Raw genomic sequence first — 144,179 nt, 5'->3', positions numbered from 1 at the left:
CATTATTACATTTTGGCTCTTCAATATATTTCTTTTCAGAAAGGATTTGTCTTACATTACTATTTTGATTGTTTTCTTAAATTTTTAGTTTCTTTGTTCCTTTTACTATTCTTTTAATTTGCCTCTTTGTGAAATCGACACTCTAAAATTGTGCTACAACTATTGTGTTATTCTTTGGGCATAATTATCCTTCCATGCTCCTCCAAAAACACTACTATATGATCACTATCAACAAGTTGTCCTACAGAGACCAAGCTTTACTACAGTTCTGGAACGTGTCTGACCTGCTGCAAAGTCCACATGCTCCTTATTAGGACTGCAATGCTCAAATCTCTCACTCCCAATACATCTAATGCCTCTCTCCATCAACTGTGCACGTCTTCCCAAAACTACCAGGAAGATAATTCTGCATTATCTCTTTATGTGAGGTGCTATAGAATGAAACCCCTGAATCCAACACCCACTCATCAAATTTCTTTAGCCATCGCATTCGCAACATCATCTGTAATCTGTTTCTGATTCTGACATTGTCTTTTGATGTTACCTGACTTGCCCACAATTATACCAAGTGATCTGCTGTCTAGATTTCGACTTACTCGAGCCCATGTTCCTCGACTTATCATGTCCCCTACCCCGATCGCCAACCCTCAAGGTAGAATCTGTACTAGAAAACTCTGTGTGTTTCCTACGTACCTCCTCAACAAGAATCTTATCACGAACATCATCGCAATTCAATTTCATCTTGCCAGTAGAATTACTAACCGTCATTCTCATGGCCTCCTAACTACTTGGCAACACTGCCAACAGAATAAACACTCTAATCTCATCATGAAACTCAATTTCTATAGACAAAAATTGATTTGTGATCCTATTAAATTCATTCAAATGTTGGGCCACAAACCTACCTTCTACATTCTCAGACTGAACAATTTCTTCATTAGATGCACCTTTTTATTTTCCAATGGCTTTCCACACATACCAAACAAAGTCACCATGAGATTTGTCATGGTTCTCTCCTTTATAACATTGTGCACCACTAATCTAGACAATTTGAAACGAATAACTCCCAAAACCTGTCAATCCAACAAATTTCAATCATCATCGTCCATGCTCTCTCACTTTTGTCCTAACAAAGGAATGTTGAGCCTTTTCCTATAGAGATAATCCTCGATTTACATCCTCGAACAACCAATATGTGCAATCAAACTTCTCGATTCCAACTTTCACGTCTTCTCTAGCCATCATGCAGCCCCAAACTCCAACCTTGGAGCTCCGATACCAATTGTTGTAAAAAACAGCATACCCACAAACAACGATAATGAGATAGACAATAAAATAAATTCAAAAATTTAGGAATAAGTACACACACACGACACATAGAATTTAACGTGGTTCGGCAATATGCTTACATCCACAAAACTGCAGGATATTTTATTCCAAAGGAGATAACAAACACACAGTTTTAAGAGTTTCACTCTACTCACAAAGCTCAACTCTCTCTCAGGCCTTTTTTCTCTCTCTTTTGTGCTAAACACGCCCACTCTCTCTATTCTCAATCTAATCAGTTTCTATTCCAAAACACAATATATATATATATATATATATAACAAACGATGTTAGAAACCCTAAGGTGGAAAATCAAGGTTATTCACATGAGCAGAGTATCGAGCTATCCTCGGGCAAAGAGCCTATTGAACATTGGCTCAAGCCAACCATCAGGCACACCTTGAACAAACATTAAAGTTGTGCTTTGCTCAAGCCCACCTCACATGCACCTCGAATAAATAATTTTTCTAAACTTTGCTCAAGCCAACTGTCGAGCACATCTCAAGTGAACTCTCTACCTAAGTTTCGCTTAAGCACCTTGTCGAGCGAGAGTTGACAGTGAACTCTCGACTTGATGTATTCTCATCCCAAGACCAGGCCCCATAACCCACTACATCAATCTGAGGACAATGAGGAGAATTTATGATTTAAGTAATTGGTATTATGAGCACCAATCTATCTTTTCTCCCTCAACCCTCATAGAAGTATTCATGCATTTTACTAGGATTGAGGAGGAGGATCCCAATTAGCACAAAGCCACATGCAATTATTGTAGTAAGGTTTTATTATGTCATTATTATTGTAGTAATATTGTTGTAAAATCTTTCTTGCTAGTGGGATTGGAAGGAATAACACCCAATTAAAAATGATCAGAGCTAAGAAGAAACATAGGAGTGATGCTACAACTAGCAATCCTAGTGTTGAACTTGCCAAATATAATGAGTAGAAGATAAAGTTGGTAGTAGTTAAGATGATAATTATAGATGAGCTACTATTTAGGTTTGTTGAAGGAAAGGTTTAAAAATTTTATGGCCACTGTTGAGCCTATTTCTAATCCCTTCTCACGTTATTATTATGCGAGACTGTTTGAAGTTATACATGTTAGAAAATGACAAGTTAATGGGCATGTTCATGACATCTAGTTATAAGATTTGCATCACCACTGATTTATAGATTTCAATTCAACATCTTAACCATATGTGCATACCTACTCATTTATTGATAATGATTGGAACTTTCATAAGAGAATAATAAGTTCTAAGAAATTTTCTGATCATAAAGGGACGACAATAAGAGCAGAGATCGAGTCATCCATACTCCAATGGGGTATAAAGATGATATTAACCATCACTATCGACAATGCATCTTTCAATAATACAACCATTGATTATTTGAGGAAAATTGTCATAGTTGGAAGTTGTATGATATTAGATAATGAGTTTGTGCACATAAGATGTTGTGCATGTACATATATTGAATCTTATTGTCAACGAAGGGTTGAAAAAAATTGATAAATCAGTTGTGAAAATTCAAAATGCAGTGAAGTATGCGAAGTTTTCCTCTACAAAACTCGAATAAGTTCAAGTTATGTTCAAACAAACAACATATTTTGGGTGGTGGGCTACTTTCTCTTGATGTTCCAACCTAGTAGAACTCCATATATCTAATGCTGAGTGCGACTTTCAAGTATCCGCGGTGTTTGACATGATGCAAAATGAAAATAATCAATTGGTACCACATCTCTTGGAGGTTGGAGAAAAGCAACCAACTTCTAAGAATTAGGAAACCATTGAGCTTTTTGTACAGTTTTTAAGATTTTCTATTATGTCACCTTACGATTTCAAGCTCAACTTATGCAACTTTAAATTTGTTCATTAAAGAAATTATTATACTATACAGCCATTTGAATAAATTTTATAAAAGTGTTGATATTAAGTTCGCAACCATGTCGAAGAAGATGATATTGAGATATGACAAATATTGGAGGATTTTGGGACAATGAACAAAATGTTGTTTATTGCAACTATGCTTGACCCGCGCTACAAGTTGGAAGTTTTCAAGTTTTGGTTGATTGATTTCTTTGGTTCTGACCAAGCGTTCGAACTTATTGCACAACTAAGGGGAATTGTTGAGTAGTTGTATAAGCAATATTCAAGTAGGGACCGATCAAGTATTGATGAAACCCAAAACGACGCACTTATGATAATGAGGATGATCTTTATAGTAAGAATCGCCAATATCAAGCATCGAAAGGTGTTGTAGAGTCCATATTAGAGTTGGATAAGTATTTCATGGGAAGCCTTGAAGGACTAACACCCGTCTTTGATATTCTAATGTAATGGAAAGTGAACCCAACCAGATTTCTTATCCTTGCCAATATGGCACAAGGTGTATTGGTTATTCCCATCTCTATCGTTGCTTATGAGTCAGCATTCAGCATTCGGGTCGTATATTAGATTCATTTCAAAGTCTCTTGGCCCCGAAAACAGTTGAAGCTCTTATTTGTGCACAAATTGGTTGAAATTTCCTTCCATTAAGTATAACTCCCAAGACTTAATGGCAACTGCAAAGCTATAGTATTGAAACTGGTTAGTTCACTTTCAAATAAAATATATTTTCATGTAGTCTTTTTTAATAATTATATTTTTAACATAGTTTCTTTTTTTTCTTGTAGAGATAACTTTGAATAATATTTTGAAGGCTGAGGGCAATTGAAGAATACTTGGTTTTCCCTTCTTACATTTATTGTGATTATGAAGTTTCTTATGGTGTTTCACAAGTTCATTAACTTCATTGGCCTGCTAACTTATTTAACTCGATGATTTTCTTAAGAGAATATGGACTTTTTCTCCACCTGGCTTGGCTAGCTAGAGATCAGTATTGTGACTTTTTGAGGAATTGTCACTTGAGAAAACACGTACTATGTTCCACTATATAAAACACCAACCCCATGTGAAAGCTATAGTTTATTATGTATTTATTTCATAATTATCATGAGCATTTCTTTTTTCTCTGAAGTCTACTTCTTCATATTAAAGAATCGTATAAAATGAACCCTTTTCTTTTATTTTCCTTTTGTTAACAGGCATGTAAGTGTTATTGGGCGATTGGTGTGACAAGTTTTCCAGAATCACTCAAGAGAGTAGACTTTCTGTTGGCATTGAATACGATTGAATTTGAGGCTATATGATCCGTTGACTTTTGGGAATGGATCACTTGTACGTTTGAATGATTTTTGGTGTTGGCTAGGAGTGCATGAGATCGACGAGTAGTAATGGCACGTGTGTATGGATTTCGGAGAGTGCTGGTCCTAGTCTCATCTATTTTTTTGGCTTGGTAGGAGTTGAAGAGGAATCTGTGTGATAATATTAAATTCAAGAGATTTTGGCTTTGAGTTGTTTGGTAAGTTGAACGAAATGTGTAATCGAAGCGGTTTACTCATTGGGATGATGGTTTGTAACAACTGCTGTGTTTATCTTCAGAATTAATTGCGACTTGAAGTCAATGGTAGTTTATAGTGAGTTAGATATTGCAAGAGTAGATGTTATTCAAAATATAGGTAATGAGCTTCAAGTGTGGGATATCGGATAGAAGTTATAGGCGCTCTCGTTGGTTGGCCGGGAAGGACTTGGGCCTTTTGGACATGTTCCTTATCTTTAGAAGAGACAGGTGTATTTTGGAATAATGTTATGTGTTTTCAATTTGGGGCCTGAAGGTTGATTAGGGCAACGATGGCCCACTGAGGAATGGGTGGAGAAGTGTAGTTTTGGAGGTATATTATTTTCTATATAAATGTGGTAAAGGTTTTCTTGTGATTAGGTGTGGATTGAGCTTGTACTTCTTGATGTTAATTTTTTTTTTTTTTAGGATATAGCCTTTATGTATTTTGGTGAGTTATCAAAATGCGCGCGAAAGCATGATTTTTTGAGATACCTAGATATTCAAGTTTTGTATTGATTTTGAGGAATTAGTAGTGATTCGGAGTTTTAATGGGAGATTAATCTTTTGGTCGTGCAAATTTTGTTTATTGATAGTTAACTTTGGAAATGGCTGTTAGGTTACCAAAGTTGGAATAGGATGGAAGTTTGGAAGGTAAAGCAGAGACGTCGTTGATATTAACAAGTTATGGTATGAAGATGATAACTATTGGAATTTGTTGGGAGTTGTTGATGATATGTATTTCTCAAATATGTTCGGAGTCGTATCTTGTATCCTTTTGGCGCTGATGGTTGATCTTGTAAATTTCGAGTACGAAATTTATTTTAAAGGGAGAGGATGTGATGACCCGTTTTTACATGTATTTTCACTGAATGAGTTGTTTTTAATTTAATTATATATTAGCTCTTTTATTTTAATTTATTGTATTTTAATTGGTTTTATTTTATTTGACGTGGTGTTTAATTTATTTTAGTCGTTTTATGTTTTTAATATCGTTTTCAGCGGATCAGTTTTTGGATTTCGGAGTGAGGACTAGACCTCATTTCTTTTCCTTCATCTTTTCTTTTCTTTTCTCTTTTTTCTTTTTCCCTTTTTTCCTTTTTCTTTCTTTCTTTTTCTTTCTTTTTCTTCTTCTTTTCTTTCTTCTTCCTCTCTCTCTCTCCCCGTGCGCTACACCTTCTTTCTCCCCTTCCCATCGCCGCCCATTGACCAGCCCAGCCCGCTGCCGTCCGGCCGCCGTGTAGTACACCACCCCCACCAAAATCTTCCCCTCCCACCAATGATCATCCCCACCAATTTTCAGGGCCATCTGTGCAGCCGTTAGCCGCCACGCACGGCTGGAAGTCACGGCACCAACTCTCCTTTCTCTCTCTGTCGCCGGTTGCTTTCTCATCCCAGAACCGCCGCTCACCGGCGACGTGGCCGACACCACCCACCCAGTTTTCTTTTCCTCCCACCGGTGAACATCTCCAACAAGTTTCACCTCCATCCGAGCCACCGTTAGCCGCCACGAGCTCCTCCAAGCCACATGGTTTTTGAGCTTTTCCGGCGCCGTCATTCCACTTCCGACCACCACCTCTTCACAGCTTCTTCCCCTACCTCTTGCCAACCTAACCCACCCAATTTCAGTCCCGATCCGTTGCCGGAGCAGCTCCCACGAGCTCAACTCCATTCAGCCCCTTTTTGGCCTTCCACCGCCGTTTCCACCGCCACCCATAGCCAAAACTCACTTCCTTTAGCTTCATAAACATCTCAAGGCCATTCCGTATCTTGGTTTGTCCCCATTCGAAAGTGGGTAACTTATTACCCACGGCCACAGTGTAAATTATACTGTTACATTGCTTTTCCTCTGCCGTTTGCAACGTCGTGAGCTTTTGAAAAATACCGTATAACGCTGTAAGTATTTTCTAAACTCTATTTTAGATTTAAATATATTTTTGCTTTAACAATAAATTGTGACTGGTTGGTTATTTCGGATTGAGTCCGAGGAGTCGGGGGTCGGCTGGATTTGAGGATGGAACTATTTATATTTGGTTGATGTTGATATTTGTTGGAGATTTTGTCCCTTGATGTTTGCATTGTATAGTGCATGCATGTTCATGTTTAAAAAGGGAAAACTGGGTTTTCGTGTAGTTGCATGCATGTACATGAGTTTGTAAAATGAAAACTGGGCTTGAAAGCGAGAAATGATTTATGGTATATGTGAAAGGTTAGATTGACTGGTTTAAGTCAGAGGCACGTGTAAGGATGGTGGTAAACAGGGACGGTGGTAGAATCCCGCCTATGACTCCCGCCTACGGTGCACGCGTAGGGATGGTGGTAAGTAGGGACGGTGGTAGGATCCAGCTAGTGATTCCCGCCTACAGTGCACGTGTAGGGATGGTGGTGAGCAGGGATGGTGGTAGAGTCACGCCTGCAATTCCCACCTATAGTGCTCTGATGGTTTGGTTTTAGACCATTATCGGGAATAATGGCGAGGTTATGTTTTTGGACTAAATAGGATTTTTGGCATGCGTGGAAATATGTGGTTTTTGTGGGATTTGTGCATTTGCATTCATCCATGCATATTGTTGAGTTTATATGTTTTTATCTTGTGGCATTTGGGTCTTACTTACCTGCAGCACCATTTTTGGTACCGTAGATTTTAATGCAAAGATCGAGGAGAAGGGGGAGGCTAAGCCCAAGGATACGGCTCCGCCGGAGTTTTGAGTTAAAGTTTAAGCTTGTTGTTGGTTTGAACAATATTTGTAGTCTGTAATATTTTATTATGTATGTTTTGAATAGCTTTGTATTAAATAAGAAAAATTCTGGTACTTAGTTTATGACTTTGCTATTCGCTGCGTGTTTCTTCGTGCACACTTGTTGCTTATACACACACTTGGCACTCGTCGTTAGGGTGGTGACCCGCGATGTCACCATTCGGATGTCTCGATTTCTCCATATCCGTGCGTGGGGATTTGAGTGCGTCACATCACTTATGTCCCACCCTAAAAGAAGACATTATAATCAACTTGAAATTTACAATTAAAAATTAGATATACAACATTAACAATAAAAATATAATAAATAACTATTCATAGTACTTTCAAACGAATAGCAATTTAATAAAGTGAGACATTGTGAACAACATAATTTTTAATAAATAATATCACATTATTTAATATTAATTACATTAATATTAATAGAAATATAATATTTAAAAAAAATGATAAATTACGGCATCAATTTAATTATAATATAGAAATTATTCTCATTAAAATTTAATGGAACCATAATATGGAATAAAAATAACAATTCACTAATATTACTAAATTTAATTATACCGTTCAAACTTCTAAAATAGTGCTCGAACAGTACACCTATACAGTTCGAACATATAAAACAACGTTCGAATGTCATTGGATTGGCTACTACAGTTTGAACATATAAAACAATGTTCGAATGTATAATTATTACCGTTCGAACTCCCAATATAGTGATCGAACGGTACCTATAATGTTCGAACATTTATATGAATGGTCGAACAGGTTGGATTGGTCTCGCCGTTTGAACGTCTAAAACAACGTTCAAATGGTAAGTTGATACTGTTCGAATGATGTTTATAGCGTTCGAACGGTATGCGAATCGATTTTGTATTCCAGACCAAGTCGACACAATCATTGAAATCCATGGAATCCTTTAATTCCATGAATTTTTCACCAAAATAAATCAAATAGAAACCTAAATAAACCTTTCTACAATGGATTAAAATAAATCTACGGTCAGTATTGATGGATAAATTGCTTTATCCTAATTCAAACAAATAATCCATCAAAAACCTAAATATAAATGGTAAAATGGTTAGAAAAAGAAGAATACCGGTACTTAGACGAATAGGCTTCGAATGGGTACTGTTCATAGCAGCGAAGACGGCGTTGAACGGCGGAGATGGACAGTTAAAGCCTTGAAATGAAGTTGATGCACATGTTTGGTGTCTGTGAAAATGATGTCCGCGACAACTTATATATACAAAAACGTTCAAACGGTAATTTAATACGTTCGAACAGTAAATTGAAATTTACCGACTTATGATATTATTAAATATATTATTTATTATCATAATAATTTATTATAATATTAAATATCATATATTATAATATATGTTATTATATATATAATACACTATATATTATATTTATTATGTTTAATATAGTATTATTATATTATATTATATATATAATATAGTATAAGTTATATGATGTAGTATAATATAGTATACTATATATACGATACTATATTATAGTATAACATATATGTGATATTAAAGTTCACATATATGTTATAGTAAATGTATTTTATGAATTGTTTAGTATATTAATATATTATATTTTAGTTATAGGCTAATTAGATGACACAAAATATTCTAGCACTATAGATGATACCATATGTGATAGTATATATATGTTATATATAGTTTAATATATTAACAAATTATATTTTAGTTTTAGTCTAATTAGAATACACTCTAAATGCTAGTATTATAGATGACACTATATATGATAGTATGTACATGTTATACTAGAAAGTATTATATTATCATATTATATTTTAGTTATAATCTAATTAGATGACACTATATATGCTAGTACTACAGATGACACTATACCATCATACCATATATATGTTATATATAGTCTAATATATATACTTGACTATAGTATTAGATATAGTATGATATTATATATTATATTATAGTGACATATAATGTAATTAATATATATGCTTGATTATATATTATAATCAAATATTACTATGTTACTAAACTATAGTATATTATATATTAGATATTAATGTTGTTATTTTATTTAAAGGTATAGTGCAAAAAAAAAATTTGATGACTCGCTTTTACGTGTATTTTTACTGAAATGTTGTTTTTAATTTAATTAATATATTGGTTTATTTATTTTAAATTATTGTGTTTTAAATTGGTTTTTAATTTATTTGATGTTGTGTTTAATTTATTTAGTCGTTTTACGGATTTTAATGTCGTTTTCAGCGGATCTGTTTTGGTTTCCAGAATGAAGACTGGACCTCATTTCTTTTTCCTCATCTTTTCTTTTTCTCTTTTCTTTTTCCTCTTTTCCTTCTTTTTCTTTTTCTTTTTCTTTCTTTTTCCCCTTTCTTTCCCGTGCGATTCCCCCTCCCCCGTGCGTCTCTCTCTCTCTCCTCTCCTTCACGCCGAACACACCAACCGCCCAGACCTACCGCCGCCGGCCACTGTGCATCACACCACCACCACCAATCTCTTCCCCTCCCTCCGGTGAACCACCCCACAAATTTCTACTACCAACGGAGCTGCCGTTTAGCCGGAAAACCACCATCAAGCCACACAGTTTTTGCTCCGATCTGCCATCATCGCTCCACCTCCGGCCACCACCTCTTCACCACTTAATCACCGACTCCTTACCGTCCTAACCCACCCATTTCCGGCCTCATTCCGTCGCCGGAACAGCTCCCACAAGCTAGTTTCCGATTTGGGTATTTCAGCCCTTCAACCACCATTTTCGCCGCCACCCAAGGCCAAACTCCACTTCCCTTAGTTTCATAAACATCCTTAGACCATTCCCTATCAATCCTGAGCTTTGGTTTGTCCCCGTTCAAAAGTGGGTATTTTACAACCCAGGGCTACAGTGAAATTTCACTATTACATTGCTTTTCTTCCGCCATTTGCAACGTTGCGAGCTTTCTAAAAATACCATATAACGCTGTAAGTATTTTTCAAACTCTACTTTTAGATTTAAATGTATTTTTCTCTTACAATAAATATTTATCTGCTGGTTGGTTGATTCCGGACTGAGTCCGAGGAGTTCGGGGGTCGGATGGATTGAGGGCAGAGTTACTTAATGTGTTGATTTGTGATTTGTTGGTTATTTGTGCCTTGAGGCGTGCGTTACATATTGCATACAGGTGCATTTTATTTTAAATTGAAAAAATCTTGTTTTATTGACGTAAATGGATTTTCGGGTGCATGTCTCACGAGCCCAAGCCGGGATGGGTTATTATCTCGATGGAGCTCCTCTAGTCACTCGGGAGCGTAATATACTGAGTGACGTCCCCTGAGTTGTTGCTGGGCGACGACGGGATTGGGGGCTAGGGGATGCTTAGCTACGAACGCGCCGGGCGCGAAACTGGGCATCGCTCTATGCACCGACTCCGTGGCCCTTGGCTGGCGAGGGCTAGAGGATGCTTGGCTACGAACGCCGGGGTGCGGAACTGGGCATCGCTCGTTTAGGTGTCACACGCGTGGTCGTTACCTGCGGTGTGGCACAGGAGCCAGGGTGTGCAGATGACCCCTAGGGGAGGTCATGGTGCATATGGATTAATTGGTTAATGGTTTGAGTTTGATATGGGCCAAATGTGACTTTTAGCGTAATATTTGGAAAGGTTGTGTTTTTGGGCCAAGTAGGATTTTTGGCGTGTGTGAAAAAATATGATTTTATGGGTTTTGAGCATTGGCATTCTTTCATGCATATTGTTGAGTTTAATATGTTTTTATCTAGTGGCGTTTGGATTTTACTTACCTGCGGCACCATTTTTATTTCCGTAGATTTTGGTGCAGAGATCGAGGAAGAGAAGGAGGAGGCTGAGCCCGAGGATGCGGCTCCGCCGGGGTGTTGAAGTTAAAGTTTAAGTTTTGTTGTTGGTTTAAAAATATATTTGTGCTTTGTAATATTTTATCATATATGTTTTAAACAGCTTTGTATTAAATTTAGAAAAATTCTGGTACTTAGTTTTGACCTTGCTTTTCGCTGCGTATTTCTCGTGCACATTCGTTGCTTTTACACACACTTGGCACACGTCGATAGAGTGGTGACCCGTGATGTCATCATCCGGACATCTCGATTTTCCCGTGTCCATGCTTGGGGATTTGGGGGTGTCACAAAAAATTTACTAAACATAGTCCAAACCATTCGAACTCTTAATAATAAGCATTTGAACGTTTTGGTACACAGGCATTAACGTTTGAATGTAATATTATACGTTCGAACGTGAAACTTCAGGAGGGAAATTTTTCCCGCTTCATTATTTCACGTTCTAAAGTTTAGTAAATAACCGTTCGAACGTAAATATTTTACATTTACACGACAGAACCTCACAATCTCGCTCTCCTCCCACCACTCTCAGTCTCACTCTTAGAGGCAAATCTTCCAACCAGCACCATTCTCCCTCAATCCAACCCCCAAATATTAATAGTTTACATCGATCTCTTATATTTTCGGATTAAGAGGTTATTTGTACTGCTTTTTGAAGAGTATTTTCGTTTTGGACATAACGGTCTCCTTGCATTTTCATCTCTCAAAACCAGGTATATATGCTATCTTATTCTCATTTTTATTTGAATATGAGTGTTTTCGTTTGTTGTACTGAGTTTGTGATATTGTGTATTTTCGTTTGCTGTACTGAGTTCGTGATTATCAAGATTTTCGGAGGTTGAAAATGACTGGAATCTGAAATAAACCCGTTTGAATGGTACACGATTAACGTTCAAACGGGTTTATTACGTTCGAACACAGTTTAACACCGTTTAAACATTTTGTCTAAACAGTGTTAAAATATTAATTAGAAATTAGAATAGTACTAAATCTTTAGATCTTTCAATTTCAATATTAATTAAAATACTACTAAATCTTTAAATTAATCAAATGAATTTTAATTAATATACAAATAATTAAGATTTAATAATACTTAATATTTAAATTAATAAAATAAATTTTAATTAAAATACAAATAGTTAAGATTTAATAATACTTATGAGTAATGCATTTCGCAAATATAAGGCGAGTTGTCATGAGCATTATAATAAGTTTGAGAATATGGAAGATGCATGCCAACATCCTTTTCAAGATGTCCAACCTTCTAAGTGGGAAAAACTTTGTGACATATTTGAGGATCCATCATATAAGGTATAATTAAATTAATTATTTTAGTTGTCCTATTTTTAATTTCGCTTTCTAATATTTTCAATTTCTATGTAGGAGCGAAGTTCTATAAACAAAACAAATAGATCGAAATTGAAAATTAATCATCATGCACGTTCAAGATCTTTCCATCACCTCTTTAAGAAATTGGTATTGCTATTTTTTTTTTTTTTGTATATAGTTAACTGAATATATGAATCCTAATAACTTTATATATTTACAAATATTTATTGTAACAAGATTCAGATACCAATTATGATCGAACAAAATTATATGCTGCATCACATACTAATCGTAATGGAGAGTGGAGTCATCCCGATGCCCGTGAAAATTATGTAAGTATTATAATTTATTTTAAATAAATATATTATAATATTTATGATGATATTAACTCTTTATCTTATGTGTAGGATAAAATAGTTGACATACGTGCTGAATCTGCGTCAGATCAAAATTCTTCAACAAATGATGTTGAGATTTTTACACAAGTTTTGGGTCAACGTTCAGGATATTTGAGGGGTTTGGGTCACTGTGTAAAACCTTCTCCCTCTTCCTCTTCTTTCGGGTTTGCCTCTACAGTCTCTATAGCGCAAGAGAATGCGAATCGAAAAATTGAAAAATTGGTTGCAAGGCAGCATGAGTTAGAAGCTCAATTAGCGAAACAATGAGACATGGAGACGCGACTCAAATAACATGAAGAACAACAATAAGAGTTCAGGAGAGATATGCAACTCCAAATGCAGCAGCTTATGCAACAGTACAAGCCTCCAAGCAACTGATGGTTTTTTACGTATAGATTATGAGATTATCTAATTATGTATGAACAATGCCAGTCTTATGGTTATTTATTAGTTCGCACTTATTATAAAACTTTTGTGAGTATTAAACAGTTTCTAATGTATGTTTTTCAAATATTATGAATGTCTATTTGGTTTTTTATTATTATGGGGTTTTAATAAAATAGTAATCATTCGAACGACTATGTAATGTTCGAACATTATTGATTAAGCCGTTCGAATGACATCAGACGATCAAATAACGTTCAAACGTAATTTATTATCGTAACGTTCGAACATAACTTTTATCCGTTCGATCTCTTTTACCGTTCGATCTTTTCCTTTAACGTTCGAACGAAAAGCTATTTTATATCATTCGAACGTTATCAAAATATGTGATCGTTAGAACATATTTTTACAATCATTCAAACAATTTAATTACATTTGAACATAAAATAGTAACCATTTGAACGATATTCTAGAACGAACTTAAACCGTGACAAAAAAATTAAATGTTTGAACGGTATCGAACGGTCAATTTCAAAATCGTCTCAAAAGATATAATTTAAGATGAAATTGTGATTTTCGTCCTAAAATATCTTCTCGGACAGTGTTGTAGGGACGACCTTGGGATGATTTTTTTTTTTTTTTGTCCCAAAAAATTTCCTAAGACGAAATCCCTACAATTTGAGATGAAAATTTTCGTCCCAAAAAAACTATTTTGTTGTAGTGTATCTAAATGGCAGAGGAGACTGTGGTGGCCACGTGGACGTGCGAAGAGGTGAGGTGAACAACCCACCCACCCCCAAACAATGGCTGGGTACTTATGTACATGAGTGACATAGAGTTCTTTTAGAAAATTGACATTGGTATCTGCATATGCTAATGCAAAGACATATTTGTGTAATATGACCCTTAATTTGACTGCATTAGATTATGCATCTCTATAATTTTACATACCTATAAACAATATTTCTACAACTTTGGAGATCCACTATTCACTCTACAAATATTATTTTACTAATTATTTCTCTCTCTTGACACCAACGGGATTCATTTTCATCCCGACACCTCTCTCTTCACCCCCACACAGTTCCTTTTCTCCCTCCCTTCCTCGACTCGAATAAAGCCCTAGCAAAAGAAAAAAACTCGTGTAGCTCTCTCTCAAGATATCTCTCAACGAACCCTGCGACGGCTCTAAACTCTTCTCGTCACAGTCAGGTATGATTTTCTCCCTCTATTCTCTATTTCTTCATTCTCTCTCTAGTCGAGTGAACATTCCCTATTTCTCCTCCCAAAATTCTTGATCATGGAATTTTTTTCCAGGGATTCAGTCTCCTACGAGGACAGTGCACTTCCTCCATCACCACTAACTTGGAAATCACCACCGTCGATATACCACCTTATGTTTTCTGTATCGACTACCTAGGGTAAATTAAACATTGATCTCCCTGTTTTGCCTAGAGATTTTTATTACATAGATTTCGATTTTCTAATTATTGTTTAGATGCTTTGTTTAATCTAGATTATGGGTTTAATTTTCTAAACTGATTTTAGGGATGAATTTAGGGTTTTGATTTTTCAATTTTTGCCAATGGGTCCTCTGATTTTTGTAAACATGTAAGAGCATAACAAAGTATTTTATTGCTTTATCCTCTGGTTTTTCTTAATCTAGATTACCTTTCAATTTTCTTTATTAGTTTTAGATTAGGGTTTCGATTATGTGGCTATTATGTATTTGTACTATGCTATTTAGATTAATAAGTATAATTATGGTTTAACTAGTCAAAAATAATCAAAGATTAGATAGCTATCTTGACCACTCTTGTTGTGTTTATGCAACTATGTAAATTTCTTTAACTTACTTATAGGGCTCTCTGGAAATCGTGTATGGATATAATTTCATACGAATGTCTTAAAAGGGAAATTTGGTACACTTGCAGTCATCTAATTAGCATGTGGTTCCTTCATAAATGTTTGGTGTATCATCACAATGTTTGGTGTATGGGAAATTTAGAAAATTTGGTACACTTGCAGTCATCTAATTGTCTTAGAGTTGCTAATAGGAAACTATTTTTAATCTTGAGGTTTTTCAGTTGCCGTTTTGAAGATGTTTGATTGTAATTTGCTAATCCTATATTATAAAATGTTTTTTCAATTGCCAATATGAGTATGAGTACATTCTTGATACTATTGAAGGATGAACACTTTGTCCTTCAATACAATGGTACTGTTTAATATGTTGTTTTTAACATTTTGTCCTTCAATATTTTGTTAAATGATGAACACTTTAATTTATGAGAATCCCTTCTTCAACACACTCTTAGAAAATAGTGAATGTGGCATTAACAACCCTCTATGGATACTGCAAATGTTGATGTCCCAACGACACGACCCCAATGGAAAAAAAGGGCACCTAAACAAAAATTGCAGTGGAGAGTATCATTTACTGTAGAGGAAAATACTATTTTCGTTTCAACTTGGCTTAACATTAGTATAGACTCCATATGGGGGGATTGACCAAACCTCCACACAATTGTGGAGTAGAATTTATGATTACTACTCCACCTATAAAAAAAACCTAGCTGTCAAGAATAGTTTGTACCCTCTTTGAATAATCAGTGGTTAACCATTCAAAAATGTGTCAATAAATTTTGTGGTTTCATGGCCTAAGTTGAAGGAATGCATCTAAGCGATGCGACTGAGCTAGACAATGTATATGGTTTTTTCAATTTTGTATTGTTCTAATTATTAAGTATTTGTAATGACAGAGCGTACTGATTGTTCCACTAATTTGTCAATTGATAAAGCAAAAATTTTGTACTGGGAGGCCCAAAAAACCAACTTCAACATGGATCCTTGTTGGAATCTTTTAAGGTACCAACCAAAATGGAAAGCACATATGGAACTCATAAGAAGAAAAGACAATGTCTCAAGTGCAGACATTACTCCAAACTAAATATGATTAGGAGAAGACATGAAAAATGTGCCCGTGGATTGTGAGAGACCTATGGGCAAGAAGGCTAGAAAAGAAAGAGAGAAACAAAGAAAAGGTAAGGAAAGGTAAGATAATAAATTTAATGAAGCCTTCAGGCAAATGAAAGATGATAGGAAGAGTTGTATGATAGAGAGAAGAGAATCAATAATGAAGTTTGACAATGATAAATCTAAGTTACTACTTGTTAAGAAGAGAAAACTTGAAATAGAAATTAAGGCTCAAGAAGAAAGATCTGAATTAGTAGCTCTTAAGAAGATAAAAACTTATATGAAAATTATGAAATTGGATATTGATTCCATGAATTCTGTCCAGCAAGAGTATTTCCATAATTTTCAAATGGAAATCATTAAGGAATAAATGAATAAGGTCATATTTAGTACATAGTTGTAGGTTTGGTTTTGGGTGATTTTGTAATTGTTTTGATTGTGTGGTGACATGTTTTGGGTATTGTTGTACTACTGGTTGCTATCAAATGAAAATCATTTTTGGTACCTCTTGATGGAACTGTATTTTGTTGGTGGGTGGTTTCGATTGGGTCAATTTTGTTATTGATGGTTGCTGGTAGAGCTGCTGGAAGACTTGTAGCTGTTGGTTGCTGATGGAGTTGTTGCTTGCTGCTTGCTGGTGGTGGAGCTGCTGCTTGTATTCTAGACTACTTGTATTCCATTTTGGTGGAGCTACTTCTTGTTTTGACTGCTTAATTAGTATTGGTTTTGGTGCTAAAAATTTGTATTCTAGACAACTTGGAGGAATTTGTATTAAGTGTATGAATTTGTATCAACATCAACCTTTTTAAACTTGTATTTTGTTGATTTTGATACATGGAATTTGTATTATGTTGATGACACAAACTATTTTTTAGCATATGTTAATATTTGTTTATGGAATTGGTGTATATATAAATTTGGCCATTTTGATAATGAAATTGGTAATATTTGGATACATGAAATTGGTGTTTTTGAGCACAGGTTAAATAATGAAATTTGTAGTAGGTGCTAATTGCAATATCCATAAAAAATAATAATAATAATCTTAGGCAAAAAATTAAAAATAATAATTTTATTATTATTTTGACTCAAATATACATAATCCAATGTGAGTTTTTCTTGAATGGCAAAGTCAATCTTCAAAATGGTGATTTTGCATATGCATATAGAGAAACCAATGCCAATGCTCTTATTCATTTTAGATTAGGACAATTATTATATTAGTTCTTGGTGTTTGGTCATTTTCCAAATAGTTTAAAAAAAGTTTGGCATCGAGAATTAAAGCAATAATACTTATGTCTTAAAAAACAGTGAAATTATCAATTTTCCAAAAGTTTAAGGGATAAAAAGAGATAAATTTTATTGTTTATATTATATTCTTTATACTTTGTAGCGCCAAACACCCAATATCTAATTCAGGTATAGGCATGTATTCTCGAGAGTAGTGCATGTTAGGTGAAATGTATATTGCAGCTAAATAAGTATTGGGATTAGTCATAGACGAATACTAAGGATACTAGAGATTTATACCATAAAAAAATTTAACCTTCTTTAATAATATCCATATGTTATTGTTATTTCTTCCAATATTATACATTATTATCAATTCCTTAATTACATCAAAACACAACGAACTGTATATGATTCGTCACCTAACTAAAGTCTACATCTTAACAAAACAAATATCTAACAATCGGAGATAGACCTCCGTGTCTACACCCCTGTTGGGGTTAGTCCTTTCTCCAGAAACTCTGCCTAGACTAAATCTGCATCAATATCTACGACTCTAGTAAGCGTAAATGAACATACAGGTGGAAAAAACACAGTGAGACTTTTGAGAATTCCTAGTTAGGGTTGTAATCGGTTTGGTTCGGTCAAATTTTGGACAAGTTTTTTAACCAAACCGATATACACTGGTTTTGAAAATTTAAGAATCAATATAAACGAAATTATCACCAAAATCAAAACTTCCAGTATTTTCATTACTCGTTTTACTAGTTTACCGTTTATATGTGTGACACTACCTAAGTTGAGAATATATGATCAAATGTGTAAAAGTTTATTTATCAAAAATAATATGTATTATAATTTATTATTCCAAAAACATATATATATCCTTGATATATATATATATATATATATATATCAAAAATAAGTTTATATAAATAATTTATTTATCAAAAAAAAGTTTGTATTAATAATTTAAAGTTAATGTTCATGTGTAAGATTAAAGTTTCATGTTATATTAATAAGCAATTTAGCACGTATTATATATAATATATTATTAAAAAATTAAAATATGTATACTGGTCCTATTCGGTTCAAACAAAGTTTTCAATATGAAAATAGGTACCAAACCCACATGTTTGGTCGATTCAATCAGTTTTTCAGTTTGTTTTACCCCTAATCACAGTAGGTTAAAACTCATGACAGTACTATTAACGAGAAATAGTGGAAATGAATATGCATGCACTATTTCATGTAAATTAATATGTGAACACATTTATTTATGCATGGAGAAGAATCACCCTCTGAGCATAAACACATGTATTCATAATCATGGCAAGCAATATGACGCCCCCAAATCCCCACCCACGGACACGGGGAAATCGAGACGTCCGGATGATGACATTATCCCAGATAATGGCCCAAACCACCATTTTCCCAGAAAATGGATCAAAAGCCTTGAAACCAAACCTCGCCATTTTCCCAGAAAATGGCCCACATCCTAAAACCATAAAATGGATCCAATTATGCATGCACCATGATCTCCCCTAAGGATTATCCGCACACCCTGGCTCTGTGCCACACCGCAGGTAACGACTACGCATGTGACACCTAAACGAGCGATGCCCAGACTCGTGCCCCGCGCGTACCTGGCCAGGCCATCCTCTAGTCCTCACCACTTTAGGGATCACAGAGTCGACACGACAGCGTTACCGTATCGTACGATCCGGTCGTCGCCCTGCGACAACCCAGGGGATGTCACTCAGTATTATCCACTCCCGAGTGACCAGAGGAGCTCCACCGAGATAATAACTCATCCCGGCTTGGGCTCGTGAGACACACGCACCCAAAACTCATTATGCCAATAAAACGGGATTTTCTCAATTAAAATAAAATGCACAAATATGCAATATGCAACGCACGCCTCATGGCACGAATAACCACCCAAATCACAAACAAACATAACCAAGCACTCTGTCCTCAAACCATCCGACCCCCGAACTCCTCAGACTCAGTCCGAAATCAACCAACCAGCAGATAAATATTTATTGTAAGAGCAAAATATATTTAAATCTAAAAGTAGAGTTTGGAAAATACTTACAGCGCTATATGGTATTTTTTGAAAGCTCGCGGCGTTGCAAACGGCGGAAGAAAAGCAACGTAACAGTGTAATTTACACTGTGGCCGTGGGTAATAAATTACTCATTTTTGAACGGGGACAAACCAAGGCTCGGGATTGATAGGGAATGGCCTTGAGATATTTATGAAGCTAAGGGAAACGAGTTTTGGCCGTGGGTGGTGGTGGAAATGGCAGAGGAAGCAAAAAAAGCCCAAATCGGAGTTGAGCTCGTGGGAGCTGCTTCGGCAATGGATCGGGGCCGAAATTAGGTGGGTTAGGTCGGCAAGAGGTAGAGGAAGAAGCTGTGAAGAGATGGTGACCGGAGGTGGTGCGACGGTGCCAGAATCGGTGAAAAACCGTGTGGCTTGGAGGACCTCGTGGTGGCTAACAGTGGCTCGAATGGAGGTGAAACTTGGTGGGGATGTTCACCAGTGAGAGGGAAAGAAAAATGGGTGGGTGGTGTAGGCCACGCCACCGGCGAGCGGCGGTTCTGGGCTACAAAAGCAACCGGCGACAGGGAGAAAAACAGAGCAGGTGCAGTGACTTCCAGGGGCTCGTGGCGGCTAACGGCTGGTCTGATGGCTCTGAAAATTGGTGGGGATGAACTCTGGTGGGAGGGGAAGAGAATGGTGGGGGTGGTGTACAACACAGCCGCCGGACAGCGGCGCAATGGGCGGCCGAAGTGGCAGCGACGGTAAGGGGAAAAATAAGGGGTAGCGCGCGGGAGATGGGAAACGAGGAAGAAAGAAGAAGAAAAAGAAAGAAAAGAAAGAAAAGAAGAAAAAGAAAAGGAAAAAGGGAAAAAGAAAAAGAGAAAAGAAAAGAAATGAGATCCAATCATCACTCCGGAAATCAAAAACAAATCTGCCGAAAACGATACTAAAAACCGTAAAACATCTAAAATAAATTAAGCACGATATCAAATAAATTAAAACCAATTTAAAATACATTAATTTAAAATAAATAAACCAATATATTAATTAAATTAAAAACAAACATTCAGTGAAAATACACGTAAAAACGGGTTATCACATCCTCCCCCCTTAAAAATAAATTTCATCCTCGAAATTTGCAAGATCAACCATCAGCGCCAAACAGATACAAGATACAACTCCGAACATATTTGAGAGATACATATCATCGACAACTCCCAACAAATCCAATGGTTATTAACTTCACATCATAAATCACTAATATCAACGACGTCTTTGCTTTACCTTCCAAACTTTCATCCCATTCCAACTTTGGTAACCTAATAGCTACTTCCAAAGTTAACCATCCATAAACCAAATTGCACGACCAAAAGATTAATCTCCCATTAAAATTTCGAATCACTACTAAATCTTCCAAGTCGATACAAAATTTGAACTTCTAAGTATCTCCAAAAATTATGCTTTCGCGCGCACTTTGATAACTCATCAAAATACTTAAAGGCTATATCCTCCAAAATTATTATCATGAAGTACAAGCTCAATCCACACCTAATCACAAGAAAACCTTTACCACATTTCCATAGAAAATCGTATGCCTCCAAAAACCACAAATCTCCACTCATTCCTCAATTGGCCATTGCTGCCCCAAACGAAAACCAACATTCTGCAAAAATACACACATTGATTGAGGACAAAAACCAATACTAATCAACCTCCAGGCCCCAAATTGAAAACACATAACATCATCCCAACATACACCTGTCTCTTCTAAAGATAAGGAACATCTCCAAAAGGCCCAAGTCCTTCCCGGCCAACCAACGAGAGCGCCTATAACTTCTATTCGGTATCCCACACTTCAAGCTCATTACCTATATTTTGAATAACATCTAATCTTGCAATAACTAACTCACTATAAACTACCATTGACTTCACCTAGACATAATCGAAACGTTCATGGTAACTCACCCACCTATTGTACTCTCAAAAACTCTAGTTTTAGTACAACTAATTCCTTCAATAACACTTCACAAATAAATCTCAAGACAGGCCATACTGTTTAAATCTTTAATCCATCAAAAACTATTAAACAACACTCATGGATCCTACTGCTTTATTACTGCATACATATGATTATGCTACCCACCGTTGATGCATAAGTTTCAACTTCCAAGATTTATTACTTCATACACCACACATGGTGACCTAACGATCTCTTTTCAAGTTAAATAACCATATCCCCAATTCTCCTAACTGGATACTTGATCTCCAAAGAAAAGTATAGCCTCACCAATTTAAATTCCTATGACTTCAAGTTGCAATTAATTCTCAAGATAAACACAACGGTCGTTTCAAACCACCATCTTAATGGGTAACCCGCTTCAACTGCACATTCCGTTCAACTTACCAAACAACTCAAAGCCAAAAATCTCTTGAATTTAATATTACCACACAGATTCCTCCTCAACTCCTACCAAGCCAAAAATAGATGAGACTAGGACCAGCACTCTCCGAAATCCATACATACGTACCCTTACTACTCATCGAGCCCATGCACTCTTAGCCAACACCACCAAAAATCATTCAAACGTACAAGTGATCCATTATCACATTTCCATCATCTGGACTTATATCCTCAACTCAGTAAGAATCATTCCTAAATCTACTCAACTTATATCCTTAAATCAGTAACCAGCCATTGCTTAAAGTTTGGTATCGAGAATGACCTTAGACCTGCTAAGAATCCATTCCCAAAAGTCTACGAATCATATAGCCTCAAATTCAATCGTATTCAATACCAACACAAAGTCTACTATTTCCAACACCCTGATAGACCTATATATTTCGAATCGATAGAATCATTTCCTAAGATTTGCTACTACAACCTCGAGTTAACAATAATTATTTTCTAAACTAGCTCGATATCTTCAATCCTCAAAGAAATACACGAACTAGATCATTACCTCCAATCCTCAAAGAAATCTGCTCTAGAAAAATTTTCATATCAATAACTCAACTCTAATCAACCCCATTTTAATGTTTACAAACTAATCACTCACTACAGTAGATCAAGCTACAGCACTAAGTCTGTAAAACTAAGAACTCAATTCCTACTATAAATCAGTCCTTCAATTCTACAATTCTAAAACTTAAATCAAACAAGACTCATCTTCTGGAACCTCTAAGATCAAAGAACTTACATCCCATAATAGAAAAAATCGACTTCTCAAATCTTTCAAATTCTAAAACATTAATAGATAATAAATCATTTTCTGAAATTCTCAAGATTGGTGGCTTTAATTCAAAACATTCACCTTAAAAGCTTGTAAAATCTAAAGCCCTAATTGCCACCAAAGTACTCATCCGAATCACGAAATCTAAAACTTGAAATTTAATTATTTCCCCCCAAAGCTTGTCGAACCTAACACCGTAATTACCATAAACTTATATTCCTAAAATCTATAAGGCCCTAAACTTTAAAACTTTGCTGAACCTCATAAAATCTATCATTGAAATTTGTTGAATTACAACCTACTACATTATAGACAATTTCATAAACTCCATGGAACCAAAGAACTCAATTATTCTACTTCCCTAAAAGATCACCCAGATCATGCCATGACTCTAGCATTCTGAGTCTCCATAACCTCGCCTCAACAGTACCAAGAGTCACTGCGTACATTCGAGCCCAAGTTAATTGCCTCTGGTTAGTTCTACCACTGCGACGAGCTCCACGGCTTTCTTGAACTCGAGTAGGGCACTCACGAGCAAGATGCTCCGTCTGGCCGCATTCAAAACATTGGTTACTACCCAGACGACACTTGCCTCCGTGAGCTCTATTACATCTTCCACAAACTGGCACTCGTCCTCCCATACGCACTCCCAAGGCTGCTTGTGGTCGAGTCATGGTCCGCTAAACAAACTTTTGAGGCGAACTCGATCTACTTCCTTCACCAGTAAAACTCTGCCTCTTTTGTCCTGGAGGGAAGCCCATACTCAAATTAACCTCTCGCTCTGCAAGAGTGACCACATCCACTAAATCCTGAAAAGTGGATATCCGGTGGTTGACCACCATTCGGCATATATCAGGACGTAGACCCTCTTGGAAACACTCGGCCTGCATCTCCTCCGAGGCAATGAGGTGGGGAGCAAATAGCTATAAATTTTCGGGCATACTGTTCCACGTTCATGCTCCCTTGGACTAAGCTTGAGAACTCTCTTGCTTTTTGCCGCCTCACGGAAGCGGGAAAGAAGTGATCATTAAATTCTTTCTTAATGGGCTGCCAGGTCACAGCGGCAAAAGACCCCAAACCTTAAATAAAATTCTCTTAAACATATCCTTAAAGTTCGTTGAACCTACACTCTCCGATACTATAGCCTCGTTCCATAAATTCTACAAAAACTTGACCTCAATCATCTTAAGCGACTTAAAGCTAATTCCTCTCCTTATTGCTACGTGAGTTCCCACCTTACAAAGATTGCCTAAACCATGACATTCTCTTCAGACCTCAACATCATACAAGCGAACCATATCGCTAAAAATTCAAGCCTACTACACTAAATGTTCATGCCTAATAATAGCATCCTCGATTATACCGTCTTCCTGCCACAACACAACCCTTGACCCCCTCTAAGAAAAACGATTAAAACCAACAACATAAAACCAAAACCAAAACCGAAACCACATAACAAGAAAACAAAAAGAAACCAACATGCAATAACATAACTAAATAAATAAACACAAGCAAATTAGCTCAAATAAATTTAAACATATAAAACATGTCAAAAAGCAACTTTACTTAAAATAAATTTCAAAACACAACCTTAAAAACATTCTGGTACTACCTACGGGACATGTGGTTTTACCCAGAGTTGAACCGCTCTGATACCACCTGTGACGCCCCCGAATCCCCACGCAAGAACACGGAGAAATCGAGACGTCCGGATGATGACATCACGGGTCACCACCCTATCGATGAGTGCCAAGTGTGTGTGTGTGTGTAAGCAACAAATGTGTACGAGAAACACACAGCGGATAGCAAAGTCATAAACTAAGTACCAGAATTTTTCTTGTTTAAATACAAAGCTGTTCAAAACATACATAATAAAATATTACAAACTACAAATATTACTCAAAGCAACAACAAGACATTAACTTCAACCCAGAACTCCGGCGGAGCTGCATCATCGGGCTCAGCCTCCTCCTCCTCCTCGAACTCTACACCAAAATCTACAGAACCAAAAATGGTGCCGCAGGTAAGTAAAATCCAAACACCACTAGATAAAAACATATAAAACTCAAACAATATGCATGAAATATGCAATGCACATGTCCCACAAAATCATAATTTTTTCCACACACGCCAAAAACCCATTTGGCCCAAAAACATAACCATTAAAACCATTCCTCGCCATTATCCCAGATAATGGCCCAAAACCGCTACCACCATTTTCCTAGAAAATGGATTAAAAGCCTCAACACATCCTCGCCATTATCCCAGATAATGGCCCAAACCACCATTTTTCTAAAAAATGGATCAAAAGCCTCGAAACCAAACCTCGTCATTTTCCTAGAAAATGGCCCATATCCGAAAACCATAAAAACGATCCAATTATGCATGCACCATGATCTCCCCTAAGGATTATCCGCACACCCTGGCTCTGTGCCACACCGCAGGTAACGACTACGCATGTGACACCTAAACGAGCGATGCCCAGACCCGCGCCCCGCGCGTACCTGGCCAGGCCATCCTCTAGTCCTCGTCACTTTAGGAATCACGGAGTCGACACGACAGCATTACCGTATCGTGCGATCCGGTCGTCGCCCTGCGACAACCCAGGGGATGTCACTCAGTATTATCCACTCCCGAGTGACCAGAGGAGCTCCACCAAGATAATAACTCATCCCGTCTTGAGCTCGTGAGACACACGCACCCGAAACTCATTTATGTCAATAAAACGGGATTTTCTCAATTAAAATAAAATGCACAAATATTCAATATGCAACGCACGCCTCATGGCACGAATAACCAACCAAATCACAAACAAATATAACCAAGCGCTCCGTCCTCAAACCATCCGACCCCCGAACTCCTTAGACTCAGTCCGGAATCAACCAACCAGCAGATAAATATTTATTATAAGAGTAAAATATATTTAAATCTAAAAGTAGAGTTTGTAAAATACTTACAGCGCTATATGGTATTTTTTGAAAGCTCGTGGCGTTGCAAACGGTGGAACAAAAGCAACGTAACAGTATAATATACACTGTGGCCGTGGGTAATAAATTACCCATTTTTGAACGGGGACAAACCAAGGCTCGGGATTGATAGAGAATGGACTTGAGATATTTATGAAGCTAAGGAAAATGAGTTTTGGCCGTGGGTGATGGTGGAAATGGCGGAGGAAGCGAAAAAAACCCAAATCGGAGTTGAGCTCGTGGGAGCTGCTCCGGCAACGGATAGGGGCCGAAATTAGGTGGGTTAGGTCGGCAAGAGGTAGAGGAAGAAGCTGTGAAGAGATGGTGGCCAGAGGTGGTGCGACGGCGCCAGAATCGATGAAAAATCGTGTGGCTTGGAGGAGCTCGTGGTGGCTAACAGTGGCTCGGATGGAGGTGAAACTTGGTGGGGATGTTCACTGGTAAGAGGGAAAGAAAAATGGGTGAGTGGTGTAGGCCACGCCACCGGCGAGCGGCGATTCTGGGCTGCAAAAGCAACCGGCGACAGGGAGAAAAATAGAGCAGGTGCAGTGACTTCCAAGGGCTCGTGGCGGCTAACGACTGGTCCGATGGCTCTAAAAATTGGTGGGGATGAACTCTGGTGGGAGGGAAAGAGAATGGTGGGGGTGGTGTACAACACAGCAGCCGGACGGCGGCGCAATGGGCGGCCGAAGTGGCAGCGACGGTAAGGGGAAAAAGAAGGGGTAGCGCGCGGGAGAGGGGAAATTGGGAAGAAAGAAGAAGAAAAAGAAAAGGAAAAAGGGAAAAAGAAAAAGAGAAAAGAAAAGAAATGAGATCCAATCCTCAATCCGGAAACCAAAAACAAATCCGCCGAAAACGATATTAAAAACCGTAAAACGACTAAAATAAATTAAACACGATATTAAATAAATTAAAACCAATTTAAAATACATTAATTTAAAATGAATAAATCAATATATTAATTAAATTAAAAACAACCATTCAGTGAAAATACACGTAAAAAGAGGTTATCACAAGCAATCATCTTTAGAATAAATCACAAGTATATAAGCTTGGCGAGGAATCACCATCCGAGCAAATCTCAAATAAATTCACAATATCTAAGCATATAAGTACCAATAGGGAATTACTCTACCGTTCAACACGGGGAATCACTCAACTTGATCAACACACACAAGGACACCATACATGATCAATCCAGGGATTCTCTTTATAAGGGCCCTGCCAACGCAAGGTGAGAGATCACAAATGGGGTTGAGTAAAAAAAAAAGATAAGTAACACTCCATTGGTTTGGTGAAGAAAATAGTTGCGGATGTTGTAGAGCACAGCTAGTCCAACATGTGAGCATGTAAGCAACTTGTAGAAGGCTTGGCAGATACATCCCAGCACAAGGTGGAGATGAGTATCTTGCCTTATGGTAGGCAAGCTATAAAAGTAGTTTGCCATTAAGGCAAGAACGAGGAGATTAAGAGGGTGGTGGCTTTGATGAGACAAGAGTACTCACCCAAAGCGAGCAAAGGTTATAGACAGACTAGAGCAGGTATGGGAACTTTTTGAAACCACACGAAAAATACTCAGAAGAGTAGCTCCATCATACATAGAAGCTTACACTCCACCTGAAGGATCACATCCAAAACAGTCTGCTTAGGTGTGGTAATATGTGACATGACTTGTGAACATAACACGAACACGATACGAAATTAGCTGATTTGGGTTTAATATTTATAGGTCCGGGTCAAAATGGGTTGACCCATGAAAAGAAGATTTATAAATAGGTCAAAAATGAATCAACCTGCTTAACACGAAATCAATCCATTTTGACCTATTTTGAGTTTATTTCAAAATTAAAATTTTATTATTGTTAAATTGTAATATTGGTATTTCTCAGAATGCTTATATTTTTATTGTTTTTATTGTTATGATTGTAATTTTAGACCTATGTTCATATTTTTTATTATATGGTTTGTAATATTAGTTTTTTATATATTAAAATTTTAAAAATATTGATATATATTTTTTAAGATATTCTGGTTATTAATAAATATAGCTTTTAACTTTTATATGAAATTAAGTTACATAGGTCAAATGAGTTATACTTTTCAGTTCAACCCATTTACATGAAATAAACGAGTTTAAATAAGTCTTTTCGTGTTAACATATTTCTAATTAATTTTATAAACGGGTTAACGGATTGGGTTAGAGTTGACCTATATAGTCGAATGTTCATGACTTGACATGACAAGAACACAACCTGAAAACACATGGAAGGCCCTGCTTCAAGGAAGAACTAAGGAGTTAGCAAATAGTAAAGGAGTGCGGACTATGCCCTGGTCGTCTATCTCTATCATCCTAAAGTACAACAGATGAGGTTGAATGACTCCTATCCAAGCATACCTAGAGTCAAAAGTATGTCAGAAGGATGTCTGGCAATCCCTTCCTAGAAAAGGGATTTGGACATGAGACAAAATCTCGCTTATGAGATCTTAAGCACCTAAGGTCTTGTGGAGTCGGATTCTTCAGAAGAGCAAGGAAGGAGCAGTGCAAAGCAGTAGCGAAATTGACACTGTGAGGTAGGTTAGATTCTAAGATACAATTGTGGAATGTGGGGTGATTGTTGTATGTAAGAGGCATTTTCATGTTCAGAAAGGGGAATTTTCAGTAACCTTACCCTTTCTGAACATGAATAAATCTATTTCGATCATTATGTTTATCTTATTTGCATTTTTTTATTTTTTGAGACTTTGTATGTGTTTGTTATTTTTTTCCTAACTTATGATCTCAGTGTGAATATCTATATCTCTGTGTAAGTAAGTATACCATGCTTCAATAATCATGGCACAAGACAGAGTTCCCCGGACCATTCCTGCTAGATGTCGCCATGAGCTTCAAACGGGTATAGGGATTTCCCTTGAATAATTGGGGTAAGATAGTATCATGTTGGCCTTATCTGATAGTCATAGTGTAGAATCCACTGGCGTATCACATGTTGATGTCTTCAAGTTGGTTGACTGGGTAGATGTTTGTCCAATGCAATTGTTATCTCTGTGTGAGAGTTGACCTATGTTGGGGTACTAGCGTGCTGACTTGCACCATGTTGATTATATAGAAGGGATTTCCCTGATTTCAACGGTAGAGCGGCCCATCACCTGTTGGCCCATCAAGCGATGAATATCTATGTGAAAAATACCTATGTGATTAGCATTTGTGTGATGGCAATTGTGATTAGTATTTGATCACCTAAATAATAACCTTGTTTTTTAGTACGTTGTATAAGAGGAAAACTCCTCAGAGGATAATTCCTTGCCATTCTTTTGTGTGTGTGTGTGTGTGTGTTTGTTTGTTTGTTTCACTAAGAGGGTGATTCATTATCTTGTTTACAGATCTATATATCTATGCCTAATTGGGTGATTCCTCGCCAAAACGTATCTACATATGTCCTTTCACTATTTACATGACTTGTTCATTGTATCCTTAGGAGCATTACCTCTCATTAATAGTTTTTGTCATGGTTACTTAACCTACCTTTGGTTTCATCCTTGAAATCATAGACTTTGATATAGAGGTAGAACTAGGAGTGATGCCCGAGAAAGAAGAGCCAATCTCACCCAAACCCTGAGAATGGGGGCTTGTCTCTGTCGTAGGAGTTATGCATCATTTTTGAGTTGCACTTAGTCCTTTAGAATGAGGTAACCAATTGTATTCGGTCTATCGCCCATTAGGCAATGAACATACTCTTTGGGATGTTTGTAACTCTAAGAGGAATGGTAGTAATTATTTCTAGGATTGTTTTTAGATTTATGGTAACGCAAGGTCCACTTTATTGAGTAAACCTCTATCTTTTTCACTATGATTTTATATTTGTATCCAATACGTGTACTTCCAACTAGATTAGGCATGTCTAATCCAACCAAACCTTACGTGTTAACACTTTGGCCAGCACCCTTGGCATCACGGAACCTCACCAGGACCTTTACACAATAAATGAGGCACCATAGCTTGGTATCAGAGCGTACTTATACACTCCCTTTAACTAAATGGGCCAAGCTCTTATAATATATAAATATATTAATATATATTAGTAATATATATTATAGTTAATAGTAATACATTAAAGAATATAATAATACATTGATACTAAGTATTAGCTATTATATTTAGTTATTATGAATTTATGATTAGTATAACTATATAATAGTATTAGTATTAGACTATTAGTAATTTAGTATAGCTATATTATATTAGTAATATTAGTTATGTTGAATCAATTAGTTAGTATAACTATATTCTACATTATTAGTATTAATGTAAATATAAGTATTAGTTATAGCTATATAGCCTATATTAGAATTGAGAGTCTTAGACTATATAATAGACTAATAGTACTAGTACAGCTGTATAAGTATATTGTATACTATATATTAGTATTAATTAGAATGATTAATATAACTATATAATAGTATTAATAGTAGACTACAAGTATAGCTATATATTAGTACTAGTTATACTGTTATAGTGATTTAGTATATTATAAATTCTATATTATAATTTATACTATAACTCTTATAATATGTTAATATATTAATATATACTAGTACTATATATTATAGTTATACATTAAATAATATAATAATGCATTCATACTAAATATATATAGTTATACTTGAAGTGATTTAATTATTAACTTATTATGATTAGTATAACTATATAGATTATAATAGTATTAGACTATTAATATAGCTATATGTTAGTAATATTAGTTATGGTGAATCAGTGATTTAGTATAACTGTATAAGTATTAATTATTAGTGATTAGTATAACTATATAAATTATAATATAGTGATAATTATAACTAATAATATAGTAATAGTCTATTAGGATATAGTAATATAGTAATAAATTATAATACCATTAGTCTATTTGTATATAGTAATAGTTTATTAACTTATATTGTGATGACCCGTTTTTAAGTGTATTTTCGCTGAAATACTTGTTTTTATTTTAATTAATATATTAGCTATTTATTTTAATTTATTTGCGTTTTTAAAGTTGGTTTTTAATTTAATTTATTTTATTTGAGGTTGTGTTTTATTTCTTTTAGTTGTTTTGCGATTTTAATCTTTTTGGCGGTTTGTTTCGTTTTCCCGGAGTGAGGATTGGACCTCATCTCTTTTCACATCTTTTTCCTTTTTCTCTTTTTTCCTTTTTCTTTTTCCCTTCTTTTCCTTTTTCCCTCTTTTTCTTTTTTTTTCTTTTTTTTTTTCTTTCTCTCCTTTTCTCTCCCGCGTTCGGACCCCCCCCCCGTGCTCTCTCTCTCTTCTCTCTCCTCACCCACGGCCGAACCCCTTCCCACCGTCGACCCAGTGCCGTCCGGCCACCGTGGGCGACACCTCCCCCACCATCCTCTTCGTCCACCTCCGGCGCACCTCCCCACCGGTTTCCTCCCCCATCCGGCCGGCCGTTTGGCCGGAAAAGCCCTCCAAAGGCCGCACGGTTTTCAGCTCGATCCGCCGCCGTCGCTCCACCTCCGGCCACCATTTCTTCACCACTTCATCACCGACCTCTTGCCGTCCTAACCCACCCATTTCCGGCCTCCATCGACCACCGGAGCAGCTCCCACGAGCTTGTTTTCCGATTTGCCCTTTTTGGCCATTTCCGGCCATTCCGCCGCCACCCACGGCCGTCCGTCACTTCCTATAGCTTCACAACCACCTCTAGACCATTCCCTATCAATCCCGTGTCCTAGTTTGTCCCCGTTCAAAAGTGGGTTTTTCGGACCCACGGCCACAGTGAATTTTCACTGTGACGTTGCTGTTTTTCCGCCGTTAGCAACGCCGCGAGCTTTCTAAAAATACCGTATAGCGCTGTAAGTATTTTCCAAACCCTATTTTCAGATTTTAATGTATATTGCTCATTCAATTGTTTTATTTAATTAAGCATTTATTTATTTTATCTGTTGTTGGTTGTTGATTCCGGACTGAGTCCGAGGAGTTTCGGGGGTCGGATGGATTGAGGATGGAGTGTTTGTTTGGTTGGTTGTGACTGGTTGATTTGATTGGACCGTGTGGCGTGCGTTGTATTTTATTTGCGTGCATGTGCGTTTTGCTTTATTTGTGTAATTCATGTTTATCAGCGTTTTGGTCTTTGGTTGCATGTGTCTCACGAGCCCAAGCCGGGATGGGTTATTATCACGGTGGAGCTCCTCTGGTCACTCGGGAGCGAATAATACTGAGTGACATCCCCTGGGTTGTCGCAGGGCGACGACCGGATCGCACGATAGGGTGACGATGTCGTGTCGACTCCGTGGTCCTTCTAGTGGCGGGGACTAGAGGATGGCCCAGATGGTTCGCGCTCGTGTCGTGAGTCTGGGCATCACTCGTTTAGGTGCCACATGCGCAGTCGTTACCTGCGGTGTGGTACAGAGCCATGTATACGGATGATCCCTAGGGGAGATCATGGTGTATGCGTAATCGGAACTCCTCTGGTCACTCGGGAGTGGTTAATACTGAGTGACGTCCCTTGTGTTGTCGAGAGCGATGACGGGAGCGGGGCTAGGGGATGCTTGGCTACGAACGCGCAGGGCGCGGAACCGGGCATCGCCCTACTCACCGACTCCGTGGCCTTTCGCTGGTGAGGGCTAGAGGATGGCCCAGATGGTTCGCGCGTGTGACGTGAGTCTGGGCATCACTTGTTTAGGTGTCACACGCGTAGCCGTTCTCTACGGTGTGGCACTGAGCCAGGGTGTGCGGATGATCCCTAGGGGAGATCATGGTGCATACAGTGTGGGTGTGGTATGGTTTTCGGTTATGATCCATTTTCTGGGAAAATGGTGGTTTGGGCCATTATCGGGGATAATGGCGAGGTTTGACTTCTTGGATGTTTTGTGGGCCATATGGGTTTTGGCGTGCGTGGAAAAAATGTGGTTTTGCGGGGCATGTGTTTAGGTTGTTCTTGCATGCATGTTGTTTGAGCTATATGTGTTTTTATCTGGTAGTGTTTGGGTTATACTTACCTGCGGAACCATTTTTGGTTCCGTAGCTTTTGGTGCAGAGTTCGAGGAAGAGGAGGAGGAGGCTGAGCCCGAGGATGCGGCTCCGCCGGGTTGCTGATGCTGTGCTTTTTATCTGTTTTTAAACATGTATTTGTGTTTTTATAATATTTTTATTTATGTACGTTTTAAACAGCTTGTATTACGTTAAGAAAAATTCTGGTACTTAGTTATGACTTTCTTTATCCGCTGCGTGTTTCTCTGTACACATTTGTTGCCTGACACACACTCGGCACCCGACGATGGGATGGTGACCCGGGTTGTCACCATCCGGACGTCTCAATTTCCCCGTGTTCGGGCGTGGGGATTTGGGGGGCGTCACAGGTGGTATCAGAGCAGTTTGGCTCTGGGTAAAACCACATGTCCCGTAGGTAGTACCAGAATGTTTTAAAGTTGTGTTTTAAAAATTATGTTAAGTATAGTTGTTTTATTTGTTTATTTGTTTGAGCTTGGTTGCTTGTTTTTATTTATTTAGTTATGTTTTAACATGCCGGTTTCTTTTGTTTCTTGTTGTGTTGTGTTGTTTTTGTTTATGTTGGTTTTGTGATGGTTTTATTTGTTTTCTTAAAGGAGGGTCAAGTGTGGTGTTGTGTCAGGAAAATGGGAAGACCAGGAAGACCAAGGAAAAATACTCAGGGACCGCAAGACAATACCTCCAGAGATGACTCCTTAGCCGAGGCAATAAGGCAGATGACGGAGTTTATGCAACAGAATATTAGGCCACAACAGGCAGGGCCTTGGCCACCACAAGGACCTTGGCCACAACAAGGGGGTCCTTGGCCACAACAAGGAGGGCCTTATCCACCACCAGGAGGGCCTTATCCACCACCAGGAGGGCCCTGTCCACCTCAAGGAGGGTATTGGCCCCAACCAGGAGGTCCTTGGCCATATCAGGGAGGACCTTGGATGTATCCAGGAGGGTCCAGTAGCATGGTGCAAGCCGGATGCACCTATGAGCGCTTCCTAGCGCATCGGACTCCACACTTTACTGGAAATGAGGATCCTCTTCAGGCTGGAAAATGGATCAAAGATCTGGAGAAAACCTTTGAGGTGTGTGGATGCACTGAAGATCAGCAAGTATTCTACGCCAGTTATCTTTTGCAGGGTATCGCTTCTGATTGGTGGGATACCAAGAGGGTGCTGTTGGAATCTGAATTGGGATCTTTCGCTGCGGTGACTTGGCAGCGTTTCAAGAAGGAGTTCAATGACCGCTTCTTTCCCGCATCGGTAAGGAAGCAAAAGGCAAGAGAGTTCTCCAATCTGGTCCAAGGGGGCGCAACAGTGGAACAATACGCCCGGAGGTTTATAGAACTTGAGCGATTTGCTCCTCATCTTGTTGCCACTGAGGAGATGCGAGCAGATCGTTTTCAGGAAGGGCTACGCCCTGATATACGCCGTTTGGTGGTCAGCCATCGGATATCCACTTTTCAGGAGTTAGTGGATGTGGCCACCCTTATAGAGCGGGAAAATAATCTGAGTATGGGCTCCCCTCCAGGGCAAAAGAGGCGGAGTTTTTCTGGTGAAGGAAGCAGCTCGGGTTCGCCCCAGAAGTTTGTTCAGCGGTCCGGGACTCGACCGCAAGCATCCTCAAGTGTTCGCATGGGAGGACGTGTACCTGTTTGTGGAGTTTGTAATAGAGCCCATGTGGGCGAGTGCACTTCTGGTGGGGTTCGATGTTATAGTTGTGGCCAGCAGGGTCACATTGCCCGAGAATGTACACGAATAGCCCAAGGGAGCCGTGGAGGTAGGCGCGGTGGAAGGACCAACCCGAGGCAAACAGTGCAAGCTCGGGTTTATGCTGTCACACCCGGAGAGGTGGATGATGAGGCACCAGCGACCCATGATGCTGGAGTAATCACAGGTATGGATTAAATTAATTTTAAGTTGGATTTAATTTTTGGTGCATTTGGCTCTTTCTTTGCTTTTTTGGATTTCATGGGTTGTGTGTTTGGTTCAGGAAGGGTCCGTTTGTATGAGTTTTATGCTTGTACTTTGTTTGATTCCGGTGCTTCACAATCGTTTGTATCTTCCACGTTTGCTCGGGTGTGTAACTTGATTACGGAACCGTTGCCGAAGGCCATGGTAGTGGCACTACCCGATGGTGAGATGGTGTGGTGTTCCAAGGTTGCTTTGGGATGCCCGTTAATTTTTGAGGGAAGGTCTTTGGATGCTGATCTGGTGGTGTTCAAGCTGTTGGGTTTTGACATCATCCTCGGGATGGATTGGCTATACCGATATTCGGCGACTATTAATTGCAGAAGTCGGACAGTTAGCTTTCAGCTTCCGGATGGAGATTGTCTGGAATTTGCGGGGAGTAGATTAAAAGAGAAGCCGATGATTATATCGGCGATACAGGCAAGAAGAGAGATTGCATGGGGAGCGGATGCATTCTTGGTTCAGATGGTGTCCACGCCGTCTGAGAAGAAGTCCTTGGCAGACATTCCAATTGTAGAAGAGTTCCCCGATGTATTTGTGGATGACTTGCCCGGACTACCCCCTGTTCGGGAGATGGAGTTTGTCATAGATTTGGAACCTGGAGCGGCTCCTGTGCATAAAGCTCCTTATCGCATGGCACCGGCTGAATTGAAAGAGTTGAAGACTCAGTTGCAAGAACTGGTAGAGAAGGGATTTATTCAGCCTAGTACGTCGCCGTGGGGTGCTCCAGTTTTATTTGTTAAAAAGAAAGATGGAACCCTTCGTATGTGCATCGACTATCGGGAGTTGAACAAGGTGACCATCAAAAATAAATATCCTCTCCCGCGGATAGATGATTTGTTTGACCAGCTTCAGGGAGCAGCCGTGTTCTCTAAAATTGATCTGAGGTCGGGATACTACCAGCTGAGAATCAGAGAGCAGGATGTGCCAAAAACTGCTTTCAGGTCGAGGTATGGACACTATGAATTTAAGGTGATGCCGTTTGGGTTAGCTAATGCCCCTGCCGCTTTCATGGATTTAATGAATCGGATGTTCCAACCTTATCTGGATTCTTTTGTGGTAGTATTTATTGATGATATACTGATTTATTCTCGAGATGTTGAAGAGCATGTGTATCATCTTAGCTTGGTGCTTGAGAAATTGAGAGAACACCGGCTTTATGCCAAGCTTAGCAAGTGTGAGTTCTGGTTGGAAGAAGTTAAATTTCTTGGGCATGTTATTTCCAGAGACGGAGTGGCTGTTGATCCCAGTAAGATAGAAGCCATTTTGTCATGGCCACGCCCGACTACAGTACGGGAGATCAGGAGTTTCTTGGGGCTCGCCGGTTATTATCGAAGATTTGTAGAAGGTTTTGCTCGCCTATCCGGACCTCTCACAGCCTTGACTCGGAAAAATACAGAATTTGTATGGTCAGACAAATGTGAGAGAAGCTTCCAGGAATTAAAGAATCGGTTGACGACGGCACCAGTGTTAGCACTCCCAGAACCGCATAAGCCTTTCGTAGTCTTCAGCGATGCGTCCAAGTTTGGGTTGGGTTGTGTCCTTATGCAGGAAGGACGGGTTGTAGCCTATGCATCTCGTCAGCTTAAGGACCATGAAAAGAATTACCCGACGCACGATCTAGAATTGGCTGCGATTGTTTTTGCACTCAAGATCTGGCGGCATTTCTTGTATGGGGAAGCTTGTGAGGTATTTACTGATCATAAGAGTTTGAAGCATTTGTTTTCCCAGAAAAATTTAAATATGAGGCAAAGGCGGTGGCTGGAGCTAATCAGTGACTATCAGTGTGAGATCAAGTACCATCCAGGAAAGGCTAATATAGTTGCTGATGCTTTGAGCCGGAAGTCACATTTGGAAGACGAAGCTGAGCCGTCGGAAGTGGATTCGTTACTCTGTGGGATGAGAAGGCTCCTACTAGAGAGTTCGCAGCAAGTGGAAATTTTATCATCAGTTCTTGATATTCGGGTAACCGATTTTGAAGAATTGAAAGCTCTCCAAAGAAAGGATCCGAAGCTGCTGAACATCAGGAAAAGAGTTCGAAAGTCTCGAGGGCCGTTGCACTATAGCATGGATAGTGATGGGATATTACGGTTCCGAGATCGCAGAGTAGTTCCAAAGGACTCAGATTTCAAAGAGCGGATCATGGCGGAAGCTCATGCGGCCCCTTATTCGGTTCATCCCGGCAGTACAAAGATGTATCGGGACTTGAAGAAAAATTACTGGTGGGATGGAATGAAGAGGGACATTGCCTTACATGTGGAGAAATGCCACACATGCCGACAGGTAAAGGCCGAACATCAGAGACCTGCAGGTATGCTCCAACCCCTCCCAATTCCTGAGTGGAAATGGGATGACATCACGATGGACTTTGTTGTGGGTTTGCCGAGAACGCCTAGTGGGAAGAATTCGGTTTGGGTGATTGTGGATCGGTTAACGAAGAGTGCTCATTTTCTGCCTGTTAATAACACCGACTCTTTGGGTAAGTTGACCCGTTTGTATGTTAAGGAGATAGTGCGGCTACACGGCATACCAAAGAGTATAGTGTCGGATCGGGACCCGAGGTTCACATCGCAGTTCTGGAAGAGTTTGCAGGCAGCTTTGGGTACTAAATTGAAGTTCAGTACTGCTTATCACCCGCAGACAGACGGCCAGTCAGAACGCACCATTCAAACTCTGGAAGACATGCTGCGAGCGTGTGTCATGGAATTCCAAGGGAGTTGGGAAAATCATTTGCCGCTCATTGAGTTTGCCTACAATAACAGCTTCCATGCGACCATTCAGATGGCTCCCTACGAAGCTCTTTATGGGAGAAAGTGCAGGTCGCCCTTGTGTTGGGATGAAGTTGGGGAGAGTAGAATTATTGGACCCGAAATAATTCAAGAGATGCAAAGCCAAATCCGGATCATCAGAGATAAAATGGCGGCAGCTCAGAGTCGCCAGAAAAGCTACGCTGATACCAGGAGGAGAGAATTGTCTTTTGAAGTAGGTGATTGGGTTTATCTTAAAGTCTCTCCCATGAGAGGTGTTAAGCGTTTTGGTAAGAAAAGGAAACTAGATCCGAGGTACGTCGGCCCTTTTCAGATTCTGGAGAGAGTAGGGTCCGTCGCCTACAGAGTTGCTTTGCCAGATTATATTGGGGATGTTCATGACGTCTTCCACGTATCATCCCTGAAGAAGAGCTTTGGACAGCAAGAGCCACGCTTCGTCGACCCAGCAAGTATTCAGTTGCAACCGGATCTCACTTATGAAGTTGTTCCGTCACAGATTATGGATTGGAAGGAGCAGCAGTTGAGGTCCAAGACGATACCGTTGGTTAAAGTGGCTTGGGGAGATCCGTTAGCACAAGACTTCTCATGGGAGCGAGTGGCGGACATGAGGGAGCTATATCCATATTTGTTTGAATGATGAAGGTATGTAATTTAATCTTGGTCTCAGTTGGTTCATGTGCGTTTGTGTGGTTTGGTTTAAGTTGGTGGTGATCTTGCAATTTCGAGGACGAAATTGTTTTTAAGGAGGGGAGGATGTGATGACCCGTTTTTAAGTGTATTTTCGCTGAAATACTTGTTTTTATTTTAATTAATATATTAGCTATTTATTTTAATTTATTTGCGTTTTTAAAGTTGGTTTTTAATTTAATTTATTTTATTTGAGGTTGTGTTTTATTTCTTTTAGTTGTTTTGCGATTTTAATCTTTTTGGCGGTTTGTTTCGTTTTCCCGGAGTGAGGATTGGACCTCATCTCTTTTCACATCTTTTTCCTTTTTCTCTTTTTTCCTTTTTCTTTTTCCCTTCTTTTCCTTTTTCCCTCTTTTTCTTTTTTTTTCTTTTTTTTTTTCTTTCTCTCCTTTTCTCTCCCGCGTTCGGACCCCCCCCCCCGTGCTCTCTCTCTCTTCTCTCTCCTCACCCACGGCCGAACCCCTTCCCACCGTCGACCCAGTGCCGTCCGGCCACCGTGGGCGACACCTCCCCCACCATCCTCTTCGTCCACCTCCGGCGCACCTCCCCACCGGTTTCCTCCCCCATCCGGCCGGCCGTTTGGCCGGAAAAGCCCTCCAAAGGCCGCACGGTTTTCAGCTCGATCCGCCGCCGTCGCTCCACCTCCGGCCACCATTTCTTCACCACTTCATCACCGACCTCTTGCCGTCCTAACCCACCCATTTCCGGCCTCCATCGACCACCGGAGCAGCTCCCACGAGCTTGTTTTCCGATTTGCCCTTTTTGGCCATTTCCGGCCATTCCGCCGCCACCCACGGCCGTCCGTCACTTCCTATAGCTTCACAACCACCTCTAGACCATTCCCTATCAATCCCGTGTCCTAGTTTGTCCCCGTTCAAAAGTGGGTTTTTCGGACCCACGGCCACAGTGAATTTTCACTGTGACGTTGCTGTTTTTCCGCCGTTAGCAACGCCGCGAGCTTTCTAAAAATACCGTATAGCGCTGTAAGTATTTTCCAAACCCTATTTTCAGATTTTAATGTATATTGCTCATTCAATTGTTTTATTTAATTAAGCATTTATTTATTTTATCTGTTGTTGGTTGTTGATTCCGGACTGAGTCCGAGGAGTTTCGGGGGTCGGATGGATTGAGGATGGAGTGTTTGTTTGGTTGGTTGTGACTGGTTGATTTGATTGGACCGTGTGGCGTGCGTTGTATTTTATTTGCGTGCATGTGCGTTTTGCTTTATTTGTGTAATTCATGTTTATCAGCGTTTTGGTCTTTGGTTGCATGTGTCTCACGAGCCCAAGCCGGGATGGGTTATTATCACGGTGGAGCTCCTCTGGTCACTCGGGAGCGAATAATACTGAGTGACATCCCCTGGGTTGTCGCAGGGCGACGACCGGATCGCACGATAGGGTGACGATGTCGTGTCGACTCCGTGGTCCTTCTAGTGGCGGGGACTAGAGGATGGCCCAGATGGTTCGCGCTCGTGTCGTGAGTCTGGGCATCACTCGTTTAGGTGCCACATGCGCAGTCGTTACCTGCGGTGTGGTACAGAGCCATGTATACGGATGATCCCTAGGGGAGATCATGGTGTATGCGTAATCGGAACTCCTCTGGTCACTCGGGAGTGGTTAATACTGAGTGACGTCCCTTGTGTTGTCGAGAGCGATGACGGGAGCGGGGCTAGGGGATGCTTGGCTACGAACGCGCAGGGCGCGGAACCGGGCATCGCCCTACTCACCGACTCCGTGGCCTTTCGCTGGTGAGGGCTAGAGGATGGCCCAGATGGTTCGCGCGTGTGACGTGAGTCTGGGCATCACTTGTTTAGGTGTCACACGCGTAGCCGTTCTCTACGGTGTGGCACTGAGCCAGGGTGTGCGGATGATCCCTAGGGGAGATCATGGTGCATACAGTGTGGGTGTGGTATGGTTTTCGGTTATGATCCATTTTCTGGGAAAATGGTGGTTTGGGCCATTATCGGGGATAATGGCGAGGTTTGACTTCTTGGATGTTTTGTGGGCCATATGGGTTTTGGCGTGCGTGGAAAAAATGTGGTTTTGCGGGGCATGTGTTTAGGTTGTTCTTGCATGCATGTTGTTTGAGCTATATGTGTTTTTATCTGGTAGTGTTTGGGTTATACTTACCTGCGGAACCATTTTTGGTTCCGTAGCTTTTGGTGCAGAGTTCGAGGAAGAGGAGGAGGAGGCTGAGCCCGAGGATGCGGCTCCGCCGGGTTGCTGATGCTGTGCTTTTTATCTGTTTTTAAACATGTATTTGTGTTTTTATAATATTTTTATTTATGTACGTTTTAAACAGCTTGTATTACGTTAAGAAAAATTCTGGTACTTAGTTATGACTTTCTTTATCCGCTGCGTGTTTCTCTGTACACATTTGTTGCCTGACACACACTCGGCACCCGACGATGGGATGGTGACCCGGGTTGTCACCATCCGGACGTCTCAATTTCCCCGTGTTCGGGCGTGGGGATTTGGGGGGCGTCACAGGTGGTATCAGAGCAGTTTGGCTCTGGGTAAAACCACATGTCCCGTAGGTAGTACCAGAATGTTTTAAAGTTGTGTTTTAAAAATTATGTTAAGTATAGTTGTTTTATTTGTTTATTTGTTTGAGCTTGGTTGCTTGTTTTTATTTATTTAGTTATGTTTTAACATGCCGGTTTCTTTTGTTTCTTGTTGTGTTGTGTTGTTTTTGTTTATGTTGGTTTTGTGATGGTTTTATTTGTTTTCTTAAAGGAGGGTCAAGTGTGGTGTTGTGTCAGGAAAATGGGAAGACCAGGAAGACCAAGGAAAAATACTCAGGGACCGCAAGACAATACCTCCAGAGATGACTCCTTAGCCGAGGCAATAAGGCAGATGACGGAGTTTATGCAACAGAATATTAGGCCACAACAGGCAGGGCCTTGGCCACCACAAGGACCTTGGCCACAACAAGGGGGTCCTTGGCCACAACAAGGAGGGCCTTATCCACCACCAGGAGGGCCTTATCCACCACCAGGAGGGCCCTGTCCACCTCAAGGAGGGTATTGGCCCCAACCAGGAGGTCCTTGGCCATATCAGGGAGGACCTTGGATGTATCCAGGAGGGTCCAGTAGCATGGTGCAAGCCGGATGCACCTATGAGCGCTTCCTAGCGCATCGGACTCCACACTTTACTGGAAATGAGGATCCTCTTCAGGCTGGAAAATGGATCAAAGATCTGGAGAAAACCTTTGAGGTGTGTGGATGCACTGAAGATCAGCAAGTATTCTACGCCAGTTATCTTTTGCATGGTATCGCTTCTGATTGGTGGGATACCAAGAGGGTGCTGTTGGAATCTGAATTGGGATCTTTCGCTGCGGTGACTTGGCAGCGTTTCAAGAAGGAGTTCAATGACCGCTTCTTTCCCGCATCGGTAAGGAAGCAAAAGGCAAGAGAGTTCTCCAATCTGGTCCAAGGGGGCGCAACAGTGGAACAATACGCCCGGAGGTTTATAGAACTTGAGCGATTTGCTCCTCATCTTGTTGCCACTGAGGAGATGCGAGCAGATCGTTTTCAGGAAGGGCTACGCCCTGATATACGCCGTTTGGTGGTCAGCCATCGGATATCCACTTTTCAGGAGTTAGTGGATGTGGCCACCCTTATAGAGCGGGAAAATAATCTGAGTATGGGCTCCCCTCCAGGGCAAAAGAGGCGGAGTTTTTCTGGTGAAGGAAGCAGCTCGGGTTCGCCCCAGAAGTTTGTTCAGCGGTCCGGGACTCGACCGCAAGCATCCTCAAGTGTTCGCATGGGAGGACGTGTACCTGTTTGTGGAGTTTGTAATAGAGCCCATGTGGGCGAGTGCACTTCTGGTGGGGTTCGATGTTATAGTTGTGGCCAGCAGGGTCACATTGCCCGAGAATGTACACGAATAGCCCAAGGGAGCCGTGGAGGTAGGCGCGGTGGAAGGACCAACCCGAGGCAAACAGTGCAAGCTCGGGTTTATGCTGTCACACCCGGAGAGGTGGATGATGAGGCACCAGCGACCCATGATGCTGGAGTAATCACAGGTATGGATTAAATTAATTTTAAGTTGGATTTAATTTTTGGTGCATTTGGCTCTTTCTTTGCTTTTTTGGATTTCATGGGTTGTGTGTTTGGTTCAGGAAGGGTCCGTTTGTATGAGTTTTATGCTTGTACTTTGTTTGATTCCGGTGCTTCACAATCGTTTGTATCTTCCACGTTTGCTCGGGTGTGTAACTTGATTACGGAACCGTTGCCGAAGGCCATGGTAGTGGCACTACCCGATGGTGAGATGGTGTGGTGTTCCAAGGTTGCTTTGGGATGCCCGTTAATTTTTGAGGGAAGGTCTTTGGATGCTGATCTGGTGGTGTTCAAGCTGTTGGGTTTTGACATCATCCTCGGGATGGATTGGCTATACCGATATTCGGCGACTATTAATTGCAGAAGTCGGACAGTTAGCTTTCAGCTTCCGGATGGAGATTGTCTGGAATTTGCGGGGAGTAGATTAAAAGAGAAGCCGATGATTATATCGGCGATACAGGCAAGAAGAGAGATTGCATGGGGAGCGGATGCATTCTTGGTTCAGATGGTGTCCACGCCGTCTGAGAAGAAGTCCTTGGCAGACATTCCAATTGTAGAAGAGTTCCCCGATGTATTTGTGGATGACTTGCCCGGACTACCCCCTGTTCGGGAGATGGAGTTTGTCATAGATTTGGAACCTGGAGCGGCTCCTGTGCATAAAGCTCCTTATCGCATGGCACCGGCTGAATTGAAAGAGTTGAAGACTCAGTTGCAAGAACTGGTAGAGAAGGGATTTATTCAGCCTAGTACGTCGCCGTGGGGTGCTCCAGTTTTATTTGTTAAAAAGAAAGATGGAACCCTTCGTATGTGCATCGACTATCGGGAGTTGAACAAGGTGACCATCAAAAATAAATATCCTCTCCCGCGGATAGATGATTTGTTTGACCAGCTTCAGGGAGCAGCCGTGTTCTCTAAAATTGATCTGAGGTCGGGATACTACCAGCTGAGAATCAGAGAGCAGGATGTGCCAAAAACTGCTTTCAGGTCGAGGTATGGACACTATGAATTTAAGGTGATGCCGTTTGGGTTAGCTAATGCCCCTGCCGCTTTCATGGATTTAATGAATCGGATGTTCCAACCTTATCTGGATTCTTTTGTGGTAGTATTTATTGATGATATACTGATTTATTCTCGAGATGTTGAAGAGCATGTGTATCATCTTAGCTTGGTGCTTGAGAAATTGAGAGAACACCGGCTTTATGCCAAGCTTAGCAAGTGTGAGTTCTGGTTGGAAGAAGTTAAATTTCTTGGGCATGTTATTTCCAGAGACGGAGTGGCTGTTGATCCCAGTAAGATAGAAGCCATTTTGTCATGGCCACGCCCGACTACAGTACGGGAGATCAGGAGTTTCTTGGGGCTCGCCGGTTATTATCGAAGATTTGTAGAAGGTTTTGCTCGCCTATCCGGACCTCTCACAGCCTTGACTCGGAAAAATACAGAATTTGTATGGTCAGACAAATGTGAGAGAAGCTTCCAGGAATTAAAGAATCGGTTGACGACGGCACCAGTGTTAGCACTCCCAGAACCGCATAAGCCTTTCGTAGTCTTCAGCGATGCGTCCAAGTTTGGGTTGGGTTGTGTCCTTATGCAGGAAGGACGGGTTGTAGCCTATGCATCTCGTCAGCTTAAGGACCATGAAAAGAATTACCCGACGCACGATCTAGAATTGGCTGCGATTGTTTTTGCACTCAAGATCTGGCGGCATTTCTTGTATGGGGAAGCTTGTGAGGTATTTACTGATCATAAGAGTTTGAAGCATTTGTTTTCCCAGAAAAATTTAAATATGAGGCAAAGGCGGTGGCTGGAGCTAATCAGTGACTATCAGTGTGAGATCAAGTACCATCCAGGAAAGGCTAATATAGTTGCTGATGCTTTGAGCCGGAAGTCACATTTGGAAGACGAAGCTGAGCCGTCGGAAGTGGATTCGTTACTCTGTGGGATGAGAAGGCTCCTACTAGAGAGTTCGCAGCAAGTGGAAATTTTATCATCAGTTCTTGATATTCGGGTAACCGATTTTGAAGAATTGAAAGCTCTCCAAAGAAAGGATCCGAAGCTGCTGAACATCAGGAAAAGAGTTCGAAAGTCTCGAGGGCCGTTGCACTATAGCATGGATAGTGATGGGATATTACGGTTCCGAGATCGCAGAGTAGTTCCAAAGGACTCAGATTTCAAAGAGCGGATCATGGCGGAAGCTCATGCGGCCCCTTATTCGGTTCATCCCGGCAGTACAAAGATGTATCGGGACTTGAAGAAAAATTACTGGTGGGATGGAATGAAGAGGGACATTGCCTTACATGTGGAGAAATGCCACACATGCCGACAGGTAAAGGCCGAACATCAGAGACCTGCAGGTATGCTCCAACCCCTCCCAATTCCTGAGTGGAAATGGGATGACATCACGATGGACTTTGTTGTGGGTTTGCCGAGAACGCCTAGTGGGAAGAATTCGGTTTGGGTGATTGTGGATCGGTTAACGAAGAGTGCTCATTTTCTGCCTGTTAATAACACCGACTCTTTGGGTAAGTTGACCCGTTTGTATGTTAAGGAGATAGTGCGGCTACACGGCATACCAAAGAGTATAGTGTCGGATCGGGACCCGAGGTTCACATCGCAGTTCTGGAAGAGTTTGCAGGCAGCTTTGGGTACTAAATTGAAGTTCAGTACTGCTTATCACCCGCAGACAGACGGCCAGTCAGAACGCACCATTCAAACTCTGGAAGACATGCTGCGAGCGTGTGTCATGGAATTCCAAGGGAGTTGGGAAAATCATTTGCCGCTCATTGAGTTTGCCTACAATAACAGCTTCCATGCGACCATTCAGATGGCTCCCTACGAAGCTCTTTATGGGAGAAAGTGCAGGTCGCCCTTGTGTTGGGATGAAGTTGGGGAGAGTAGAATTATTGGACCCGAAATAATTCAAGAGATGCAAAGCCAAATCCGGATCATCAGAGATAAAATGGCGGCAGCTCAGAGTCGCCAGAAAAGCTACGCTGATACCAGGAGGAGAGAATTGTCTTTTGAAGTAGGTGATTGGGTTTATCTTAAAGTCTCTCCCATGAGAGGTGTTAAGCGTTTTGGTAAGAAAAGGAAACTAGATCCGAGGTACGTCGGCCCTTTTCAGATTCTGGAGAGAGTAGGGTCCGTCGCCTACAGAGTTGCTTTGCCAGATTATATTGGGGATGTTCATGACGTCTTCCACGTATCATCCCTGAAGAAGAGCTTTGGACAGCAAGAGCCACGCTTCGTCGACCCAGCAAGTATTCAGTTGCAACCGGATCTCACTTATGAAGTTGTTCCGTCACAGATTATGGATTGGAAGGAGCAGCAGTTGAGGTCCAAGACGATACCGTTGGTTAAAGTGGCTTGGGGAGATCCGTTAGCACAAGACTTCTCATGGGAGCGAGTGGCGGACATGAGGGAGCTATATCCATATTTGTTTGAATGATGAAGGTATGTAATTTAATCTTGGTCTCAGTTGGTTCATGTGCGTTTGTGTGGTTTGGTTTAAGTTGGTGGTGATCTTGCAATTTCGAGGACGAAATTGTTTTTAAGGAGGGGAGGATGTGATGACCCGTTTTTAAGTGTATTTTCGCTGAAATACTTGTTTTTATTTTAATTAATATATTAGCTATTTATTTTAATTTATTTGCGTTTTTAAAGTTGGTTTTTAATTTAATTTATTTTATTTGAGGTTGTGTTTTATTTCTTTTAGTTGTTTTGCGATTTTAATCTTTTTGGCGGTTTGTTTCGTTTTCCCGGAGTGAGGATTGGACCTCATCTCTTTTCACATCTTTTTCCTTTTTCTCTTTTTTCCTTTTTCTTTTTCCCTTCTTTTCCTTTTTCCCTCTTTTTCTTTTTTTTTCTTTTTTTTTTCTTTCTCTCCTTTTCTCTCCCGCGTTCGGACCCCCCCCCCGTGCTCTCTCTCTCTTCTCTCTCCTCACCCACGGCCGAACCCCTTCCCACCGTCGACCCAGTGCCGTCCGGCCACCGTGGGCGACACCTCCCCCACCATCCTCTTCGTCCACCTCCGGCGCACCTCCCCACCGGTTTCCTCCCCCATCCGGCCGGCCGTTTGGCCGGAAAAGCCCTCCAAAGGCCGCACGGTTTTCAGCTCGATCCGCCGCCGTCGCTCCACCTCCGGCCACCATTTCTTCACCACTTCATCACCGACCTCTTGCCGTCCTAACCCACCCATTTCCGGCCTCCATCGACCACCGGAGCAGCTCCCACGAGCTTGTTTTCCGATTTGCCCTTTTTGGCCATTTCCGGCCATTCCGCCGCCACCCACGGCCGTCCGTCACTTCCTATAGCTTCACAACCACCTCTAGACCATTCCCTATCAATCCCGTGTCCTAGTTTGTCCCCGTTCAAAAGTGGGTTTTTCGGACCCACGGCCACAGTGAATTTTCACTGTGACGTTGCTGTTTTTCCGCCGTTAGCAACGCCGCGAGCTTTCTAAAAATACCGTATAGCGCTGTAAGTATTTTCCAAACCCTATTTTCAGATTTTAATGTATATTGCTCATTCAATTGTTTTATTTAATTAAGCATTTATTTATTTTATCTGTTGTTGGTTGTTGATTCCGGACTGAGTCCGAGGAGTTTCGGGGGTCGGATGGATTGAGGATGGAGTGTTTGTTTGGTTGGTTGTGACTGGTTGATTTGATTGGACCGTGTGGCGTGCGTTGTATTTTATTTGCGTGCATGTGCGTTTTGCTTTATTTGTGTAATTCATGTTTATCAGCGTTTTGGTTTTTGGTTGCATGTGTCTCACGAGCCCAAGCCGGGATGGGTTATTATCACGGTGGAGCTCCTCTGGTCACTCGGGAGCGAATAATACTGAGTGACATCCCCTGGGTTGTCGCAGGGCGACGACCGGATCGCACGATAGGGTGACGATGTCGTGTCGACTCCGTGGTCCTTCTAGTGGCGGGGACTAGAGGATGGCCCAGATGGTTCGCGCTCGTGTCGTGAGTCTGGGCATCACTCGTTTAGGTGCCACATGCGCAGTCGTTACCTGCGGTGTGGTACAGAGCCATGTATACGGATGATCCCTAGGGGAGATCATGGTGTATGCGTAATCGGAACTCCTCTGGTCACTCGGGAGTGGTTAATACTGAGTGACGTCCCTTGTGTTGTCGAGAGCGATGACGGGAGCGGGGCTAGGGGATGCTTGGCTACGAACGCGCAGGGCGCGGAACCGGGCATCGCCCTACTCACCGACTCCGTGGCCTTTCGCTGGTGAGGGCTAGAGGATGGCCCAGATGGTTCGCGCGTGTGACGTGAGTCTGGGCATCACTTGTTTAGGTGTCACACGCGTAGCCGTTCTCTACGGTGTGGCACTGAGCCAGGGTGTGCGGATGATCCCTATGGGAGATCATGGTGCATACAGTGTGGGTGTGGTATGGTTTTCGGTTATGATCCATTTTCTGGGAAAATGGTGGTTTGGGCCATTATCGGGGATAATGGCGAGGTTTGACTTCTTGGATGTTTTGTGGGCCATATGGGTTTTGGCGTGCGTGGAAAAAATGTGGTTTTGCGGGGCATGTGTTTAGGTTGTTCTTGCATGCATGTTGTTTGAGCTATATGTGTTTTTATCTGGTAGTGTTTGGGTTATACTTACCTGCGGAACCATTTTTGGTTCCGTAGCTTTTGGTGCAGAGTTCGAGGAAGAGGAGGAGGAGGCTGAGCCCGAGGATGCGGCTCCGCCGGGTTGCTGATGCTGTGCTTTTTATCTGTTTTTAAACATGTATTTGTGTTTTTATAATATTTTTATTTATGTACGTTTTAAACAGCTTGTATTACGTTAAGAAAAATTCTGGTACTTAGTTATGACTTTCTTTATCCGCTGCGTGTTTCTCTGTACACATTTGTTGCCTGACACACACTCGGCACCCGACGATGGGATGGTGACCCGGGTTGTCACCATCCGGACGTCTCAATTTCCCCGTGTTCGGGCGTGGGGATTTGGGGGGCGTCACATATATACTATGATATATATATTTACATATAGTATACTATGATATATATATATATTAGTATAAATATAATATTATTAGTCTAATAGTATTAGTACAACTGTATAAGTATCGTATAGTTATATATTAGTATTAATTATAGTGATTAGTATAACTATATAATAGTATTAAATATTAATAGTAGATTATTAGTATAGCTATATATTAGTATTACTTATAGTGATTTAGTATAACTATTGTTGAACCTAAAGTTTCAACCTTTGTATAATTATATATCTACACATGGATTTTGATGATAACAAATGAATTCAAAGAATAAAGGAGTTTCAAACTCAAGTTGTCTACACAAAGGAGTCAAGCACATCAAGGAAACAAGTATAAGCAAAAAGGGAATAAGTTCACATTAAAGTCAGAGTAATATTGTAAATCCCTTAAAAATTTGAAATTAGGATTAAGGCTCAAAATTAATATTTTATCATAAAAGATTAAAATACATTTTCTACATGTGCATGAATATTTTGAAAATTATGTGATACCCCATTCCTACATGTATTTTCACTGAATGAGCTTTTTAATTTAATTAATATATTGGTTCTTTTATTTTAAATTATTATATTTTAAATTGGTTTTATTTTATTTGATGTGATGTTTAATTTATTTTAGACGTTTTATGGTTTTAAAATCGTTTTTGTCGGATCGGTTTTTGGACTCCGGAGGTGAGGACTGAATCTCATTTTTTCCTTCATCTTTTCTTTTTCCCTTTTTTCTTTTTTTCTTTTCTTTTTCTCTCTTTTTCTTTCCTTTTCTTTCTTTTTCTTCTTCTTTTCCCGGTTTCCCCCTCCTGCTCGCACGAACTCCCTCTCTCTTCATTAGCGCCTTCCAACTTCGGCCGCCCAGTTCGCCGCCGTCCCGCTGCCGTGCAATGCACCGCTCCCACCGGTCGACTCCTCTCTGGCCGGTGATCACCCCCACCAATTTTCAGGCCAATCCGTGCAGCCGTTAGCCGCCACGCACAGCTGGAAGTCACGGCACCAGCTCTCCATTCTCTCTCTGTCACCGATTGCTTTCTCAGCCTAGAGCCGCCACTCGCCGGTGACGTGGCTGACACCACCCACCCAGTTTTCTTCCCCTCCCACCGGTGAACATCCCCACCAAGTTTCACCTCCATCCGAGCCACCGTTAGCCGTCACGAGCTCCTCCAAGCCACACAGTTTTTGAGCTTTTCCGGCGCCGTAGTTCCACCTTCGGCCACCATCTCTTTACCACTTCATCATCTACCTCTTGCCGCCCTAACCCACCCAATTTCAGCCCCAATCCATTGTGGGAGCAGCTCTCACGATCTCAACTCCGATTTGGCCTTTTTCTGCTTCCACCGCCGTTTACACCGCCACCCACGGCCAAAACTCACTTCCTTTAGCTTCATAAACATTTCTAGGTCATTCCCTATCAATTTCGTTTCTTGGTTTGTCCTCATATGCCTATAAATAGATCATTTGAGAGCTTCACATTTACAACATCCAGAGCATACAACATTCATTCAAAACTTTCATTCTCTCTTCTCTAAACATTAAGCCTTAATCCTTGTTCATTTTGAGAGATATAGTTTGCGCTGTATTGTTCTTATTTCACTCATTGAGGAGTGTTTTCTGATAATCTACTCACTATCAATTCTTGTATCAGAAAAAGGGTGTGTATAACCCTTGTGCGTGTAGAAAGTGTTCTACACAGGGAATAGTTGAATCACCATGTGTAAGGTGATTGCAAGTGTAGAGGGTGTTCTACACGGATCCTTTGTAGCGGTGTTGTTCAAAGAAGTAATAGATTTCTATCTCCACCTGAAGGAGGTTGAATAGTGAATTTGAGAATCGTCAAGAGGTAGCTTGAGGCGAGGACGTAGGCAGTGGGGCTGAACCTCATTAACATACTGAGTTGCTTCTCTCTTACCCTTGCTCTTTATATTTATTGTTATTTCATATGTTGTTTATATTTTATATTATATATTTGATTTATAATTGTTATTTTTTTAATACAACTCAATTCACCCCCTCTTGTATTAGTCATCTGGGCAACAATTGGTATCAGAGCTAGTTGACATGTACTGTTCATACAGGCAGATCACTCATGGGAACTCTCGCTTGTGACTGTGTCACCGAAGCAAGACTCTCCAACCATGAGTGACGATGCACCGGTAGAGACGGTGGCCGGCTAGTTTGATAGGTACAATTGTTAGGTAACATAGGTTCTGCCTATGATCAGTAACAATTGGTATCAGAGCTAAGAGCTCTATTATAAGATTAACTATCTTTTGAGTTAAGATCTTATGGCTAACATTGCAGATTCATTTGGTGAAAGTCAATCTAGCAGTCAGCCTCCACTCTTTTGTGGAGATAATTACTCATTCTGTAAAGTTAGAATGAGAATATTCCTTCAGACTCAAGGTCGAGAAATCTGGAAATGCATTGTAAATGGACCTTATATTCTAAAAAAAGTGGTTGATGGAGTAAAGGTCAAAAAGGAAGAAGAAGAGTTTGATTGTGAAGACAATAAACTTTATACTTTGAATTTAACTGCTATGAATTTATTATTTAATGCTCTCAATGGAAATGAATTTAATAGAATAATGACTTGTGCTACGGCAAAAGAAATTTGGGATAACTTGGAAGTTACTTATGAAGGAACTTCGTAAGTCAAGGAATCAAAAATTTATATTCTTACTTATGAATATGAAATGTTTAAGATGAATGATAATGAATCTATTTCTAGTATGCACACTTGTTTTACTAACATCATAAACAGCTTGACAGCTCTTGGCAAAATTTATTCCAAGGTAAAAATAGTAAGAAAAATTCTCAACTCTCTACCAAAACGCTGGGAATCAAAAGTGACAACGATTCTTAAAGCTAGAGACCTCAAGAAGCTCGAAGTGAATGAATTCATCGGGTCATTTATCACCCATGAGTACACATTGAAAAGAGAAGAAGAAGAAGGAAAGCCAAAGTAGAGCTTAGCACTTAAAGCTGTTCCTTATGAAAGTGAAAGTGATGACGATGAGGAAAATGAAGACAAATATGAAGAAGTTGCGATGATAACAAGAAGAATTCAGAGGTTCTTAAAGAAAAATAAAACTCCTCCAAGGAAATCTTTCAAAAAGTTTTTCAATAAAGATTCAGGTAAAAATGACACTTTAATTTGTTATAAATGTAATAAGCCTAGTTATATCAAGCCAAATTGTCCTCTGCTAAAGAAAAATCGAAACAATGGCAAAAAAACAATGAAAGCTATATGGGATGATGATTCAAGTAGTTCAGATAGTGAAGCAAGCAATGGAGAATCAGCAAATCTTTGTCTTATAGCTAAAGATGACATTGAGATAACAAATCTTGATATGAAGATCCTTCATATGAAGAACTGCAAAATATTTTAGAAGAGGTATATGAGGAATTTGAAAAATTAGGTATCAAGTATACTGCTTTGAAAAAGAAAAATTCTTCTTTAACAAACGAAATTGATATTTTAAGAAAAGAAAATATCATTTTGAAAGATGAAAATCTTGAGTTGAATAAGAAGAAAACTGATTTAGAAAATATTATTGAAAACTTTACGAATGGAAAAAGAAATTTTGAAAAACTTCTTGGTAGTCAAAGATATGTTTTTGACAAGGCAGGCTTGGGATATATGCCAAAACAAAAATACAAACCTTATAAAAATTTCTTTGATAATCCTTCTATATCAAAAACCAATATTCAAAATTCTTTTCATAAAAATAATTTTCTCAAAAAAGATATTATTATAATCATTCAAGTTCTTCATGTATGGCACATGCTATTTGCAATTTCTGTAAAAGAAATGGTCATAATTATCATACTTGTCATATTAGAAGAAATCATACAATGACTATTAGGGCTATATGGGTATCTAAAAATCTTGTTTCTTCTAATACTAATAAATAAAGGACCCAAAGAACTTGGGTACCAAGAAAAATCATTTTAATTGTTTTTATAGGTATGCATGAAGTCATCCACAAGCAAAACCAAATGATTTTTAGATAGTGGATGTTCAAGACACATGACGGGAGACAAGACTAAGTTCTTTGATCTTAGGTCTAAAGAAAAAGGACACGTGACATTTGGAGATAACTCAAAAGGGAAGATTGTGGGAATAGGTAAAATTGGTAATGAATCTTCTCTCATAATTAAAGATGTTCTACTTGTTGAAGGTCTAAAATATAATCTTTTGAGCATAAGTCAATTATATGATAAAGGATTTACAGTTACTTTCAAAATGGATAAATGCATTATTTTAAATGATCATGATTGTAATATTTGTTTTATTGCTTTTAGAAGCAACAATGTTTATACAATCGATTTTGAAGAAATTACCTCACAAGATGCAATTTGTTTTTCAACTCAAAATTAAACTAGTTGGTTATGGCATAGAAAACTAGGTCATGCCAATATGGAACTTATTTCCAAACTTTCAAAAAATGATCTTGTGAGAGGTTTACCAAAAACATATTTTCTTAAAGACAAAATTTGTGATGCATGCCAATTTGGTAAACAAATAAAAACTTCTTTTAAAACCAAGAAACATATTTCCACTATTAGACCATTGCAACTGATACACACGGATCTTTTTGGACCAAATAGAGTTGCAAGTCTAGGAGGAAAATATTATGCATTTGTTATTGTTGATGATTTCTCTAGATATACTTGGGTCATCTTTCTTACTCATAAAGATGAAGCACATAATGCCTTTACCAAGTTATGCAAGAAAATTCAAAATGAAAAGGGTTATACTATTTCAAGTATTCGAAATGATAGGAGAAAATAGTTTGTTAATAAAAATATTAAAACATTTTGTGATGAAAATGGTTTTGTACATAATTTTTCTGCTCCTTGAACTCCTCAACAAAATGGGGTAGTAGAGAGGAAAAATAGATCTCTTCAAGAGATGGCAAGAACAATACTCAATGAGAACAACTTGTCTAGTTATTTTTGGGCCGAAGCGGTAAGTACTGCATGTTATGTTATAAATAGAGTTATGCTAAGGTCTAAATTAGATAAAACCCCCTATGAGTTTTGGAATGAGAAAAAGTCCAACATTGGTTACTTTCATGTATTTAGATGCAAATGTTTTATTTTGAATGACAGGAATAATTTAGGCAAGTTTGATGCAAAATTTGATGAAGGTATTTTTCTCGGGTATTCTACTAATAGTAAAGCTTATAGAGTATTCAATAAGAAGACTTTGACTGTACAAGAATCTATGCATGTAGTATTTGATGAATCTAATTTTTCACTCTCCAAGAAATCTATTGATGAAGAAACAGGAGGTATAAATAATACGGAAAGTCTCAATCTCAATAAAGAGAACACAATAGAAGAAGTTCAACATGGAACCATCAGGAAAGATAATCAAAATTTAATACAAGATGCAACCAAACAGTGGAAATTTGTGAAAGATCATCCAATGGAACAAATTTTAGGAGAACCTTCACGAGGTGTAAGTACTCGATCATCTCTTAGAAATATTTGCAATCATACTGCTTTTCTATCTCAGATTGAACCCAAAAATATTGATGACGCACTTCTTGATGAATCTTGGATTCTAGCTATGCAAGAAAAGTTGAATCAATTTGAAAGAAATGATATTTGGACACTTGTTCCTAAACCCAAAAATCATACTATTATTGGAACAAAATGGGTTTTTAGAAATAAGAAAGATGAGTCCAGAATCATTGCTAAAAATAAGGCTTGACTTATAGCCCAAGGTTTTAATCAAGAAGAAAGAATCGATTATAATGAGACATATGCACCAGTCGCAAGATTAGAAACTATTCGAATACTACTTGCATATGCTTATTATAAAGATTTCAAATTTTTTCAAATGGATGTTAAAAGTGCTTTCTTAAATGGTTTTATAAATGAAGAGGTATATGTTAAGCAATCTCCAGGTTTTGAAAATCATATTTCCCCAAATCATGTTTTCAAACTCACAAAAGCACTATATGGACTTAAACAAGCTCCTAGAGCTTGGTACGAGAGACTCAGTGGTTTCTTGATTGGAAAGGTTTTTCAAGAGGAAAAATTGACACAACTCTTTTCATTAAATATAAAAATGATAATATTCTTTTGATTCAGATTTATATTGATGATATAATATTCGGTGCTACTAATGAAAATATGTGTCAAGTTTTTGCTAAGACTATGCAGGAAAAATTTGAGATGAGCATGATGGGAGAACTTACATTCTTTCTCGGATTGCAAATTAAGCAAGCAAAAAGTAGGACATTCATCAATCAATCAAAATATATTAAGGAATTACTGAAGAAATTTGAGATGGAAAGTGCTAAGGAAATTGGAACACCAATGAGCCCATCAACTAAACTTGATAAAGATGAATCCAGTAAGCCAGTTGACTCGAAAATATATCGAAGTATGATTAGTAGCTTATTATATTTAACAGCCAGTAGACCAGATATTATGTTTAGTGTGTGCTTATGTGCACGCTTTCAATCATCTTCAAAAGAATCACATTTAATTGCAATTAAGCGCATTCTTAGATATCTTAGTGGTACAATTAATCTAAGGTTATGGTATCCTAAGCACACATCTTTCGATCTAATCAGCTACAAAGATGCAGATTATGCTAGCTGTAAAATAGATCAAAAAAACACTAGTGAAGCATGTCATTTCTTAGATCATGCACTAGTTTCCTGGTTTAGTAAAAACCAAATTCTGTTACACTGTCTACTGCTGAAGCAGAATATGTTATTGTGGGTAGTTGTTGTGCTCAAGTTCTCTACATGAAGCAACAACTTGAAGATTTTAAACTCATGTATAATCACATTTCAATCAAATGTGATAATACAAGTGTTATAAATCTTTCAAATAACTCAATACAACATTCTAGAACTAAGCATATTGAAATAAGATATCATTTTCTTCGAGATCATGTGCAGAAAGGCGATATAGTACTAGAGTTCACAAACATACACGATCAGTTAGCAGATATTTTCACAAACTTTTACCAGAAGATAGATTATGTATGATCAAAAGAGAAATAAGTATGATGCATGCTATGAATATCTCTTAAAAGATAGACCAAAGTCAATAAAAATAGAAATGGATTTTTTTAATGCTTTTATATAAACTTGAGATTTTTAGCCTCATGTTTGAAATGCTCATTCTCTTCATACAATATCATATCATTCTTATCCATGGGAACCGGCAAGTGGAATGAAGAATCTAATAAAGATTTCAACTGTTTATTCTTCTGCCGAATGATTCCTCCCCTTGTGTGAGACTCTTGAACAATTCGTTGAAGTGCAACAATTTGTTCTTTGAACTTTTCAACTTCATGATTTCTAACTTGTAGCCACTGGAAAAAAGCAACAATAGAGGAAGAGTAGCGAGTCCCAAGACTCACCAAGTCATAGATAGCATCAGAATCTGACTTATTAGCTAAATTATTATTTTCTTGCTGCAACATGGCACCAATGGTAGCTGCAGAAAGGATAGGAGGTTGAGGTGCAGAATGTCTCATGGATGGATCTAGAGAAATGTTAGAAAAATGAGCCATTGAGAAAAGAATAGAAGGCTTAAAATGAGAATGTTGAAGGAATGCAGATGAGTTATAGAGATGAGAAGAAAACTTGATGCGGATTGGATGAACTTTAAGACTGATTTTATAAAGATAGCATAAAGAACCAGATGAGCTATCATCCAAGTCTAAGAGCAATGTGATTTTTTTTCCCGATCGGTGAAAATGACATTTTTTAGAAACTCGGAGCCTTCAATCTCGTTTCTCAACAACATCAGGCGATTTTTTCAAATCTCTAGCCACACTTGTCGGGTCACGAACAGATCCAATTTTTTTTCAACTATCTACAGTGTCTATTAACGCGCCGTTTTCTTCAGTCCATTTACTTGTTGCGGATCTTTTTTAATTATGCCAAAAGGGGGAGAAGTGTTAGATTAGAACATTAACATTGTTTGAATTGCTAAACTTGTTATATATACTTGGAATTATATTTATACTCTTGTTTGAATAACTAACGCACATTCTCAGGGGGAGCTTAAGTATTAAGACAGGTTTCAGGTTCTATCAAATATTTGTCATTATCAAAAATGGGGAGATTGTTAAACTCAAGATTTCAAGTTTTGTATAATTATATATCTACACATGGATTTTGATGATAACAAATGAATTCAAAGAATAAAGGAGTTTCAAACTCAAGTTGTCTACACAATGGAGTCAAGCACATCAAGAAAACAAGCATGAGCAAGAAAGGAATAAATTCACATTAAAGTCATAGAATAATGTTGTAAATCTCTTAAAAATTCGAAATTAGGATTAAGGCTCAAAATTAATATTTTATCATAAAAGATTAAAATACATTTTCCACATGTGCATAAATATTTTGAAAATTTTAAAAGATGATTGATTGTCATCTTTCACATGTGCATACCTTAATTAAATGGTTGAACTTTGAACATATTAAAGATGATTGATTGTCATCTTTCACATGTGCATGTTTTATTTGAATATTTTCAAAAGTGATTGATGTTTTTTTTAACTTATGCAAAAGGTAGATGATTTTATTTGAAATATTTAAAAAGTAAAGTGTGCTCCTTTTGTTATATGCAAAAAGTAAAAGATTAGGTTTGAATTTTTTGAAAAGTAAAGTGTGCTCCTTTTGTCATATGCCAAAAGTAAAATATTAGGTTTGAAATTTTTGAAAAATGAATGATGTTGTCTTTGACAATTGAAAAAGAAGAACCTTTTATTTGAATTTTTTTTTAAAAAGTGAATGATGTTGTTTTTGACATGTAAATCTTTTTTAATTTGAATATGAAGTCTCATATGTCTCTAAATAGATCATTTGAGAGCTTCACATTTACAACATCCAGAGCATACAACATTCATTCAAAACTTTCATTCTTTCTTCTCTAAGCATTGAGCCTTAATCCTTGTTCATTTTGAGAGATATAGTTTGGGCTGTATTGTTCTTATTTCACTCATTGAGGAGTGTTTTCTGATAACCTACCTACTATCAGCTCTTGTATCAGAAAAATTGTGTGTATAACCCTTGTGCGTGTAGAAAGTGTTCTACACGGGAAATAGTTGAATCACCACGTGTAAGGTGATTGCAAGTATAGAGGGTGTTCTACACGGATCCTTTGTAGCGGTGTTGTTCAAAGGTGTAATAGGTTTCTATCTCCACCTGAAAGAGGTTGAATAGTGAATTTGGAAATTTTCAAGGGATAACTTGAGGCGAGGACATAGGCAGTGGGGCCGAACCTCGTTAACATACTGAGTTTGCTTCTCTCTTACCCTTACTCTTTATATTTATTGTTATTTCATATTTTGCTTATATTTTATATTATATATTTGATTTATAATTGTTATTTTTTTAATACAACTCAATTCACCCTCCCTCTTATATTAGTCATCTGGGCAACAATTATGTTAGTATAACTGTATAAGTATAACAATATTACAATAGTCTATATCAAACTATTAGACTATTAGTAATTTAGTATTATTTTTTTATACCATATTAGACTATTAGTATTAGTATAAATATTAATATTAGTATATAATTATAAATATTAGTATTAGTTACTAATTATATAATTAATTTATATATAAATATATAAATAATTATATTTTTTTAATTATTATACATTTGGACCGGCCAAATCTCACCCATAGTTTAAGTGATGTTTAAGAATGAAACTATGATATTCTTAATTTACAGACAAGCAAACTATAAAGTAATGAGGTGATAGGAAGTTACACAATTAAGCATTAAAAATTTCTTAGGACTCGTTTGGACACTATATCTCATAATTCTGTAAATAGGAATGAAATATTTTGAATTGAAATATTTTATTTAATTTTTAAAAATGAGATAGAAAAAATTGAATAAAAATATTATAAAGTTAAAAAATTGTTTAAATATTATTTTTATTTTTAAATTTAAAAAAAATGTATTATTTTTTGTGTTTTGTTTGGAAGTTTAAAAAAATTATAATAGAATTTGTGTTTAGATAATGATTTAGTAATAATTAGATGAAAAAGTTAAAAATCTGAAATTGAAATATATTTTATATTTAAGTTATGTTTGAAATTCAGGAAGGAAATTATGAGAAGGTTATATCCAAACTTTAGAATCTAAAATGACAAAAATATATAAGTATGTCCTATATATAATATTAATTATATATTTAATATTACGCCATAGTTTATACCAATATCAATCATCTTGTAAAACTAACTTCATGGATGTGCTTTTCAAAAACTATAGTCCCCTAAGTAACGGATCAAGTTATGTTAAATGTTTTCTTATAATTGAAAGATTATTTTTTAAAATTCTTTCTCATATTTGAGAGTTTGCGGGAGATGGTACACGAAATTGGCTTAAGATATTTATTACGTATATAATATTATCTAAAAATAATAAATATTATAAAAATTAATTTCTATATATAATTTAATTTAGAAGAAAAAATTTAAAATTTAAATTTTATTATTTAAATAATATAAATTATATGTACTGTACACCGACTTAAAAAAGCTTTAAAAAAACGTGACACTAATTAAAAAAGACTATGCATTCAATGTTAAGCGGTTGACAATTGGGTGTGGAACAACTGGTGGCCTCTCCTACCCAAATGAAAGAAAAATTCTATTCATAAGTTTCATACACCACACATCTTTTTTTTTATTATTTTTTTAATTTTTTTCTCTTATCAAATGTATAATATATGGATGATTAATAGAAGAATTTTATTATTTTAAAAAGAATAAAACTAAATAAAATTTAAAAACAAATTTTAAAAAATAAATAAAATAAAAAATAATATAGTGTATGGTGTATGGACTTATGAATAGCAAAGCTACGAATGAAAACACAAAATTATACAGATGGAAGTCCTACTCCAACGTCCAGTCTTCGCCACCTAATCATTATTCTACTCATTCTCCCCCACAACACCACCAGCACACGCGCGCCCACACAACTAACAAAAAAAATCAATCCCACATGCACACGTACGTATCAGATCATCGCATATCTATATCTCAACTGTCTGGTAGACCTTCCAGTCAAAACCCACGTCTCTCCCTCTCTCCTCTCCTGCATCCGATATTGCACAAACACAGCGACTATTCTCTCTCTCTGTCTCTCTCTCTCTCTCTCGAACTTTTATATTTATTTACAAGGTGTGGTATTTTCTGGGCTATTAACATATCCTCCTCAAAGTCATCTAACTTTTTTTCTTCTCGATCTCTTTTCCTTACCTGCAGGTCTCGGCCATTTACCTTCTCTTCTTTCCTAAAGGTCCTATCTCACTCGTCTTTTTGTTTGGTTACAGTGGTTAGAGTTTTAGCTGACTGAACAGTACTTCTCCTAATTTAATTGTGTCTATTACTGTATACGAAACCCAAAAGTGGCCGGTTTTTTTCTAGCTGTCTCTTTTTCTTTTCCCCAAGATGTTCTCTTTTGTTTCCTTTCCTGGGGCTGATATTTGATAAAAAGGAGCTCAAGCTGTCTGCTGGGTTAGAACTCAGCTGCAACCATGGCTGCACCGCCGAGTAGCCAGCTTCAAACTATGTTGCAGGCGGCGGTGCAATCTGTTCAATGGACTTACAGCCTCTTTTGGCAACTCTGTCCACAGCAAGGGTAATTTTTACTGGAAAATTCTCGTAACATTCTTCTACTCGGATAATCGAATTACTGCTCAGGCTGCTCAATTTGCCTACCTGAGAGCGTTCTAACAATCATTTCCTATTGTTTACATTTATCCTGTTTACAGGATCTTAGTATGGGCGGACGGGTACTACAATGGAGCAATTAAGACTCGGAAGACGGTGCAACCCATGGAGGTTAGTTCCGAGGAGGCATCCCTTCAGAGAAGCCAGCAGCTTAGAGAGCTCTACGATTCTTTATCCGCCGGAGAGACAAACCAGCCGGCACGGCGGCCTTGTGCAGCCTTATCTCCGGAGGACTTGACCGAGTCGGAGTGGTTCTATTTAATGTGCGTCTCTTTCTCTTTTCCGCCTGGGGTGGGGTAAGTACTTTCTGCACTACTTCTGCTAGATTAGCTTTTTCTTTAATTTGCCTGCCTGCAGCCAAATGATTAGAAGGAGGTTGATTTTCCCCCCAAATCTTTTGCTTGTTAACCATTTAATTTACAACCACAGAGTTTAATTAATTTCTTGAAGTGAATTTTAGTGGGCATGATGATCGATCAATGCATACAAAAATAGAGAAAGAATCATGAGTGAATGATTTCTTTTTGCTTTTAAACACACAGTCACATAGGTAACAAAATTGTTATAGTTCTCTTGGACTTTCGCCCGTCTCTCACATCAGGTGTTAGTAAAGAATTACGAGAATTTCCATTCCTAGATAAGCATGCATGCAGGACTCTATCACAGACTAGTACTAAGCATCTCACTCATTTTTTCCTAAAAGGGAGCGAAGTAAGTATACTAAGTAATGAGTACAGACTCAGACTGTACTCTCTCTCTCTCGTGTGTGTACGAAATCGTGAGGGGCGGTTGTGTGAGTAAATGCTAAATGGCTAGAAAATAGGTCTGAGTACGTTTCACTGTTTCAGAAAGAGTAATTGAGGCAGTTGCATGGAATGGTAGATCGGACAAGTCCAGATTAATGTGAAAGGAAAAAAGAGACAAGTACTGTTGTCTGTTGTTTGTGGGATTACTTTATTTTCTTACAGATGAGTTGTTGATGTTGTTGAAACTTGAAATTGCCCTCAGATCAATAAGTACGTTGGGTGGTGGTCAGATCAGCCGTTAATTGTGCCATACATGTTTCTTAATTTCCTGATCTTCATGTACGTCTGTTATAAGTTCATGATCAAGCAAGGTCATTTGAGCCAAACATAGATTTATCTTTTAAACAATTTTAGTAATATAGGAAACTCCTTCAAAGACTTCGGGGGCCAGAAGCTGTCTCGAAAAGTCATGGGGAGTGTCAAATAATAAATGAGTTAGTGGTTGGACACCATCGCATGCCTCCCTGAAGAATTTAATACTTTGAAAAAACAAACCAACCATTTTATATCACAAAAGCACGTAGCTTTTGTAGTAAGCTGATCTCTCTCTCTCTCTCTCTCTCTCTGCACACCATTAGCCTGAAAGGGACGGATCGATCGAACATGGATCAGAAATTAAACATCATGTGTTTTTCGACCCTTCATTTAACCCTCATCCACTGATAAGAAAAAGCAAATCCGCATACACATATATCTTATTTTGACCAAGGCTGGTCAATAGTGTTGGCCAATTCAAATTCATATTGGATCGTTCACGTTCATGTCATGAATGAGTCAACTATAATTCGATCCAACTAACAGGGTTGGTTTGGATCCTCAAATCTAAATAATCTCGTATCATTTCATATTATATAATCATTATAATTTTCATAAATTTTCACTTAAAATATAATAAACAATTCAATTTTTTCAAATTTCTAAACAATAATAATATTAAAAAAATTATATTATAATAAGATTTTATTTAAATTTTAACAAAATATCTCATCTCATCTAAACTGTATAACCAAATGAGGCCTAAATGTATTACTCGAGTTTGTGTTGAGTTATTCAAGTTCATGTTGGCTAGCCTTTTTTATATAAAAATATATTTGCAACCGTGAATTGTGCAACCACAGCGTAATTGATTTAAAAAAATAAATAAAACATAAAACCTACATGAAAAAAAAAAATTAATTTTTTAATAGTGGACCCTACTTTTTTTTTAAAAATAATTACGCGGTATTTACACACTTCACGGTTATATGTAAAATTATTCAAGTGATAATCTATTAGGATTAGGAATAGGTGGCGAGTCAAACCAGACTCACCCACCCAAACTCCAAGCCCACTAGAAAGCAAGCAAGCAAACATGGTCTTCTAGTGAGTCGAGCAGCCAGATTAGGGTACGTTTAGATGTTGAGATGAATGAAATTGAATTGTGAATAGTATTTTGTGGTTCTCATTTAGATGAGTTTAACTTTTTTAAGTTAAGATGAGTTTAACTTAATTTTTAGGTTGAGATGTATGAAGTAGGTCGAGATGGGAGGGTACTCTAGGATTAATTTGAGGGAGTACTTACACTTTTTATTACTAGTGAATTTCAAAAAACTCACTTTCATAATAGATGCAATATTATTTTTAGCATCTTCACTGATAAAATAGTGAAAAAAATTCATTCATTGATCATTAAGATCACATTTTGAGGTTTGGATATAATTAGTAATAGACCAAACCAAATGTAGAATGTGCAAATCATGATATATCAAATAAATGAGTGATCTGCAGGTAGATGATCAATCACGAATTATAGAAATAGATTTGAAAATGATATGATTGTTACGATGAGTAATGAGGATATATATATATATATATATATATATATATATATATATATATATAATATATATATAGTTCTCCACATCCTCGATCGATCAACATGTGCAATATTCTAATTTGGTGATCGATCACATCAAAGTGGTTTTATGAATTACGATGCAATGCAACATTTCCTAGATCTCAAAATAGATACATACATACATACATACATACATACATACATACATATATATAAATTTTGAATTAGTTGGGATGGAATTGATTAATGTAGGTTACCAGGAAAGGCATATGCAAGGCGGCAGCATGTTTGGCTCACCGGTGCAAATGATGTTGACAGCAAAACTTTTTCTAGAGCCATTCTAGCCAAGGTCGATGATCGATCTATTAATTATTATTTTATCTTTCTAGTTTTCCTAATTTCTTTTTCTTCATCTTCGTGAATCATAATGCATTCGGTTGCCAAACTCGAGCTAGCTAGCTGATTAATTAATTAATTAATTAATTAATTATCTCTTTATTCTAAAGATTTCATATGGACTCGTCTCGAATATTGCATGAAGTACTACTTGGTCATGAATTAGTTTCTCATCTTCATAAACTACGAGCTAGCTAGCTCACTTTAAATTAATTAATAATGCTTGCAAATAATCCATTAATTAATGTTTAATTTATTTGAGTTGCATTCTTTTTACGACTTGTTGGGACATTTAAAATATCTATAAATAATAATAAAATGATTTGTGAATAGTAATAAAATAGTTTGAATTAAAATATTTTATTAGATTTTAAAAAAAAAAGTTTAAAATTTAAAATTGGAAAATATTAATTTTTCTTTAAGTAATATCTAAAAAAATAAAATACGTGAAAATATCTTATTATAAACCTTCAATTCCCAAACTAGCCGTAAGTACTCTGTAATTTACTAATAACTCAATTAACTTGTTGCTTTTGGCATTGCGTCGACATGCAGAGTGCTCGTGTTCAGACTGTAGTTTGCATTCCCATGATGGACGGCGTAGTGGAATTTGGGACCATCGATAAGGTATCTAAGTACTGAACAAATTACAACTGTACACGTACTATTATACGGAACTACGTAGTAGTAGTACTGAAGTACTTGCCTTTGAAAATTAAATATATACATGTGATTGAAGGTGCAAGAAGACCTTGGGTTTATCCAACGTGTGAAGAGCTTCTTCACCGACCACCCCCACCAACCTCTCCCCCCAAAGCCAGCTCTCTCCGAGCACTCCACTTCCAATCCCGCCACTTCTTCTGACCATCCCCACTTCCACTACTCTCCTCTTTCTGTCCCTCCCATCTACCCGTCCATCTCCGACCAACCTCCGGTCAACGCCAGCCTACAAGAATTATTAGTACATCCGGAAGATCAGGATTTGGAAGATCAAGAGGAGGAGGACGACGAAGACGACGAGATTGACGACGGTGAATCCGACTCAGAAGCCGAAACGGGACGTAACAACCGACCCATTATATCGGCCTCCAACGTCCTTCGAGGGATGGCAACCACCACCTCAGCCGCAACTGCCGAACCCAGCGAGCTCGTGCAGCTCGAGATGTCTGAGGACATCCGCCTCGGTTCCCCCGAAGATGGGTCCAATAATTTGGACTCGGATTTTCACATGCTTGCCGTGAGCCAATCGGTCAATCCTACGAACCACAACCAGCGCCACGCCGACTCGTATCGAGCCAATTCAAGTACTCGAAGAATATGGCCGTTGGGCAGTGGAATCCAACCCCTGCATTCAGGTACATAATAAATTAAGGTCGTACATATGTTGTTACATATTGGTTTCCAGCTAGGATGATGTTGACCCACGCGGAATCTCCACCGATAATATATAGGTAAAACTTCTTCCTTTTTTTTCAAACAGTTTTTTCAACTTTTTAAATATTTAAAAAAAAATTATAAAATTATTGAAAAATACTTTCTCAACTGCTAAGTAAAAAATAAATAAAATAAATATTTTTAGTGGGGACAAAAAGAATATCATTTCCCTTCCAGTTATGGCTCGACCATCTGCAAGCACGTACCGCACAATGGCCACAGGCTAGGTCTGACCACATATATTTATATATATATATATATATATATATATATGTGTGTGTGTGTGTGTGTGAGGGGCATGAGATGGTACTACATTCACGCCATACGTTCAAAAAATTGGTTTGTGTTTAAAAGCGTTGTTTTTACATAAAATAAAATAAATAATTTAATTTTAAAATAAAAATAATATTAAAATATATATTCTAATAACATTTTATTTAATTTTTAATTTTAATTTTGATCCCAACTCTTCTCACCTAAAAAAATAAAAATAAAATGTTTAATCTTTGATCTAACCAAAATTTTATGAATAATTATAGCCTTACTACTATTCTATTATTTTTTTTAATTTTTTATTATTTTCTTTTACTTAATGATTAAGAAAGTTACTATTAATAAAATTATATATTTTTTAAATTTTTTTTAATGATTAAATATATTAAAAAAATACTTAAAAGAATTTTATTAGTTCTAGGTCTCTCAAGTGTGAGTCCAAACCCACAACACGTACGTTGCTTTTGAGTTCACTTGTGGAGGAGAAAGTATTATAATGGCCAAAAAACCATTTTCTAGCTAATGGATGTATTCCAAACATTTTCTGTGCGTAAAACAATAAATTTATATGTATTCGAATTTCACACATCAATTAATTCTGTCATCTGAATTTCGAGTCTGAACTTATGCATTCATGCATTCCCAAATCATATACCCAATTAATATTCTTACAATCAAATTTCTGTTAAAAGAAACTAATTATTATTAGTAGTAGTTAACCTTGACAGAAATATACCTTTCAAAACCATGCATTCATTTTGCTAATTTTGTTCTCGCCTGTTCATGATTTATTAATTAATGTCAATAAATGCATGCATGCATGCAGGAGCCCCTGCAATATTGGACGACTTGGCACAAGAGGACACCCACTATTCCCAGACAGTCTCCACAGTCCTTCAAACGCAGCCCATCTTTTGGGCTGCCACCGAGTCTTCCTCCATCAGCTACATTCCCTGCTCCACCCATTCAGCATTTGCCAAGTGGACGAACCGCACCGACCACCATTTTCACACCCCACCGGAGGGAACCTCCCAATGGCTCCTCAAGTACATTCTCTTTAGCATTCCTGTCCTCCACAACAAATATCATGAAGAAAATTCTCCTAAACTTCGAGACGGCGCCGATGCCACCACTCGTTTCAAAAAGGGAACCCCTCAAGAAGAGCTCAGTGCCAACCACGTCCTCGCCGAGCGCCGCCGTCGAGAAAAGCTTAACGAGAGGTTCATTATACTCAGATCACTCGTGCCTTTCGTGACCAAAATGGACAAGGCCTCCATATTAGGTGACACCATCGAGTACCTAAAACAACTACGTGAGAAAATTCAAGATTTGGAGGCACGTAACCGGCAAATGGAAGTCGATCATCAACGATCGAGATTGGGAGACTTTCATAGGTCTAATAGCTTAGGGGACCTACAGAAATCTAGTTCTTTGAAGGAGCAACGGAGTGGAGGAGCAATGTTGATGGATCGAGCCGGGATGGAAACTGACCAGATTCGAGTTGGTCAATCCGGGCAAGATAAGAGGAAGTTGAGGATTGTGGAGGAGAGCAATGGTGGTGTAAAACCCAAGACGGTCGTGGAGTCGCCGCCGCCACTATCCCCAACATCAATGGAGACCAGCATAGAGGTGTCAATCATAGAGAGTGACGCGTTGTTGGAGATCCAATGCTCGTACAAGGAAGGGTTGTTACTTGACATCATGCAACTGCTCCGAGAGCTCCGGATTGAGACCACGACGGTTCAATCTTCATTAACCAATGGATTCTTTGTAGCTGAATTGAGAGCCAAGGTAATTATAATATCATGCTCACTACGTACTCATGTACTCTAAATATCATGTGACAAAGATTTCAACAATTTTCTAATCAAATACTATCTGCAATCCATACAAAAATGGACACAACACGTAGATCTCACAATTTTCTAATTCGTTGTGTTCTACGTGCTGAACAGGTGATCAAGGAGAATGTAAATGGGAGGAAAGCAAGAATTATGGAGGTGAAGAGGGCAATAAATCAAATCATCCCCCACACAGACTGATCTTAAGATCATCATAATTGCATATTAATAAAATATATCATGAGTTCATGTGGGGATTAATCCTTGACTTAGTCATCGATAAAAGTAGCTGTGTAAAGTTAATTATTAATTGTAGTATCTTAATTTCTATGATCGACGTACGTACGTTGAGATTTAAGAAGAAGAATAATTCCCCAAGAATATATCTAAAGCTAGATTAACCTGCTTTCAAAACGCTGTGGATCATACTAAAGTTTAACATGATTTGACTATCGCTAATCATCTTTGGAGCCAAAAGGAGAGATGCATGGCCAAATACTAACAATATTTGAAATTGTTAAGCTCTGTGACAACAAGATCCTTACGGATTAGAATTTCCTATAAATTCTTTTTTTTTTTTTTCACTTGAGACAGTTTCTGTAATTCAAATAGAAAAGGACTTCAATGTATATATTAACATAAAGTATTGCAAGATCTATTTGTTGTATCTATCTCTTGACTTTTTTGGGACGTTCTTTGGGACAAAAAAAGGTCCCGTCCCAAAGAACATCCTGACAATTCTCATCCCATCCTAATGCTGCCACCATGAAAAACTTAATGAGAGCTTCATTATGCTATATATATTTGTGGCCTTCATAAAAAAGTATTAATGCAACCCAGCAATTCCAAAAGGAGCTCACATATAATTTGTCATTCCTTTTAGATTCCAATGGTACGCTTATAACACTGATCATAACAAAGTCAGGCTGGTTGCCCTATGGAGTTTTCAGTTTTATAATCCGTCCACATGCATTTCATGAATAAGATCGACTGTTGAAAGGGGTTAATCTAAAGTATTTTGCTCTAATTTCACATACTATAATTTAAAAAATAAAAAATAAAAAGAGAGAAATTATAACTACAATTTCCTTCTTTGAAGTTGGCGAAGCCAAACTGTAAAAACGTAACAACACGAAATGGAACTTGAACATGAATGACCAATTTTCAACAAAATGGTTAAAATTGTGCAAGTAGCCAGCGCCACAAGTACCACAAAAGAAACAGCAATCACACTAACTAAAATATGCACCTGCACAAGAAATCTTCTCCTAAAAATTTCAAAAAATAAAAAAGAAAGGAAAGATAAATAAATAAATAAAGAAGCCAAGACAGAGATCATCCATGCGAATCCATGCAGAATATTCTAACATCTATACGAATTCCAGGACCAGGCAAAATTCAAGGCTTTAACAAGCACGGTATGTTCTGCTTTAACAGGAAGCTACTTCTCACAGAATCTTCCCACAACCTAGCCAACTAAATTCTGTCTAAGCACAAGGAAAGAATGAACCAGGAATAAACTAGTCATCAGACACAAAATTAGCTAACAGGCAGATAAATCCTCAATACAGCATCTCATTGAAGTTGCCATCGCTCATCTTCTCCACATCCTCTTGGGACAAAAGCGTTTTACTACTGCTGCCACCAGCCTTATCATATGGTTGAGCCATCTTCCTAAGGAACTGTACCCAGATATAAAATAACATTTATAGATTGCATCAGCATATTGTATATGATAAACATCGCAACCTACCTATATCATACTGAAATGACTCGTACAAGATACGAATTTTGATTTTTTTGTCATCCTGCCTTTAGTTCTCAAAAAGAATTGTACTCTTGCTTTGATACTAAACCACTCAAATATTTTCTGATGCATAAATTTAAAACTTTATAGTTCTACAATTTTCAATTGGTGACTTTGTTTTCCGCTCAAAAGTTCCCCAAAAACTCGACTAGTGAACCAGAAAGATCTGTGGATCTTCACCTCAGATCCTTGAATCTTTAGATGTTGAATAATGCTACTTGTCCCAACAAATGCATCCCTGACATGGGTCTCGACATAATGTTTTTATTTTTTACTTAGTGATTAAGGAAGTGTTTTTGAATGATTTTCTAAATTTTTTTTTAAACGTGTTAAGGGTATAAAAAAAATGAATCAAAAAAACAAGAAAAGCCAAATGGCCTTATCGGGACCCATCCTCAGGCTACACCCTCGGGGGTGTAGCACGACTCTTATATGTTTGGTCACTGAAGCCAGCTAGCATAGTGGCAAAGGCAGGTAGACAATAACAACCGAGATTAGGTTACTCTTCCTATCGAACTACCATGCTCAAGCCCTCATACTCCCCCCCAAAAAAAAAAGAGAAAAGGTAAGTCTAAAATAAGTGTTACTTGCAAAATCAAAATCTAGGTTCACATGTCCACAAAAACTCCTTAGGGTTCATAAATTTCACAATTTAACCCTGATTTTGATGAAATTTGTAATTAGATTCTTTCATCCATATTGCGTTAAATAAAGTGAATTAGTGGTATCAATGCCATGTATCGCCAAAGCCATCTGGCACCCAAAGAGACTATGCCACATGTCCAACATTTGACACATCCACTCTAAAACATTAAAAATACTGCCACATCATCTTAAAAAACAATAAAAATAGTTAAAAACAGGGCAAATAAAAATACAGAAACACACCCCTCCCAGCCTGGGTAGGGAGGGAGGGTGGAGACCCCCTGCCCTTGAGCCACTCTGCTAGAGTGGCTAAACAGCCACTAGGGGTGGCTCGCGAACCACCCTTCATGGGGTGGCCCATTAAGGTAACCTGCAAACCACCAACTTGCAGGGTTGCTGAAGGACTGCCTAGCATGGAGGTGGCCCACAAACCACCTCCCTAGGACCACCCCTAGACCACCTAGTGAAGGTTGCTAACAAATCACCTCACAAGGGGCTAGCCCGCAAGCCACCTCGCATTCAGGGAGGTTTGGGAGCCACCTTTGACGGGGTGGCTAACCAGCCACTCTCGCAAAGTAGTTCAGCCACCCCGTGATGGTGGCTCTCTAACCACTCACAGGAATGGCTCAAGACAAGGGAGACACACCCTCCACTACTCCTTCCCATGTGAGGAGAGGTGGTTTAATTTTTTAATATTCAAGTTATTTTTAGTATCTTTTAAGTTCTGTTGGTGGTCCAGAACAGATGGTTTTCAAAGTTAATTCTATTGGTATAGAGGAGGCCGAGTGGATGGAAAGTGTTTCAGGAAAATGAGATCCTTGTGGTGTTGAAAGCTTTGGATGTGTTCTCTTTGGATTTCTTTCAAACTTGTCCTTGAAAATCCCCACTCAAGTAGAATGTGAAAGTGGTCCGAGCAGAGTAGCAAATTGCTTCTGGGATACTCCACAAAGTGTAGTTCCCACTTAAAAAAGATGAGAAATATATCTTATCTGGACCAAGGACGGGTAGATAGACTATTCAGCCATGTAAAAGTGCCTCATTCTAGTGGCAAAACAATTTAAGTTGTGCTAAAAAGTACATAAAAAAACTCCATAGCTACAAGCAAGCATTAGCCGGGTCTTCCAACTAACTCATCCCAAGAATTGACAGGAAGAAAGCTGCCACCTTGTGCAGTTCATCACCAAAAGCTTTCCGACCATTTAGAGCTTTTCATTCTGGGATGGCAAGAAAACCCCTTCGACCACCTTTTCCTTACCTATATGCACCAAATACCAGACCATGGTTATTATAACGGCATTGGTGATCAGTTCAAGCTTCATCTCATCAGCTAGCCAAGATTTGTACTCCGGTTTCCTCAGATTGGTTGAAAAACTAGAACTTTGATGGTGTTCAACTGTACCCTGCTGGGTAAATGGCTATGATGCTTTGCCACAGAAGGGGAGGCTTTATGGTGTTGGTGGTAGAAGTCGAGTATGGCAATATGCGGGGGGAAGGGTGCTCTTAATGAAGTAAGCAAGTCTCATGGGCTTGGAGGGATGAAAAACATAAGGGTAGGGGATTTCTTGTGAATTGGATATGGAAAAGGCATTTGATCATGTGAACTGGGATTTCTTGTTGCATATCCTTGGTCGGTACGGCTTTGGGGAAAGATGGTGCCAGTGGATAAAGCATTGTATCACAACAGTCAAATTCTCAATCTTGGTCAATGGCACTCCTGAAGGCTTCTTCAACAGTTCACGAGGATTGAGGCAAGGGAATCCTCTCTCCCCGCTCCTATTTATTCTAGTCATGGAAGTGCTGAGCAAAATGCTGGAAGGGGCAATGGGTGGGGGCTTCATCTCAGGTTTCTCGGTGAGCGGTTCTTCACGGGAAAGCTTGAGAATCTCCCATCTGCTTTTCGCTGACGATACCTTGATCTTTTGTGACCTGGTTCTAGATCAGTTTCGCTCCTTAAGAGCACTCCTACTCTGCTTCGAAGCTATCTCCGACCTCAAGGTTAACTTATCCAAGTCAGAAGTAGTCCCCGTTGGATCGGTCAATAACTTAAGTGAGGTGGCTCACACATTGGGCTGCAAGATCTCATCCTTGCCTACGAAGTATCTTAGACTCCCCTTGGGAGCCCCTCATAAATCCAAGATAATGTGGGAAGGGATCGTTGAGAAAATTGAAGCAAGCTGGCAGGTTGGGAGAGAATTTACTTATCTAAGGGGGAGAGAATCACACTTATTAAGAGTACGTTATCTAATCTCTCAACATACTTCCTTTCTTTATTCCTTATTCCTACAAGGGTGGCGTATAGACTGGAGAAGATTTTTTGTGATTTCTTATGGGGAGGGTTAGAGGACGCAAAAAAATTCCATTTGATCAAATAGGATAAAGTATGCACCCCCTTGTCTTGTGGAGGTTTGGGATTTAGAAATTTGAGGACTTTCAGCAAGGCTCTTCTTGGAAAATGGTTATGGCGTTATCATCTTGAAGGAGACGCTCTCTGGAGGAAGATCTTAGAGGTCAAATATGGGAGTGTCTAGCGAAGTTGGTGCACTAAGGAAGTAAGAGGGGCTTATGGAGTGGGAGTTTGGAAACTTATCCGGAACGTTTGGGATGATTTTCTAAGTAACTGCAGTTTTGTGGTTGGAAGGGGCACGCGAATCAGGTTTTGGCACGACAATTGGTGTGGGGATGTCGCCCTGAAAAACACCTTTCCTTCTCTTTATAGGATTGCGTCTGATCAGGGTTCCTTGGTGGCTGATAATATGTGCAGTAATACGGATGTCATTCATTGGTCTGTGAAGTTCACTAGAGCTGTCCAGGATTGGGAGGTGGGGGACATCACTGAATTCTAGAATGCTATTTGCGCTAAAACAAAGGGCAGAAGGGGAGGACAGATTATGCTGGAAAGGCACTGGTAACAAGAAATTTTCAGTCCGTTCATACTACAAGTCCTTGTTGACTCACCTCTCAAGGTTGCTTTCTTTGGCTGGCTGGCTTCTCATGGTAAAATACTGACCACAGACAATTTAAGAAAACGAGGACTATACATAATGGATTGGGGTTACATGTACAAACACAATAGTGAATCTGTGGACCACCTCCTTCTCCACTGCGAAGTAGTCAAGGTATTGTGGGATGAAATTTTCTCGAGGCTTGGTATCGAATGGGCTATGCCTAGGAGAGTGGTCGATCTATTGTCTTGTTGGCGAGGGATAAGGGGCAATCGCCAGATTACAGTTATATGGAAGATGGTACCTCTATGTTTAATGTGGTGCACATGGACTGAAGGAAATGGACGATGTTTTGAGAATAGGGAACACTCTCCAGAGGGTTTCAAGGCTTTCTTCTTTCATACTTTACTACTTTGGGCTTCTTCTATTGTACTAAATGGAACAAGTCTCAATGACTTTTATGCTACTATCAATAGCACTTAGTTTTGTAACTAGGCTCTTTCTTATACTCAAGCTTTGCCTTTTTACGTGAATCAAAAAAATCTCTTTTACCTATAAAAAAAGGGGGGATCTTCTCTAGCTTTATCAATGTCAATAGAACAAAACATAACGGTGATAAGATGAAGTATGCTGGTAAGCTAAAAGAAGGTGATATAGATCCATTCTTTCCAACATCCTCAAGGGGCCAGAGAGGATTTTTTTTTTTTTTTTTTCTTGACAAGTAATGGAAAATTTTATTGAAGAACACAAAAGCTTAGCCAAGTACATGTTTTAAAATGACATTTGGTTCAACAATCAACCCTTGAACATAGTTTTTCTGGAGTTGTTCAAAATTTCTCGTGGTAAGGACTAAGGACACCCAGTTTATTCGACCAACAGAATGGAACATCAGTTTTAATCGACCAGCACAAGATTAAGAAGTGAGTTTTTTTCATTCTTCAAACTCTTGTACTCTATTAGGATGGGAGCTGGTAATAAGGATAAGATCTCATGGGTTGCTTACAAAAGTGGAAGTTTGATGTCAGACCTTTTTGTCATGCATTGTGTCCAACAGGTGCCCGTTTACCTTCGAAAGGCATTTGGCCCAACAAAGCTCCATCGCAAGTGGCATTCTTTGTGTAGACAAATGCAACAGGGAAGATTCTATTTTTTAGGAGAATCTTGGAGATCAATTGGTGTCACATGTACAAGAAGAGTAGAGAAACGATTGATCATCTTTTACTGTACTGCTCAGTGGATGATGCCAAGTGGGTAGTAAAGTTGTTAGCTTGTTGGCGAAGTCAAGATGTAGGTCAATGCAGTGTGGAAGTTTGGCAAATGGTTCCTTTGTGTGATGTGGGGGGTGTGGAAGGAATGCAGTGCTCTGAACTTGAAGATTGTGAGAAGACAATGGGTGTGTTTAATATTTTGATTTAAACATGTTTATGGATAAAAACATTTGTGAGAAGACAACGGACAAGCTTAGATCCATAGTGCTTGGAACTTGAAAATTGACTTGTCAAAAAAATTATTTTTCAGGTTAATATGGCAAAACTTTTTGCTTTTACATTTTAGAGCTAACATGACGCACTCTGATTGAGTGCCACATGGATTCGAGGACTCGTGGCAATGTAGCCATTAATTTAATTAACAGAGTATGGATGTAATTATTGCATTAAAATTTTCATCTAACCCAAGGATTCAATTGTGAAAATTATAGACCCAGTATATTTTTAGCAACATGAAATCCAAAAAGTTGATTTTGCAATTAAACCTTAAAATAATGCAATTTCAAATTATTGAATAAACTAAAATAGCTAAGTTCATATTTTCAAACCACCAATTGGAAAAGGGAACAAAACATGACTCTGACTAATCCTCCATAGTTTGATAGATTTGTCAAATTGTAAAATGTCACAAGCTAGTACAAACATGTGAGAGCAACAAGGACCTACCTCCCGAGCTATATGCAGAGCCATATCCGTGCTCAAATTCAGGTGTGAATCACGTAAATGCGACAATATCCAACCAGGCAATTTAGAGCGCTTGTCATGACGGCTATACCTGCACAAAATATAGGACAACAATCCACCAAAAAAATCTCATGATTAGTATATTTGAGCCAAGTTAATGAGTGGTTAGTTTCTGGGAACTGCAGCCATAAACAAATGGAGCCAAAAATAGGAAGCCGTTATCAAAGATATCTGCTCAATAAAGGTTTACCAATAGCAGTGCAAAAGCCCTAGGTAAAATCAACTGGCTCCTTCTACTTGTATTCATTTTGGAAGACATTATTTTCAGTTTTCTTGTGCATTTTTTAACAGTAGATGAAGAGAGGATCATGGTAAAGTACAGATACAAATACATAAGTCACGAAATCTCCAATCAGCACAGACGTGATTTTCATTTAGGGGGCTGGATATAATTCTCTATAAAACATTAATTACAAGTTATTTACCTAATAAAAATAGTATATAACTCAAATTACTTATAAAAATAAATTTTAAAAAACTAAATATTTTTTATATTTTTCAACCTAAGTTTTCAAGATAAGAAACAAAGTACCCAAATCAATGATTTTAAATTGTCAATATGCTTCAACCTAGGGCTGCCAGACTCCAAAAAAGAACTAACCAAAAAAAGTTAAAAAAAAAAAAGGGTTAGAAGTTATAAATTGAAATATTTTATTCTTGTTTCTGTTTTTTTTTTTTTAATTAAATGAGAAACTGTTCTTTGTGTTTTTATTCATTATACATATTCAATAAATTAGTAATGATCCACCAATTCTAGCTCAGGGAATTTTTGGACTTTTTTTTGAAGGTTTTATTGAATCATCATGGTTGTAGTTTTAAGTAAGAAACGAAGAACCTGACTTGTAAAAACTCAAAAGACAAAAAAAAAAAAGTAAAAAAAAAAATTATGTACTGGATCAAGCATTTTTAACCATAAATTTTCCCCTGCCAATAAGTGAACTGAGGGCTTCTCGGACCTTCCCACAGGCAACAAATTATGTACATGCCAATCCCCCAGGGATTACGTTTTGGACTTGCATGTCTATCCAGTAGCATCTCTCCAACTTTTTTTTCATTATTGAAGTGCTTAGTGGACATATTTTACAGCACCATGAACTCAACTCAACTTTGTTTCATGTTGTTATTTAATAGAAGAAGCAGCTCATCAAACATAGATATGATTGTAAACAAATATCTACAGTTCCAAAAATAAACAAAATCAGCATAACAATGTTTTAAATATTCAGATCAAAGTTTATTAGACCTCAAAGAATATTACTTCTAGAGTAGAAAAGCACAAAGCTTCGTCGATCTAAACAAGAACTTGAAAAAAAAATATGTGATAAACAGGAAGTATGAGGATATACACCTTTTGTCAGCAAAGATCATCATCCCATAATCAGCCTTTGAGCGGATGACTCGGCCCACGCATTGAGCAGCTTGTCTCTGTTGCAGTAAAATTCAATTAATAAAAATATTAATATCTCCCACAGAAAAAGAGAAATCCTGAAATCATGCAGCCATGATATAGATGCTTCTTTGAGACAAGGGCAATGGAAGCATACCAAAGCATCGAAAGTCAGAAAATCTCCTTCCTTGATCTGAAAGGTATCCCGTAGATATTCCAACCGTGCAAGCAAAATCCTGCAAAAACCATGCTTTCATCTATCACATCATAAACAATGCAACTTCATAAACTTTATTCGAACAGTAACATATAGATCTCCCACAAACTAAAAGTGCATAGAGCTGAAAACCTACTTAGTTCCCACAATCTCTTTCTCAGAAAAGAAAGCACAGTAACATGTCATCATAAAACTCACTTGCTCAATGTGTATTGGAAAGGGACACCAAACATGATGACAAGTCTACCATAATGGCGATCAAAGTCTATACCTTCAGCAACTTTTCCCCTGCAAAGTACAGTATTTTCAATTTAATTGAACCTTGATCAACCATAAATCTCCTCTTATTATAAGCAATCATTTTAAGAGCCAGCAAATGACATGATGATACATAGAAAGATAAAGTGGCATATGGAGACAGAAAGTCTGATCCTCAAAATTTAGAACGAGTCACCTAGGAATGCAGAAATTTAACAAAATTACAACCTGCTTTTGGCAAAATTTAATCTGTCACCACATGAGTCACTAAAATTTCCATAACATGGCAGGGTGTTCTTGACACTTACAGCATCAGTGTGAAGAGAAAAAAATCTGCACAAGTAGTTGATAGCCCAAGACTTTACCACGCATCAAACGATGGTCCCATATCATACTACTGAGTTTACTCCATTGCATTCTAGAAAAATTGGACTGCAAAAGCATTCAAAACAATATTTTTTCTTTACCGTCCAAAACCTTTAACTCAAAACAATTCTTGGCACTTCCAAGAATCGAAATGCAACACCCAAACCCAAGAAACTAAATATCGCTACTTTTGCAAGGTGGAGAAGGGCAACCAGGTTTCAGAAGTTGAGAACTAACAGTCAAAACTTTCAGAATCATAGATTTTGACATTTAGGTTGTGTTTGTTTCAACCTAAAATGCTTTCAAAGCTTATCCAAATAAGTGGGTGAGTTTGGAACACACATTTTCTAAAATAATCACTAATTTCCCTGTCATTTGAAATCATTACATTTAACAGCCAAAGACTCCTAAAAAGTACACCATGATCGCACCCACCACCATTCCTAAATCAATCCAAAACTGGAAATGGCTAGATCCCTCAGCCAATAACCTCCTAAAAACACCATGCCACTGATCAAATTCACACGAATCCAAGTCAAATCCCCATAATTTAGACACTTCTGCTCTTCATCAATAATGATGACATGAGTGAAAGTTTTACTTTCAGATCTTAGGAAGTTGGGTTCTCGGTTATTATTGGGGTTTCAAGCAGCTTTTCTTAGATTATAGATAAGTCTGCAAATTGGGGGTCAACAAGGAGTGCAACTTCCTGAATGGCATGCACTGAAAATCATTACACACCATCAGAACTGGAAAAAATAAAAAAACAAATCAGAAATCATCATATTCACAATCGAAGGCTACTAAAAAGTACCATGATCTCACCCACCACCAAACCTGAATGGTCCAAAACTGGAAACATCTGGATCCTTGGCAAAAAAATCCTAAAAGCACCATGCCATAAATCCAATTCGCAAAACCATATGAATCCAAGTCAAATCACCAAATTTGAACACTTCGGCCCTTCATCAATAATGGTGATGAGTGAGAAAATTAATTTTGGATCATAGGAAGTTTTGTTCTAGGTTATGGGGCTTTTAAGCAGCTTTTCTTAGATTATAGCCAGGGCTGCAAATTGGGAGTGAATGAAGAAGGGAGCAAGAACGCGACGATTGATCGATAGTGAGTGAGGAAGAGATAAGCAACAGGGTGTTTTTTAAGGGTTTCAGAACATCAAGAGTTGCAAAAGGGTTTTCTCCTGTTAAATTAAACCGAAATACATTTTCCATTGACTTCATTTTTGGTGTATGGTGCAACATAGCACAGAAGATTTTATTCCCTAAAATTCATTCTTTGGTTGCACCAAATATTGAAAAATTCAGTGTTTTCTGAGAGCATTTTACACTAAATAAACACAGCTTTGAAGGATACCTTTATCCCCAAAAAGATTTTAAGGTATCATAAAGTGAGACTAATACAATACCTAGCAACAGAGAAAAAGATAGCACCCCGCCCACAATCACAAGCCTTGCGATAGTTGTCAAGAGCCAAAGTAGTTTCTACAACATCCTGAGTCTCGATGAAGACAAGCTTATGCTGCATTATATCCTATGACAATGGTATCAAGAATCTTTAATCAAAATCAAGAAGGCAGTGGATCAAGTTCAAAGAAACTGAGTTGAACAAAGAGAACATGGACAGTGCATTTACCTTCAAAAGTCCATTTTCATTCCAACTATTCACTATTCCATCCATATATGAGTAACTTACGAAAAAACATACAATCCCATCTGGAACAATAGATGCCATCTCCACCAAGAGCCTTCCATAGTTTCTCACAACACCCTTATCACTTCTCATGTCAAATTTGGTACTGACCGGAAGTTGGTCACTGAAACAACCAAATTACATGGATATTTAGTGATGAACTGAAACAGATAATAAAGTTAATCAGATTTCTAGCAAACTATATATATATATATATATAAATAAAAAAATAAAAAAAATAAAAAAATAAAAAGATGAAATCCTATAACCATTATACACCCACTAAAATGCTAATAACAGATTTAAGTAAAACTTATACCTTCCACGGGTGAGAACCATCGGACATATGCAATCTCTTGTTAAGGACATTTTAAAACTCCGACTGACAACTGGATGGAAATTAAGAAGGCGGGGGTAGAGATCAATTGGACTCAAAGTTCCAGATGTAATGACAACTGACTGAAATCGATCAAATACGGGCTTTATGGCAAGAGAAGCATCGTGGCAACTAAGCTGAAATTCCAAAAACAAAAAGAAAAAGCAATGAGTAAATAAAATCTTGATTGCATCTGCTGCCAAAGATATAAAATTTAAACCTAGTAACATCATTCAGACGTGCAGGGCCGGAAGAGGCAATGGGACAGCTCTTACTTAGTTGGCTGTATGCCCAAACAAATAGAAATTAAATTATCAGAACACTCCACTCATTATTATCATTACTAATGATGCTGGCAAAGATTTTTTTTTTTTTTATAAGTGGGGTGGGCGCAACCAACCTGTAGCACAGGGTCAGGAATATGCGGCATTCTCTCATCGAAAGGTTCAATTATAATTGAAAAACCACGAGTGTACGTCCCAACAAGTGTTGCAAAGTCACATATTGTTTGTATATGCAAGAACTCATCTGTGTCAGTGATTTCAAGTGTCAACATTAGCGAATGTAGTCGATCATAACAAAATTTCAGTGTTTTTTGATCAATTCCAGCATGGGTATTAAGAGAGGAAACAAAAGCAACAGGACCCTCCTTCTCAACATTCTCAGTTTCCAGCCGCCCCTCCAAATACTGGACCAATCTGCGTAAGACATGCACAAAGTGCTCTGCTCTGCGAATATTTCCAGGCACGGCCTCCTTCAAAATATCATCAGGTAAGGCCGGATTAGAGAGCCAGGTGTCCGTGACTGCATAGAGAAAGAAAGCTTAGCTCATGACAACTAAGGAAATTGTCAAACAGAAATCTTGGATCTTAAGAATGAAATATTAATTTCAGTGCACTCCACATACGTGCCAGGTTTCCTCTCTGTGCCAAACCCTCAACAAGACGATTGTATTCTGCCCGCAGTCTACCAGCATCTGTGGCCTTGAACCTTCCTACCACATTGAAAAATATAATAAAGAGCTATATCAAATTTTAGTTCAAGGTTCAAAGAGAAACTTCAAAATAAAAACCATAACTGTGAATAATTCAGCCACGAGTTCTTAAGAAACACACCAGCCTAGGGGCCCCATATTCTGGCAACATTTACAAGAAAAATCTCACTTCTGTGAAACAAACAACTATGAACCTAATATGTCGTATGAAACAGGAAGAAAGAAATGTTGAGAATAACACATACTTCTCAATCTCCTGACGCATTTTGTTAAGATTCCTTCTGGCCCCTTCAAGTGTCTGCCTTCTCACACTAACGCTAAGAGCCTCAATACACACATTATCAATGTTATGCGCCTCATCAAACACCACAACAGATTCCCTCTGCATTTCCTTAGATATAATCCCAGCCACCTTGGGATCCAGCAAATACTGGTAACTATAAACCACCACATTTGCAAACTGCACCATATGCCGTGCCAAAAAGTATGGACACCACCCTTTCTTCTTTCCGTATGCCCTCAGATCCTGCAAGCATAGCAACAAAATTGAATTCAAGAATTGTACAACATCCTAGAGATTTTGGAAATCCGGAATTAGTAGATATATTATCCAATTTTTATGCATGACTTGGATGTAAGAAATGATCTTGGCCGTTTTGATAGTTGAAATTAGAGGTGATAAGCCAGCATCATTCATAGCAATCATTTGAAATTAAAGATGTTAATTCAACACAATTCTTAATAATTTAATTATCAAAACCAACAGCCATAATCAGATTCATCCTTCCAACCAAAGTGGGGAGAAATTTGCATATTTTTTACAACATTTTCACCATGCAGCCAACAAGGATATGACAGCAAAGAAATGTTTTGTGTCTTCATTAATATTTAGAAATCTTAATTCACACAGCTGAATCCATAAGCCAAACTGCAAATAAGTTCCAGCTACTGGAAAATGATGACTAGCAATCGGGATGCAGCTACTGCAGCTCTCTATCGCATTGCTGTCAATAGGGCTTTTCCAGCTCTCTTTCTCTATGCAGCTACTGCAAATAAGCTCCAGCTACTGAGCCAAGCCAAGTTCATGCTTCAAAGCTATCTATAGGGCTTTTCCAGCTCTCTATTGCATTGCTGTCAATAGGGATGCTTCTGTGTCAGATCTGATGGTATTTTCCCATGGTTCACACCAGTGGGATGTTCAATTTAATAGGGATATTCATGATTGGGAAATAGATAAAGTTTCAGAATTTTTCAGTTTGACATTCCACGGGAGGTCTAATGGCACATGGGGATAGGATGCAGTGGAGGCCTAATAGGAGCAAGCGGTTTACAGTAAAATCGTATTACAAGATGTTATCATCACATGGTAATGTTCCTTTCCCGTGGAAGAGTATTTGGAGGTCTCGTGTGCCTCCCAAAGTAGCTTTCTTCGTATGAACCGCCTCTCTTGGGAAGAGAGGATAATTTGAGGAAGTGGGGGCTCATTGTTATGGATTGGTGTTATTTGTGCAAGAAGAATGGAGAATAGTGGATCGCTTATTATTGCATTGAGGTAACAAGGGTATTGTGGGATGAGATATTTAGAAGAGTTGGTGTGGCTTGAGTTATGCCTTTGAAGGTGGTGGATTTAATAGCTTGTTGGAAGGAGATTCAGGGCTGTCCCCAAGTGGCGGCAATTTGGAAGATGATTCCTTTGTGCATTATGTGGTGAATTTGGATTAAAAGGAATACTCGGACTTGTCAAAAAAAAAAGAGGAACACTCAGTGCTTTCAAGATAGGGAGCATACAATGGAGGAACTCCAGAACTTTTTTGTACACACATTATTGCTATGGTTTTCAGACATTGTGCTTAACTGAACTAGTGTTCATGATTTTCTGTTCTTAATTTCTGGTCCCTAGAATGTATTTAGGTGTTCTTTTGTATACTTCCTTTGTTCGCTACTTCATTCGTATCAATAAAACTTTCATCTTACTTATCAAAAAAAAAAAACAATTATCTATCAAAAACGCAGAATACTCGGAAATAACTCATAAAAAACCAACAAACAAAGAAATACAAATTAAACACGAATCCCAATGCCCCAATCAACAAAACACTCAAACCTCAATTCGCTTCTACCTGCAAGGTATAAACTCCGGGAGGCAAAACCGCACTGGACCCTGCCCTCTCATACTCCTCAAAGAACTCGCACGTAGGCACATTCGGGTTCGCCGCCGCCGCCGCTCTGACCCAACTGGCCGTCAACCTCCGGCAGCCGGCGTCCACAGAATCGCGATTCTCGGCCGCAAGAACCCGCGGATTAACGCAGAGGTTCTTGCGAGAGGAGAGGCCAACGGCAAGGATCTTAGCGCGGTCGCCGAGATGGGTGGTCTGGTAGTTGTGGAGGAGGTTGAGCTCGGCGAGGGTTTTCTCCATCTCATGGACAGTGCGGGTGCAGTAGATGAGCTTGACGGGGTTGTGGGGCTTGGAGAGGACGTAGCTGGTGATGAGGGAGAGGAGGGCGATGGTCTTGCCTGTGCCGGTGGGCATTTCGAGAAGGCAGTGACCCTTGGCATCGAGGGCTCGTTTGAGTTCGAGCATGTAGGCATATTGCTCTGGGTATATGTGGTCGTAGGGGAAGTATACTGTTACGTCCTCTATTTGGAACTTCATTGAAGGCTTTCTTTCGCTTCGGAATCTTTAGGGGTTTTGGGGTTTGCAGAGAAAGAGGAAGACTGGCTTTCAAATTTGAATGTAGCAGAGCTGTTTGCTTCTTGACTTCCATTACTGCTTTGTTTTGTGAGATTTTGTTAGCTAATCATCTCACTGTTTTTTATATTTTTATTATTTTTTCTTACTAAATATGCGGTATCTACATTATCAGTAAAATAATTTAATTAATTTAAAAAGAATAAAATTTAAAAAAATAAAAAATATATTGTATGAAAATGATAAATGAATTTTTTAATATTTTATATCTTTCTAGTCTCTTTCTTTGTCTATTTGGGGCAAAGCGATTAGTAATTTTAAGATGAAAAAAATGATACTTATAGTTGTGAAGATTCAAATATCGCGTGATTATTTTAAAAAAATAAATAAATATAATATCTAGATGAAAAATTAATTAATTTTTTAATAATATATACTACTCTTTTTTAAAATAACTATACAATACTTACATATTTTACCACTGTATATAATATTACTCTTTAAATAAATATTACATTTTCACTACATATTATTTCCTGCGTGCCATATTGTAATTTTTACTAATATTTTTATAAGATTATTCGAACAATTATATTTATAAAAATTCAAATAATATTTTTAATATTAAAAACATGACTTTTTCTAATCTTTTTAAATATTAAAAATACTCTCATTATTAATATAAAAATAATAAAAATAAGGTTGTTGGAGTTTATAAAAGCTCACATGAATTACATTATTTAATAAGTAAATATAATTTTGTATTTATGAACAATTTATGCAATAAATAAATAGAACCAAATTCAATCAATTTGATTTTAAGCGACTTATCAAATAGTCTTATTTATTTACAGTTTTAATTACCATATCTTTAATTCCAAATAGAATTCTTTTAATCAGCAATCCTACATCATAAATTTGTTGACTTGGGTTTGTAATTTGTATTCTACATTTCTTTCTTCAATAGATATGTGATATAAGCCGCTAAGTATAATTTTTCTTCCATGACCTACTATGAAACCACGAAGATTTTTCCTCTATTTTCTTGCTTATCTTTTTCTTTAAACTTAAATTTGAAGAAATCTAAATCAAAGCTACAAAATAAAATTAAAGGAAATGCCATCAATGTATTTTAGAATATCTAAGGGCTCCTTTGGACACTTAGAATATTTTAAAATATTTGTGAATAATATTGTAATGATTTGTGAATATCAATTAAATAGTTTGAATTAAGATATTTTATTGAGTTTAAGAAAATGTGAGAGAAAAAAAGTTAAATGCATATATTATAAAGTTAAAAAATTGTTTGAATATTATTTTTAATAGTATTTTTATTTAAAAATATGAAAAAAATTGTATTATTTTTTGATATTTTGTTTGGATGTTTGAGAAAGTTGTATTAGATTTTGTGTTTTAGATAATAATTAGAAAAAAAATTAAAAATTTAAATTTAAAAGTATTTTATATTTGAATGATATTTTGGAATGAAATATATAAGAATGCATTATTATAGAAACAAGAACTAACTCATATTCATTGAAGAACTTAATAATTATTTATACCAAACATTTTATACACATTCATTATGAGCCTATTTTCCTCTCGAGTGCCCTAGCCTTGTAGAGGTTTTATCCCTGCCTAAGTATAGGTTTAGTTCATGTTTTCTTCCCCTTAAATCCATTCTCGATGGAAGAAAACATTGAAGAATTGTGTCAACGCTTATCATTATTGGAGCAGGAGAAGGAGGAACTAGTAGTGGATGAAGTGCTACTGGAAGACTCAGAAGTTTGTGGAGAATGTTGCTTGTTCGTATCATTGCTCAGAGACAAGCATTAGAATCGGGACGCATTCAAACAAACATTGAAAAAGATTTGGAGACTCGTGAAAAAGTATGGTTTATGGAGTTGGGGGCAAGATTGCTACTAGCAGAGTTTGAATATAAAGCTGAGAATGAGATGATCTAGCCTGAAGCACCTTGGTCTTTTGATCGAAATTTGGTCTTGCTGAAACAATTCGATGGTGATGTTCAATCTAAGAAAATAAGTATTACCGAGCAGCATTTTGGATTTGGTTATTAGATCTACCATTACATGCAATGAATGAAAAGGTGGCAAGGATGATAGGCAATAACATTAGTACAATGGAAGAAGTTGGCGTAGAGAAGGGGGAGGTTGCAAGGGATGAATACATCAAAATCAGAGTTAAAATGGACATAACTCAACCTCTAGTGAGAGGTAAACGTCTACACTTGGGATCTTTGGGAGCATGCTAGTTAGGTTTGTCTATGAAAGACTGCCTACGTTATGCTATGTTTGTGTCAAGTTGGGTCATCAACATAAAGATTGCAATCAATGCCTATGACAGCAACAAGTGATTGGGGAAGAGAAGCTTCCCTTTGGGCCATGGATGAGATCAAGTACCATAAAGGAACTGCAAATCACCACCGTGGCTAAAGGGTGGTGATAGGCCATGAACCACCATTACAAGGTTTGGTAACTGATGTTGTAGGCGGGCAAGAAGGAAGGCTAAAATTTTGCAATATCCTGCATCAAGTGTAAAGAGTAATAATGAGGTGACCAGAAATAAAGGGATTGTAGTTACTGCTCAAGGAGACGTTATGGATATTTAGAAGGAAAGTTTCACAAGGAGTGCAGTTGATGTTGATAAGGAAACCAATGTTATTTCCACGAAGATAACTAAAGAGGTTATAAAAGGAATATCTCAAGTTAAATGCAGTGTAGGAAATATGGGTCATGAAGGGAAGAATAATGAGCCTATTATTGTAACGGAAAAAATAAACATCATGGGAAAGGGACCAAGTGATTTTGTTCCTTCTCAGAATGAGAACCAACAGCTAGAGATTGGGGCCATGTAGGAAAATGAGGCTATGTCAAATTCTACTAAGGACAACAAGATTACAGCAAACAGAAGATGGTCAAGACAGAAAAGAAATACAGGCAAGAAACAAAAAATAAGCCCAACTAGCATACTACAAAAGAGAAAGGGAGTGATGGGTGAAGTTTCCAAGGAGGCACTGAGTATTAAATCAAAAATCAGAAAATTAATGATAACGGGAGGAAAATTGTCACAAGGTATATTGGTAGAGGCTATTGACCAGCCCCATCGAAAGCAATGAAAATCCTAAATTAGGATTTACGTGTACTTAGGAACCCAAGTGGAATTCGAGCTCTTCATGACCTTGTTAAGAAGGAAAATTCTGAAATTATTTTCTTGCATGAAACAAGACTAGTTGGTAGACAAATTGATGGATTGAAACTTAAGTTGGAATTTGAGAACTGTTTAACAGTGGATAGTGAAGGAAGAAGTGGTGGTTTGTATTTAATGTGGAGAAGTGAGGTAAACCTTAAGATATGTAGTTACTCTAAAAATCATATTGATGTTGTGGTGGATGATGAAGGACTGAATGGCCAACATTGGAGAATTATAGGCTGCTATTGTCATCTTGAAACAAGTAAAAAATCTGAAACATGGGACCTTCTCATATTGTTAAATTCTGCTAATTATAGTGGATGGTTGGTTTTAGGTGATTTTAATGAAATAATAAGCAGACATGAGAAGAGGGGAGGGGGGACAAATCTGAAGTACAAATGGAAGGTTTCATAAAGTTGATTGATGATTGTGTATTAATAGACCTGTGGTATGAGGGCACATATTTCACTTGGTGGAGCAATAGAGAAAGAGAGCATAACATAAATGAAAGATTGGACCATTTCTTGGCTAATAACGCATGGTGCCAAACTTTTCCTATGGCAAAAGTGACACATGGTTCAGCTGCGTATTCTGACCATGTACATATCCTGTTCCAAACAGAAGATTGTATTCCAAGAAGAAGGGGCTCCAGACCTTTTGGATTTAAAGCAATGTGGGTGGAAGATGATGAGTGTGGAAAGGTGATTAAGAATGCTTGGTCTTTCAACTCTAGTCTTGGCCCTATAAATGATGTGCTGCAAAAACTTGAAGGTTATAGTGAACACCTAGCAAAGTGGAACAAGCAACATTTTGGCCTAGTACATAAGAGGGTTCAGCAAGCTAGAGACAAGCTGCCAAAAGTTGGAAATAACAATGCTCTAAAACAGGTTGAACTGCAGCAGGCTAGAGATGACTTGCAATGCTGGCTTGAGATGGATGAGATAAGATGGAGATAGAGATCAAAGGCACTTTGTTTAAAAGCTGGGACCAAAACACGAAGTTCTTCCACAACAAAGCAACACAAAGAAAGAAAAAGAATCATATAGCTCAATTGAAGGATGGTGAGAGATACTGGAAAGAAATGGAGGACAAAGATAAATTGATCACGAGGTATTTTGAAAGAATGTTCAAAGCTGAGAGCCATGACAGAAATTTTGAGTTCTTATCTAATCTAAGTGAAAGAGTAACTGCAGAGATGAATGAAATACTTACCACACCATTTACTGAAGATGAAGTGACAGTTGCCTTGCAACAAATGAATCCAACAAAAGCCTCTGGACTAGATAGAATGGCACCTGTTTTCTATCAAAAGTACTGGAACACAATGGATAAAATAGTAACCAAAGAAGTCCTGCATGCCTTAAATATTGGTCAGTTTCCTTCCTCCATAAACCACACTTTTATAGCCTTGACTCCAAAAAAGAAAAAACATGAGAAAGTGCCAAATTACAAACCTATTAGTTTATGTAATGTTATTTACAAATTGATTTCAAAAGTCTTATCTAATAGGTTAAGAACCATCCTACCTGATGTAATTTCTATTTCTCAAAGTGCATTTATTCTTAGTAGAGCTGTTTATGATAATATCTTAGTGGCCTATGAAATGTTGCATTTTCTCAAGAGCAAAAGGAGGGCAAAGAATGATTCATGTCTCTCAAGTTGTACATGAGTAAATCTTATTATAGGTTGGATTGATTCTACTTGGAAGTAGTGATGCAGCAAATGGGGTTTGCAAGACAATGGATTGACAAGATCATGTTTTGTGTGAAGTCTAGCACATTCTTTATTCTGATTAATGGAGAACTAGTTGGGCCTATTTGTCCATCTCGACGTATTAGGGAGGGAGACCCCCTCTCTCCCTACATATTTTTATTGGGAACAGAAGGACTGGTTACACTTCTTACTCAAGCTAGCTAACAAAAGATTATCAATGGTATCAAGGTGTGTAGAGGTGTGCCCCAAGGGTGAATCATCTGTTATTTGCATATGATAGTGTGCTATTTTATAAGGCAACTTCAAGAAACAATGAATGTTCATGGGATCCTCTCAGACTATGAAAACACATCAAGACAGAAGATAAAAAAAAAAAAACAACAATGGTATTAATTAGTAAAAATGTACCAGTAGAGAAGTAACTAGAGCTGATGGCCTTTTGGGGTATTTATGAGTAACAGAACTATGAAAAATATTTAGACCTTCAACCAACGGTGGGTAGGCATAAAGCAAGGGCTTTTTCTTACATCAAACAAAAAGCATGGATAAAGTAGAAAAATTGGAAGGAAAAGTTGCTTTCTCAAAGTAGAAAATAAGTCCTTATCAAGGCAGTTGCACTATCAATACCCACCTATATTATGAGTTATTTCAAATTGCCAACTGCATTATGCACTGAGCTTAAGCAGATGATTTTGGTGGGGTCAGAGGAAGGAAGAGAAGAAGGTCCATTGGTTTAGTTGGAAGAGGCTGTGTCTCCCTAAGAGTGAAGAAGGTTTCGATTTTAAGGATCTAAAAACTCTTAACGATTCTGTATTAGCTAAACAAGGATGGAGACTTATGTAGACAAATGATAGCCTTCTTCAAAAGATTTTCAAGGCTAGATACTTCCCTCATGCAAAATTTTCAAATTCAAGATTGGGACACAATCCATCTTTTGTGTGGAGAGGCATCTAGGCAGTAAAAGACAAGTTGATGCATGGATGTAGATGGAGGATTAGCAATGGCAGAGGGGTTAGAATTTGGAAGGACAACTGAATCCCTAATATAATAGATCTCAAACAAATAGCTGGTGGTTAGAATATATTGATGAGGATGCCAGAGTAGAGTCCCTCATTGATATGAATAGTGGTTGGTGGGATGTATTTAAAGTAAGATGCTTACTTCCACCTAAAGCAGCAGATGGAGTTTTGAAAATAGTAAGAAGCTCTGATAACCACGATGACAAGCTGATTAGGGCTTTGGAAAGAAGTGGAAGTTTTAGTGTCAAGAGTGCATACAATTTTTTTAGGGGTAGGGGCAATAAAAGATTAGAAGGGGAGAGCTCTTCAGCAAATAGACATAAACGGATCTTAAAACAATTTGAAAGCTGCAAATACCCCACAAGGTTAAGTTTTTTACATGGAGAGCGGTGTTAGATGGCCTACCAACCAAAGAGAATCTACATAAAAGAAAAGCAGTAGAGGATAATTCGTGCCAACTTTGTTCATCTGGGTAGAGAACTCTTTACATGCTCTCTATTCTTGTCCTTTATTGAGGCACATACGACAGAAACATCTTCCTAATTTTACAATATAAGAAACAACATTGCAATTCCTTGAAGTGGTGATCAAAGTGTAGGAGTGTAGCAGCAAAGAAGAACTCGAGACCTTTATTATGATAGTATGGGCCTGCTGGAGGAGAAGAAATTTATGGATATTTGAGAGAGAACAAAGGGATGTTGAAGATGGGATTAACTATGTCATTTCTCTATATCATTCATTCAAGAAAATTAAGAGTCTTAGACAAAATGTAGAGGCAACTCTACTGGCAGGCACCGTCTGAGGGGAACAATCTAGCTCAATGTGGATGAGGCCATTTTTCATGAAGGAAATAATATTGGTGCAGGCATAATTGCAAGAGACCATGAGGGAAAGGTCTTATTGTCAGTAAGCATGAAAGAACAGGCAATTATGGATCCTATGGACATAGAGCTATTAGCAATTCTGAGGAGACTACAATTCTGTATTCCTTTAGGACTACAAGTATTGAATATTGAAAGCGATTCCCTTCTCTCAATGAAAGCAGTAAAAACTTTTGAAGTTTCAAGCATGCTTGGTAATATAATCTTTGATATTAGGCAACTCATGAGCCGAATTCCCATCTGTATAGTTTCTCATATCAACAGGGAAGGCAACCAGGTAGCACACATACCAACTAGATATGCTATAAATGTAGAACATACGAATGTATGGTGGGATTATGGTCCAAATTGTATTCATCAAGTCCTTTGGACTGATTTACCCTTGTAATTCCTTTTACAAGTAATGATTTATTTCCCTTAAAAAAAAATTTGTTTTATCAAGCAAAAGTTTTAAAAAGTGTACTCATGTTTTTGAAAATATGGCATGTTTAAAATTACATTAGGAGTTTTAAAAAGTATTTAAATAATCGTAAAAACTCCTTAATGAAAAATTTAGACTGTTTTGATATTACATATTAAAAATGCTTTTTATTCTCAAATAAGTTAAAAAAAAATGTTTGAGAAAAAGAATCATTTTGATGATTTTTTCAAATGTGCTTTTCTGGACAATGTAGAATGTAGTTTTAATTTTTTTTTAAAAGTTCAATGGATGATGAAAATACTCATACAATTTTAAAATAATTACAACTTTCAAACTTTTAAGATATAATCATAATTTTTAAAAAATCCAATCATGATTTTTTATGTCATTTATACCTTATAAAACACTTTTTAAATTTGTTTGCAAGCAAATATAATATGTTTAGTTAGATCAGAAGAAAAGAAAGGGTATAATATGTACTCAATTAGGGGTAATAATATGTGATACAACTTGTTAACCTAATACAAACACGACACAAAATTAGCAAATTTGGACTTGATGTTAATGGATTCATATCAAAACAAATTGACCCGTTAAGATACTCGGTTTATTAACAAGTCACTAACAGATCAACCCACTTAACCCGTTAGTGGCCCGTTAACTTTTTTTACTCAAAATTATAATTATATCATTTTTAACCTAAAAACAAAAATACATTAATCCTATTTAGTATTTCATAACTTTCTCTCTTATTTCTTAGTTGAGTCAATTCTCATAAGTCACGATTGCCTCTCACACTTTTTATAGATTGTAATTTTGGTGTTTTTATTTTTGGATTGTAATTTTAAACATGTAATTAGTTTTATATTTTTTAGAGATACTGTGATTTTAAATTTTATATAAAATTATATTAATCAGGTTAAACAGATTATTTAGGTCAATTCTACCTATTTACATAAACAAGGTTGAAATGTGTTAAAATAGGTCGAAACAACTTATTTCGTGTCAATATATTTTTAATTAATTTATAATGGGTTAAAACGGGTCGTATCATATCAAATATTTATTTTAATGGCTCGTGTTAGGGTTTGACAATTTAATTCATTAAGCTTAATAGGTCGTATTTGAGTTGACTCATATCGTATAATATACATGATTTGGTACAACACAAACACAATCTATTAACACAATTTGACACCTCTTAACTCAAATGAGCCGGGTAGTGCCACTTGTTTGTTTTGTAGTCAATTTTTATGTCTCCCATCTTGTAAATAATTTGGAAAATGTTGCATTATTTAATTATGCTGGAAGTGATATTGAATAATCAAGGTCGTTTATGCTTTTGGTTTGAAAATTTTGATGATTATCTAAGCATAAAATTCGATATAATTTTTTCAAATTTTTAAATAAAATAAAAAAATAATATAATTTTTTTCAAATTTTAAAATAAAAATAATATTAAAAAATAAAATTTAAATAAAATTTTAACTTTATAACATTGCAATTCAATTTTTTATCTCTCGTTTTTTAAAATCTAATAATAAAACATCTTAATTAAAATAATTTTATTATTATTTATAAACAACTTCATTACTATTTACAGATATTTTAAAATATTTTAAATGAGTTCTAAATTTTTCTTTATTTTAGAACTCTCACGTATTTTATTTAAAAAAAAAAACATTTCTTCATATCTCATGCAACACATAGTTTTTCATAAATAAAACATTATATGAGCACTTTAGGACCCTCTTGAATCATTACAATCTTACTGTTACAAAATAATGCATATTTTGCTACTATATAAGCTGCCTTATTACCATCTCTAAGTACATGCTAAAGTCTCCATGTGAATCTCCCCTGCATATAAATTTTTATGTCTTTAATAAGAGAAATACTACACATCATCTTATACCACACACTTTATATATTAAAATATTATTTTTTATTATTTTTTATTTTTTATTTTATTTTATTTTTATTAAACTAATTAAATTATTCTATTTATCATCCATACACTACATATTTATTATAGAAAAAATGAAAAAAAAAATTAAAATAAGTGTGATGTGTGAAGTGTGAGGATGATAAGAAGACTTTTTCCTTTAATAATCTAGTCATATCATGATCAATTCTCCTTTATAATTTCATTTGAATTGAGAAATCATCTCACATTATCTTAATTTATATTATCTTATTATTATATTTTTTAAAATTTTTATATAAAATATAATAAATAATTTAAATTTTAAAATAATAATAATAAATAATAATTTATTTAATTTTTACCTTTAATCTCATCTTTTAATTCAAACGATTAAAAGAGAGAAAAATGACAGACAATTGCAGCGAGTTTACATTCTTTTCCTACGCGCACGTGAAGAACTCGTCCTGAACCAAAAGTGTCAACTTTCCTCATCACGCACACTTGCGTCCCCCGCACACACGCACATACTGTGGCGCTCTCTCTCTCTCTCTTCAATCAAATCGGAGGGGAATGGCGGGTGGCTCTGTCGGATATTCCAGAAGCTCCGGTAGCCGTACCGTCGTGCGAGTCGTGGTTGCTGGGGACCGCGGCACCGGGAAATCGAGCCTGATCGCGGCAGCTGCCTCCGAATCCTTCCAAGAGAACGTCCCTTCAGTCCTCCCTCCCACTCGCCTTCCCGCCGATTTCTTTCCCGATCACGTTCCCGTCACCCTCATCGACACCTCCTCCAGGTACTTGCTTCTTTCGTATGTATTTTGTACATTCGAGTGTGCGCGCGCGCGCGCACGCCTTGCTTTGGAAGCTGAGCAAACTGAACGAAAACGGAGCTTTACTTATTGCGTATTATGTCGTGGTTTTTTTTCTCCTTTAAATAATTTTGTTTGTAGTTTTTATTCACCTAAAAGGGAATCGATTCGAGGATAATTTAGTTGAGTTATTGATTAGCATAATTTAGTGGCGAACATTTCACGATTCGATTTTTAAGTTTACAAGTTGGAATCTCGCCACCCGCCCGATCATATTTTTCAGCGACTTTTCAATTGCATTTTGGCGTGTGTACCGTGAACGTCTGTGTGCTTGCCTTTTTATCATGTAGAAGAGTATGCAAGTTTATGATTGAGTTTAAATGTTTTAGCCTGGAGAATAGAGGTAAGCTTAACGAAGAACTGAAGCGAGCTGATGCCATTGTGTTAACATATGCCTGTGATCAACCTTTGACGCTTAGTCACCTGAGCTCTCACTGGCTCCATGAACTTCGTCGCTTGGAGGTTCGAGGATTATATATTAATACTACCAACTATCATAGTTGTTATTGTTATTTTTGTTTTTAATTTTTTACCACCCTCATGCTAGCCAGTAAACTAATGCTGCTCTATCTCTTTGCTGTGTAACAAATGGGTAGGTAAAGGTACCGGTTATTATTGTCGGTTGTAAACTAGATTTGCGAGATGAGAACAACCAGATGAGCCTGGAGCAGGTCATGTCACCAATCATGCAAAAGTTCCGGGAAATTGAGACTTGTATTGAATGTTCTGCAGCTACCATGATTCAGGTATTGAAATGCCTTGGGGTTTTGGTGTGTTTATAAATTTGTTTAAATCACTGGAGTTCACATTTGGTAAGTGAGTCTTGCACCAGAAAACCACATGAAAGATGGTTCTTGTTTGTTTTCTTGCTGATGTTATTAAGTTTAAACATTGGGAAATGCTTGATCTACAATGGTTCTGATAAAATGAAGTTTATAAATTGACGTGGCTTGATATGGTATATTAAATTGTAAGGTACCTTTTATTATAAAGTAGGTCTGGCGTATCACATGAAACCACATCAGTTTGTTAACGAAATGGATGTTTGAAAACATTTTTCATCCCATCCCATCTCATCTCATTTTTTTTCCAAGCATCATTCAAATACAAACACTTTCAAACTAATTATAACAACTTTTTCAAACTAATCATTACAACTTCCTCAACTTTTCAAATAAAAAAAAAAACAATTCAACTTTATCAAATCCTAAAATAAAAATAATATTAAAAAATTATATTATAACAATATTTTAACTTTATAATATTTTTTATTCAACATTTTCTTTCTCCTTTCTCAAAGTCCAATAAATACTTATCTCAAATTATCTCACTACTATTCACAAATCATCTTACTAATATTCACAAAATTCTTATCTCATCTTATTCCCCAAGTATCCCCTAACTTTTGTAAGATCTCTTTGTAGATTTAGCACTTCTCTTTAACATTATTAGATCGTAGGTTGGGACAGGATGATAAGATTCTGTGGCGCCCTTCCAAGAAAGGAAAGTCTATTGTCATGCATACGCAAACCCATTCCCATGGTAGCCCATTTGGAAGACTAAGGCCATTAGGAAAGAGCCTCTCTTTAGATAACTTAGAAAACACTGGACTATTATATTGGATTGGTCTTTGCATGTGCAAAACGAATGGGGAGACTATTGATCACCTACTACTTCACTGTGAGGTTGCCATAACTCTATGTAATTCTTTGCTAGAGTGGGGCTAGTGTGGGTGATGCCGAGAGCGGTGGTTGACTTCCTAGCAAGCTGGCAAGGCCTATGTGGAAATGCTCAAATTGTGGCAATATGTAAGATGGTCCCAATTTGCCTATGGCGGTGCCTTTTGGAGTGAGCGTGGTGAAAGAAGCTTCGAGGAGCACGAGTGGTTAAAGGACGCTTAGAGCTTTTTTCTGCAATACCTTCATTGGTCTTTTGTAATAGATTTAATGGATTGAATATCCATGATTTTCTTGTATTATTGGACACTCATGCTTAGGTGTCACCCTTGTACATGTCCTTGTACTTGGGCTAACCTTTAGCATTATAAAAATTTTTGTTTATTTATTAAAAAAAAATCATTAGATCATACATAAGTATAGGGGTTAGAGGCCATTAATCATAATACTATGTTATATCTCTACTTATTGCCTTGATAATGGAAAAAAAAAAAAATCTAAAGACACAGGAAAGGCACCCTTAGAGAAGTTAAGAAAGATAAAATCTTTATTTTCCAGAGCAAAGGTCATTGAGTGGTACTTCTCTGACATTAGTGCTATCATCTAGTGCATGTAGTACATGTCTGCATCAAAATTATTTGCTTCTGTATTGTTTAAATGTCATGATTTGGTTTATGTATTTGAGGTTGCCACTGAGTTTGTAGGTCCCCGAAGCTTTCTATTATGCCCAAAAAGCGGTACTTCATCCAACAAGCCCATTGTTCGACCAAGAAAACCAATGTTTAAGAGAACGATGTGCAAGAGCATTAAGAAGGATATTTGTACTTTGTGATCATGACATGGATGGTGCCCTGAATGATGTTGAGCTGAATGAATTTCAGGTTCCTTTTATGTCTTTTTTTTAATATCTCTTTCGGTTTTAACTTATATATAAAAAAATATCCTCTTTCGGTTTTATGCAAGCCTTTTATTTATATCTATTGGCGTCTAAAGTTTTGTAATTTGTTAAACAGGTTAAATGTTTTAATGCTCCGCTGCAGCCTGCTGAAATAGTAGGTGTTAAAAGGGTTGTTCATGAGAAGATACCTGCTGGAGTTAACCAGCTTGGCCTTACCCTTACGGGGTTCCTTTTCCTCCATGCTCTTTTCATTGAAAAAGGTCGTATTGAGACCACTTGGGCTGTCTTGAGGAAATTTGGATATGATGATTATCTAAAACTCAGGGATGATTTTCTTCCAGTTCCATCTAAGCGAGCTCCTGATCAGGCATATCTTGATCTCACTTTCTTGCTTTGATTTTTATGAAGCTATGTTGTAAGTTACTTTCCAAAAAAAGTTTCCTTGTTGGCTACCTTGTTTTTGTTCAAACAAGAGGTTGTATGTCACACATAGTTGGCTAGAAGAACTTATTTTAGGTTTGAGTTCATTGAAGTATGTTTATGATGGCTATCATGCAAAAGTCCGATCATTTTGTTCCTTCCATAAGCACCAAAGAATGCATGTAAGCACCATCTTCCACACAGCTGTGATTTGTGGAATTCCTCCCAAATTCTTCCAACTGTTCAGGAGCTTAACCACCATGGTAGGCATAACCCAGGCTACCTCCAATCTTCTAAAGACATTATCCCATAGCGATCTAGCGACCTCACAATGCAATAGAAGATGATCCACAATCTCACCATTTTTCCTATGCATACAACACTAGCCCACAACAATCACCCGATTCTTTCGTAAGTTATCCATAGTCAAGATCTTGCCCAAAGATGCTGTCCAAGCAAAAAAAATCACCTTGAGAGGCGTCTTATTTCTCCAAATACTTTTCCATGGAAAGCTATTGTCTTGTGGGTTGATGAGAGTCTTATGAAGGAGTGGACAGAAAAATCGCCTTTTCTAGTGGGCATCCACCACAATTTATCAGTTCCTTGATTGCTCAATCTCATGGCATGCAAGGTTCTGAAAAAATCAGCAAAGCTGTCAACTTCCCAATCGTGAAGCGCCCTCATAAAGTTCACCCCTTGTACCTACCTAGTACTCCAACCCCCCACCCAACATACACCCGTATTTAAAATCAATCACCATCTTCCATAGAGCTTCCCTCTCCATGTGATACCACCTCAACCATTTTCCTAGAAGAGCCCGGTCGAATACCCTCAAGCTTCTAATTTCCAACCCGCCAGTAGAAATTGGAGAGCATACCTTATCCCACTTGACTAAGTGGAACTTAAAACTCGTCCCCTAATCCACTTCAAAGAAAATCACGCTGAAGTTTCTCTATACTTGATGGGCTTAACTTTCATGATTTTCTTGTATCTTTTCTTCCTCTAGATAGGAATTTCTCTTATATACATCTTGTGTAGTTGTGTTGTGTCTTTTGTGTTTTTTTATGAAGATTTCTCAAGTGTAAAAAAATAGTTAAGTAATTAAGTGATTTAAGATGCTTCATTATTGAAAAGTTAGAATGTCTTTAGTTTCTGGTGGTTTTTAAAATAGTGAGTCCCTGTATATTTACTGGCTGCAAATGAATTTTCACATATGAGAGCTCGCTATGTGTGCTGTGCTGTGTGTGCACCAATATTCAAGGAAACATATAACCTGGATTGTTGTGTTGCAAATTCATGGGATCCTGTTTACCTGATTTCTGGCATCATTACCGATGATATTATGACAGTCCCTCTTTTTATTCCCACACTTGTTGTTGAATATTTGACGTTCTAGTCTTGCTTACTATATTAAGGTTTCTTCTTATATATAGATATACTCTATATGAACTACTCAATCTTAGATGTCATCTTGTAGAGTGTGGAGTTGACAAGTGAAGCTGTGGAGTTTCTGAGTGGTGTCTTTCGGCTGTTTGACACTGACAATGTATGTCTCATTGCTGCTAATATATGCTCTAGAATTAGACAGTTTACAACTTGCTAACTGATTTACTGCGATTAAATTTCTGAATATATTAATTCCGGAAATTATTATCAGGATGGAGCCCTACAACCCACTGACCTTGATGAACTATTTTGTACTGCTCCAGAAAGGTAAAGTTGGTGTTAAATATTGTTCTATTATTTTGTAGCACTACTACAGTTCTGTTTCTTTCATTTGTTTGATGTGGCTGCCTGAAAATGATGCCACTCATGCTTAATGAAATATCGTTGGTCTCCGGTGGATCCACTATAAACTCAATTCATGAATAAGTTGCTTCCAGTTACACTTGATTGTGCTGTTATATGGGTTGTATGTTTTGTTATTTCTTAGAAACATTCATGTTATTGCTTTTTAGTGTTGAATAATCATCCTAACAGTGTATTACTGCACTCACATACCATTTAAAGGATGCGGAAACTTTGTATGTTTTACCATAATGGATTTTAACGTAGTCATTTGTGAACCATGCTCTGTAATGTCACTCTTGTATGGGGTTTTATGTGATTATAATTTGATTTTGCATATAGTTCGCAGGAAAAAGCTAACTAATAATAGGATATCAACAAGAAACTATAAATCTGTGTACAAGGCTTTGACAGTTCAGAATAGCAACCTGTTTCCTTGGAAGAGCATTTGAAGATATAAGGAACCCCCCAGGTAGCTTTCTTTTGGCTGGACTGCTTCCGTTGGGAAATTTCTTACCACTGATAATCTGAGGAATGGAGGGCTTATTGTCATTGACTGGTGTCATATGTGTAAGAAAAGTGGAGAAACTGTGGATCATTTACTTTTACATTGCAAGGTGGCCAGGATTTTATGGGATGACATTTTTAACAGGGCCAGAGTTGCTTGGGTGATGCCTAGAAAGGTGGTGGATCTTCTTGCACGTTGGAAAGGTCTTCTTGGCAATTGTCAAATTGCCGCTTTATGGAAAATGATCTCCCTATGTCTCATGTGGTGTCTTTAGATGGAGAGAAATGGGTGGTGCTTTGAAGATCGGGAGCGATCTTTGGATGAGCTCAAAAGATTATTCAACAATTTATTTTTCTGGGCTACTGTTATTGATTTCAATGGGATTAGTTTTCAGGATTTTCTTGTATCCATTACTATTCCCAAAATTGTAGATAGGCGTTCTCTTTGTATACATCGTGTGTACTTGGGCTATGCCTACTCTCTTATATTAATAAATTTTATTTTACCTATAAAAATTAAATATTTTGAATATTTCTGTCCTTTTTGCTTGGTACTAATTTTTTTTTTTACATTTAACTTCGAGTGCAACCCTTGCCTGGGTCAGCCTAGGAACTGTTGGATACAGGGTAAACATGTATGGCTATATATTAAATTCATTGCTTAGTAATTGGATTTTGCAACAGGATCTGTATTTCCATCCCTAGCTATCCAGCATGTGTCACTTGGTGTATATGTGTATTGTCTTCAGAAAAATGTTCTGATGGTAATCTTTGCTTGCTGCATATACATTTATTTACTGCCTTTCTAATTAGAAAAATGTTAAGTCTGTTGCGCACTTGTCTGTTTGTGATGAGTTGTTTGTGATTTCCATTCATTCTGCTTCTTCTTTTTGAAAACTGAACGATTGAATCATAAGAATGGCCTTTAATTGGTGTTCTTATATACCCAGACTATATTTTTCTTACATGTGCTGCTCATGTTGTAATTTCAGTCCATGGGATGGGGCTCCTTATAAGGATGCGGCCGAGAGAACAGCACGGGGTGATATATCACTTAATGCCTTTCTATCTCAGGTGTTTATGACTTCTGTTCTTTGTTTCTTGCACCTCCCATGTGTGGTTATATCGATTTCGTTCATGTTTTATATTGATGATATTCAATGGTGTATATGGTATATGGTGACATTTTGGTGTAACGTAAGTATCCTTGCTTCATATCAATATGTATAGATACTCATCGGGGTGCAGCAAGTGGTACAGCCGAGTGGGATGACCTGTCAACCCAAACATCTTGGGTTCAAATTGCACTAGGAGTTTCCTTAGTTTACCTTATAATACGCTTCTAGTGGGTCGGGTCATGTCTCTATGGTTTACTCCTCAAGGGTGGGTTTAAAGGGCCCTACCAACTTATCCATCTTGGCGTGTTCAAAGAAAACCTAGAAAAATGGCCTCCAAGGTGAAACATCCAAACCAAACCTAAAAGAAAATCTAATACTGGCCAACGTTGACATGTATAAGAACTAGCACTAGATTTATTTACATAATAAAGTAGTAATACCCGTGCAATCAATAGCCATTGCCCCTCGTACCTCTTTCAATAGATCTGACCACTCCATGTATTCCCAAGTGGTTCTTGTCGCTCCTAGATTGACTAAAACATGTGCTACACTGTTTGCTTATCTGACACCTATGAGATTTATGAGATTTAATACAAACTAACAAAATTTGGTCCCTCAAGGTACAACTGTCACATGTGCTACACTTTTCTTCCTCTACTCTTGCCTTTTCTTTTCTTGGGCCACCCCCGACCTAACACTGTTTGCTTCTCTGACACCTATCACGTGCTACACTTTTCTTCCTCTGCTCTTGCTTTTCCTTTTCTCCCTCTCTCTTCCTCTAGCTTCTTGATTGTACCTTTATCATGGATTGGGCTTGGTGTGTCTTGAGCTGGGCCGAGTATATTTACCCCCAACAATATGCCTACAATTCTTAAGGTCTATTTGCTCAACAAGAAGGTTTTGAGAATCTTCAAGTCAACCACGATAGAGATAGTCTATGGAAGACTGTAGAAAAATAAATTATGGGAACTAGTCCTAGTTTTTTGTTTGTTTATGCTAAGCAATGAAGAACTCCGAGTGTGGAGCTCGACTTGGAGAGATAAGGCAGGAGATGGAGAGCTAGGTGGGAGATGTTACTCCCCACGGAGCTCGGGTTGGAGAGCTAGGTGGGATATGTGCTCAATCATGCTAAATGTGAGTGCAAAGCTCAGTTTGGAGAGCTAGGCAGGATATGTGCTTGATCGTGTTAAGTGCGAGTGTGGAGCTCGACTTAGAGGGCTAGGTGGGACGCGGCTCAACTGCGCTGGGTGCGAGCACGGAGCTCGACTTGGAGGGCTAGGCGGGACATAGCTCAATCGTGCTAGGTGCGAGCGTGGAGCTCGACTCGGAGAGCCAGGCGGGACACGGCTCAACTGTGCTAGGTGAGAACGTGGAGCTCGGCTTAGAGAGCTAGGAGGGAGACGTGCTCAACCACGCTAAGTGTGAGTGCGGAGCTCAGCTTGGAGAGCTAGGTGGGAAACATGCTCGACCACACTAAGTGTGAGCATGGAGCTCAGCTTGGAGGGCTAGGCGGGAGATGGTTCAATCATGCTGAAGCAAGCACGGAGTTCAGCTTGGAAGACTAGGCGGGAGATGGTTCAACCGCACTAGGTGCTAGCGAGGAGCTCAAGAAAAGCTTGCTAGTTTGTAATAAGGGCAGTTAAGGATGCAACCATTTGAATGTTATCGCAAAGAGTGCATATTTCCTTGATTGTTTTTGCCATTGTTGGTAGTAGTGGATTGTTTTTGCCTCTTGATATGATTTTCTGTTAGTGTTTCCATATTGGTATTGATGTTATAGTTTGTTTGTAGTAACTGCGCTAAGTGGTCAGGGAGCCTGTCGACCTCCTAGTCCATCTCAAACAGTTGTCGAGCCCGTCGGCTCTTTTTTAAGGTAACTCGTTGGCGGCAATTGTGGCACAAGTGCCAACACCTGGTGTTTGCTAGGCAAGAGATGACTCAACCGTGTTTATGGTGAGGAGAGATGGGACACTTAAGAGAGGTGTTCCCTCCATTGTTCGTTGGGTGCGAGCACAGAACATTGGCTTAGATAATTAGGTGGGAGATGGACTTGACCGCGCTGGGTGGCGAGAATAGGTGTTCCCTCCTTTGTTCGCTAGGTGCGAGTGCGGAACATTGGCTTAGATAACCAAGTAGGAGATGGACTCGACCATGCTGGATGACAATGAGAGATGAGACACTTAGGAGAGTTGTTCCCTCTTTTGTTCACCGGGTGTGAGCGCAGAACATCGACTTGGCTAAAGGATATGCTCGACTGCATTGAGGGGGCAACCTGTGTGCTACCGGGAGATATTGATGCTGGACAGAATTTAGATTAATTCTGCGGCTAGTTTCCAACATATGATCAACACAGAGAAGATGAGATTCGCCCAAACAACACAGAGAATACGACTCTAATTTTTAATTGAAAATTATCAAAACTCAAGAATGTCAAAATCAACCCACAAGCTGGGCTAAAATAACCGTAATTCGAAAATATTAGTTTCTTTCCAAAAATAGCAATATCCCAATAAACACACCAAAAATAAATGCATAAATAAAGAAGTCATGTGCCAAAAATTTGGCCAAAATTGGATTCAAAATTACTTCCTAAACAAGAAATGAAATATTACCATAAAAGGCAAAAAAATATCTAAAAATGGAGATTCGAAGGGAAAAATAGCTGATTTTAGCTTAAAAAACAATGCACACCAAGCATAGTTGGGTGACCATGGCGTGCGCTCCGAAAAGAGTTTTCTGAATTAGAGTCATGTGCAATTCCGATACACATAGCTAAAGTTATGTCTAAAATATTGACACATGCTCAAAATTGCCCCAAATTAAAGGAAAGATCACCGTTTCCTGTTGTACTTGCGTTGATTTGCCATCTCAAAGTGGTTCAAAGCCATTAACGTGCAATCTGACAACTCAACATCGACTGACTCAGATCCTCCTGCATTAGATATGTTTGACCGTGTTGAGAAAGGTTAACCCAACTGCTTGAGTGTGGTTGAACCCAGTGGGAGATATGCTTGGTTGAGTTGCTTTGGCGGGAGATAGAGCTCGCCCGCGTTGTTGTTGCGGGTGATGGCTCAACCATATAGCTGTGGCGGGAGACATATCTCGACCGCATAGTTGTGACAGGAGAAGGATCTTGATTGTAAGGCTGTGCTGGGAGATGGATCGCGACTGCACCAGAGACCAAATAGGTTAGTGTAGATAATCGAAAAAACAAGTTTGAGATTTGCAAACCTAAGCTGTTTCGCTCGTGTGGTCAAGGCGTGAGCTGCACAGGTGAGGCCCACGGGTAGCCATGCTTTGGCAATGATGAAGATCCGAGGTGCCCAGGATACTGAGCGGCCAATTTAGGGCCATTTAGCCGTTCCGATTGTGCTTTGCATGGGTTGTATGCCGTGGTGAGCAATCTTATTATCATGAGCAACTGATTGTGGGCAAGTAACATTCTGTAGGCAAGGAGAAGGATTCTAGCGCTTGGTTTCCATGGTTCACGTAGCTTTATGTGCGTGCTTAGCTAGGCGGTAGGAAGACGGTGGCGAGATGTGGCCTGCCATGGTGAGATACCACTTGTTGCTCGCCTTGAAAATGGAGCCCGGCCTATTTGCATGCTAGCAAGAGATTCAGAAAAAATAATGATAATTTTCAACTTAATGAAATAATTATCTAAAGTCATTATTATTTTTTTTTTAATTTTACCCAAAGTAATTAGATAAAAATAATAACATATGAAAAGGTGAGGGGAATCTTATATGCTCATCTGGAGATGACTTTAGAACCCAGGAAATCCTCATTCTCCCTCTTCCAGTGTAGAGAATAAATCGATCTCATAGATGGCGCCAACTGTTAATGCATAAAATCTCCCCGCTAGCCAGAATGGGAAAAAGGGTCATATTTCCGACCCACGGAGGTGTCCCATGTCTCGTTGAAGTGGTTTGAAACCCGCAGAGTGGGTTGGCGCGTCATTATGGTGCCCATACATACATCTATAGCAATAGAGAAAAATTACAAAAAATATAAATAGAGAAGGAAATACACAGATTTACGTGGTTCAGCGTAAGGCCCACATCCGCGGGTCGTTTAGAGGGCAAATCCACTACGATGGGAGTATTTTACCGTCTCTCATGGTCTTTCATATTCACTGTACAATGGGGTTCGAAACCCCTTTATCCTATAGAAGATAAAAATGGCATCTTTCCTCGTGAGATTGAAGAAGATCTCTCTCCTTGTGTCCTTGCAGTAGTCGCCTAGCCGTCTGGAAGTCCTGTTCCCTCATATCTCCGTTCCCTTTTATTATGACTCGATCAGTGGTAGGTGAAAAAATCAGCTTTATGCCACTTCCTCTCCCTACTTGTCTGACTTATTTTTGTTCCTCTGCTCTGGCTTTTTCTTTCCTCCCCCACTCTTACTCTAGCTTCCTAATGCGACCTTTATCATGGATTGGACTTGGTTCGTTTTGGGCTGGGCCTGGTATATTTAACCCAACAAGTTCATTTGCATGTAGCCTTGTAGGAATTAACTGTGATAACAAACTTACAAAATGAATCTCTTTAAGAGTAAAGAGATTTATGTTGATATTTTAACAATGAATGTCCCTGTCCAAGTTGGGATATCATTTATTTTCTTCACACTCGGGTATCATTTTATGGATTACATGCTTGCATATCCCAGTAGCCTATATTGACTGGGAGATAAGGCATAGTGATCCCTACTTCACTTTGTGGGAATTCACATTGAATGACCTCAATCTTTCACTAATGTATATAGTATGATTTTATCTGCACGGTGATTGACACTGGAGATTCTCTGAGCATTCCTGTCAGGATCTCATCTCCCAATCACGCTAACTGACGATAACAGTTGAATCTCCTACTAGCATTTCATTCATTTAATTAGCAAAAAAATGTAAAAAAGGAAGAAAGCTTCCTTCTAACCCTTCAAGGCTTATCTGCCTTTGAACATGAGGATACAACTCTTCATTTCTTCTCTCATTGGAAGCTGACAACGAAACTCAGTTTGACTACTGTTTATGGTGGTCAAAGGCCTGCAAAGGGTGCTTGGAAAATTCGGATATGATTCTCCCATCCATACAGATGAGAAATCAAGGCGTCATTTTATATTATATTTCCCTTAAAATAAAAAAGGAGCCAGAAAAGCTAGCTTTATTTTTAAGCGAACCAACTTTCAAAATCTTGTTCCAAGTAATTTTAAATTAAAAAAAAAAAAAAAAAAAAGCATGTATTCCCCCAAATAACTTAAACTACAGTAAAAATAGCCAAAGCCCCACAACCTCCCCCTCACCCCTGCCGAGACCACAAAAGACTATTTCCAACATAGGAATTATACGAGCACCAGTAACCTACAACAAACTGACCAATCAATGTACAAATGAGTAATGCACCTTGTCCCAGATCTCTTTGTTTGTTACATAATTATAATTGCTTTTTTTATCTATTTTAGATTCCATCCATCCATCTTCTGAAGCTAAATGTTAATTATACCTCTGTTAAAAATGTGATTGCAGTGGGCTCTTATGACAGCACTAGATCCACATCGTAGTTTGGCCAACTTAGTATATATTGGATATGGTGGGGATCCTGCTTCTGCGCTTCGTATCACAAGGAGAAGATCAGTAGATCGTAAAAAGCAGAGGACAGAGAGAAATGTTTTTCAATGCTTTGTTTTTGGTCCTAGAAGTGCTGGAAAATCTTCTCTATTGAATTCATTACTAGGAAGGTGCTGCATCTGAACCAATTCCTATAGTCAATATAACTTTATCAGTGGATAACATTCTTGATAGGTTCATCCTCCAGCTTTTTCTAATGCACCTGGTTAACTGTTTTTTCCTTTGTTTTTTTTGTTTTTTTTTTTTTTTTTTTTTTTTTTTTTTTTTTTTTTTTTTTATATCGTGTTCTCATTATAACTTTTCATTTTTCTCTCCTTTCTTCTAAGCAATGCATTCACTGCCCGTTCCAACTACAGGCCTTTATCCAAAATTAATTCAGCAACTGGTGAGCATTATGCAGCAAATGTTGTTGACCAGCATGGGGTGAGTACGCTCAGTAAAAAAGTGTGGTCTAGTTGTTTAATGGAATATTTCCCCTGCCCCTCCTTTGTTATTCGTGCAAACATTTAAAACCATCTAAGACATTAGTATTGTGAGTAAAGATGATGTTCTGAGGAAAAATAAAATACAGGCTTCTTTTTTTTAATCTGCATGCTAACTTCTTAAGATAAATATGCCCATTCATCTTTTTTAGTTGTTGTTGAGCTACATAATTATGTTTTGTGATATTACTTCCTTTACAGGGGTGTAAGAGGACTCTTTTATTGCGAGAGATACCAGAAGATGGAGTTAAAAAGTTTTTGTCTAATCGGGAATTTTTGGCTGCTTGTGACGTAGCTGTCTTTGTCTATGACAGGTAACGACGATGCTGTATGTATTTATTCGAATTAATGTATGTCATGGGTCCAACAACATGATATGCTAGTGCAGGAATTGCAATTCGATTTCAATCCAGTTCATTGAAACTGATCTTGTAGGTGCTGATATATATTCAACCATTGCAAAGCTCCTGCCACACACCTATTAGACTCCCAGCTGAGACTTGTCACTTTGCAGGGCTTGTGTTCAGTGAGGGAGTGCTAGCCTAAAGCTATTACCTATGGTTGGTTGAATAGCCTACGTCTTTACCCCTAGACTGCTTCCAAATTATATCCTTCCTTTTCTTATGCTGCTTCCTGGCAGAGCCTTACATTATCTTGTTAGGTTCCAATTTCCTAACCTTTTTTTTTTATAAGTAAATATATTTTAATATCAAATAGGCGTAACCATGTACACTGGGTGTATACAAGAGAGAACACCTAGCCCATAATAGAGAGCCCCTAATGAACATTGCCCAAGAGGGAGAAATTAGAAACCTATCCGATATACACCAAGCCCTATTGGGACAAAACACACCTCCCCAAGCAAAGCCAGTCACTGTACTTACCCCAACCCTTTGTTATTCCCGCACAATTTCCTAACTTTCTACTTGTAAATAAAAGAAGATTACTTTCTTTCCTTGGTCCAAAAGCACGATTAGCCTACTAGATTGAAGTTGGATTTGTGGATCATAAAATCATAATGAAAGAGGGTCTTGTTGAATTATACCTGGCAAATCCTACAACAAAGTTTGTTTTTAACCTCTCAAACACGAACATGTGATTGTGCAACTTATTAATGAACAATTTCCATATCCTGGGGTGTAACGTGTTCCATTTTGTGGATTTGGGATAGACTTAAACCAGAACGAAGATGGAAAGGGAGATCAGGTTCTTAGGTCCACGCGCTCTTTTAGTTTGCCTTGACAAAAGTGTAGAATAAAATAAGAATTGTATCTTTTCCAGCATAGAATCACCAAAAAATTGACCCTTTCTGGATAAAAATAAAAATTTGAATTTGAAAAAAAAAAGTACTGTCTTTGCTACTAGAATCAAATAAAGGTACTTAACTTGTCTGCATCATGATCAGAGTGTGACAACATTCTTCTACTTCCAGTTCAGATGAAAAGTCATGGAAAAGTACAAAAGAGCTTCTGCTGGATGTTGCTAGGCACGGAGAAGAAAGTGGTTATGGAGTGCCGTGCCTCCTAATTTCTGCTAAGGATGATCTAGATCCACATCCAGTGGCAATACGAGATTCATTAAAGGTTTTTCCATTCTCCTTTGTTACACTGTCTGCACATACTCTTTTTTTTTTTCTTTTTGTAGGATTTAGCTCGAAGGGAGTCCTTACCACAGATTGTTGACGACCTGAGCTTAATAAACCCAGGCCAAAGAAGGGGTTTAAAAATAGTTTACAACCAGCAATAGACATTCCTCAAATATGACATGTTTACATGATTTATAAACTGTTCCCTCAAATATGCGATTTTACTTGCTCATACATCTTTTGACACAGACATGTGCTGATAATTCCAAATTTTGACTTTCCTGTCTTAGGTAAGTCAGAAATTAGGAATAGAGGCACCTATTCCTTTGAGCATGAAATTGAGCAATCCACACAATATATTTGGTAGAATTATAAGTGCAGCTGAACATCCACATTTGGGCATCCCTGAAACTGAGACTGGAAGAAAGCGGAAGCAGTACCAACAGCTTGTTAATCGATCTCTCATCTATGTCTCGAGTATGGTTCTCTAGCTCTCTAATCTCCCCAGCATTGTTACTTTCACAATTATCACTTCTATCTTGTTTATGCATTTCTTTGACTGGATTTTGTATCAAATTGCAGTTGGGGCTGCCGTTACTGTTGTCGGACTGGCTGGTTACCGTGCCTATGCTGCTAACAGGAGCACATCAAATTAAGCATTAGGAGTCTGTCCATCAATAAACTTCTGCTGTGCCCCTGCTGCTACTTCAATAAATGGTTCGTTTGTCTAGCTTTGCCTTTTTTTTTTTAGGCGTACAGATCTTGCTGGCCATTCTAAAAACAAAGATGTATACCTAACAATATTAGGAATTTATTCTCCAAGGTATATTATCCTTTTCAGAATCAACATTATTTCAATAGATTCTCCTCCTCATGTTATTTTTGACCTTTCAACATCCGTGCACGTGATTGTGCATTTGTTGTTTTTCAAACGTAATTCTGCTTGAAGACAGTCCCTGGCAATGCTGGTCCTCATGGTGTAAGCATTGAATTCAGAAAATGTTAGCAGTATCTATGGCGATATCAGGTTAGATTGATCTGTGATTCTTTGCCTTCCTTATCCTCCTCTTCTTCTTCCTCTTCCTCTCTACCAACCTTCAAACCGCTGACTGGTAGAAGCAACACCTCATACTTTGAGGGTAAAAACTGTATTTTTTTACTTTGTAAGGGAACATAAACTTGTATACTCAAACAAATTTGACATTAAATTTATTAACTTTTCAAGTTTTCAAAACAAAAATGAACCATTTTCTAGTCAATTTAAACACTTTCTAATCTATTGCTGTTCTTTTTCCTTTATAATACCGAGTAGATAGTAAAAATTACACAAGATAATTTTTAAGACTAGTTCAATTCTTTTAAGATTCAAGAGGATTTTCAATTTTATCTTTTTGTTCCTTGAGTTTTTAATTTTGTTATCCTGCTCCCTTTATTTTTAATTTTATCCCCACGCTTCGGCTCACCCGCTCAACCTCTCCGCGTCAGGCCCCTCTTTGCAGGGGTTACAATCAGGCAACCCGTCCGCTTTCCCAAGCAAGCAAGCGTGCAAGGAGATTTGTTTGATCGAGTGGGCGGGTTATGGTTTTTGGTACCCGCCACCTGCTTTATACAAAATAGTAGGACTCGCATGTGCTTGATTTTGTGTCCAATAACTAATAAATTTAAATCTAAATGCACATAATATAAATTTAAATCAAAATGCATATAATACGCAAATTTGGAGGTAAATGAAATATTGGTAGCTTAATAAAATCTTGGTAGCTTTATTAAACTCTTAACCAACCTACGATCGGCTAAGTTTAGCGGTGGATTCTCTTGTATGAGCAGTGAGTCTTAATTATTAAATACCCTCATTCAACTAAATAATTATGATACTCATTATAGAGAAAAGAAATCGAATCAACTTCATAATGTCACTTCATAGTACAGCATACAGGTAGTGGACAAGAATCATGTATCTAGAAGAATGTATATAAAGGTAAAGCGCCAAGAATAATATTAAGGAATTAAAAGGATAATTTTCAAACTAAAAAATTAGTGATAAATTCAATATTTATTAAAAATTGCTAAAAACATAAAGAGATTTTACAAACTAACATGTCATACTGCCATGTCATCGAATAATTACAAGTTTGCAACAACAAATATCACAAGTGTAAGACTTTAAAATCTAGATTTCAATTCACTCATTTTTTCCCAATAAAATAAAATTTGTTAGCATACACAATCTGAATGATTGTTGGATCAATGGATTTTGCAATCTTCAAATTTCTAGTGCCAGTAATTGTTATGAGAATATAATACATTGACTTGTGCTAAAAGTTATATGCTCGTGCCAGTGTCCTAGAACTATGTACACCAAACTCTTCAATACATTTCTACATAGTTCAGCAAGAATTATGTAGACCAAAATCTTCAACATTTTTCTACATAGTTCTGCAAGATAGACTTGCTACATGGATCAATTTACTTCCCTTCATACTGTGAAATTTCAACCCCAAAATAATATGATCTTACACCTTATAGAAGTAGTGGATTGTTCCATATCTTTTCTTACACTCAAGTATAGAGAGTTGGCTATTATGCAAGGCAGTCAGACAACAATCAACAATCAATTTCTCATAGACACTAGTTGGGGCTATAAGGGATCACCTTTAGATGAGAGATCCATATTAGAGAGCAAGTAGCCAGCTTGCATATTTTAGTAGAAAAACTTATAGGCAATCGCTTGTAAGTTTCATTTTTGCAATTCTCTTTATTGGCTTAGCATCTCATTTTAGTATGATCCAAATCAAGTTGAAGTGTATAATTGTTCTGGTTTTTCCCTTTAGTTTCAACATTGATAAGGATGTATATTGGCATACACCATGAATTCTATTTCCCAATCTTTAAATTCTATCTTCTCACGGTAATGTGTTGCAGGTAAGAAGTAGATGCATAAGATTATGCATGGAAGGATTCAGGCATCAACCTGTTTCACCCATTTTTTATGACAAGAAGCAACCAGAGGATCTTAAATTAGTGATGTAGGAGCTGCAAACAAAGGAGGATGGAGTGCAGGATGACACGAATAAACCAAAGCAAGGAACTAGAGTATTAGCCAAGTCAATCAATGGATCCTCGATCAATAAAATAACCTTGATAATGATGCCTAAAGTATAACATATTGTACTGCTAACATGTAATGGACATCATATAGGACTGTATAGGTTTTAGGTGTATTGGTGCAAGGATACGTGAGAAAATAACACGTTTGTGTTTGTTTCCATTCCTTTACTATCTCTGTTTCGTGCACTTTATTGTTCCCTTTTCCACCTTCTCGATTTCTTACTCTCAAGATGATAGTCATAAATCATGATGGTTATAAATTTGAGTACCTAGTTAGTAAGGGTGGTGGGCAGGCCCCCACATCCGGCCCGCCCCCCAGTCCCCCCGCCTATGATTGGGGGGGGAGGGGGGGGCACAGCTCCATTCATCTTTTGCGGGGCATGCTATAAAGGGCTAGTGACGGGGCCCGGGCTAGGCTTAGGCCTGCTCGAAATTTGCCCTATCATACTTGGCATTTATATATATAAATATACATATATGTATATAGATATAAATATATAATTAGATTTATAATAAAACGTATCCAAAATGAGGTCGTTTTTTTACTAGGCTAATGAAACCCTTTCCCCTAATATCTCGAGTCCTCTAAGATATTAGTTTCTCTCAAGTCTCAGACCCTCTCACTCTACTCTCAACCTCTCTCTTAAGGGTGGCAATATTCGTGTTGTCTCAAGTTATGAACATTCGATTATATAAGTCAACCTAAACATGAACCGTTAAGGTAAACAGTTTAGACATTTAAATTCTAACACAATCCATTTAAATAGTGGGTCGTGTTGTGTTATCCGTTTTGACCCATTTAATAATTATTTAGAAATGAGTAAACACGACACTACTCATTTCAATATGTTTTTATGTAAATGAGTTGAAGTAATTTATATAACTCAGTTAACTTGATTAACATAATTTTAAATGAAAGTTAAAATTTATATTTATTAGTATCCATAATATCTTAAAAAAACAATACGACTACTTACTAAAAAAATCAGTGTTTTCAGATTTTAACCTATAATAAAATCAATATTACAAACCCAACAATAATAAATATTAACATAGGTCCATAATTACAATTTCAACAATAAAAATATAAGCATACTGAGAAATACCAATATTACAATCCAACAATAATAAAATTATATTTTTGAAATAAAATTTAAACGGGTTATTGAAGGTTGATTTTGAGTTAAGCATGTTGACCCTTTATTAACACATTTATTATTTGTGTCTTATCGGGTCAACACATTTTGATACAAACACACTAATTTCGTATTATATTCGTATTGGGTTCATGAGTCATGTTACATATTATCACCCGTACTCTCTCTGAACTCTCTCACTCACTGTTGTTGTCTTCTTTGTTGCAATCGAGGCCTGAAACCCATTCTCTCTCCATCTCTATAAGTATCTCTCGAGAGTTAAAACCCCTTTCATTCTATTTTTCAATTATTTGTGGAGGATGGTATTATTTATGCAAACAATGAGATTGTGTTTTGGATGTCGTGGAAAATGGGATTGATTGGTATTTGTTTGTTTGAGCTTAAATGGTGTGAGTTTTAGGGTTTCAATCTGGAACCCTAAATTAGTTTAGAGGTTTGGATTAAATTCCAGATAATTTTAGGGTGTTAGATTCTAAATTACGGTTTAAATTGAACTTCTAAATTAATTCTTACATTGTACAATGATTTTAATCCCTAATTTATGTTAATATTTCAGATTGAAATTCTAAATTAGGCTAGGGGCTCATTATGAAACCCTTAACCTAATCATGTTGGGGTCAACCAACCCCCCGGCCCCGTTGAGATTTCTCCTTACGGGTGGGGGTGGGGGCCTAGGCCCCGCTACCCTCCCATAATTTTCTTATTCTCATAACTTTGTATTTTCTTTCTTTCTTCTTTCTTCTTCTTCTTCTCCCCCCCTGGTAGCGCCCACGCGACACGTGACAATTAAATCCATCATTTTTACCCTTTAAAAAAAAAAATCTATACGAAGATAACTCTTTCATAGGGGTTAGAACCCAATACCTCACTCTTCCCCTTTAATACTAGAAATGAAAGAAATGCCAATTAAACCATATACCAACCGATGTGCTATACCTAACTGTAACACCACGAATGTATGCCATAATATATTCATAATATACATTTACTAATAATATATTTTGAAACAAGGAATCAAAAAATTTGTTGATTTATTTTTTCAACTTCAATATTGCTTTTGAAGAGACTTTTTATTTTTATTTTATTTCTATTCATCAAAACTATTTGGTTGAATAATTAATATAGTTAGGGTTTGTTTGACAACATGACTGTTTTTAAGTATTTTAAGACATTTCACTCTAAAACACAAAACATTTTCAATTTGAAAAATTTCAACCTTTTCATTGAATCATCACAACTTTTCCAAACTCTTAAACAAAACATAAAAAATAATACTACTTTTTCAAATTTCAAAACAAAGATAATATTCAAACAATTTTGTTACTTTATAAATTTGTATTCAATTTTTTCTCTCTTATTTATCAAAAATCAATAAAATCTTTTAATTCAAATAATTTTATTACTATTTACATGTCTACTGAGATACTCTAAATATTCAAATAGACCCTTAAAATAAAAAGTCTATTTCTAGAAAAAAAAAAGGGGGGGTTGGAGCTCGACTTCTTCAATTGTGTGTGTTTTTCTTTTTTCTTCTTCTTCTTCTTCTTCTTTTTTTTTTTTTTTTTTTTTTTTTTTTTTTTTTTTGTTTCAAGACTAGTCAAGGTCAAATGTAATTACAACACATCTCATATAATCATTACAAATTTTTTAAATTTTCACACAAAATAAAATAAACAATTCAACCAAATCCCAAAATAATATAATATTAAAAAAATATTCTAACAATATTTTAGTCAATTTTTAACTTTTATCTCAACTCATCTTATCTCATATGCGAAAACGAACAAGGCTAATAAGGTGTCGTTTGGATATTGAATTGAGATGAGATGAAAGTTGAATAAAATATTATTAAAATATTATTTTTTAATATTATTATTGTTTTGAGATATGAAAAAGTTGAATTGTTTATTATATTTTATGTAAAAATTTAAAAAAGTTGTAATGAGAAGAATTAAATACTTACTATCTAAACAAGATCTTATTGGCTTGGGGTGATGGTTGTTAACTTGTTATAAGACAAGGGGGTGGGGAAGTATAGTCTTTTTTTTTTTCAATATATAAATAATACCCAAACGAATAATTATACTTGACCCATCATGTTGCTCCCTTAAAAGTTACTGTTCTTATATTTTATGTTATTTTTTCTATTGGTTAAGGAAGTGATTATTAATGAAATTGTGTATTTTTTTCAAATATTTAAAAGAAAAAGAAAAAATAGTGCAATTGCATTAATAGTAACTTTGAGAGGATAAAATCATAAAACTGAGTAACAACACCCTACCCAATTTGTAGTTGATACGAGCAAGTAGCAGCCTCACTCGTCCCAATCTATAGGTGAAGTGGTCATATATTTTACTCACCTCACCCTAACAAATAGCAGATCTAGATTCTATGTTGGGTCGATTGATCGAGAGAGAGAGAGAGAAGAGAGACTACTGTTCTAAAGTTTGGCGGCAGCAACAAGAGAGATAGACGGCGGTTAGGGTTACATTCGTTGGACTAGGACGAGAGAGAGAGAGAGAGAGAGAGAGAGAGAGAGAGAGAGAGAGAGAGAGAGAGAGAGAGAGAGAGAGAGAGAGAGAGAGAGAGAGAGAGAGAGAGAGAGAGAGAGAGAGAGAGAGAGACGAAATGACTAATGAGAAACACGATTTTTTTTTTTAATATAAAAACCGGGTACCGGGGTTTAACTCTGGTACCTGGGTGTAATACCCATAATCGACCCGGATTGGGCCGGTTTAAAAAATGCGGGTTTCGGCCCGAATTTGAGCCCGGGTCAAATCCAGGCCGAAACCCATAATTGGACACCCGGTTATCCGAGTTCCTGGCCAGGCCGGATAAAATCCGGCCCGTATGAACAATCTTACTTGAATGTATCCATTGAAAAGATCGGTAAGTTGTTCAGGCTACCTGTTTGGCCCCTATCTAACTTAAACCAATTCTCAAAATATAAATATATTGCAACTATAAATCCAATTCACCTTGCATATAACCAATCCAAAACATAGTAATTAAGATTGATTTTTGTACCAAAACGAGTTGAATTCAAATGAGGATGTTCAAACTCGATTTGCATATTTAGTTGTTTGAAGTCAGCTTGATTTTGAATCAAATATGAATGACCTTGTTTGGATTCAACTTTCATCTCAACTCACTATTCAAACGGTACCTTAACTCTACCTCCTCTGCTTGAACCCATTCCTCCCAACACACTCATGTGACTCCCATCTCAACATGTTTCCATTGGCCAGAGGCTCTTTTTATCCTTTACTTCCATTTCAAGTTTTAGCATCCCTTGCCTTCTCTTCCCTTTACAATTACCTTAAAAGAAAAAATAGTTAAACCTATTTTTTTTTAGTAATTTTAAGGTGAGTTATGTTCTTGAAATCAATTCAACTCATCTCAAAATAAACATCGTTGAGACTCACTAATTTTTCAACTTCTCATAAAATGGTTAAACTCATATCAACTTATTTTATACATTTAAATTCATATTTCAACCTATTTACATCAAAACACATCTAAAGGGGACCCATAAAACACTATTATTTACATATCAACTCAAATAATCTAAGATCACCTCAAATAATCTTAGACCTAGTTTGGTTTCACAAATATTTGAAACCATCCCATCTCAACATCCAAACATTGTTCAAACATAAACATTTTTCAATTTCAAAATTTTAAATTTTCAGCCTTCTCATTTAATCATTATAAATTTTTCAAACTTCTAAACAAAATACAAAAAATAATTTAACTTTTTCAAATGCCAAAATAAAAATAATATTAAAAAACATATATTCTAACCCTTTTTAATTATATAATTTTTTATTTAACTGTTTCTTTCTCTTTTCCAAAAAACCTCCCACAAAAATATTAACTTAAATCATTTTACTACTATTTACAAATTTCTCATCTCATTTTTGAAACCAAACGAGGCCTAGAGTTTGTTTAAACACTTGAAAATTTTTAGAATTTCATGAATAATAGTGAGATAATTTGAGTTAAGATATTTGATTAGATTTTATAAAATGAGAGAGAAAAAATTTAATAAAAATATTAGGAAATTAAAAAAAATTTGAATATAATTTTTGAATATTAATTTTGTTTTGAACTTTGTAAAAGTTTTATTTGTTTTTTTATTTAGATAATTATTAGGTATTGATTAGATAAAAAATTTAAAAGTTTAAAATTATAAAATATTTTGTATTTAAGTAACGTTTAAAATAAAATTATAAGAATTTTTGAGAATTATAATAAGTGCATATTTGGAATTACGGTGAAAAATATAACTTATAATTTTACGACTTATAACTTAGAACTTAAGTAATAACTTATACTATTAAAAGATTATTTACTGTTTGGTAATCATATGTTTAAAATACTTTTAAATATGTTACGTTTGTTTATAAATAAATTTAAAAAATACTTTCTGAGGTAGAAATATCGATTATTTGAATTTTTAAAAATTATAATCATATTCTTGAAAGTTTGAAAGTTGTAATTATCTTAAAGTTGTATAAATATTTTTATCCATTAACAGTCTTTTTAAAATTCAAATTACATTCTGTATTATCTAAAAAAACACATTTGAGAAAAAACATCAAAATGATTTTCCTTAAACTTACTTTTTTATCTTATTTGAGATTTAAAAGTGTTTTAATATGTAACATCCAAACAACCTAATTTTTTCATTAAAAAATTTTTAAAAATATTTAAATATTTTTTAAGACTACTAACGTAACCCAAACAGGCCATAATTCTTATTTAGTCCAAATAAGCAGAATATTTGTTTAATTGCTTAATTAGAAAGAATTAAAAAAGGTTAAAAAAATAAAGCATGAATACGAATTCAAGCTTTTGCAAAACAAAATAAAAGGGGGCGCACGTCAGCGTTTCAAATTCGTTCATAAATACCGGAGCGCGGGAACGTAGTTTCTCAAAAGGGCAAAAAAATGTAAAATAAATTGGCGGGCGAGGCGAACCCTCCCACCCCCATACCCATTTTCCACTTCCCCTACCAAACCCAAAACTCAACTTTACTTTCCCAAACTATCCCCGCGCTTCCTCTCCATCTACTACTCCTTGCCGCTACCGCCGCTACCACCGCTACCCATGGATCAGGACAACCAGAGGGGCCAGCCCTCCGCTTCCACACGAAGCTTGAAGCGGAAGCTGGAGCCTGAATTCGAACACCCAAACGAGGAGAGTGGGGAGCGCAAGGTTCTCGTTCTTGAGCAGCCCCGCCACTGCTTGGCTCCCCAGGACCACAACCTTGTCCCAGAGATACTTGCCCACGTGAATCTCCTCCATTCTACTTTCTCTTCCGCCGAAGCCGATCGCTCCGCCGCCAGGCGTGCCACTGTTTTCCTCTCCCAACTCGCGGAAAACGGTACAGTTTTCGCCTCACGCTTTTATAGATGTCATTTGGGTATCTGTATTTTTGTTTATGCGTAGTGTCCGGATGAACTAGTGAAGAAAATGATAGCTCGAAGAGTTAAATCAATCAGCTCCATATCATCGAGTGGTCAAATATTTGCTAAGTTGCTAATCTGCTGCTTCTGCTTCTTCTTCTTCAGATTTTTGATCTCTTTACTATGTGTTAAATCGAAGACTTACATGATTTCGTTGATTTAGCTGATTTCTTGAATGTATGGATTTTCTTGATCATTCCTTGGAGCAGACCGTGAACGATATAATCGTTTGATCGAGTAACTCAAATTGCATAGGGTTGATGTGGATAACTTCAATTTTTTCATAAGTTACGTCCTGTGAAATATTTTATCTGTGGTCGTTGTTGAGGTTTTTGGTGATTTCGTGAGCAGAGGACATGGTAAACGTGATAGTGGACTGTGGAGCTGTTCCAGCTTTGGTAAAGCATCTCCAGGCACCGGCGGTGGTAAAAGGCTGCAGCAGTCCGAGGCCTTATGAGCATGAGGTGGAGAAAGGAAGCGCTTATGCACTTGGACTTCTCGCTGTCAAAGTAATTAGAGTGTATTGCTTTCTTGCTTTTGTTTTGCTTTGGTGTAAACTCATTGGAAAAGTATTCTCAAATTGTCACATTTTAGAAACTATATTACCACGATTTCTATGGTTATGATATTTATCTTTCATTTTGATCGACTGACTTAACTTTTGATATCTCTGCTCTGTTTGCTGTGGAACTCCTTGGCATTCTTAGTAAATGTAAATCAAATTTCTTAACTGGCCATGCTAGAGTGGTCCTTTTTTATTAGTTGCTATCTAAAAAGTTGCTGTTGACTAATATCTAATGATAAGTTCATGCTCATTCTTAAAAATAACTCTGTAGAAGGTATGTGTAATTGGAAGTATCTGGTTGCATTGGCTTCAGTAATGTTTTCATGTAGATCATTCTATATAATCTGTCTGATGGATGAAATCGATTGCTTGTTCATTTGATGACCGTGATATGCAGTTGTGTGCTAGGAATGTGTTGAGCTTTCAGTTTGGGTTAGAGAAGCTGGTCATACCAAGCCAAAGCTCAACTTTTGGTATAACCACATGCTTTAGTTTGGTTTGTCTTGGTAGTGCTTCTCAGTTGGAGAAATAATTGATTTTTCATTCACATCTGAGGTAAAAGCATGCTAACGAGATAGTAATAGCCAGTTTGGTAATTTGGGGAGTAATATGCAAGATTCTTGGTAGGTTGGGAGTGCAAAGTATACTTTTCCTTTTTGTTTATAAATGGAAACTTATTGTGCCAGTGTTGTTGAAGTTGAAAGGTGCTGATGGCTGTCGGAATGAAAGTGGTTTAATTCCATGCAGCATTGGCAGGGCTATCTGCAGTTTTGAGAATTATCGATGCAAATCCCTGTATGGTTGAGTTGGTTGTGATCTTGTGAGTTGACTCTTAGCAGACTTACTTGCTAGAACCTCTAACTAACTATGTAGTTTGTGAATAAAGGGGAGTAGGGACTAGAAATTGTCTTGGTCTAGAAGTTTTGCACTTACTATTTTTTATTCTCGTAGGAAATATTGGAAAGGTTATTGGATCAGTAATCAGAAGCAAATGTGAATTTTGTTGCTATGGCCCTTTGGTGCATATCCTCACTTCTGGGGTGGTAATTATTGGTTGTATTTTGGCAGAAGATTTTCTGCTCATTGATTGTTCTCAATCAGCTGTTGTTCATTATGCGTGGAGGTTTGTAATTGTTTCCTATGTTAATTTGACTTGTATAGTTGTGGAGAAAAATCATAGCATTGCAATGAAAATGGGTTAGTGTAATATCATCATTTTAGTTAGGTTAGTCTCATTGTGTAATTAAACGTGGCCATAGCATCATTGCGGAATTTGCTGTCTCTTTATGAACATTTACTCACGGTTCATTTCAGAAGATATGTTTTAAGTCAGACTTTCTGTCTCTGTGTGAATTATTCAGCCAGAACATCAACAACTCATAGTTGATGCTGGAGCTCTACCACATCTTGTGGATTTGTTAAAGAGGCACAAGAATGGTTGTAACTCCCAAGCAGTCAATGGTGTTATTAGGAGAGCTGCTGATTTAATAACTAACCTAGCTCATGAAAATAGCTGCATTAAAACCCGTGTCAGGTTTGTTTGTTTCCTTGCCCTTGCATCTCATTTTTTTCATTCTATCCTCTTCATGATATAATTGGCTGTTCATGGCAGGATTGAAGGTGGTATCCCTCCTCTTGTTCAACTGCTTGAGTATGCTGGTACAAAGGTACAAAGAGCAGCTGCAGGGGCCCTGCGAACCCTTGCATTCAAAAATGATGAAAACAAAACTCAGGTTGATGAGTTATCGCTACGTCATGTTTTTCTTACCACTTCTTTTGGTGCAGTTGCTGATATGAATTGCAAATTGGCAGATTGTAGCATGCAACGCTCTACCAACCCTTGTACTGATGCTTTGGTCTGAGGATGCCACTATACATTATGAATCGGTTGGCACTGATCTATGGCATCCTATTTCATTCTGCATACTTTGGCTTTGTTGCTGCATTTTGCCTTATTTAAACATTTTTTGACTTTTTTTTTCTGGAGTTTCTAGGTTGGTGTGATAGGTAACCTGGTCCATTCATCCCCAAAAGTTAAAAAAGAAGTTCTCCTAGCTGGAGCTTTACAACCTGTTATCAGATTGCTTAGGTAACACCGATTTTTCCCTTCTGTTACTTGCCATATTCACTTTTGCCAAGGAGAACAGATTTTTTTGCATAGATCTATAATTTTTAGATCTGTTAAGGAGAACTGAAATTTCTGGGCAGATCTATTAATTAATATTTTACTTGTTGAGTGTTTTTTTTTTTTTTTAAAAAAATGAAAAAAACAATCTCCTGTGTACTGGCCACCAATAAGTTCATCACTTTGATGACAGTTCGTGCTGTCCGGAGAGCCAAAGAGAAGCAGCTCTGTTGCTTGGTCAATTTGCTGGAGCTGATTCTGATTGCAAGGTGGATTAAAATTTTATTTCTTTATTTAGAATTTACTGTTTCCATACCCTAAATCCCCTTCTATCATTGCATATTCTTTTATCGGCTGTTGTATGAGGATGAGGTTCATGCAGGTACACATTGTTCAGAGGGGTGCTGTCCGGCCATTAATTGAGATGCTTCAGTCACCAGATACACAGCTTAGTGAGATGTCAGCTTTTGCACTTGGGAGGTTGGCACAGGTCAGCATCTCTTTCCCTTTTTAGTGATTACTAATAATATTATTATTGGGGATGTATGTTTTGCTGGATTGATAAATAGTTCATATTTTTAGGATACACACAACCAAGCTGGCATTGCTCAAGGTGGAGGAATAATGCCTCTACTCAAGCTTCTTGATTCAAAAAATGGGTCTTTGCAACATAATGCCGCTTTTGCTTTATATGGTCTTGCAGATAATGAGGTAGAGTTTGTTGGGCCATTGTTTAATTTTAATCTTCATGGTCAGTTTGTCCTTTATCAGTCATCTAATGCTGGTAATCTACTGTAACTGGTTTTAGTTTCTTCTGTAGGACAATGTTGCAGATATTATCAAAGTTGGTGGTGTTCAGAAACTTCAAGATGGAGAATTCACAGTTCAAGTATGCCTTCTTTTTATTATTTATATTTTGAGTTCAGTTTGTACCCTCTGTGTCAAGATCTTGGTTGATATTATTTCTTCATTCATTTGGCATTCACCAAGTTTCATTGATCTTCTTGTTCTCATGGCACAGAAAATTCTGCCCTGTGGTAAAGATTAATTAATTCTTTGTCCCTTCTTATAATTGACATGTCAAATTTGCAGCCAACTAAAGATTGTGTGGCAAAGACATTGAAAAGATTAGAGGACAAGATTCATGGGCGAGTGAGTTTTACCTTATATTACTGGATTTTTTGGCTTGCATTATGTGCTACTTAGCTGTTTAATTCATGTAATCAGGGTATTTTTCCTTGATAAACATATTCATTGTATAAACATATTTGAAATGACTAGTGTACCAATTCCTACAATGTCTTTACAGGTACTAAATCACCTGCTATATCTGATGCGGGTTTCAGAGAAAGCTGTTCAAACAAAGGTTGCCTTGGCTTTTGCTCATCTTTGTGCCCCTGGCGATCAAAACACTATTTTTATCCATAGCAGTGGTACAGATAATCTAGCTTTTCTCAAGCACAATCTTTTCTTCCTTTCTTTTCCTTTTTTGGCCTGTTGGTTCTTCATTGGGTTCACCTAGATTTCCATGTTTTAATTTCTTGTTCCTGCATGTACATCTGTCTGCAGGTTTAGACTTATTGATTGGGCTTCTAGAATCTACAAGTCTGAAGCAGCAACGTGATGGTTCGGTAGCCTTGCACAAGTTGGCTACCAAAGCTATTTCACTCTCTCCTTTGGATTCTGCTCCTCCATCACCAAACCCACAGGTTCTTTATTTGATGTGTGATTGATTACACATATCTATTCCTGCATTGTCTTTATTTTCATTTGGTTAGGGACATGGGATGATGAGGTTCATTTTTCACTTGAATTGACGTTATTTATTTTCTTATGTGGGTAGTAGTGTAACAAATGCATATTTTTAGGGTGAGATGTATGCTGCTTTCTTTATGTGAAGTAGTAAATGAACATCTGCCAAGAATTTGAGGTTTGAATATGGGGTAGATTTACTTTTTCTCCCTATTTCTTCATGAATACCATTTTTCCATTCGAATGAAAAGCATGTCATCCTAATCATAGCAGTTTCAATGCTATGCCTTGAACCACTTGGCAATCTCCCCTACATTACGATTATGGGCCAGAAATCAAGTGAATAGTGAGTCATTCATATTAGATTTTCAAACACTTCCCATCCGATAAATGCTTTTTAAAATTGAATCGGCAGTTATGATGTTTGGTGTTGAGTGCAAATACTTTCCCGACACTGACAAAATATTGCCAGTTGAATTAATGCTTTCTGTTTGGTTGTCTTGCAAAACTTTTGTTGCAGGTGTATTTGGGTGAGCAATATGTAAACAATCCTACACTTTCTGATGTCACATTCTTAGTTGAAGGTTGGAATATTTCTTGCATACTCTATTATTGGATTGAGTAAAATGTTTTGTTTCTATTTCTAAGCAGCTGATGAATATGAATTTTGATTAACATAACATGCTATGGGTGTGTATGCTTCTTTTATCAGGTAAACGGTTCTATGCTCACAGAATTTGTCTTCTTGCTTCTTCGGATGCATTCCGTGCAATGTTTGATGGTGGCTATAGGGTGAGTATTGATTTGTTTTAAACCTCGATGTTTGTGTCAGCTATATGATCTTGTAACCAAACTTCTTTGGTCATTCATTTTTTCTCCTTTGTCTTTCCCCTTAAAGATAATTTAAGGTGATTTTGCGTTAGATTTACATCATTATCAGATACATCACAGAATTTTAATGCCGATGAGCTGGTTGTTAGGTGGTCAATCTGATCCATTTTGTATCTTCCACCGTATATTAAAGATTTTCCAGCTTCAGACAACTTTTGTTTATTTGGCAGAAAATTATAGAGTTCGGGGGATTCGTATTTGTTTATTGTTTATATGTAGTCTTATAACTTTGTATTGCAGGAGAGGGATGCTAAAGATGTAGAAATTCCAAATATTAAATGGAAAGTTTTTGAGCTGATGATGAGGTGTGAGTTTGGGTTCTACCTTACATTTTGCAATAACCTATTCGTTCCATTAATTATTGTAAATCTCAGTAAAAGTAACTTTGTTTCCTTGATATTCCTGTTTATGCTTATTCCCTCTAGCGGCTTCTCATTGCTATATATTGATGTAGATGGTCCCTACTTTTATGCTGATACTTCCTAATGTTTGTTGTGAATTCAGATTCATATACACAGGATCATTAGAAGTTGATCTGGATGTTGCCCAGGATCTCCTTAGAGCTGCTGACCAGTATCTTTTGGATGGTCTTAAGCGTCTCTGCGAGTATGCCATTGCTCAGGTTTGCCATGGAATTAGTTTGATCATTGCTTTTCTATTCTCTGCATTATTAATCTGATTACTTCTCATTATCTTCTGAAGGATATTTGTGTGGAAAATGTTTCTCTCATGTATGAGCTATCAGAGGCCTTTAATGCTATGTCATTGAGGCAAGCATGCATACTGTTTATTTTGGAGCAGTTTGACAAATTGAGTGCCAAGCCATGGTATGTTATATCTGTCTGACATCTACTCACCAGTCTATTGCTCTCTCTCTCTCTCTCTCTCTCTCTCTCTCTCTCTCTCTCTCAAAATGCACTTGCACAAACAAGCTCACTTATTCATGTATATATACAACCATAATCATAAACAAACAATTATCTTTTCTAATGGTGTCACTATTATAATGCGAGGCTGTTTGGTTTATATTTAGCTCTTGGGTGTAGGAGATATCAATGTTACTTAGATTACAATTTGTTTACTGAATTTAGTAGCGTCTTAGACTTTGTTCTGTAATACCGTGTGAAAAATCATAAATCTTTCAATGTAAATATGCAGGTACTCCCACCTAATGAAGTGCATTATACCAGAGATACGCAATTTCTTCATTAATACTCTTTCTAAGCGTATCCAAGCTGATTTGCGGCAAACTTAGACAGTTAAGCTTGAATTTTGATCTTTGGCTAACTGTTAAGATGGAAGATAAAGCATGTACAGAAAGTTGTAGGTCATTCAACCTAGTCATTGAGCAATCAGGACTGGATTTTTCATTGCCTATTCACCTTTTTGGGGGAGATCACGTTTCGCTTGTAAACTATCTAGTTTTCAGTTAGCTTCCTAAATTATAAAAAATTTCAATTTACACCAAAACCTAGCAATAGTTTTCACACCTCATTCAAGTCTGATAATTAGATTATGTCACTTGATAAATCTCTTTTCCCTCTTAGTAGTTAGGGCGCAAATTGAAAAATATAGGTAGTTTTGGGTGTAAATTTAAAAGTTTTACAACTTAGGGGGTAAAGTAAGAGATATGTGGCAGTTTGCGAGTGAACAGTGCAGCTATTTTTTGGCTAGTCACTCCCATTGAAGCAGTCACACTTGTGTGCCTCATTGTTAGTGATACACACAGAATGCCGATAGCATCGTTGTGAAATTGTAAGCATTGGCTTTGGCTGTTCTTTTTGGCTTCGGAGTTTTTACCAAGTCGCGGTACCACCGAGTTGGTTTCACAAGTACCATCGTAGAAGCAAGCATGTTATTCACAAATGACCAAGCCCGCGGAGGATTCCTACAAAGATAAAATGGTCAATATTGGAAGCTGTCGGACCCGAAAGGCTAAAGGACGCACGCTTCCATGATTCGGTCGCAGGTATTCTATATCCAGTAGAGGGAGTGCCAGAGAGAAAAGACGTTTATCTTGCGTACCTAATTTCTTGCTGTCTTTATTTTTGGTTCTGCTTGTCACGTGATAGGTGCGTGGCCATCATCGATTATATTATTATTATTATTATCCAGCAAATGGGCTTATAATCGTTAATTCTCGGTCATTTAATTCCCTATAATTGTGGCATGAAGATCACCAAGACTGGAGTCACACCATCTCTAGGACTTTGATGTACACCTTAGCATTATTAATTTCTTGACATGGCATCTTTATTAGTCTCATTTGCAAATTCAAATATATTTCTTTTGGTATCAAGAGTTGTGTGTAGACTTGCATCTCTATTATGGATCATATTTGGTCTTATTCTTTTCTTTCCGTCAATCCCATAGCCTCCATCTTCCCAATTCATCTTCATTTCCTTGTTATTATTAATCTTATTAAAGATAATTGCCTTCTTTGGAAAATCCAAGTTGCACCTTACCTCCACGGTTAACAGCTTCATGGATTTGTTGATGACTGTCTCTAGCCCTCCCTAGTTTCTCAATGATATAACCTCCGATCACTTCATGCAAATGACGAATCTACTGCATGCTTGATGGTTCTAGAACCTTGATGTTTTCTTTATACGAAGGTGTTTTTGCTCATGTTGGTTGCTCCACATCGTATGAGGTTTGGTCTACACTTGAATAGATGTTCTCTGCTACATCCATTGCTTGTATGATGCATACGAGCATATTCGAGCCTAGTAGTCAAGCATAAAAAAGGGCAATACCGCATTCACTGATTACTATCAAAAGATGTAATCTATGGTGGACATTAGGGGTGGCAATATGTCACACGACCCGTTAACCTAATACGAATACGATACGATAATAGCGGGTTAGGGTTTAGCCTTAATGGGTTCAGGTCAAAACGGGTTGACTCGTTAAGACACGATTGTTTAACGGGTTGATAACGGGTTAATCCGTTTTGATCCGTTATAACCTGTTATGACACGTTAAGAAAGTTATAATTATACCCTTATATCTAAAAATAAAATTGTTAGAATTTCAATTTTGATATTTTTATTATTTGGATTGTAGTTTTGGACTTATTATTAATTTTATAATTTTTATAGATATTGTAATTTTAACATTTATATAAAATTATGCTAAATTTAATAAGGTTAAAAAGGTTAATTTCGGGCTTATTCAACCCATTTACATAAATAGTTTGAAATGAGTTGTATTATATCGTATTAACCTATTTCGTAATATTTTCTTAATTTATTTGTTTACTTATAAAAAAACATATTTCGTAATATTTATTAATGGGTAAAAACGGGTTGACACAACACGACTCGTTATGTTAATGGGTCGTGTTAGGGTTTGAGATTTTGACACGATAAGCTTAACGGGTTGGGTTAGGGTTGACTTATATGATCCGTTAACACGATTTGACACGACACGAATACGACCTGTTAACATGATTTGATACCACTAGTGGACATCCTTGTTGCCATTGGTCAACTGCTCCATGATTATGAGTTTGTCTCATACTTGCTTGGCAATCATGATCACCTCATTTGATCTCTTGGTCACATCCATCACCACTTGTGTGAATCCTTTCACTCTTGAGGACATGTATAGACATCTGCTTAGTTTCAAACTACTCCTTGGTAAACATCTTGTTGCTATTGACACCATTATTGGTTCAGCTAATGTTGTAGTATGAAATGATGTCTCCCTAAATTTTGGTAGTGGTTGGTCTACTCAACAACAACGCTACTCTTCCTCTAATGCTCTTTGCGGTTAGCCAAATGTGTGGCGAGATTGGCTACACTACTATCAAATGCTTTCACCTCTTTTGATATTTCTATTCAAGGTGGCGAGATTGGCTACACTACTATCAAATGCTTTCACCTCTTTTGATATTTCTATTCAAGGTACTCAATCCAACATGGCTGCCTATGCCATTGCTCTTCAGCCTATTGGTGACATCAACTAGTACCCGGGCATCTCATTAGTAGTTAATAAGGTGTGTCAATTTATGCATAAACCAATTGATGTTCACTAAAGTGCCATAGATGAATCTCACGGTACCTTAAGTCCACCATCCACTATGGTCTTCTTTTTTGACCAAGCCCTTCCTCCCAACTTCAAGTTTACTCATATGCTGATTGGGCAACCCAGATGACAGGAAGTCTGCTAGTGGATATTGTGTTTATTTTATTTTTAATTTTATCTCTTGGTTATCCAAGAAACAGTCCATGGTAGGTCACTCCATTACTGAAGTGGAGTATCTAGCCATTGCTAATGGAACTCCAAAGGTTGTGTGGCTTCAAGCTATACTAAGAGAACTCAATATAGTCACTCAACATAAACTACTTTTGTAGTATGATAATATTGGTGCAACCTATCTAATGGCCAATCTCGTGTTTCATGCAATGAGAAACATGTGCAACCTGACTACCATTTTGTCTGTGAGCAGGTTTCTTGCAACAATATGAAAGTTCAGTTCTTTTTAAGAAAATACCAAATTGTTGATCTCTTGATTAAATCACTAGTTTTAGTTAGCTTTGAGTGTCTAGAGTCCAAGTTCAACATGGTTTCACCACCATTGTGCTTCAAGGGCATAATGAGGATAAATTCAATCACTCTGGTAAACAAGATAAAATTGAGTACTCAACTGTTCAATATAAAATTAACAAGCTCTCCAATGTTACGTAATCAATTGTAATCATGACTCCTTACAATTGCAATCATTATAAATCTACAATATTGTACAACTAAAATAACATGTCTATAAATATAATACTACAAATCATGAAGTGTTCACGGCACAATTTCATAGTTCATAATTTACGTAGCACAGTTCATAATGTGCTTATAAAATATAGTATTTTACGTAGGATCCTGAATTTAAGTCATTTGAAAGGAATAAAGGTTAACAAAACAACTTTCGTTTTTATTTTTCAATCAGTTGATATGTGTGGCCTATATCTTGTGGAAAATGATAGACATACAATGCCTTTTATAATTCTTTATACAACTATGTGTTAAATGAGAGGCATTTTTATTACAAAATTTATAAAATTAATATCACTTTATATAAACATCCTTATTTTAAATTAGGGTAGTATAAAAGATCAGTTCCGCTACGTACAAGCGCCATTGCACAATCAGCTTGTAATCATTTGTTGTGGCATTGTCAGCTTCTGTAAGAAATAAATTAAGAAAAATAAAAAGGCGAAAAGTAGGCCACCATTGTGTTCCTTCAGAAACCATTTCAAACGAAAGACGTTGGCTTTCCTCCAAAAACCATTTCTCCCAAACCCATTTCTTAGATTTCATCTGGAAAAGAAGAAAAACTCTGAATTTCGTTTCCACGATTTCTCTCAAATTAACCTGTTTCTGCAGGAAAGTTGCTTGTTTTCGTTGACGCTGGAGCGCTCCATTTGTAGCTTTACTGCTGATTATTTGTAAGGTCTGGTGGTTTTCTTGAATCTCATTTTTTTCCCTAGAAATTTTTTTTGTTTTCATTCTCAAGACATTTGGTATGGTTGAATCTGTACGTTTGCTTTATATTTTTCATATACATTTGCAGTGCTTTTTTACCCATCTTCGGCTTGGGTACTTTTCTTTGGTGGGCTAGAAGAGATATGGTTCTAGGCGCTGATGGTTGAGCTGCATTCAAATTAATATTCAAGAAATGAGACTAGGTTCAAGCAAACCACGTCCTTCAGGGTAAAAATGAAAAAAAAAAATGTGGAAACAGAAAAGAAAGTTGGGCAATATGTAGTATTTTTTTATGTGCTAGTTAATTTGTTTCACCATGTTTGTGAGGGCTAATATGAACTAGTTTTTCATATGCAAAGAGTGAAGTTCAATAGCTATATTAATTTGTAATGACATAATTTATGTAAATTTCCTGATAGAACATAAACCATGTTAATTTGAAATGTATTTGGCTCATATACGCAGAGAGTTTTGGCCATATTTATTTGTAATTACATAATTTATATAAAATTTCTAGTGATAGAACATCACAAGTAAATTTTCTATTGATAGAACGTAAACCATGTTAATTTTAATATTCAATATATGCATGTGGAATTGATTTGTATTTTTAGTTAAGCAACTTTGGGTTCATTATGATTATTTTTTTGACGTTAGGACATACCAAGACCACTGTATTCAAACTTCTCAAATTACATGAATAGTTATTATAAAGCAGTTTCACATGTGTGGTTGCCACCTTTTGTGTCTCCTCCAAATGGCAACCCATATCCAAGCCACAGCCAAGTGCGAAGTAAATTTACAGTTATTTGTGCTTTAATTTTGTGCCGATGTAGTTATTATTTTTTAATGTTTCTTTTGGTAAATTGCAACAAAACCACCCATTACATGGTGGAACTAATCCTTTGATGATGATCATCGCTACAGATCCAGTACAAGTTCAATCGCTACCTATTTCTATTTTACCATCTTTTGTTCCTCATCCACATGCCACCCCGTGTTTTGTTGTGCTTTAGTTTTTAATGAAGTTATTTGATTAATTGATCTTTTTTGTGTTGTTCACTGTAGCCAAATATTGCATATCCATTTCAATATGCAATTTTCCATTCGATTGCTCTCAATGCTACAAGCTCCACTTCAAGCTCAATAGTTGTGGAAGAAATTAAAGAAGCCGCACCAAATTCTAGGGAATCTAAAGCGATGTGCAATTTGTCTTTGGATAATACCAGTTCTGGGACATCTTATAAAGTGCAAATTGATAAGAGTAATAGCATTGAAGAGCCAAAGTCGGTGATGCAGTTTACTTCTTTGAAAGAATTAAACTTTTATTATAAGCGATATGCTAAGCAATGCGGTTTTGGAGTAATGACACAAATGAGTGAGAAGGGAAAGGATGCAAGTGTCAGATATACTACGATTAATTGTGATAGTGGTGGCAGGCATGGAATAGGACATCGAATGTTGTCTAGCCATGTTCGACAGGAAAGACGAAGCATAAGGTAAAGATAAATGCCTTAAAAATCGAGGAGATGTTTGAATTGGCAATGGTTTAGAATACCCACAATCATGACCTAAGTCTACATAAATCTCGATTCTTTCAATGCAATAGGGAATTAAGTGACTTGGTAAAGAAAGAGTCTTAGATACAAACAATTTTGCTGGTATCTAAATGAATAAGAGTTTCCGACTCTCTTGTCATTGATGTGGAGGGATTTGAGATCCTACCATTCTTGAAGAAACATTGTTGCAATTATATTGACAAGGCACGACACCTATGACTTGGTAAAGGTATTGCTGGAGCATTCCACGAGTATTTTTGTAGGATGCAGTATAAGAATGACAATTTTTTTTGCACTTACAGAATGTCTTTTAGGCAGATGCACGAAGTAGGGCAGCGTACAAATATTTTAGTGATATCGTTACATTCAACACGACAAACTTGACAAACAGATATGTGATGCCCTTTGCATCATTTGTGAGTATAAACCACCGTAGATAATCAATTTTTTTGGGATTAGCTTTAATTTCTAATGAGGATACAGAGACCTTTACATAGTTAATTTCAGACCTGGTTGCAATGTATGGATGTGAAAGGTTCGAAAGCTATTATCACAAATTAAGATAGAGCAATAAAAATACAATTGCTATTGTCCTTCCAGATAGCAGACACAGATTTTGGTTGTGGCACATTCTGAAAAAAGTGCTTGAGAAGCTTAGTTCCCATGGTGCATACAAAACCGAGTTGAAGGCATTGTTTATGAAGTGTGTATATGACTCTCAAACTATTAAAGAGTTTGAAAGACATTGGGACGTGTTATTTATCATGTATAACTTACATGATAATGCTTGATTGCAAGGTTTATACATTGAGCATGGTTATTGGGCCTCGATATTCCTAAATGATTGCTTTTTGGGCTGAAATGAGTGCAACCTAGTGAAGCGAGAGCATGAATGACTTCTTTGATGGGTTATATTCATGCTAGGACAAACTTGAAAGAGTTTGTTGACCAATTTGACAATATTTTAAGGAAGAAGATTGAGAATGAAAATAGGGCAGATTTCCACTCTTTCAACGTTACAATTCCTTGCATTTTTACTCCTCCACTTGAAAAGAGATTTTAAGATTTGTACAAGAATGCTAAATTTAGAGAAGTTCAGTAACAAATAACGAGGATGATTAATTTTTCTCCAACTCTACAACAAAAGGATGAGGTAATTGCAATGTATATGGTAAAGGATGAAGTTCGTGTCAATGATTTCATCAAAGAGGTTACCCATTTTGTGGACTTTAATGAGGCCAAGTGTGAGGCAAAGTGTTCACGTGGATTGTTTGAGATGAGGGGATACTCTATAGATATATTCTAGCCATTTTCGAAGCTAACCGAGTACATTCATTGTTAGATAAGTACATTTGGGATCGATAGAGGAAGGACATCAAGAGAAGATATAATCTTATCTGGAGTAGCTATGATGTACCTGATTAGAGGCCAAAAGCTCAAACATATTCAAGTCTCTTGAATATGTTTTACGATGTGGTAACAAATGCAGCATCATGCATTGAGCATACTGAGGATATGGTACACAAGTTATACGCAATGAACGTTATCTACCACACCAACAAGCCCCCCTGGAATGGGTTCCAACGTTCAAGTGACAACAGTCAATACAACTATATCGAGAGTTCGATGAAAGTACTTAGTCCCCATTTTGTGAGAGACAAAGAGAGACGCCCGTCTCTGAGAATGACATCTAGTATCGAGACAGAAGATAAAAACCAAGAAGAAGAAGACTATTGCGAAGGCAAAATGTAAACAGGTCAAGTAATTCTATTTATGCTTTATGCACACATTGTAAATTACTAGCAGTTATATAATCTTGATCTAGTTTTTATTTATTGATTATTAATCACATGGAGAAGATACCCAAGTTCTAGTCACATGCAGAAATTTATTTGGTGCACCAATCATTGGGACATCTGAGACTCCTCTCATTCAAGTATATTAAGAACGATGAACAATGTAGTTTACTTTTTTGCCAGTTTATTGTACTTGCATTTTGTTGGTCTTTTCTTTTCATTTTGTGCATAAATTATAGCCATTGGGGCAGACACCTCTTGTTTAGAAAACAGTGAAAAATAGTAGACAAAACCAGTGATTGCCATTCAAGAAATTATAGGTAGTCATTTTTGTTTGTCCCTATTTATTATATACTATCGTTAATGTTTATAAGTGTTAAACATTTTTTTCTTTATCTTCATAGATGCAACTTGGATTGGATAACATACAGTCGGAGAGCGCATATCATGATTGACATTTCATTTGGATTATATTGCTGAGTCAAATTAAGAAACACTGCTGCTGCAGTTGTGTTAGTAAATGATATCTTGTACATTTCAAAACCCAATTCTTATTTTGGGTGCCATTACTCATTCCGGAGTACTAGTAAATGATTGAAATAAGTAAAATGCCATTTCTTTTTACAGTTTTTCAAAATTACACTTATGGATTGGATAAAGCAAAGACATTGTAGTGATGTATGACTGTAAATGATTGAATTGGTTGCTTATCTAATCTTGTTTGTCTTGGTTGCTCTGATGCTTTTGATGAAAAGTATCTAGTGAAGTAAGGAATCATGGTGTTTGTCCCAAATGTTTGTATGAATTGAAACGGATAGCAAGAAATACAATCATTTAGAGTTGGGGAATTCCTGAAATACATTATGGATCAAATATAGTGTATTGAAGCAAGATAATTTATTCTTGTAATGAAGAAGATACGAACTTTATGAGGCTCCATGAAAAATGTAGTGTCCCTAATCTCTTGCAACCTCAAAGTTCGAGGTTGGTCCAACATTTAGGTTTAGGTCAACTCAAAGTTTTCTGATTTTGTAACTCCCGTCCTTGTGGTGGGTCCTTTAGGAAATGATTTTAATAAAAATAGATGGGAATTACGGTTCATTTTGAAGATTTCTTTTCTTTCATACCATGATACAAAAGAATCCATTTTTATAAATAAAAATCTTTCTTAATTAAAAATGTTATAACGGAAAACATTAATTTTCATAATTAAAGTCTCTTGTACAAAATATCATGCCTAGGCTTTCGTGCCTCTTTCCTTTGGGCAATGCCCGTCCTGACACGTCATGCTCATTTTGTCCCTGGGAGAGTACACATAAAAAACTAAAATGAGTCGATGACTGGTAAGCATTACTTCATACAGTTAACATATATGAACATAAGTTTTCAATCATGCAATATCACTCCATACATATCATATGTATCATGCGTTGACATGAAATTCATTTTAAAACGTTGCGAGGTAGAGTTTTTCTTCAAAAACGTTTTCTTTCTTAAAACACTTCCCCACGCTTCACTGCCTTCATTTCTTAAAAAGTCTGTTCATGCATACCTTTTTTCTTGTATACATTCATACATACATATTTTCATATATACATGCATTCTTTTTTAACATGCATACATTCTTTCTTATCGTTTTCATTGACCGTTACACACTATTACGCCCTATGTACTAGGATTAACAGTCTTTTGGACTTGATTCCACTCGTGACCACGGGTTGAGAATCCATTCCGTCAAGGTGCAGCATTGGGTGCAGCATTGGGTGCATTACCAGTACTACTTACTCGGCATTGCAATCTGTCCAGTCTAGTCCTTTGGTACATTTTCCATTTCATTCATATAATCGTTACGTATCTTCATAGATTAAGCATTCAGTCAATTTATTCCTTTTCAGTCATTTCTTTCATTTACAGTTCGTTCATTCCTTTACAATTATTCACAGTCCTTACAGTCTTTATAGTTCTTACAGTTCTTTCGTTTATAAAAGTCATTTTAAAAGCATTGGACATTTTAGAAATTGTTTTCTTTCATAACATCATTTAAAAACGTCAGTTCATGCATCTTTTAAAGCATCGTTTTGTTTCCTTTCGTGAACATACATACAATACGTACCACTTATAATATCATTTCACATGCATACACTTATATACTTTGGGTGTGTGAAAATGGGCTGTTAAGGAAGGCTGTTACTTACGTATACTTGAAAACTTATGCTTGGCTTTCTTTTTCGGAAACGTATTTCCTAAAGAAAAGCGTCAGTTCGCAAAGCATCTTAAGAAAAAGCGTTTCATTTTCCTTTTCATTTATTTAGGAAAAACTCTAGAAGAGTATGAATGCAATACTTACCTAGACTTCATGCCATACTTAATTCATGCAGTCCATTTGTGTGCGTGTCAGATGGCAACCTATATGCATACACATAACCTTACGTTATCATTTATATAACGTATAAGCAACTATTAGAAATAGACCTATGCCTCACTTGGAATACTCTCCATCTATCCTTGGGCTCTTACGTGCCATTTACTATGCTAAAACCTTCATAGTCTTATTCCTTAAAGCGAACTTTCGTGATTTACCTTAGGGTTAAGACACTACGACTTTTGTCTTACTCTTCTGTTTCCACATTCCGATGCATAATTTCGACCAACAGAGTCATGCGTTCTAACCTTAGACGATATACTCATTACTACCTTCATGCATTCTAGTCCATACTCAATCCTCGTTCTCATCCATGCATGCCACATGATTGTAAGCCAACTCTAATGCTTAAACATTGTGCAACCATGCTCATGATAGATTACACATTACATATGGTAAACCTGTCTGGCACACGTGTCTCATTAGAGGCACATGTATCTTATCCTTTTTATCATCTAAAACCAATGATTGAGTTGAAATATTGCATATTTTAGCTATTTAAAACCAATATATTTTAAATTCTTCATGACATTATTATTGATTTTAGATAAAAAATGGTTAATAAGCATAAATACGAGTTGTGATTTTTAATTTATTGATATCATGTTTATGCTTAATTTTATAACTATGATGTAATTGGGTAATATTTCCTCACATATATAACATATTTTTGATAATCTATTTTTCATTTTAATTTATGTTTGAGTGTTATTTTTTTCTACTTATTTTCAGCTTAAATAAAATTCACATGGGATCCAAGATAAGATGACTTTTCAGTGGTTGTTTATAGATGCACGCAGAGAAGAAAATGGATTTGGACGTTTACGAAGAGGAAAAAGAAGAGCCATGTGGTCGTGGCAGCTCAAGTGCAAGTTCACATGAACGCGGGACCAACATTAGTGGAAACACACAAACAGAAGCATTTTTATGGAATCAAAACAGGTGGCCGTTGAAAAGAATTGTTGAGGCTTATTCTTTAGGCTTATGCGGGACCCCATGGAATAAATAAAAGAGACCACATGGGGGACCATGTGGACGCATGAAAGCACATTGGATGTATTAAAAAAGAAACATTGGTTTCTTTCGAATTTTTCTCTATTGGAGCATGGGCACGCATTTACACATTTTCTTTAATGAGTTATGGGTTCAGTGGATGCCAAGAAACGCAGATTGGTGTGGGAGGCTGGAAGAAATAAGAGAAAGTCGGTTCATGATTAAATGAAAGCAAAGTTGGTGCATGATTAAATAAAAGCAGGTTCATGATTAAAGGGGAATAGGTGATAAGGCAAGGAGGGATTTTGAGTTGGCTGAAACGTGGAGAGGCATCTAGGGGCTACTGAATTTTACATTAGTGTGAAAGTTGGTGGGTTGGTTTATAAAATAGGAGGGTCGGTTTCATTGGGGAAGGGATTATTTTTGGGAGTGAATGGGGGAGTTTTAAGAAAGGAGAAGTTAGTGGGTTGATGAGTCGGTCCATTGATTTGAGAGAAGTCGGTGCTGCTTTATTTGTGACATCCCGTTTTTACGTGTATTTTCAATGAAGGGGTATTTTAATTTAATTAAAATATTAGCTCTTTTATTTTAAATTATTGTATTTAATTGGATTTAGTTAGTTGTGATATTTGTTTTGTGGAGCTTTTTTTATATTAATTATAGTTTTGAATTTAAATTGCTGTGTAATTTAATTTAGTTTATTTTTTTGATTTAAAATTTAGTTCTTAGTTTTTACTAGTTATTTATTATATTTTAGCTTGATGTGGTGTTTAAATTATTTTAGTCATTTTATAGTTTTTAAAATTATTTTTGTCGGATCATTTTCTGGACTACAGAGGTGAGGATTGGACCTCATTTCTTTTTCCCATCTTTTCTTTTTCTCTTTTTCTTTTTCTTTCTTTCTTCTTCTTCTTTCTTCTCCAGTTTCTCCTCCTGTGCGCTATGCTCTCTCTCTCTCTCTCTCTCTCTCTCTCTCTCTCTCTCTCTCTCTCTCTCTCTCTCTCTCTCTCTCTCTCTCTCTCTCTCTCTCTCTCTCTCTTGCTGTTCTGCTTCTCAGTCTAGCACCGCCGCTCACGAGCGACGTGGTCGACACCACCCACCCAGTTCACTTCCCCTCCAGTCGGCGCACTTTCCCACCAAATTTCACCTCCATCCGAGCCACCGTTAGCCGTCACGAGCTCCTCCAAGCCGCACGGTTTTTGTGCATTTCCGCCGCCGTCGTTCCACCTCCGGCCACCATCTCTTTACCACTTCATCACCTACCTCTTTCCGTCCTAAACCACTTATTTCTGGCTCCGATCTGTTGCCGGAGCAGCTCCCACGAGCTCAACTCCGTTTTGCCCTTTTTTCACTTCCATCGCCACCCACGGCCAACTCTCACTTCCATTAGCTCCATAAATACCTCTAGGCCATTTCCTATCAATTCCAAGTCTTGGTTTGTCCCCGTTCGAAAGTGGGTATTTTACAACCCAGGCCACAATGTATTTTACACTGTTACGTTATTTTTTCTCCGCCGTTTGTAACTCCTTGATCCTTCAAAAATTATTATATAGCGCTGTAAGTATTTTTCAAGCTTTCTTTTAGATTAAAATATATCTTTACTTTAACGATAAATTGTGACTGGTTAGTTATTCCAGACTGAGTCCGAGGAGTCGGGAGTCGGATGGATTTGAGGATGGAGTTATTTATGTTTGGTTGATGTTGATATTTGTTGGAGATTTTGTGCCTTGATATTTGCATTGTATAGTGCATTCATATTCATGTTTAAAAAGGGAAAACTAGGTTTTCGTGTAATTGCATGCATGTACATGTGTTTGTAAAATGAAAACTGGGCTTGTAAGTGAGAAATGATTTATGGTATATGTGAACGATTGGATTAGCTGGTTTGAGTCAGAGGCACGTGTAGGGATGGTGGTAAGCAGGAATGGTGGTAGAGTCCCGCCTGCGATATCTGCTCACGGTGGACGCGACGTAGGGATGGTGGTAAGTAGGGATGGTGGTAGAATCCCGCCTGTGATTCTCGCCTACGGTGCATGCGTAGGGACGGTGGTGAGTAGGGATGGTGGTAGAGTCCTGCCTGCGATTCCCTCCTACAGTGCTCTGATGGTTTGGTTTTTGGACCATTATCGGGGATAATGACGAGGTTATGTTTAAAGGGAATGTTTTGGGCCAAAATGAGATTTTTAGCGTGCGTGGAAAAATGTGGACTTTTGGGATATATGTATATGGCATCATTTTCATGCATATTGTTGTGGCATGAATGTATTTTCTATCTTGAGGTTTGCTTGGTTTATTACTTACCTGCGGTACCATTTTGGAACCGTAGATTTTGATACAAAGTTTGAGGATAAGAAGGCTGAGCCCGAAGAGGCGGTTTCGTCAGAGTATTGACTTGGAATCTTTATGTCAAAAAATATCTCTACTAGCTTTTATGTCTTGTATTTTGGTTTTGAACCAATATTTGTGACTTGTAATATTTTATTATGTATGTTTTAAACGGGTTTGTATTAAATAAAAAAATTCTGATACTTAGTTACAAGACTTTTATCATTCGCTACGTGTTTTTGTTGTACACTTGTTGCATGTACACACACTTAGGACTTGGTGATAGGGTGGTGACCCGTGTTGTCATCATCCTGACGTCTCAATTTCCACGTGTCCGTACGTGAGATTTGGGGGCGTCACATTATTTTTCTTGCAGGAGGGTCGGATTATTTGGCTGAGTTAAGGGACGTTTAGGAGGGATGTGTAAAAATGTGGAGGGACGTTTTGAGTTGAGAGTTGGTGGATGCTTTTAGTTTAAGGGAGAGGTGTCGTGCTGGGACGTTGGAGTTGAGGAAGTCGGTAGAGAAGGTCTGATACCATTAGGCGGTGATTTATTGTGATTTTCCTTGCTCTAACGTGGAGGGATGTGGTTGGAGTTTTATTTTTCTTGGGCTTCTTTATGTTTTTCGTTTGACATCTAGGGGGTTGTAGCTTCTTCTTGATGAATTTCTGTTAGTTTCAATTTTTGTTTTCTGCAGTTCAGCAACATCGTGGGTTTTATTCTCTCGGTATTGACTGATTTTCAGATTTTATTGTTTCTAAAATATTTTTTAGTATTTCTTGTATTTTATTTTAGTTTTTTAATAGAGAATATTTATGTGATTTTTATAGCACTTTTGATAAACATGGTTGGCTAAATTTTCATACTAAGGTTAGAGGTGAAGTTTAATGATTTAAATATTATTTTCGGATCAACGTAAAATTTATTTTATGAGCTTGATCGATTGAGTTATTTTATTATTGGATATTTTGATTATCTATATATTTATCTTAATTTATTGTGATTTCTAAATATAGTGAATGCTTGAGGAATCCCTATGATATTCAAATAAATTTGTGAATATTTTAATCATCAATTGTTCATACTCAATCATTAGTGATTTTTTTTCTTGATCTTAAATGCTAAATCTTTCAATTAAATGGAATCATTATTCTAATTTAATTGAATTAAATCGATCGAAAATAATATTATAAATTATTAGACGAATCCTCGAAACCTTAGTCTTTCTCCATATCAATTCATTTTATCATTTTAGTTTTATTCAGTTATTTCAAAAATCATCATCTCAGTAATTTTATTTTATATTCGATCGAACATTTTTTAGTAATTTATTTTCATTGTTTGAATTTATTTTCTTTATCACAAAAGTTAATCCCTGTGGATTCGATCCTGTGAAGTATTACAACACCTGTATACTTGCAGATAAAACTGCACTAAATTTTTGGTTCATTAGTTTGAGTCAAAGTTTAGGCTCAACAACCAACTTATAGTTCAACGAATGCCCATTGTATAAACAAACTCTATACTCCGATACCAACCTGCTCAGACCCGGTTGATAGGACTCTTCCTACTTCCCGGCCCTGTACAAGTTCATCCAGGCACTTAACAAGAGGACTGCATCCACAAATGCACCTCTGTCACTTCACGTAGCTCGAGACCAATCTCGAGTTATGGAACTATGCCTGTCATGCTTCTGCTGCACTACTCTGACACTTTTCCACCACTTCACACATACTCTCAGCCATAAGTCAACCACAAGGTGACACCTGTCACATCGGATTACAGGCTACACCACAACTACTTCGGGATACTATTACACAGTTCTCGACGCTACACAATACACTCTACGCTCCTCAACCATGCTATCCAAACCTTCGTGACATGTCGTTTGGTGTATCATGACATTGCACAGGGTACACTTCACATGAACTCTCTATCACTCACACTATGCCCCGCATCACTACGACGCACGTCACACGGTGCATCGCTGCCCTTCACACCACACCACATCACAACTACGACATATATCTCACGCCCATACTTCACAGCATAGTTCACAACACTACATGATTATGCCCAACATTTCACTACACAACCACACTTCACAACAAACTCCACAATACTAACAGCACAATCCACAACCAATTGACTAACATATATCATAAATAATAAGAGATAGAGGGTTATACCATCGACAGGATAACCCGTCCATCGCTCATTGTCCATCACGATCAAGGCATCGAAGGAGTTGTACATGGCGGTTAACACTGTGTACGGTGGCTGTTTGGGCTACTAGAGGTGGCTACGGATGTGGATCTGAGCAGGAAAATGTTTGGTTGTGGTCTTAGAGTGGTGGCCTCAAGGCAGTGCTGAGGTGGCACACGGAGGAGGCACAGTGGTCCATGAAGGTGTTTTGGGCCGTGTATGGCTAAACTAGGAAATAGATAGGGAGAGCTAGAGGAGCTTGGCTGGGTGTGGAGGAGCTTGAGGAAGGTGTGGTGGAACTGTGGTGGTGAGGAGGTGGCTGGACGGTGACTCACAGCGGTGGATCAGCAATGAGTAGTGTAAACCGTGCATGAGAGAGTGTGGGAGAGTGAGAGCTAAGGGTAACTCGGTTGGACATGAAAATGGTTAGGGAAGGTTGTGGTGGTGAGAGGATCAAAGTGGTGGTGGTAAGGTAGTGTGGGTAGCTGTGCACAGCGGTGCACGATGGTGAAACCTTGTTTGTGTGTGCCTGTGACCCATCGGAGAGAGAGAGAGGTAGGGGGAAAGAAGGCCATGAAAATGAAGCCCATAGAATGAGGATTTCGTTGGTGGTGGTCGGAGGCCAAGCTGGTCGTGTATGGTAGTGCTACGGTGTAGAAATGGGTGTGAAACCAATTTTGGTTGAGTTTCTCTAGGAGGGGAGAGAGAGTACGTGAGAGCTCGCTTGTGGGAGGGGAAGTTGGTCGAAGGGAGAGGGGCAGCTGGTGACCAGTGGTGAGACCATGGCTACCTTGTATGGTAGCGGAAGAGAGGATTGGGTTTTCACCCATTTCGGCTAAAGATGCCGTCGGAGAAGAGAGAGGGTGCCGTGGTGTGCATCAATGGGAGGAGGGATTTGCCTGCGGGGAAGGAGGCTTTTGGTGGTGGAGGTGGAGTTGGGCGGTAAATGGTGGCGCCGGTTGGGAGGAGAAGTCGCACGGTGAGAGAGGGGGTTGGGCACGTTGGGTCCAAGGGGGGAGAGAGGAGAGAGAAGGGAAAGGAAAAAAGCAAGGGGAAAAAGAGAGGGACTTGGATATTTAATCCAGACCCTTCATTTCAAGATCTTCAAAACGATCTATCGATGAGTTTTAATATTGAATTGAAAATACGTAAATATTAAAATAAAACACTTAGAGGAATTAAGATAGAATATTATTTTATAAACTTTTAGTTTATAAAATAATATTCCTTCATCATTAATTAAAATGATGAAATCTCGTCAATTACTCAAAGAGAATAAAACCATTTAAATTAATTTAGAGTTTTCAACGTAAAGTTAAATCTCGTAATATTTTTAAATGACTAAAATATTTTATTTAAATAATTTTTCACAATTATAATAATTTTAGAACTCATCAAAATATTATAATTATATTATTTTAAAAATAAATTTAGTCCAATAACACTGAAAATATCACATATAAATATTTTTAGAATATTTAAAATACTCGTAAGTTTTAAAATATCAAACTTGATTTAAAATCCACTTGATATCTTTTAGAACACGCTATCAAAGTATGACACGTAAATCGAAACTCATATTAAAGAAGAAAGAAGGAGTGAATTATTACATATTCACACCAATATTCATCAACGATGTTATAGTCGTTGAGCAGATTTTGGACATAAAAAAAGTCCTCCCACAATGTAATTTTGATGTGTCTCACTTCCCTTCTTTTGCAATCAGTTATGGTACAATGCTAGAGAAAAGGTGATCCGATTTTGTAAGGTGATCTAATGCAACTTTTTAAGATTAAAATATTTATAGGTTTTTAATTTGTGACCATGTAAGTAAGTCATAAATTCCATATACATTAACAAACAAAGCTTACATTACATAAACTTAGACATGGTTGGTCCAATTTTTTTTTATTTTTATTTTTAACAAAAGCAACCAAATTTTTGGTTCACTTATATCCTATCAAATAACATGAAACAAGTATAACAAATCTCCAATACACATGAAGAAGTGTGCATGACCAGTGCACTTCTACTTGTTGCTTGAAAAGCTCTAGTTGGTTTATTGTGGAGCTCCAACACCCTCTTATCAATATGATTATTTCTCATGTCAAGCACCATTTTCTCCTTCTCGATCTCAACCTCTTTTTGGTGGAGCTCTTCCTCATTTCTCAATAATTCTATTTCTACCTGAAGAAATTCAATCTCTCTTTTATCATAACTATTGGACGATTTGAAATATTCATAGTATGGTAATCTCTGTTAGTATTACACATAAAACAAATCTTGAAGGACATACGGAAATTTTTATTTCAACATATGCAAATGAATTAGTAGTCAATTCATTTCTGTATTGTGCTTTGGACACTTGACGAAGAAGATTCATCCAGGATTTTTTGGAGTAGTAGATCTTTTGCTTGTGGATTTAAGACCGCACGTGCACACTGGGTCTTCACTCAAGGTACGATTAATAAACGATGATAAAGAAAGTGATGATGACATTTGGATTGTCGCAAATGGTATATAACCGCAGTGGAGGACTCTCTAGTTTGAAAATTCTACATCAATCATATCCATCATATTGTTAAATATGTGAAGTAAAATAAAAACTATAATCCCCTCGCCACAGTGGTGTGTTAGAAGTAGAAAGTGGCAAGAACTGTTATAAATGATGGGCAATATCCATGAATAGTACTAGCAAAGACTAGATTTGGGTCTCCTGAAAGACATAAAATACATGTAGGTTTTAAATCAAACGGAAGTATGACGAGATATTAACAACAAACATTTATGATAAAGTAGAATCTATTCAATTCTGTAAAAAGGGGATAGGCAACTGTCAAGAGATTGTTTCTCTTGTGCAGCTTTACTCCTAGGTCCTACCCATAGCTAAAGCAGATGCATATATTAAAGTAGACATAAGTGTAGGCAATGCAAAAATATTAATAACAGTAAGATACAAATAAAATGCTTTTAACAGTTGAGTTAGTCGGTTCCATAGCATGACCAGTGCTTTCATATCAGAGAATTAAGAATGGATTCCTCCCCAAGCAAAAAGGCAATGTGATATAATTAAATCCAAGTGGTAAATTGCAGCAAATTTGACAAGCAATAAGTTTTGAAATAACATACTAGAAAGCAAAGTGAAATAGGTTCTTTCACATAAAAAATAGTTTTTAAGTGCTAAACAAATACCCTATATCACCATCAACACCATATCCTCAATAACCACCAAATTCACTTCCACTATACCCACCATAAGCACTCCCCCTACAACCATAAGGTCAACCAGAGCTATAACCATCACTGCCACCACCACAAAAGCTACCTTCTCCAAATCCACCATGTCCATCCCTGAACCCAGCACCAAATGTGGACCTTATTTAGCAACTGATATTTAGGAGTCATAGTAACAACAAATGCTTAGGTAACACTATCTTGATTTAAGCTGCATGTGCCTACCCACAACCAAAATGGTCTTAAACTACTCTTTAATTTTTTTTAATTTACACAATATAGTAACACTCACAACAATACAAAATCATATATCAAACAAAAAAACTCATCATAGAATCGTATATCAAACAAAAAAATAACCAAGAGCCTTATCTGCCCTTTAGCCCAGTGAGAGTCCGTGCGTATTGGTGAACAAGAATGGGGATGGACTCTACGCGAGGCATAGGGTTATGTTAATAGAGATGAAGAGGGAGAGGGAGGTCAAAGTTAAGGAAGAGGTGAAGAGGGAGAGGGAGTTCGATTGAAGGAGAAGTAAATTTGAAGGAGAGGGACTGAAATTGGGCCTTAGGGTTCACATTGACAAAGGTGAAGAGGGAAAGGGAGGTCAGAGGATGAGGAGAATGGAGTGAAATAAGTGCTCCGGGTTATGAACTGGACACAGATGGGGAGTGAGAGGAAGAGGGAGGTCGAGGTTAAGGTAGAGGTGCAGAGAGAGAGGGAGGTCGTAGGAGAAAGAGAATGGAATGAAATGGTTGCTTAGGGTTACTAACTGAGGAAGAGGGAGAGGGAGTTCGAAGCTAAATGAAACACACTATTTCATTAACTGAAAAATGCAAGGATTTCACATGTAAGGCCTTGTTAAAAATCTCATCTCATCTCATCTCAACTCATCATTACACCTTTTTCAAATCCCAATATAAAATATAATAAACAATCTAACTTTTTCAAATCCCAATACAAAATTAATATTTAAAAATTATATTATAACAATATTTTATTTATTACTATTTAAAACATCTTATCTCATCTCATCTCATCTGTGTAACCAAGTGGGGCCTAAATCTGGTGAAGTGGTCTCCAGCATTTGCATTGACAGAGGTGAAGTGGCCCACCACATTAGCATATGCATGCTGGTTGCAATCTGCTGTTTGCCTCTAGTGTTTTCCACAAAAAATTGTAAAAACAATTGTACGTTTATCGTTACTCATATCTAATTACCATTGGGCTCGCTCAAGATTTCATTAACTTATATCTGCCGTAGGTTAGATTTGACGTGAAAGGAAGGAGTATTCTACAATTGGAAAATAATAATCTCTCCCCTACCGAAAAGCCGCCGCTCTCCCCTTCTCTCTGTTAACCCCCCTAATCTCCCCTGACCAAAAGCCACGCTACCCGGGGGGGAGGGGGGTGGGAGCTTCGTCTCCCGCTCCCCTCCCTCTCTTGTTTAAGTAATATTTCTTTTTCTTTTGTCTATTTTTGGGTTTTCAAGTCCAATAAGGGAGGATTACCACTCCGGTCTGTCCAGCCACCGACCGTCAACACTCGCCCCTCCAAGGTGTTGTTTAGCTGCCGATCTATAAGCCCACCGAATGTGGTGGCTGAATGGAGTGGGGAGTTGGCCGTATGCGCGAGACGAAGCTTCAGCTCTTTGCGGCGTGTGGCTATCACGCGCCACCAAGGGGCCTTCTGTGGACAATTTCCTCGGTGTGTTTGGATCCTCAGTCTTTGGTTGTCAAATTCCGATCTGGGGTTTTCCTCACAGACGTTGCTCGTCGGCTTTTTTTATTTATATTTTTTCCTTTATTTTCGGTGTCCAGTGTTCTGTTGTTGTATGGTCTTTACTATGGTTGGTTTTTGTGTTGTCGGTGGGTGTGCTATGTATCTCCGTTAATGGAGTCTTTTTTGTGTCTTGCCTGGTTACTCTTTGTAGCAGACGTGTGAGCTGTGCACGGCCTCTGCTGCCGTGATTTTTGGTTGTTTGTTGTTTTGTTGTTATGTCCGTTTCTTGTGCAGTCCACGGTGAGGCGATGAGTTGCTGAGTGGTCATAATCTGAGGCGAAGAGCTAAGAGCGGCGGTCAATGCTACGACCGGTGATCGTACGGCCGACCTTCACCATGGAGGTTGTTGTGGTCCGTACGCAATGTGGGTGCTCGTGCCGTTGGAGCTCATGATGCCGATTACCTGTGGAGGGTGTGCCGCCGAAACTTTTGCCGTGCTCGTGGTTGGGTTGTTCATGTTGGTTTTTTGGTTTAGTTGGTTGTTTGTTTTTTAGTTTCAGTGTGGGTATATGCTATTGAACTGGTTTGTTCATAGTAGTTGTCTCCGTTTTTTGCCTCTTTGGAGGTTGGAGGGGTCGTCAAGTCTCTGGTCATACAGAGCATTTACTCTCTCGTTGGAGAGTTTTAGAAGTTTTAAGACAATGTCCGTCACTTTATGTGCGGGGAAGCTCCTGAGCAGTTGCGTTAGTTGATTTATAGTCTGGTTTTCTTGATTTATAAGTTACAACTGTAACTTCATTTACTGAATGAATGCAATGAAGCATATTTTCATAAAAAAAAAGGTTAGATTTGACTTTTTTGACCTTACAAGTAAGAAAAGTTTAGTTACAAGCACATTTGTACACTAATATGTGTACTAATTTATTGTGATTGATCAAAGAGTAGATTTTATTGAAAACAATGCTAATTTAAATTTTAAGTACGAAAGAATCAGTATTGGTACACAGTAGGGCTGCAACCCGACCTTGTGCAACCGGGTTTGA

The 144,179-nt window shown here is 37.5% G+C and overlaps 5 protein-coding genes and 1 long non-coding RNA gene across 8 annotated transcripts; 5 read left to right on the top strand and 1 right to left on the bottom strand.

Annotated features, from left to right (window-relative positions):
- Positions 1 to 59,707: 59,707 nt before the first annotated feature.
- LOC122315360 (transcription factor BHLH42-like) lies at positions 59,708 to 67,164 on the top strand. The gene is made up of 7 exons (XM_043131228.1): positions 59,708 to 60,121; positions 60,255 to 60,509; positions 63,109 to 63,205; positions 63,808 to 63,879; positions 63,992 to 64,607; positions 65,786 to 66,750; positions 66,915 to 67,164. The coding sequence occupies exons 1-7, from the start codon at positions 60,018 to 60,020 to the stop codon at positions 66,999 to 67,001; spliced, it is 2,196 nt and encodes a 731-aa protein (XP_042987162.1). The 5' UTR covers positions 59,708 to 60,017; the 3' UTR covers positions 67,002 to 67,164.
- A 921-nt stretch (positions 67,165 to 68,085) lies between these two features.
- Positions 68,086 to 82,301, bottom strand: LOC122315359 (general transcription and DNA repair factor IIH helicase subunit XPD). 2 transcript variants are annotated; one of them, XM_043131227.1, is made up of 12 exons: positions 81,632 to 82,299; positions 79,757 to 80,037; positions 79,425 to 79,507; positions 78,918 to 79,321; positions 78,461 to 78,654; positions 78,085 to 78,265; positions 77,858 to 77,982; positions 76,009 to 76,098; positions 75,751 to 75,829; positions 75,555 to 75,631; positions 74,129 to 74,237; positions 68,086 to 68,482 (listed from the first exon to the last, which is right to left on the bottom strand). In XM_043131227.1, the coding sequence occupies exons 1-12, from the start codon at positions 82,163 to 82,165 to the stop codon at positions 68,363 to 68,365; spliced, it is 2,277 nt and encodes a 758-aa protein (XP_042987161.1). In that variant the 5' UTR covers positions 82,166 to 82,299; the 3' UTR covers positions 68,086 to 68,362. The 2 variants fall into 2 exon arrangements, 1 of the variants encoding a protein (XP_042987161.1); XR_006244016.1 differs by lacking the exons at positions 68,086 to 68,482; positions 74,129 to 74,237; positions 75,555 to 75,631; positions 75,751 to 75,829 and adding an exon at positions 76,377 to 76,500 and having other exon boundaries at positions 76,069 to 76,098; positions 81,632 to 82,301.
- Positions 82,302 to 85,809: 3,508 nt separating this feature from the next.
- LOC122316273 lies at positions 85,810 to 86,367 on the top strand. The gene has a single exon (XM_043132805.1). It carries the CDS (start codon positions 85,810 to 85,812, stop codon positions 86,365 to 86,367), a length of 558 nt encoding a protein of 185 aa, XP_042988739.1.
- Positions 86,368 to 91,846: 5,479 nt separating this feature from the next.
- LOC122315904 (mitochondrial Rho GTPase 2) lies at positions 91,847 to 107,226 on the top strand. 2 transcript variants are annotated; one of them, XM_043132219.1, is made up of 14 exons: positions 91,847 to 92,163; positions 92,568 to 92,700; positions 92,835 to 92,984; positions 94,619 to 94,795; positions 94,928 to 95,179; positions 96,710 to 96,778; positions 96,890 to 96,945; positions 98,520 to 98,601; positions 104,164 to 104,375; positions 104,592 to 104,688; positions 104,949 to 105,061; positions 106,180 to 106,330; positions 106,623 to 106,809; positions 106,915 to 107,226. In XM_043132219.1, the coding sequence occupies exons 1-14, from the start codon at positions 91,943 to 91,945 to the stop codon at positions 106,986 to 106,988; spliced, it is 1,974 nt and encodes a 657-aa protein (XP_042988153.1). In that variant the 5' UTR covers positions 91,847 to 91,942; the 3' UTR covers positions 106,989 to 107,226. The 2 variants fall into 2 exon arrangements, with proteins under 2 accessions (XP_042988153.1, XP_042988154.1); XM_043132220.1 differs by having other exon boundaries at positions 91,849 to 92,163; positions 104,622 to 104,688.
- An 8,324-nt stretch (positions 107,227 to 115,550) lies between these two features.
- On the top strand, positions 115,551 to 123,700 carry LOC122314675 (ARM REPEAT PROTEIN INTERACTING WITH ABF2-like). Its single transcript, XM_043130168.1, has 19 exons — positions 115,551 to 115,986; positions 116,420 to 116,577; positions 117,995 to 118,167; positions 118,246 to 118,366; positions 118,446 to 118,520; positions 118,628 to 118,722; positions 118,952 to 119,027; positions 119,141 to 119,248; positions 119,341 to 119,469; positions 119,579 to 119,647; positions 119,851 to 119,910; positions 120,068 to 120,191; positions 120,328 to 120,467; positions 121,031 to 121,094; positions 121,223 to 121,302; positions 121,642 to 121,706; positions 121,906 to 122,023; positions 122,104 to 122,228; positions 122,560 to 123,700. The coding sequence occupies exons 1-19, from the start codon at positions 115,710 to 115,712 to the stop codon at positions 122,654 to 122,656; spliced, it is 2,154 nt and encodes a 717-aa protein (XP_042986102.1). The 5' UTR covers positions 115,551 to 115,709; the 3' UTR covers positions 122,657 to 123,700.
- Positions 123,701 to 126,511: 2,811 nt separating this feature from the next.
- Positions 126,512 to 127,427, top strand: LOC122317413. Its single transcript, XR_006244459.1, has 2 exons — positions 126,512 to 126,850; positions 126,971 to 127,427. It is a non-coding gene; the product is annotated as an uncharacterized LOC122317413 (long non-coding RNA).
- Positions 127,428 to 144,179: the final 16,752 nt, after the last annotated feature.

This window comes from Carya illinoinensis, chromosome 7, assembly GCF_018687715.1.
Source record: "Carya illinoinensis cultivar Pawnee chromosome 7, C.illinoinensisPawnee_v1, whole genome shotgun sequence".
NCBI lineage: Eukaryota > Viridiplantae > Streptophyta > Magnoliopsida > Fagales > Juglandaceae > Carya > Carya illinoinensis.
This window is presented reverse-complemented; position numbering and strand designations above follow the sequence as displayed.

Excerpts from the sequence above, each read along its gene's own strand:
- LOC122315360 (XM_043131228.1), top strand. The coding sequence starts at position 60,018 with ATGGCTGCACCGCCGAGTAGCCAGCTTCAAACTATGTTGCAGGCGGCG. Across the intron at positions 60,510-63,108 it reads TCTTTTCCGCCTGGGGTGGG|GTTACCAGGAAAGGCATATG; the intron begins GTAAGTACTTTC and ends TGATTAATGTAG. Across the intron at positions 63,880-63,991 it reads AATTTGGGACCATCGATAAG|GTGCAAGAAGACCTTGGGTT; the intron begins GTATCTAAGTAC and ends ATGTGATTGAAG.
- LOC122315359 (XM_043131227.1), bottom strand. The coding sequence starts at position 82,165 with ATGAAGTTCCAAATAGAGGACGTAACAGTATACTTCCCCTACGACCAC. Across the intron at positions 79,508-79,756 it reads ATGCGTCAGGAGATTGAGAA|GTTCAAGGCCACAGATGCTG; the intron begins GTATGTGTTATT and ends TGTGGTAGGAAG. Across the intron at positions 77,983-78,084 it reads ATGAAAATGGACTTTTGAAG|GATATAATGCAGCATAAGCT; the intron begins GTAAATGCACTG and ends CCATTGTCATAG.
- LOC122316273 (XM_043132805.1), top strand. The coding sequence starts at position 85,810 with ATGGAAGGTTTCATAAAGTTGATTGATGATTGTGTATTAATAGACCTG.
- LOC122315904 (XM_043132219.1), top strand. The coding sequence starts at position 91,943 with ATGGCGGGTGGCTCTGTCGGATATTCCAGAAGCTCCGGTAGCCGTACC. Across the intron at positions 95,180-96,709 it reads CTAAGCGAGCTCCTGATCAG|AGTGTGGAGTTGACAAGTGA; the intron begins GCATATCTTGAT and ends GTCATCTTGTAG. Across the intron at positions 104,376-104,591 it reads TTGAATTCATTACTAGGAAG|CAATGCATTCACTGCCCGTT; the intron begins GTGCTGCATCTG and ends CTTTCTTCTAAG.
- LOC122314675 (XM_043130168.1), top strand. The coding sequence starts at position 115,710 with ATGGATCAGGACAACCAGAGGGGCCAGCCCTCCGCTTCCACACGAAGC. Across the intron at positions 118,367-118,445 it reads ATGATGAAAACAAAACTCAG|ATTGTAGCATGCAACGCTCT; the intron begins GTTGATGAGTTA and ends GCAAATTGGCAG. Across the intron at positions 121,707-121,905 it reads GTTTTTGAGCTGATGATGAG|ATTCATATACACAGGATCAT; the intron begins GTGTGAGTTTGG and ends TTGTGAATTCAG.